This window comes from Bidens hawaiensis, unplaced genomic scaffold, assembly GCF_021521415.1.
Source record: "Bidens hawaiensis isolate Kalapana, Puna unplaced genomic scaffold, B.hawaiensis_p1.1 tig00020893_1, whole genome shotgun sequence".
Classification (NCBI taxonomy): domain Eukaryota; kingdom Viridiplantae; phylum Streptophyta; class Magnoliopsida; order Asterales; family Asteraceae; genus Bidens; species Bidens hawaiensis.
Genome location: NW_027493218.1, coordinates 1 through 124961, shown reverse-complemented (window position 1 = coordinate 124961; position 124961 = coordinate 1). Strand labels below are relative to the sequence as shown.

The 124961-nt window shown below is 37.6% G+C and overlaps 5 protein-coding genes, 1 non-coding gene and 6 pseudogenes across 11 annotated transcripts; 6 read left to right on the top strand and 6 right to left on the bottom strand.

Moving 5' to 3' along the window:
- Positions 1–21: 21 nt before the first annotated feature.
- LOC143562001 (bifunctional TH2 protein, mitochondrial-like) lies at positions 22–5247 on the bottom strand (annotated as a pseudogene). Its single transcript, XR_013140405.1, has 6 exons — positions 5056–5247; positions 4159–4267; positions 2745–3036; positions 1426–1843; positions 559–825; positions 22–425 (listed from the first exon to the last, which is right to left on the bottom strand). The product of XR_013140405.1 is annotated as a bifunctional TH2 protein, mitochondrial-like (transcript).
- Positions 5248–55846: 50599 nt separating this feature from the next.
- LOC143562026 (xyloglucan galactosyltransferase KATAMARI1 homolog) lies at positions 55847–57442 on the bottom strand (annotated as a pseudogene).
- A 1825-nt stretch (positions 57443–59267) lies between these two features.
- LOC143562025 (xyloglucan galactosyltransferase MUR3-like) lies at positions 59268–60975 on the bottom strand. The gene has a single exon (XM_077049951.1). The coding sequence runs from the start codon at positions 60838–60840 to the stop codon at positions 59338–59340; it is 1503 nt and encodes a 500-aa protein (XP_076906066.1). The 5' UTR covers positions 60841–60975; the 3' UTR covers positions 59268–59337.
- A 3559-nt stretch (positions 60976–64534) lies between these two features.
- LOC143562013 (xyloglucan galactosyltransferase MUR3-like) lies at positions 64535–65859 on the top strand (annotated as a pseudogene).
- A 556-nt stretch (positions 65860–66415) lies between these two features.
- TRNAL-CAG (transfer RNA leucine (anticodon CAG)) lies at positions 66416–66496 on the bottom strand. The gene has a single exon. It is a non-coding gene; the product is annotated as a tRNA-Leu (tRNA).
- Positions 66497–67968: 1472 nt separating this feature from the next.
- Positions 67969–71395, top strand: LOC143562000 (uncharacterized; annotated as a pseudogene). The gene is made up of 8 exons (XR_013140404.1): positions 67969–68087; positions 68956–69168; positions 69280–69471; positions 70119–70343; positions 70419–70508; positions 70589–70727; positions 70900–70992; positions 71093–71395. The product of XR_013140404.1 is annotated as an uncharacterized LOC143562000 (transcript).
- A 1558-nt stretch (positions 71396–72953) lies between these two features.
- On the bottom strand, positions 72954–79606 carry LOC143562024 (uncharacterized; annotated as a pseudogene). The gene is made up of 14 exons (XR_013140406.1): positions 79307–79606; positions 77566–77730; positions 77355–77472; positions 77186–77270; positions 76878–76986; positions 76406–76473; positions 76197–76316; positions 75507–76090; positions 74518–74721; positions 74379–74439; positions 74167–74280; positions 73873–73986; positions 73563–73669; positions 72954–73376 (listed from the first exon to the last, which is right to left on the bottom strand). The product of XR_013140406.1 is annotated as an uncharacterized LOC143562024 (transcript).
- A 1787-nt stretch (positions 79607–81393) lies between these two features.
- On the bottom strand, positions 81394–86542 carry LOC143562022 (WD repeat-containing protein WDS homolog). Its single transcript, XM_077049950.1, has 5 exons — positions 86501–86542; positions 84663–85405; positions 84420–84521; positions 82343–82978; positions 81394–81760 (listed from the first exon to the last, which is right to left on the bottom strand). Exons 2-5 carry the CDS (start codon positions 85305–85307, stop codon positions 81590–81592), a joined length of 1554 nt encoding a protein of 517 aa, XP_076906065.1. The 5' UTR covers positions 85308–85405; positions 86501–86542; the 3' UTR covers positions 81394–81589.
- Positions 86543–92527: 5985 nt separating this feature from the next.
- LOC143562011 (uncharacterized) lies at positions 92528–93526 on the top strand. Its single transcript, XM_077049941.1, has 2 exons — positions 92528–93109; positions 93314–93526. The coding sequence occupies exons 1-2, from the start codon at positions 92528–92530 to the stop codon at positions 93524–93526; spliced, it is 795 nt and encodes a 264-aa protein (XP_076906056.1).
- A 69-nt stretch (positions 93527–93595) lies between these two features.
- Positions 93596–94069, top strand: LOC143562010 (uncharacterized). The gene has a single exon (XM_077049940.1). It carries the CDS (start codon positions 93596–93598, stop codon positions 94067–94069), a length of 474 nt encoding a protein of 157 aa, XP_076906055.1.
- Positions 94070–110641: 16572 nt separating this feature from the next.
- On the top strand, positions 110642–116167 carry LOC143562021 (receptor-like serine/threonine-protein kinase ALE2). 2 transcript variants are annotated; one of them, XM_077049948.1, is made up of 9 exons: positions 110642–111054; positions 112598–112687; positions 113220–113333; positions 113407–113511; positions 113599–113967; positions 114076–114342; positions 114426–114815; positions 114926–115166; positions 115250–116167. In XM_077049948.1, the coding sequence occupies exons 1-9, from the start codon at positions 110982–110984 to the stop codon at positions 115950–115952; spliced, it is 2352 nt and encodes a 783-aa protein (XP_076906063.1). In that variant the 5' UTR covers positions 110642–110981; the 3' UTR covers positions 115953–116167. The 2 variants fall into 2 exon arrangements, with proteins under 2 accessions (XP_076906063.1, XP_076906064.1); XM_077049949.1 differs by having other exon boundaries at positions 113220–113335; positions 113421–113511.
- A 2458-nt stretch (positions 116168–118625) lies between these two features.
- On the top strand, positions 118626–122092 carry LOC143561999 (uncharacterized; annotated as a pseudogene). Its single transcript, XR_013140403.1, has 12 exons — positions 118626–118718; positions 119404–119493; positions 120072–120149; positions 120258–120332; positions 120417–120469; positions 120698–120848; positions 120947–121057; positions 121127–121253; positions 121350–121450; positions 121530–121669; positions 121753–121805; positions 121883–122092. The product of XR_013140403.1 is annotated as an uncharacterized LOC143561999 (transcript).
- Positions 122093–124961: the final 2869 nt, after the last annotated feature.

Genomic DNA, 124961 nt, shown 5'->3' with positions numbered 1-124961 from the left:
TTTCTTTATATGTATTTTATTTTATACACCCAAAATGAAAGCATGAATCTCAGTCCAACTAGAAACTGTATAAAGGATACCCGAAAGACCCTTCCAACAAGGCGAACCGCCTTCGATTAGCTCTCTTTGTTTTTTCACTAAACCCGAAAATAATGGGACGAATGAAAAACCGAACAAACCTCCAAGTTTTTTAATGTTAGCACTTGGAGATATAACGATCCCGATATCTGCTTTTAAAAGACAAAGCAGATCTTCAACCGAACCACCAATGTAAACCGATAAGTTAGGACCATTGTTGTTACATATATTGTTGAAAGTTTGAAGCTTTTCGATGGGAGACTGAACTTTTTTCAAGATTTCACCGGTTGATATTGATTCATCGAAAAGTAACTCGTTCGAGTGCAAATTTGGGAATCTTGAATCTCCTGTTTGATCAAATGAGATTAGTCATTTATATAAGAAAGTATGCAAATTTTTAGAAATAATAATAATAATAATAATAATAATAATAATAATAATAATAATAATAATAATAATAATAATAATAAAAACACAAACCTGAGTTGAAGGTGGACCGAATGAGATCACCAGACCAACAATATGAAAGTATATGAGCATCAACTGCAACATTTTCTTGTTTTTCAATCTCTCTAAAGAATTCAAGACAACCATCTTGAAAGATCAAGTGTTCAGCAGCCCATGTAATGTCATCCATATGCAATCCTTTCAATACACCCGAGTTATCCACTTTTAAATTTGCCGCCTTTTCAAGATCAGATAACGGCCCGAGTGCGTTACACAGCCTTTCAAAGTCGAATTCTGTGGCTGCCCAACAAAAATAAAACAAAGTTTAAGATTTTATAATAATATTACTAAATACCATTTAAAAGTAGAACATTGTAAAGGTGTGATTTATGACACAACATGAACAAACCTAACACAAAATTTGCACGTTTGGATTTAGTCTAAATGGGTTCGGGTCGAACCCGCAAACCCGTTTAGCTAAACGGGTCGTGTCCATGTTGAACCGGGCGGGTTTGTGGGTTGACCGGATTAACCATTTATTTCTTTATCTAAAATGTGTTTATGTAATAACTTAAACTATTTGGGATTTTTATGTTAAAATTTTAAAGTTTTAAGTAAATTGGCATATTTTAAACATAAATTCTTATAAAAAAATATAAATATTATGTGGATTAAAATTTTAAAGTAATTATATGCAAGAAAATAATTAAACAAAATTCTTTTCCCAGGTTAAACGGGCCGTGTTCGTGTCAACCAGAATACTTATGTCGTGTTCAGGTTCATGGGTGTGACACGATTTTCAGGTACGTTTAATATTTTCGCCTTTTCGGGTTCGACCCGCGAACATGACCAGTTTAGCAGCCTTAATACTCTGAAAATATCATTTAAGCTACATGATACCTTTTTCACTAAGCATGATGTTGTCAATACACTTTTCATATTTTTCAACATACTGACTATGAAGACCACTCCAAATATCCCGAAGATTATCCAAAGACGTTCCATCGCCACCGGATTCATACCCGCTCGACTTTACAGTTTTTGATGATTTAATAATTGCCACATCAGCAAGAAGTGCACCGGAATCAACAGCACTACATGTCAAGTCAAAACCACTGCATATCAAAACATTGTGTTCATCGTTTCCGTGAGCTTTATACAAGGGTACAACAGTGTTTTGGATTATTGGTTGAGCTGAGAAAAAATCTACTTGAAGCTTCATTGCTTTGTGATAGATTGTTTCGACAAACTGAAGCTCCTCGCTGGTCAACGACACGGTCAACTTATCTAAAAGTTCTTCGATTTGGTATGCAGAGTCCTAAAATTGTAGCAAATATAACATAAGATACAAGTTGTCTTAAATGGTTCATGATAAAAAAAAATTAGAGGTGGCTATTTTGACCCGTTTACTAACGAATGGGTTGAATGGGAGCGGATCAAACGGGCCAAACATGTTGAAAGACACCCAAAGTCTGCTTTTAGTTCATACAACTTCCCATTCGTCTTATTCAAATATTTGGATTAGTGGTGTCATACGAGCCGAGCTCACCTAGGCTCGAGTTTGACTCGTTTAACTTACTAGAGCTCGAGCTTGAGCTCAGTTTGTTTTGAGCACCGATTTTTAAACTCAAGCACGGCTTGCGTGTATTTTTTCACGCCTGAGCTCAGCTTGTTAGTAGTTTTTCAAGCATGAGCTTGGCTCGTTTATTTTATAGAAATTAATAATTTTAAATTTTATACATACATAATATATATACTATCATAAATTTATATATAACAATTATATATATAAGGTTAGATTATGCTTGCGAGCCAGTTTGAGCTCGATAAGTGAAACTCAGAATTTGGCTCGTTTACTAAACAAGCTAACTATAGCCTCGGGCTCGATTCGAGCTTTTTGAAAGCTGATCTCGGGTGTCTCGAAGTAGTGACTATAGTTTTTTTTAACAATAAGAATCTCATTAATTATTTATACAAAGTTTTGAAAAAGCAAAAGGCGTTCGACTTGGGTTGTGTTTTACTATTTTATCTCAAACGGGTCAAATAAAAAGGCCAGAAAAAAGTTAAAAGGGTCAAGTACGTTGAAAGACACTAAAAGTCTACTTTTTTTATATATGCAACTCCCAATGACCCGTTCGCCGACCCGCATGGCACACTCAACTTGTTACACTAACCTGTAAGAAACCACCATGAATGATATTAATAATAACGAAACAAACCTCGAATTTTTTAGAAGCGAGACTATCGATCCATTTTTTGTAAAGATGATTATTTTCATCCGGTTCAAGAACCGCTTGTATCTCCTTAACTCAAAAAAGATTGAATCCTCATGGAAGGCGCCATTGCAGCAAGTGCATATGCAGAAAGCTTAGTTTTTTCAAACGGGGTCGCAAATTTCCCGGGAAACTTTTCTCTAACCGACTCACCCGAGGCTGCTGCCAGCAAGAAATCCGTGTATTTGATCATTGCACGGTCCGAAATGTTCCCTGCTGGAAGCTCAAATCCCCATTCCTATGTGATTAAAATTTAAAACTCAAATTATATAACATTATTGAAGAGGTAGGTCCCAGCAGAGCCCAGTTGGTCCCGCAAGACTCACCTTGAACAGGGACGTCTGCGCAAAGGCCATCTGCTTCCGCAGGACCCACCATGCTCAGAGAACCTTACGCGCAGTACGCAAGCTGTACACGCAGGGAAAGCCTCCCAATGGTGAAGTACCCCGCCTGTTCCCGCAGTTGCGGATACAAGCCATCAGGGAAGGCTACCCGCAGACAGCAGGGCTACACGCACAAGACAATAGATACTTCAGTAGTCACATGAAGGAATGAGCAAGACGGGAACAATCCCGCCAAAATGAGCCAGTCCGTATGATTCTGAAAGATCTTCTGTACTATACCTACCAAGGTATGGATAGGACAGACAATCTGACCAGAACAGCCCATGAGCCAATCACAGGGTGACAGCTCACCGACAACAGTACGAGGAGGAGCACCCTCTAGTACTGTTTGTCACTATTAGCCGCTGCCTACTCACCAACCCTTACTGCAGGGCATGCGCAGCCTACAGTTGGTGAAATAGTGTTACTGTTGGCCGTAACCTATTCACCAACCAGCATGGCCTGCGTATAATCCACAGTAGGTAGGACGTGCATAATCTACAGTTGGAGGAATAGTGCAGCCGACATAGTTACTGTTGGCCGTAACCTATCCACCAACCAGTATGGCCTGTGCATAGTCCACTGTTGGTAGAACAGGAATACTATTCAGCCGGCTATACCTTCTAACCTACCTTCGGCTATAAATACTCCCACATCTTGGAATGGTAAGAGGATCTGATATCCAGTTATCTAGCAATCTCTTAATATACACTTATATTCAGAGCAATCTAGTCTGATTCTCACGCCGGAGGGTGGTCACAAGGAGGAACCCCCCCCCCCCTTCTCAGTGACGAGCTTACGGTGTTTGTTTTGCAGGTCTCCTGAAGAACAGCCTTCTCAGTTAGATCTCATCCGTGGGAAACATTACTTAACCCTTAGGTTATCTATAATCTGCCCAGGGTTCTCTTAGTGTTTCTTCAATTATATACAAATGAATACATCTTTTGTAATTTAATAACCGGAATTTGGGATCATACTTGGACAATTGATTTAAACATAGTCATCTTCTTTAATACTCTTTTTCTAATCTTTCTTATTACAGCCTTGTCATCATCATCATCTGAGCATTCTTCTGCCATCTCAAACCTAAAGTTCAAAAATTTCTGAGCAGTCAGATGCATACTTGAAGAGGTAACGAGCCGAGCTGCTCGAGAGCTTCTCAAGATCAGCTTTTTAAAAACTCGAATTGATTCGAGCTACACATATCGAGCTCTAGCAACAAGCTTTTTATTTATATAACTTGTATGGAATATATTTAAATAATAAGTATTTGTATATATAAACATAAAAGAAAGTTATTAAGCAATATATATTATAGTAAGTATAGTATATATAAAAATTATAATAATAAATATATATGTAAATAATTTTAAATAGGATGGATAATTTGAAAACTCATTTGAGTTGTGAGGACTCGAAAAACTTCATGTAACAATATTATAAAAAATCATATGTATGTGTAAGTTACATTTACGAATAATAATAATAATAATAATAATGTGGATCAACTTCGGGCATAGGTGTAATGAATATGTAAACATTCTATATGATTACGCAAATTACACACATATATGTATTCATTCATTACAATATATATGAAAAAAAATATATAAAAATAAAAATTATCATTAAATAGAGTTCTCACAACCAATTCCTAATTATAAAATATATACAAATAAAATAATCAAGTAAGTAATAAAAAATAAGCGAGCCGAACTCGAGCCTAACAAACCACGGACTCATGGGTCATATTTGAGCTTTAAAAATACAGCTCTAAACGAACCAAACTCGAGCCTAAGCCCTCTTAAACTAAAGCAAGCCGAGCTTGAGCCTAAACAAGCTCGGGCTCGGCTTTGACTAACACACAAACTTACGCTTCAGCTGAAGCTTCAAGAAAACGAAGATCTTGAAAGATACAATGAAGGAAAGAAGCAGAATCCAACTTCCCAGATGCTAATGATAATATGTAAGGAGTATATATCGCGAATATCGACTCGTTTGTCGATTTCTTCCACAAACTCTGCGCGATCCCGCCTTCGTCTCCGATCATTAAACCCCCCATTTTCAGTATTCACAGAATTCAAGATTTTTGATCAAAAAAGTTGATCTTTGATAATTTGATGAATTGGATAAAAACCCACGTCAATTAATACAATTGAATTATTGGGTACTGAAGAAACACTAGGTGACCCCGAGTAGATTATGGATAATCTGGGGGTTAAGTAATGTTTCCCACGAGGGTTAGGTCCGGCAAAGAAGGATGTTCTTCAGATGACCTGCAAAACAGACACCGTGAGCTCGTCACTGAGAAGGGGGGGGGTTCCTCCTTGTGACCACCCTCCGGCGTGAGAATCAGACTAGATTGCTCTAAATATAAGTGTATATTGAGAGAAATAGCTAGTGAAGGTAAAATACCAGATGATCCTACCGTTCCAAGGTGTTGGAGTATTTATAGCCGAATGTAGGTTTCCAAGCAGGTACAGCCAGCTGTATGATATTCCTGTTCTACCAACTATGGGCTACGCACGTGCCATGCTGGTTGGTGGGTAGGCAGCGGCTGATAGTGACCAGGCCGGCTGTGTACTATTCCTTTTCCACCAACTGCAGGCTATGTGCGTGCCACGACAAGGGTTGGTGAGTAGGCAGCGGCTAATAGTGACAAACAGTACTAGAGCATGCTCCTCGTACTGTTGTCGGTGAGCTGTCACCCTGTGATTGGTTCATGGGCTGCTTTGGTCAGATCTTGTCTATTTTGTCCATACCTTGGTAGGTATAGTACAAAAGATCTTCCAGAAGCATACGGACTGGCTCATTTGGGCGGGAGTATTCCCGCCTTGCTCATTCCTTCAGGTGACACTGAATTATTGAGTTAGTGCCTTGTGCATGTAGCCTTGCTATTAGTGCGGGTAGCCTTCCCTGATGGCTTGTATCCGCAGCTGCGGGGACAGGCGGGGTACTTCACCATTGGGAGGCTTTCCCTGCGGGAACAGCTGGCGTACTGCGCGTAAGGTCTTCATCTCTGAGCATGGTGGGTCCTGCGGAACCAGTTGGTCCTTGCGCAAACGTCCCTCTTCAAGGTGAGTCTTGCGGGTCCAACTGGGCTCTGCTGGGACCTACCTCTTCAAGTCCCCCCAGTCCAATGTTCTTCTCATGAATTGTTTATAAGTGAGGTGAACTTTGGACTTAAGGGGTTTTGAAAATGATTTAGTTTTAAGGTTTTCCGTGGGGATTCTTCCCACGGTTTCCCTAATGTCACGCAGAAATTCCCGACTTTTCTGCTTGATCTTTGGGTATGATGCGGGTAGGTGTGTAACCTCCTCGTAAGTCAGGAGCGTTGAGTTCCACTTGTGTAGATTCTCCATGAGGTTTTGGTAGTTTTGAACATAGTGATCAATTATGTTAAAACAACCAATTCCATCTTGGAGCTTCAAACAATCTAGTTCTCGACGTTCCCGCTATGCAGGGATGTTAATCCCGTTTCCGCAAGCATGGCCCAGAAGATCCTTCTTGGTTTCAATTCCCTGTGGAGTGCTAGGTATGTGAAGGGTTTCGCCTTGACACTGTACCCGCACTCGTCTTATAGTTACTTTACTTCCAAGGTATTCCTGGCTTCAATTCCCTGCAGGTGCTAAGTATGCGAAGGGTTTTGCCTTAACACTGTACTCGCACCTGTCTTATAGTTACTTGGTTGCTAAGGTAAGGGGTATAGTCCCGCTTACTTTTGAATCTTTTTGAATCTTTTTGAAATTCGAAGAGTTGGTGAAAGGATAAGAACAGTCCAAACTGTTGAAACGTCGTCCGACGGTTTCTTCTGACAGTGTCAGGACGTGCAGGAAGTTATGGCGACGTGACAGTATATGGTCATTCCAGGCGCTTTTTCAGGCGCGTGGACACGATTTTTCGGGCGCGTGGGTGCGGATTTTACGGAGCGCGTCCCGTCAACAGCTGTTGCCAGCTTGTTTTTTCCATGTGTCATAGTTTCATTGCACCAACTCTTTTCTCTCTCCTCCGCATTAAATTCATCGCATTCATTGCGATGAGTATATAAAGGGGGAGAGGGTTCACGGTAATCCTCACTTTCACTTCTTTCTTCTTCTTCTAAGCGATTTCCGGCGAATACTAACTTTCTGTCGAGCATTCTCCTGAAATCGTTCTTTACCTCCAAAACATGTCGTCTACTCATGATCCAGAAGTTATCGTCGAGGAGTCTGACTTGTATGTCAAGAACCCGACGTCTACGTCCGATAAGGACGATAAGAGCACTGCTGGCGAATGCCAGTGTGCTCTTCCCATCGAGCTTTACTGGTACATCGTCCGGAAGTTCATGCTCGAGCCGTTCGAGCCTGAGTTTCCGGAGCCACACCAGATGGTGTACGATGCCCCCAAGGGCAAAATAGGGGTATATGCCGCCTTCTTCGTCTATGGGAATCTTAGGTTCCCATTGACGAAGTTTGTATACCGTGTTCTGGATAGACACGGTGTGCACCTGACGGAGGTACACCCAATGGCGATCGCCAAGATCCGCCATTTTGAGTGGGTGTGCCTCATTCTTGGCGTGGATCCCCACGTCGACCGCCTGATGACCTTCTACTCCTGGAGGTGCATCCAAGGCTGGTACACCCTGGTCACCCGGATCAAGGGTTTGAAGATCTGCGCTACCGAGCGCAGTCTTCGGTCTTGGAAGCGGGAGTTCTTTTACATCTAGCCTGTGTCGTCCCTATAGCGATGACATTTAAGAACGGGAGAGCTCTCCCCAGCCTTCACGCCTCCAACTACCAGGAGGCTGAATGGTTCTCCAAGATTTTCCGGATCCAGACTCCGGTTTTCCGCTTTCCGGAGTCCGGGATGGTGATGCTCGGTATGAGCAGGGTGTGGAAGGATGCTGGGGCGGATGCGCCACAGATTCCCATCGTACTTGAATACGGTTTGAACTTTATCCCTTACGGTATGCTCCGTCTTCTTTGTTGATTTAAGGTTTTTTCTAACTGTTTTTCTTTTTATTTCAGAGGGAAATGACTTGCAGTCCCTCCTGCATCCGCGGGAAGCCGACGGTCTCGCTCGGTTGGGTACTCGCGCTCTTGACGAGAACGAGTTGCCCATCCTTGCGCAGACTGCGGATCGGTTTGTGGAGGCCTACCCGCCAGGTCACGAAATATTGAGCGCCACGCGGCCAGGTAAAAGACTATTTAACCTTCGCCCTCTGAATGCTGAAACCTCTGCTGGAATTCCTCTAATCTTGTCATCTTCTGATGAGGAATCCGCAGATGGTCCTTTTCTTGCGCGGAAGAAGAAGGCTGCTGGCGGGAAGGGCAAGGCGAAGGTAGCCTCCACCGCCGACCAGGTGAACCGGTCTGAGTCGGAGACCGAGAGTGAAGAGGCGGCGGGGAACCCAGGTGGTGTTGAGACCACTGCTCCGGAGGTTGAAAAGGCTGTCACCTCCGAGCAGCCCAGGACGACGAAGGTGACCGGTACGAAGAGGCCGGCTCCATCGGGTTCGTCCCCGCCTGTTCGCACCTTCAAGCTCAAAAAGACCCGTAAGTGTACATAACTTTAACTTCATATCTTTCCGCTATTATACTTATATATCTTGTCTTCGTGCAGGCGTGGATGCTACGACATTCCAGAGTGGAGCGGGAGGGAGCAGCTCTGGACCCATGAAGGTAGGTTTGGTCAACCTACCCGAGGCGATGACCCAGGCGGCTACGCCTGCTTGCAGTACTGGTTCAGTTGCTCATCCCGTTGAGCCAACTGTTCCAGCTGTAACATTATCCCCGCCGGCCGTCAGTGCCATTTTCACAGAATCCATCACTGATCCGGCGGTGATTTCTCTTGCGGGTTCTTCCGCAGCCGCGGCCACGGTTGTGAGTTCACCTCCGGTGAGTTCACCTCCGTTGGTTTCCACCGCGGCAGCCTCCACCATGCCTCCTCCGGCGCCTGTGACTACGGCCAGTCCTTCAAGTACGCTTGGGGTTGGGGCGTCTAGCCAATCCTTGCCTCCTTCCCGTCTCCTTGACCTTTTGGATGGATATCCCTTAGGTTCAGGTGATGGGTTTGGTGGCTATCGGCCTGTTGTCGACCCTACAAGTGCGTAGGGTTATTTTGGCCTATATCCCTTTCATCATTTCTCTCTCTTAACTGTTTTTTGTTATTGCAGTTCGTGATTCCAACGAAGTGTACGCTCCTCGGTGAAAGATCCGCCGGGGAACGACCCTCCGGACTGCTGAGGAGTGCGTCGAATGGGCGCGTCACGCCGCCCCAAGCGGTGCGCTGGGGGAGGCCATGGCCAGCTACCAGGAAGGTAGGCTGTCCAATGAGCTCCGAATCCTCCTCGCCCTGATGCAGTCGCGCGTCGAGCTACTTTGTCGTGAAAACGACAAGTTAAAGACGGCGCGTAGCCTTGAAGTGGCTCAGGCGCGGACTATCCGGGAGGAGAATGCGAAGCTTGCCGCCGTTGCTGCGGAAAAGGAGAAGGCCTTCAAGGCCATCGAGGTTGAAGTTCAGGCCCGGCTCGAGGCCCGTTCCAAGGCTGCCCAAGCTGTTAACGAACAGCTTCGGTTGGCTAAGGGAAACTGCACGGAATGCAACCGAGAGGGCCACCAAGGCTGAAGCTGTTGCTGAGCCTCTACGCATCGAGAATGAGGAACTTAAAGCCAAATTAGAGAGGCTCCAGCAGGCTCATGATGCTTTGGCCATGGAAGATGCCAAGAAGCTCCAAGAGATCTTGGACCAGAGGGGGGTGCTTGACCAAACTGAGCGTAAGCTAAAGGGCGTCGAAGAGGCTGCAGCCAAAGATGTGTTGCTTGCCAACCTTACAAAGAACGAAGCCGAACGCGCCCGTAATGAAGCTCAAGCTGCCCTCCAGGAGGCTCTGGTTACCAAGGAATGGCTTATTCGAGAAGCGTTGTCGCAGGTATGCGTAGTTTCACAATTTCTTTACGCTTTTCCTTAGAGGAGTTTTTGATATACTTCTGTTTTTTAGGTTGTGCATCGGGTGTTCACGAACACATCATATGACGATGCGATGAGCGCAGCCCTCAACGCTTCTCATGAGGATGGGGAAAAGGCTGGCTTCCTGCTTAGTTTAGGGTTTGTTGAACAAGGCATTCCGCCTTCCAACTTCCCTCTTTACAATGTGGATACTGAAGCTGCGTATGACCAAGCAGTGAATCAGTATGCCGCCTTCCCGCATCCGGTGGTGGAGAAGGTAAACGAGATTGCTGCTGCTGATGATGGGCTAGCTATCCTCAAAGCTTTCCTTGAACCGCCACACTCTACTGATGGTGCGGGTCCAAGTGGGAGTGGTCCTGAAGCTTGATACTTTAGATCCCTTTCCACCATTAGAGTAGATTTTTATGTTTGTAGACTTCTAATCTCGTATGCGGGTATGTACCCAGCAATTCTTGTAATGTTTGAATGTTGATGGAATAAAAATTATTTGTTAATGTCTTGCCTTGTTTATTTCGCTCATATTTTGTTTTAACTTAGCAATTTCTTTAGTACTTAGATAAGTTAACTTTTCAACGTGGCAGATAATAAGTTAAAGTTTTGCTTCCTCTTTCGTGATTGTGCGGGTAAGACCGTCACTTTCACTTAGTAGGATGACTAAACTTTACCTATATCTGACCTGCGTGGAAGTTTTCCTCATCTTTTCCTTTGAAATTTTCTAAGTGTTTTGAATAAGTTAACCTTTCGACGCGCGGTTGCCAATAGGTCAATGTTCAGTTTCCTCTATCATGATTGTGCGGGTAGGACCGTCACTTTCATTTATTGGGATGACCAAACTTCGCTTATAGCTGACCTGCGTGAAGGTTTTCCTTAGAAATTTTTACCGTTTTATGTGTTTATGCGGGTTTTGCCGCCTTCCACACGCAACGACTTACTTCTTCCCATATTTATGCGGTGAATACCGGCATATCAGCGTGGGAAGTTCATAAGTATAAAGGTAAGGCTATCAACACAATGTGAAAGGAGAATCATTTCCATTAGAAGTGGCTCTAGGCCTTTTCTTTACAAATTTGGAATTGATCTACATGTAACATTTGCGTAATTGAGCTCCGTTCCATGTTCTTGGGATAGGAGTGCCATCGAGCCTTTCGAGCCGGTATGCGCCTTTCCCCAAAACTTCTTTGATAATGTATGGTCCTTCCCAGACCGGTGCCAGTTTTCCTGGGCGCTCTTGGTTTGAAGCCTCGTTGTTACGCAATATGTAGTCTCCTACGTTGAAGTTGCAGAGTTTTACCCGCGTGTTGTAGTACTTTTGCATTTGCCGCTTGTAGTTTTCTTCACGCGCTGCCGCTAAGTCTCTGCGTTCCTCGGTTAGCATAAGGTCTAACCGTCTGTCCGCATCATTGTCATCTGGCTGAATCAAGACCCTTGGTGAGGGCAAACCAATTTCGACTGGGACCATGGCTTCAGTGCCATAAGTGAGGCTGAACGGCGTTTCTCCCGTACTGGCCTTTTTCAGCGTTCTGTTTGCCCAAAGGACGTGTGGAACTTCGTCTACCCAACCAGATTTGTGTTCCAGGAGTCTTTTCTTTATGCCTTCGACGATGCTTTTGTTCGCTCTTTCCACCTCACCGTTACCTTGCGGTTGTGCCACTGAGGTAAAGGTGTGGGTGATTCGAAGTTCTTCTAGCCACTTTTGTAGCTTATTGTCAGCAAAGTTGGTGCCGTTATCACTCACCAAAGTCTGTGGAAGTCCAAAACGACAAATAATAAATTCCCAAATAAATTTTTGAATATGTTTTGCGGTTGTTTAGGCTAAGGGTTTTACTTCTATCCACTTGATGAAGTAGTCGATGGCTACCACTAGGAACTGAACGTTTCCTGCTGCTGTAGGAAATGGGCCTGTCACATCGATGGCCCACTTCTGAAATGGCCATGAAGAGGTGACTGGAACAAGTTCATTCTTCGAGCGATGCGTGTTGGGTACGTAGAGCTGGCAAGACCTACACTTTCTGATGTATGCCAGCGCATCCGTATGCATCCCCGGCCAAAAGTATCCCGCGTTGTTTATCTTAGCTTCAACAGCGCGTGGACCTGCGTGTACTCCACAGATGCCTTCGTGTACTTCCCTTAGGAGGTAGTCAGCATCTTGGTTGTCCACACATCTTAAGAGTGGGCCAAGAAAGTTACGTCTGTAAAGGATGTCATCGATGAGTTGATAGTTTAATGCTTTACAACGTATTTTTCTTGCCTGTGTTTTTGACTCTGGTAGTATACCCGCTGCAAGGTAATTTATTATTGGTGTCATCCACGTTTCTGTACCGGTTTGGATGACACAAATTTCCTTGTGCGGGACTGATGGTGCTTCAAGGAGTTCAATGCGGATGTCCTTTCCCAAATGGGTGAAGGCTAATGATGCAAGCTTGCTTAACGCATCCGCAGATTTGTTTTTGCTACGCTTGACGTGTATGACTTTACAATCATTAAAATCGTGCATAAGGGTTTTTGCTTGTGCGACGTACAGGGCCATTGTGTCGTTCACGGCCGTGTACGTTCCGTTTATCTGGTTGGCTACTAACATGGAATCCACGTGGGCTTCCAAGTTTTTCACTCCCATTTTACGCGCAATTCTCAGCCCTGCCAAGAATGCTTCATACTCGGCTTCGTTATTCGTACTTGGAAAATCCAGTCGAATAGCGTAAGTGTATTCTTGGCCTGCTGGGTTGGTTAATTTCAACCCTGCGCCTGAACCCTCGTTGCTGGCTGCTCCATCAGTGTAGAGTCGCCAGACATCATTGATGTCCTATGCTGGGGAGGGTTGAGCCTCCTCCTGGCACTCTTTCTCCCGCGAAGCGGGGACTTCTGCAATAAAGTCGGCCAGGACCTGGCCTTTCATAGCTGGTCGTGGCTTGTACTTTATCGCATATTCCCCCAACTCAATTGCCCATTTGGCTAGACGTCCCGATAATTCGGGTTTGCCTAGAACGTTTGCGAGTTTGAAGTTGGTGAGAATGGTGATTGGGTGACCTTGGAAATATCGTCTTAGCCTGCGTGAAGCCTGTACAAGTGCTAAGCCTAGTTTTTCCAGGGTAGAGTACCGGGTTTCTACGTCTGTTAGGACACGGCTAACATAGTAAATAGGCATCCGGATACCTTTCCGCTCTACTAGCAGGACTGCCCCGGTTGCTCTATATGTGGCAGAAAGATATATGATTAATTCCTCCCCCGCTTCTGGTGCTGTGAGCGTTGGGAGTTCGATCAAGCGTGACCGAATTTCCTGAAAAGCTGCTTCCGCTTCTGGTGTCCAGCGGAAGTGCGTTTTCTTTAAACGGTTTCTTAATGTTGACACGAATGGGAACGACCTATCCGCATGGTTTGACAAAAAGCGGTTAAGTGCGACTAGGCGTCCATTAAGTGTCTGGGCTTGCTTGATGGTAGTAGGTGATTCCATTTTGATAATGGCTTCGACCTTTTCAGGGTTCGCTCTGAAGCCATCTTTAGTAATAATGACTCCCAAGAACTTCCCTTCTTCCATCCCAAAGGAACACTTGCTCGGGTTGTGCTTCATGTTTATCTTTCTGAGTGTGTTGAAAGTTTCTTCGATGTCTTTCAACATCGCTTCTGGCTCAGGGCTTTTGATGACCAAATCATCCATGTAGACTTCCAAGTTTCTCCCAATTTGGGCATGAAACTCTTTGTCCATCAGGCGTTGGTATGTGGACCCTGCATTCTTAAGTCCGAATGGCATCATTTGATAACAAAATGTGCCATCGGGCGTCCGAAATGCGGTTTTGTCCTGATCATCTACAGCCATGTGGATTTGATGGTACCCCTTATATGCGTCAAGGAAGCATTTAAGGCGAAACGGGGCTAATGAATCCACTTTGAGGTCAATTTCGGGTAACGGGTAACAATCTTTGGGGCATGCTTTGTTTAAATCTTTGAAATCTATACACATGCGCCATTGTTTGTTAGCCTTCGGTACCATAACGGGATTTGCAACCCATGTTTGATATCTACTAACGCGTATGATGCCCGCATCAAGGAGTTCCTTGACTTGGGTTCTACACGCGTTAGCCTGTTCCGCCGCCATTACTCTGCGCTTTTGTATGAGTGGCGTAAAAGCCGGGTCACACATGAGCTTATGCTCTGCTTTACTTCGAGGTATACCAGTCATGTCAGCTGGTGTCCACGCGAAGATGTCAGCGTTTCTCTGTAGTAAGCGTTTGAGTAAGGTGCGCGTAGGATCAGTGATTGTTGGGCCAATTGTAACAGCCTGGTCAGGGTATTTGCCATTGAGGGCCCATTTTTCTGGTTCGGTGATGGTTGGTTTAGCCATCTTTGGTTTGGGTTTAGTTGAGACGGATGCGATGCATACCTGGGGGATACCGGTGATCATCGCTACACCCTCAGCAGTTGGCCATCCCATCATGCCGTGGACTGAAGATACCACGGCGTTGAATCTTGCCATCCCGTCTCTCCCGAAGAGAATGTCGTATGTGTGATGTGGCTTCCTCATTACGACGAAGTCCACGTCTTCTGTGCGGGAGTATTTCCCGTCCGTGAGAATGACGGGGAAAGATAGGATACCCAGGGGGGTGTTTGTGCTGCCGTCGAACCCTTCCATTGAGGCGTAAACCGTTTCCAGGCGTTCTTTGTCTTCGTCATCTAGCTTGTCGAAGAACTGCCTGTACATAACCGTTGACGAGGCGCCGTTGTCAGCAAGAGTGCGGGAAGTTATGTAATGCCCCAGCTGGCTTTTGATGACAATAGGGCCTTCCTTGCTGGGTCCTCCTGGCACTCGCGGGAAGCGCACCTCAGCTTCCTTCCATTCGCATGGTTCTGTCGTTCGTCTTTTTCTTCCTCTGATGTTGCCATGAACCATGTGGATGCTGATGTCAACGGGCTTTCGTCTGTTGCCTTTATACCGGTTATCATTCCTTCCTCCATTCTTGATTGATGCCACAAGGTTTGCAAGTCTTCCATCCTTGACGAGTATTTCAACAATATCCTTCAAGGATGTACACTCCTCTGTACTGTGACCCTTTGTCCCGTGGAAGTCACAGGATTTGCTTTGATCCGCATTTGGTTGTTGCCGGATCATTGGAGCTTTTGGCCATGGGAGTTTTTCGGTGGCAAATATCTCCGTGACGCTTTTGGTGAGTGGCGTCCACCGGTGTTTTCGGCTTGAAGGGTGCGTGTTATCCCTTCCGCCAACAAGAGGGCGAGAGCTAGATGAGGTGTCAAAGTTTACCCTTGACTGCCAAATACCTAGCTTCCTCTTTTTGTTCTGCCGGGCGATCCGAACATTGTTTTCTCAGGTCCTCTGCGTGTAGAGATGTGTACTCTGGGGAAGATCCCTACCCAGTTGCTTCTCCGTCTCGGCAAAGCGCTTGGCCGCCGTCATGATGGCATCCCATGTGGATGGCATGCCGTCCTTACCCGTCAACGTGCGGATAAGCTCTGGGTATTCGGCGCCCTGGATGAAAGCGGCGCGAACAAGATCTTCACTTATGTTGCCCAGACTCAGCTTTTTGGAGTTGAAGCGAGTGATGAAGTCTAGTAAAGATTCATCTTCCTCTCTCACGCAGTTGAGGATCGTCCACTGCTCTTCAGTATATTTCCTCTGTTGACTGAAGTGTTGGCTGAACTTGTGTTGAAAGTCCGCCCAATCATAGATGTGGTGGACCGGTAAACGATCAAACCACGCCCTGGCCGCTCAACCAGCGTCATCTGGAACATATAACACCACGTGGGTTCCGTCCAGTTACTGACGGTTGCCCCCGCTATGAATCTGTTCAAGTGATCGTCTGGGTCGGATAGACCATCATAAGTGCCGATGTTGGACATCTGTTTGGCACTTCTCGGGGCGATTGCTTCCGCAATGTCCCTTGCAAACTTGGATGTTCCCGCATTTGCAGCAGCTGGTCTAAAGGTTTTGGAGAAGTCGCGTGGGTTTCCCCCCGCGTTCCTTGGTTTGAAGGTTTCTCCGAAATTCCTTCTTGGTTGGAAGTCTGTTTCTTTACGCCTCCCTTTCGCCCTATGGCGAGGGTTCGCGTCAGTGTCGGATTCCTCCCGATCATCGTCCGAGTACTCGCATTCACTGTTCATGTTGAGCAGTTGTCGAGTGCTCCCGAATTCGTCAGCCTGTTGGAGTGAACGCAATCGTTCATCCAACTCAACTTGGAATTCCTTCTGACGTGCTTCGGCCCACGCCTTAACTTGATCGAGTGTTTGGCGAGGGAGCCTCGTCTGTTTCTCCAACTGGGCATCAGTGAACCCCAGTGAAATATTGTTTACTGCACTTGCCCCGGCTTGGGTAACCGGGGTAGTGTTCGTAAAATTTGTGTAACCGCCGGTGTTCCCCCCAGTAGCTGTGGTTGTGGTTACCGGGGTTTCTTGGTCACTTACTGGCCTTGGGACCGGAGTAACGTTAACCATTTTTTCAGAAGTTTTGAAAAAACTGAATTAGTTCTAGCTTTTATGCACGGATGGCGCCAATGAAGAAACACTAGGTGACCCCGAGTAGATTATGGATAATCTGGGGGTTAAGTAATGTTTCCCACGAGGGTTAGGTCCGGCAAAGAAGGATGTTCTTCAGATGACCTGCAAAACAGACACCGTGAGCTCGTCACTGAGAAGGGGGGGGGTTCCTCCTTGTGACCACCCTCCGGCGTGAGAATCAGACTAGATTGCTCTAAATATAAGTGTATATTGAGAGAAATAGCTAGTGAAGGTAAAATACCAGATGATCCTACCGTTCCAAGGTGTTGGAGTATTTATAGCCGAAGGTAGGTTTCCAAGCAGGTACAGCCAGCTGTATGATATTCCTGTTCTACCAACTATGGGCTACGCACGTGCCATGCTGGTTGGTGGGTAGGCAGCGGCTGATAGTGACCAGGCCGGCTGTGTACTATTCCTTTTCCACCAACTGCAGGCTATGTGCGTGCCACGACAAGGGTTGGTGAGTAGGCAGCGGCTAATAGTGACAAACAGTACTAGAGCATGCTCCTTGTACTGTTGTCGGTGAGCTGTCACCCTGTGATTGGTTCATGGGCTGCTTTGGTCAGATCTTGTCTATTTTGTCCATACCTTGGCAGGTATAGTACAAAAGATCTTCCAGAAGCATACGGACTGGCTCATTTGGGCGGGGGTATTCCCGCCTTGCTCATTCCTTCAGGTGACACTGAATTATTGAGTTAGTGCCTTGTGCGTGTAGCCTTGCTATTAGTGCGGGTAGCCTTCCCTGATGGCTTGTATCCGCAGCTGCGGGGACAGGCGGGGTACTTCACCATTGGGAGGCTTTCCCTGCGGGAACAGCTGGCGTACTGCGCGTAAGGTCTTCATCTCTGAGCATGGTGGGTCCTGCGGAACCAGTTGGTCCTTGCGCAAACGTCCCTCTTCAAGGTGAGTCTTGCGGGTCCAACTGGGCTCTGCTGGGACCTACCTCTTCAAGTACAAGTTGAAATTTCAATTAATCAAACCAATTAATCAAATTCAATTAAATTGGATTGCGATTGGAAAGTTTAATTTCAAGATTTTGAAAATTAGTATAATTTTATGATTGGATTTGAAGTGGGTTGGAGGGTTTTATGGGTTATATTAATGTGGGTCAAGTTCCGACATAGGAGACTCGTGAGAGTCGTTGGTGGTTAATGGCGGAATAATGGTGGCAAAATTGAAGTCAATGATTTTGACTTTTGAACAGAACACGGGATGGACGAAGTCATGCCGCATGCGTACGATGTTTGTATTTTGACTTTTACTAGTCAAAGACTAGATGCTATATGTATATACAATGGGACTATTTTTTTTTAATTTGATTTGATCCCTCGACACTTGTAAAGACGAGACAAATGCGGTTTATTAAAATGGGTCTATTATAAAATACAATTAACGATTTTAAGCGAAGAAGGAAATCTTGATACAGATAATTCAATAATCAATACCGTGATTTCAATCTCAAGTCTGTTTTTTCAAATAGATGACAAACAAATCCCTAACGGTAGATCCAGCAAAAACAAAAGCATTGTATGTTGGAGTTAATTCCCGAATCAGAGTTATGGGTCGGGAAGGTGGGGCTGGTTCGAGCTAATGGATCGATCTCATTAATTAATTAATTATTGCAGTTAGAGATAATTATCTATTTTATTTATTGAATAGAGAATGAAGTTTATTTAATAGATAAATAGGAGTTTGTGTTTTACGCTAATTGTAACCGAGGCCATATATAATCCCAAAGTATTCATGTAGTGGGCCATTATTGTAAACTTCATTATTGGAAGAAGGTTTCATGCATGTATCTATTTTTACTTTGTTATATTTATAGAGAGGAGATATGGTTGATACCATTAATGACGTCACTGATCCCCTTTATCTGCAACGGCCTTGCTAGTGGATCGGGTTATTTTAATATGGGTATTTCGGCCCATTATTCTTCACTAAGTAACTACCTCGGTGGCTCGGTACCTCTTTCTTAACAAACTAGACTAACTACCAGTGACGGATCCAGAAATTATTTTCTTAGAGGACGACATCGGGACTTAACACTAATTTTAAGGGGAGCGATCGGGATTTTTACATTCAAATAACACTAAAAAATAAAATTTAAGGTGGACGATAGCCCCCCTTACTTTCCTACTAGGTCCGCCTCTACTAACTAGTTAATAATAGTCAAAAGGTTGAACACAGGATGTTACGACGAGATGATTTTGTCTTACATGCCAGGTTATTTGTATAACTAGAAAAGAAATACTATTGGTTCATGATAGGGATAAACAAATTCAATACTAGTATGGAATTCGGTATTAACTTGGTACCGTCGGTATTGATTCGGTACCAAGTTTTGAGGTTTCGGTACCGGTATTATAGCGATATTTCTCGAATTTTGCATGAAATACCGGTACCGTACCGAAAATTTAAGTACCGGTACCGTTACCAAATACTTTCAAACTTCAGGATCGGTACCGTCCCAAGCTCCTCCCTGTTAAACTTTGAGCGGGTGAATCAAGAACACGTATACGAGGATTTGATCAGCACACGATCGACTCTTTTATTAAGAAAACGACTAACGAGATAAACTTAATAATTAACTAACACATTGAACCTAGGGTATATATAAACCCATGGTTCCTAATCCTACTCTATTTCAAATACATAATTTGAAACCAAATACACTTAGGAATAAAGATAAGACTAACTTATATATAATAATAAACTAATTATTATTATATTAAATATTCTCCACAATTCTAGAGCCTTCGATCTGATTTGGTGTTGGACACGTTTAACACTCCCTAGTTCACAAGTTAATTTAGGATGCTAATGTGTATTCGTCCTATAAGTGAAAAGCCGAAAATAAATAGTTTAGATTCGTCTATATGGTATAATTTCAACATCGGTCTCTTGGTTGTGTATTTATATGGTATATTTTGATGTATTTTAGTCTCTAGTTACTTGTTTGTTTTTATCATGATAAAATTATTTTCATCGTTTGAAATTGAAAACTAATGTTTTAGATTAAAATTGAAAATGAGTTGTTCACTTTATTTTGTTGTCTATTATTTCATAATTGAGAGAGGGAACAAAACGAGTACATGTTTAATCAAAGAAGGTGCTAGATTGCAACGATGGTAGAGATGTGACAAAGGTCAAATTTAAGCCTAAACCCGTAACACTGTAAATCGTGCTTATGTAAATAAAATGACATTTTAGTCCAAAGCTCCAAAAATATACGAGTTGTATTTTATCGAGTTTGAAAAGTTCAAATTCGTCGTGTAGCGGATACTGCGTAGAACGAACACCGGCGACGACTTAAAACAGTTAAGAGTTCAAACGTGTCAGGAACGAACTAAAATATAATAACTTTTTTATAAAAACATTAGTAATGAGTTATAAACTTACTTTTAAATTTTCGATTCGCAAAAATGAGAAAAATCGGCTAGTACAAGGCAACGTAGGACACCGTATGAGCCCAAAACTATCTTTCCCCAACATTCAACAACTTTAGCTTGTATTATAGGAAATTTAGAATCGCTTCCAAATATCCAATTCCCATAACTCACAACGATCGTTTCACTAGTTAAAATTCGCTATAAACTTTAAATCGGAAACTTAAAGACTTGTTTAAAACCCACATTTTTGCCATAAAAAACTCTCAAAACCTTTCATTAAACCAACCAAAACTTTACACCTACCCCTATTGTCCTATAGTCTTGCATGCACACTCATGATAGCTATGTAGTGTGTTGTATAAGCTATCTCTTTGCCAAGATATACTAAATCTTTTAGGTTCTTCCACCTTGATAACCTACACACCCACTTCATCACTCTACTATTTCTCCTTGCTTTAAGCCTTTAAATATTGACTGCCACCACCATCATTTTCACTCTCTAAACACACACAAACTCTTCACTCTCTCTTGCTCTCTCTCCAATGTAAAATTTACTTATGGATTCAAAAATGAAAAATGGAAAATAAATGTATGTATGTAAAATTTAAAGGGGTGTAGCTTTACTTGGGCCAGGGGTGCCCGGCCCCCTCTATTTTTTCACACAGTAACGTAAAGTTATCATTTTTCGGCCGAAAATTTTATATATAGTGTAAATTTACTCATTTTCGACCGAAATTTTGAGGCCGCCTCCCTCGGTTTTTTGCTCGGTAGTGTAAATTTATCCACTTTTTGCCCGAAAATTTTTATACATAATATAAATTTACCCGTTTCCGATCGAAATTTTGAGCCCGGCCTCATTTTTTTCACTCGGCGGTGTAGATTTATCCTTTTTCAGCTGAAGTTTTTTATACATTGTATAAATTCACCCGTTTTCGACCGAAATTTTGAGCCCGCTCCCTCTAGTCTATGAATATTTTTTAAACATTTTGAGTCCGGCCCACTCGACGTTTATGTCCAAGCTTCGCCACTGTGTATATATGTATGTATGTATCGTGTACGACGTGTGTGTGTATGTATCGTGTATGTACGTGTGTGTGTGTGAACTCTTTGATCATTGATTCTTAAATTCTTGATGATGAACATGCGTTATAATTAGAGGATATGCATGCATGTGTGTTTTGATGAATAAATTTTGCTTATATGAATTATTTGATAAGATTTTAAGATTTGGCGTTCTTAAGTTGTAAAAATAGTAAAGTGAGTTTAGATTTTCGAGGGAGAGAAGAGTTGAATATTTTTTTTGTGGTAAAATGGATTGTGATTGATTATTGATTATTGATTATTGATTATTGATTATTGATTAGGTTCATGTTAGAATGTTATATGCATAGTGTGAAATCTAGATAATGTTGAAATGACTCTTTACCTTTAATGTGAATTATTTAAGTAAAATTAGCATAAACTTTGATTGTTAAAAAAACTTGAAAATCTTATAAGATGGATTGATAGAATATGAAAGATGTATTGACCATTGATACCGTTTAATTAAAAGGTATGCACTAGTGTTTTTTTAAAGTATTATAACCAGTTAAAAATATTCGTATATCAACAGGATGATATGTCTGAAACAGAAACTTTGATTGATAAAAAAACTTGAAAAACTCTAGTTATAATATTGATTGATAGAACGGAGATGTTGACTTTCATGTTGTACTTGTAATTATAATAAAAGCGTGTAGAATAATAACACGTGTAAAAACTCTGATGGCTTAATAAATTTCATCTTATGTTTAAAATGTAAATTTTAATATGATTGGCTGAAACGTGTAATTCTACACGTTTTAAAACTCTGATGGCATAATAAATTTCATCTTATGTTTGAATTGTAAATTTTAATATGATTGGCGAAACTTCATCTTTCACCACCCAAAACGACTTAGTCAAAATTTTCTACTGCTCAATTAAGGTTTTCGGGGTGTGGCAGAAGTTGTTATCAAAAAGTTATTTTACCAAGCACTAACTAAGTTACTTGTCACAGATGTCTCCACCCAAGACTATTATTGACCTCCCCGACTCAGATAATGAAGTTGTGGAGGTATCCTCACCAGTCATCACACCCCTTCAGCCCGCAACTATTACTACTACTAAACCTGCTTCCATGACTCAGGGTATGCACGAACCAGCTCAGGTGAATAACCGCAAAAGGAAACAACCAGCCACACCTGAGGCTAAGTCATCGGAATCGGGCATCCCACCTAGATATCAAACCCCGGTTGTGGCTCCCTCTACTCGTTACGTTCGTTGTCAGAATGAATTATTAACTTCTCTTGAGCAGAGGTTGGCTCATAATGCTGGTGCTTTAGAAAACATTGAGGTACGTATTCAGGATATGGAAAGTCGGAGGACAGCGAGACGCGTACTTATGGACTATATGACAGAGAGGTTGATAGAGACCGAGGCCCGGATGGACCAGTTTGCGGAAGAGAGGTTGTTTGGGTTGTAGTTGTATTTTGTCTATGTATGTGGTAGACACTCTTGGTAAGTATATTAGGTTGGAAAATTTAAATATTTAGGTGTAGTGTGTGCTACACCAAATTTTGTCTCTTTTTGGAACTCTTATGTAATTTTCCACCTAGAAATATTATCGTTAATGTTATGGTTAGGTTATGATGACTGTATTTCCTTTATATACGTATGATTATTCTAACCACTACATTATCTATTTGGTTATAAAAGAAAATGCCAACAAAAACTAAGAGAGGTGTTACGTGTAACAGTTGTTAATTTTCAACTTAAAACCCGACATGTTTTAAAATATTGATATAATTTGAATCCGTTACGAAAGCATTGATTTTCATGTCATTTATATTTCATGTTTATTTTTTAAGTACATGCTCTAGCCTTTACTCATTTTTTTTTGCTATAACTCATTTCACCCTCAAAAATCATTCTAGCTATCAGTTGGAGTTTTAGCTTTAGTTTGACCCTAAAAGTCAAATAGTTCAAGATTCAAGTCGTCTTCTTTTTATTCTAGTTCTTTTCTTGGATAATTATATTATTATTATTTTTGGTTATTATTACTCTCTCAGTCTCATTTTAAGTGTCCTAATTTGAATTTTCAAGTCTTTTTTGTTTAACTTTGACCGACAATATTTTTGTTTGTGTTATATAATACTTGATGAAAATTATATCAATGTAAAATACATTTAAAACCCAATCCATTCATATATTTTACATCAAGTATTATATAACACAAACAAAAATATTGTCGGTCAAAGTTAAACAAGAAAGACTTGAAAAATCAAATTAGGACACTTAAAATGGGACGGAGGGAGTATTTTTTATATGTATATGTAAATATATATTTAAATTATTTATGACGTTATCCGGCTCAAACACCGGTCCACCTTCTGGGTCGGTCTGAGTGTCTGACCTTTAACCCGATAAGGCGTCCGAGTCGGGTCTATAAACATTACATAAATCAGCATCACTTGAAATAGTTTTAACTAAAATTTGAAAATCAATGTTCCATGAAATATTTCTGAAAAGCAATGGATCCTTAGGATTAGAAATAGAAACCCAAATAAAGGAAATAAGCAAGTAAGAGCATTCTCATCTCATTCTTCATCTTTATCTCTATAATTACACTAAAAAACACTACATTTCTCTCTCATGTTCAATTAAATAATATTTTTTATACATTTATCATTACAGTTTTCTCTCTCATATACTCACAATCAATCCAACAAATATTAAAAAATAAATAGGGCAAACAATGTTCCCCAAATTTACAAAAAATCACTACATTTTTCTCTCCACCCTATAATTTACACTCACAACCACTCAAAACCTCACCCTATAATTTACACTCTCCTAACATAAATTTAGGGGATGGGATGTGAATGCTCTAAGAAGGTACGTACACGGGTAGTGTGGCACATATATATATATATATATATATATATATATATATATATATATATATATATACCACCACTCCCTTTATTTCATCCACTCGATCTTACTTAAAACACTTAAGGAAAAGGCACAAAGACTTATTAATCAAACCACCATAAAGCCCACGTACATGCATGCTGCAAGCATAATTAACTTCTTAGGTGTTGCCTTTTCACTAGGCCCGAGTTGATGATGGACTTAACATTGTTCTTGTTGCCAAGGCCGTCTTCATATGGATAAACTCCGTTGTCAAGGCCTTCACCATATGGAATACGGAGGTTTTTGGTGGACTTAACGTTGTTCTTGTTGTCGAGGCCTTCACCATATGGGATACGGAGGTCGTTGGTGGACCTGACGTGGTTCTTGTTGTCGAGGCCTTCACCAATTGGAATACGGAGGTCGTTGGTGGACCTGACGTGGTTCTTGTTGTCGAGGCCTTCACCAATTGGAATACGAAGGTCGTTGATGGACTTAACGTTGTTCTTGTTGTCGAGGCCTTCATCATATGGCATACGAAGGCCGTTGGTGGACTTAAAGTTGTTCTTGTTGTCGAGGCCTTCACCATATGGAATACGAAGGTAGTTGGACTTAGCGTTGTTTTTGTGGAGGCCGTCAGGGCCATATGGCCAAAATCCGTTGTCGAGGCCTTCACGCCACGGCCACCATCCGTTGTCGAGGCCTTCACCAATTGGAATACGAAGGTCGTTGATGGACTTAACGTTGTTCTTTTTGTCGAGGCCGTCTTCATGTGGATAAACTCCGTTGGTGGACTTAACGTTGTTCTTGTTGTCGAGGCCTTCACCAACTGGAATACGAAGGTCGTTGACGGACTTAACGTTGTTTTTGTGGAGGCCGTCAGTGCCATATAGCCAAAATCCGTTGTCGAGGCCTTCACGCCACGACCACCATCCATTGTCGAGGCCGTGCGTTTCGGTGACGATGGTGGTTGTGTAGGAAGATGCCGCAGAAAATGCTAAGATGGCTGTGAAGGCAAGTGCAAAAAGTGCAAGTTTTGTCATTGGTGGTGGTGTTGGTTGATGATGGTTGCTAGCGAGTGGTGGAAGTTTTTATAGTACAAGAAATGTGTTTGCATGGGAAGCACGTGGAATATGTTGCATGAGGAATGAAACAAATGCCATGTTTTGTCTATTTACTTGCATTAACTTGGATAAGTATATATAATATCTATCTATTTTAATAAAAGCCTATCATTCTTACTATTTGTCAATATCATAGCCCTCCTCACATTTTTTCAACCAATTTTCATATATGGTCCTTATCTTTTAAGTTATTTTAATATATGACATTAAAATTATAGGTTTATTCCAACTAAATCCATTACTACATATAATAAGTATTCTTCATATGGATTGGTAAGAGACGATTAGTGAATTTTGAAGTGTTTATTATGGTTTGTATTCAAAATAATAAGCAATAAACATTCTATTTATATTTATAATATGTGGAATGAGAACAATCGACTTAGACTAAAGTCTGATAATGTCAGCGGCTAAGGCTTAGCCTTTAATACCTAAAAATACATATGATTTTAAAACTAAAAGTTTTCGGGTTGACCCGAAACCTAGAATTCGGACCCAGAACCAACCCGAATTACTTCGATTCAGGTTCGGGTTAGTATTATCTTGTGTTCGAGTTTCTCAGGTCAGGTTAGTTTGGGTTCAGGTACGGGCTTTCTTGGGTTGGGTTCATGTTACGGGTAAAAGTGGCAGTCCTACTTTCAACGATTATAAATAAGAATCATTACATTCACTTTATGCAACTTTAAATCTTCTAATATTCTTTTAACACATAATATTCACTATTATTTGAATATTGTTTTAACGTTAGTATGTATTTTTCATTTTCCTGACAATTACATTCATATGAATAAACAAATCATTTTGTTATATTTAAATTTTCGGTTTTTATGTTGCTTGATTATACAATTTTTAATTAAAAAATATAAAGTCAATTAAAAAATTATCATACACAGAATATTAATGACAACAAATTTATCATCAAAGTTCATGTTTATGATTTTTGGGATAATCATGTTTTTTCATGAGAAGATGTTCTAAAATGACATCATATTAATTGATTAAAAAGCTATGATATTTTATGTGTATGAATATTTTTTTATTAGTATCATGGATATTTATTATTATTTATCTAGAGTTGGTATGTACTTGGAGAACCTTTTTTGTCACACGAACAACTATATATAGCTATATCAAGAGTTATAAGCAGACCTATATGTTACTTTATTATGAGTTGCAAGCAGACATTGACTAAAACTTTTGATTTTTGATAAACAATGTATACCTGCTAATACAATCACAAATGTAGTTTAAAAGGAAGTTTTCACCTATTCGTGTAATCTTAGTTATGTAATTTCTGTAATTTTTAAATTTAATTGTAATTATATTAACTATATATGATCAATTTGTTGATTGTGTTTCACTTAATGATCAAAGTTTAAAATTTTCAACAATTATCCGTATAATACACGGGCCTCAAACTAGCATGTTATATATAAAAGTTGTATTTTATTTGATTTGAATATAGTTTATACTTTATTATATAGTGATATAGTAATTTGCATGGGACGCAGGTGGACGGAAAAGGCTGATTTTAAGAGCATCCACAACAACAAAATCATACAAACCGCCACATTATCGCCACATCATATTTCAAATTTTTCTAAAAAGCTTCACTTTCTTTCACAACAACAAACCTTTACAAACCTTATTATAAAAATATTAAATATGTATGCATATGTGTAATATTATATAATATGGGTGTGTAAGAGGGAAACTTACAAAAATCCTTAATTCTTCACAATTATAATATTACACATATGCATACATATTTAAACTTACAACAATGCATACATATTTAATATTTTTAGACATTGGGGTGTGCAACAAGTTTGCATATTCAAACTTACAACAATCCTTAATTCTTCACAATGATGAAGTTTGGCTTCTTCAAAGTTTGCAAGTTGCCACATAGATTTAGACATTGGGGTGTGTAGCCCATTGTGAATGCTCTAAAACTCATGTGATACCAATGAAACAAGTGCATTAATTGGTACATCTGCCTTTTTGTTTTGGCATGAAGCTTGAAGAAAACGAAGATCTTGAAAAGATTCAATAAGAAACAAGTTGATATTTGATAATTGGATGAATCTGATAAAAACCCACGTCAATAAATACAATTGAATTATTGGGTACAAGTTGAAATTTCATTTAATCAATTTCAACACCAAGATTTAATTGTAAAGTCTAATTTCAAGATTTTGAAAATTCGTATAAATTTAACGACTCCCTTGAATGAGAATCGATGAATATATGTTTGAATTTGAAGTGTGGTTGAAGGGTTCATGGAGAGTTGCATTTATGCGGGTCAAGTTCCGACATGGGTGACTCGTGAATAGAGAGTTGTTGGTTGATAATGGTGGCAAAATTGAAGTCAATGACTTAACTTTTGAACTGAACACGAGACGAAGTCATGTAGTGGCTCTAAAGTGATGTTGGATGAAGTTAGGGCTTTAGGCCTCAGTTTAAAAGTTTATATATTTATACAAAACAGAAAGCATATTAAAATCATTTAATAGAAAAATCGAATCGCTAGATATTGCTCAAGTGGCTAAGTTAAAGTCTTCCGCTTTTAAATTTTTTTCAAACCCACCCATGTTCGATTCTCTCTTTCCTATACTAGGATGCAACTTTTTTTGTTCACATAGTTTTTAATTTTTTCCTAGGCGAGGTTTATAAATCAAACTTTTTTCCCAAAACAAATTTTGAATTTCTTTCAAATTCATATGTGAAACATGACAAGCGTTCAAATTTTAAATCATGTAATTTTATCTCACCAATTCTCAGTAAGTCTCCCACATTTTCTTTCGGTTTAGGCCACCAAAATGATTGGGTCGCCTTTACATGTCACACGCGTAAAATGTTTGTATTTGACTTTTGATAGTCAAAGACTAGATGCTATATACAATGGATTATTTTATTTTAATTTTTATCCTTTAAACATAAGGTGAATTTATAAAACAGGTCATTTAAAAAAAATTAGTTTTACTCTTCGTCCTTTAAATGGATAATTGTCTCGGTTTTAGTATTTTACATTAACTAACGTTAAGTTTTTCAATTTAACTGTCTCATGTGCGATGCACATGAGGCCGAGACCAAGTCAATTTTTGTCTTTTTACCACAAAAGACTATATGTGTAATTACCCTTAAGTTAAATGGAAAAAGAATAAAAAAACCATTTACTAATGACAATCCATGGCCCCTGGTTTTGTTTTCATCTATATTTTCCACAACCATGTTCTTCAAAATACCCACACTTTCACTTGCTTAATAAACTCAAAACGATAGCAAAGCATCACCATCTCCAGCATATAATAAATTCAATTCTGATCTCTCTCTCTCCGGCAGCATGTTTATCAGATTTGATGGTCAAATCTAACTAACTAGATCGTTAATATCTATATACACCCAATTTATCAGCTTCAGTGGTCGATTACGTATGACTAGATCTTTCAAACAAGCACTGCCATGGTCAACGGCGGCTAGATCTAGTAACACTTGTGGTGATGATCAATCGACAACAGCTGAAGAATCATAATCGGTGATGCTTCTTGGATTTTCTTCTTCTTCTCCTCAGTGGCAAAGCTTGGGCTTAGTCACGGGGTGATCAAAGTCACGAACTAAAAAGTTTTCGGGTCGACGATTCGTTTCACGTCGGTGATTCGGGTCAGGTCGGATCGGATTAAACAATATGAGATATATATATATATATATATATATATATATATATATATATATAAATTTTCTTCATTTATTTAAACAATTGTTCTTATAGTAAAAATAAACAAATTAATTTTTAACCAAAAAAATCTAAAATAATCATGATGATGCGAGAGGAATGATGAGCAGGGAGGGATAAACAAATTCGGTATTGATACCTATACCAGTACCGAAATCGGTTGGTATTTGGTACCGTCGGTACCGAATAGATACCAAAGTTTTGAGTATTGGTACCAATATATCTCAAATTTTACCTTCAATACCGGTATCAAACCGAATATTTTGGTATCGGTACCGGCACCTGTGTGGTACTGATCTCATCCCTAAGGGTGAATACCTAGAAGAAGAATTGCAAAGACCTAAAATATTTATATAAACAAATATTTTATTATTCGACTACTATTTTGTAACTTTTGTTTATAAATATTGCGAGGTTTTAGAAAAAAAGCCAAACGATGGGTACTATATTTAAAAAAAAAATCAGTAGTGGCCGGTAGCATTTTGAAAAAATACATCGGGGATGACCGCGCTTAACACCTATAAATTTTTTTGAGAAAATCACGAAATTTATCCTACTAATAGAGAAAACGGCAGTGGCCGGGGCCACCCCCGATCCCCACGTAGCTTCGCCCCTGCTTCTCCTTATTATTATTATTATTATTATTAATAAAGTCAATTTGAATCCAAAACTGAACCATACACGCCCCTAAAACCGAACCAAACCAGCGGGTACGAACCAAGTTTCAATTTCTTTTAGAAAGCGTACCCGGATAAGCCAAAATCCGAGCATACCTGAAACCAGTTCCTACCTATTTCTCGTTTCATGTTAAAACCCGGGTTGCCCACCTCTAGCTAAAATCGACCAAAACAAACCTCAAATACGTTATGGAGGATTGGAGGGTGCCTGTGGACTCCTTTTAAACTCAGTTGGGCCGGTCATTAAATTACTGTATATGGCCCAATATGATACACCAATAACTAAACCCTCACCAGAGGCCTATAAATACCCTCTTTCAGACCTCAACTTATTCTCGTTATTTCTTTCCATTTTTTCACCCACGGCGGCCGTTAAGGTTGTCTGATTTGCAGTCTTCTCTTGTTAACTTAACTCCACGTCATCGTCACAATTACCTTAATAATTTACTGTTATGTAGTTAGATCTGTGTGTTTTTATTGTTTTTATTTGTTACTGTTAGTCCATCTTGGCAAAGCAGCTGAGGCTTCTGTCTATGAACTGTTTTGAATGCTAATGGACTTATAATTATTATTATTATTATTATTATTATTATTATTATTATTATCTTTTTTCGGTTAATTTGGTTTCAATCTTTTGATGTATACAAGGAATCAATACGTTTGTTTTATAGAGATATAAAATATTACTAGTACATTGTTTGTTCTGTGCTCGGATTCACCCAGGTTCCATTGAATATTTCCATGGAATCTGTTGGTTAATCCTATGAACTCGAGAATTCGGATAATGTAAGCGGATGGGCGTCTGTTTCGTTTGCGTCGAAACTAGTTTAGTTTTGGATGAATTCTCTGCTCAAAAAGGGATACAAAACCCCGTCAAAAATCAACGATATCCCAACGCTTTTGCCAGCACATCGAGCTGAAAATTTGTCACGGTTTTTTGAACAAAACTGGCCAAAACCCGAAGAGAATTTGAAAAGCAATGTTCGAACGACGCTAATTCGTTTTTTTGGACGCACATTGCGTTCACTAGGTTCTTAGCCATTGCGAAGTTCCTCGTCGGGTATGTCGGGCCATTGTTAATCCAACGATTCGCTTGGGATGGTGAATTCGCCTTACAAAGGATATTATCTGGTACTATCCTCCTGGTAGCTAGTTTTACTGAAGTTTTGACATCACGTCACTTCAATTTCCACTCGCAGAAGCTCTGGATGATAATTCGATTGACGTTAATAATGAGGTTATACAAGAAAGGCTTAACACTCTTGCCTTTTGCTCGACAGTCTCATGGTGTGGGTAAGATAGTGAACTACGTGGCGGTAGATGGCAGTTATCTGATATGATGGTCTAAGTGCATACGAACTGGCTAATGCTAGTTTAAGTCACTGGTGCAGTAGTTATTCTATATTTTACCCTCGGGCTAGCCATGGTGGTCACATTGGTCATGGGTTGGTTATCTTTTTGTTGTTTATTTGGGGACCAAACGAAATAATGCGTTCCAGTTTAGCATCATGACGGGCCGTGATTTGAGGTTGAAGGCGACAAATGAGATGTTGAATTATATGCGGGTGATAGTTTCAAGCATGTGAAGAACATTTCAAGAAGATGATTTAGGTTTTTCGTGATTCGGAGTATGGTTGACTTTGTAAGTTTATATGTATTCGTTTGGTGCGAATATGGTTGTATTATGAAGCACGCCTTTGGTTATCTCGACCACGTTGTTGATTAAATCTTGCAAGAATCAATATGAAATTTTCATGAGTTTATGGTATAGCCTTCTCAAGCGATGGTCTCGTTAGGATGGTTGGATGAGTATATGCTGAGTAATGAACTGGAAACAACCTGTTTCCAGTTCATTACTCAGCATATACTCATCCAACCATCCTAACGAGACCATCGCTTAAGAAAGCGAGAGCATCGACTCAGGAATTTCCATATCGATTGTTGGAAGATTTTAAACAACGACGTGGCAGTGAAAACCGGCCCCACGTCTAGCTTCACTCGAGCAACTTCCCACTCCCGAACGTGACCATCGAGATTATTAAAGGCGCACTCCACAATATAATCATATTTGCTTCAAAGGAATGCATAAACTTACAAAGCCAACCATACTCCGAATCACGAAACGATTGAATCCGCTTGTTGAAATGTTATTCCCATGCTTGAAACTTGATCACCCGCTTATAGTTCAACATCTCATTTGTCGCCCTTTCAACCTCGAATCACGGCCGTCATGATGTTAAATTGGAACTTATTGTTTCTTTTCTTCCCGAAAAACACGACGAACAAGATCACCAACACCGCGACCAATGTGAACATCGAGGCTAGCCCGAGTGTAAAATAAAGAATAACTCCCGTGACTTGAACCGACATGAGCTGCACTTGGGGCACCATATCCGACAACTGTTGAGCATCTACCGCCATGTTATTCACGATTTTACTCACACCGTAAGACTGTCCAGCCGAATGTGAGATTTTAAACCTTTTTTTTGTATAACCCGTTATCAACGTCAATCGAATCAACATCCCGAGATGCGATGTCAAAACTTCAGTTAATGTAGCCACACAAGGATGATTAGTACTCAATAGTATCCTTCGAGAGGTGAACTCGCCTTCCTCGAAGTGAAATTAACGAATCGTTGGATTAACGCCCTGACATACCCAACCCAGAGCTTCGCAGTCGCTAAGATCCCGGTGAACACAATGTGTTTCCAGAAACCACGAATGAGCGTTGTTCGAATGGGGTTTTTTCCGAATTAACTTCAGGTGGTTTTGTTCAAAAAATTGTGCCATTATTTCGGCTCGCTGTTCTGGTGAAAGCATTGGGATATCGTCGATTTTTAATGGGGTTTTGTATCCCTTTTTGAGCAGGGGATTCATCCAAAACCAAACTAGCTTCGACGGGAACGACACAGACGCCCATCGGGTTCTTAAATTTAATAATAATAAAATTAGAGAAATATATGTGGACGGCGACGCAACATCCATTTTATTTTTAAGATGTTTAGTGGTGTGGAGAGGTTGGTGGGAGGTCACATATGTGAGTTATGTTCCACTACACATGCTCTAATTACTCGTCTCTTTTATGACACGTTTCGTCCTGAACAAGTAATAACCAATTAAGATTACGCACTTGTGATTTCAAAAGCGTTGGTCTATTCGATGAGCCGAATGAAAGTTATAATCACATGGTTGCCCGTTTGGATCTTCCGTCTACGCTCTTTCTTGTAACATATACATTTTATTTGTCATTTTCTTAACAACTTTGAAATTACTTTAGAATATTTGATCTAGAAGTAAGTGTGATTTTTTGATAAGTCGAAAAATATTTCATTAATCTTGATGTAGGATTAATATTTCGAAACCCATGTAATTTTCATCTGTGAGATCGGTTTTATCAGTTTGATCTATGGTGTTCGAGGCCAATCGAACAATCTTTGGTGGTACCAATTTTGTAACCTTCATGCAATCCTACAAGCAGTGTTGGTAAAATTTAACCTCATCACCTTTGGAATCGCCGAGTACTCGCTCCTTGGGTTTGGCCCATTTAGTCAACATCGGCTCCACGCGGTCAAACTCAATGCTCCTTAGCCACTTCGACCTCCTTAGTCAAGTCGGTTAGAGGCTGAGTTTGATTATTTTTTTTCTTTTAAAAACCTAATTTTCCATTCGATCTCTTGCGATCGCACATGGTCAACACTGCTATACCCTAAAATTGGTTTATTTTGATTATGGTTCGAAATGGTTGGATGCAATTATTTATTTTCACACTTTATGAATTTTGTTAAATATTAGAAAATTTGTAATATTTGACATGTGTAAATCTCTAAAAAATTAATTTACCATTTATTTAGCATTTTTGTGTACCTCCTATCTAAACCAATTACTCACATCTCGTCAGTCAACTAACTTGAACGCGTCTAGCAGTTAAATGATTAATATTGATTTGATAATAAAGAACCATATATAACTAGTTTTATACCCGTCCGGTGGACGGGTAGTTTAATGTTATAATGACATAAGTATCTTTTTTTGCATTCTAACTGAAAACATATAAGTTTTTTTTAAGGTCAACGTACAACTCGTTTACTAATGAGCAAAAGTGTTCGACTACACTAAAGAAATCACAAACCAGTGAAAAACAGTAAATGTTGGACGTCTAAAACATGAGATCGTGAAGTGTTGCTTAAAGTGAAAATGTCAAGTAACATTCATCAATTCATGTATGGTATAGAGGGGCCGGGAAACATGTCTAGTTGAAGCTTGAAATATACAAAACCATGAAACTAATAACCATCAACTTTATGAGAAATATCCACTACAAAAGTTTTATAGAATATACAATAAAGTACAAAAACCCTTGGTAGAGTAAAATAGTCGCACCAAAATGACTACACACAGATAGATATAGTCGTGCTATATTTCAAAGAAACTCCCAACATGTCATCTGGACATCAAAATAAACTTTCTTCACACGCATGTGTTTGAAAGATTAATCCTGACTTCCAGATGTAACAAACACCCAATGATAAACACCTCGAAACCTATCTTCATTCTTTGACTTGATGAAGAAATTGGGTACTGTATACAGCAGCACCCGCTTTCAAATAAAACCCTATAACCAAACACCTTTGACGTAAAATTCCCTACATCTTTTGGCAGAAGTTCGTAACTTGAAGTGCAACATTCATAGTCAAAAAGGTCATTTTTCTTGAATCATATACTTCTTCTTGCTGGAAATTGAAGATGGTTTGGATCCAGATCCTGCCAAAATTAGTTATAAGCACAAAAATATAATACCACATTATCAATACATTTGTGATGATAAATATGAATTTAGCAAAGTCATGCTAGAGTCACAGAAATAAATAAATGAAGGGGCGTTCATGTAGACTCAGCATCGAGATATACAAAAAGACATGCATATACTTATGGAGTAAAAGATATATACGTATTTACCTAAAAAAAAATTAAAAATTCTTTAAGCTTACCAAACTTGTTATGCCATCAAATATAAGCATGCCACTCAAAATCGAAAATCAATAAAACTGACAAAGAAGCGTGTCCAAAATAAAATTAATAAGTCTAAATTCTACTAAAGGCGACGACCAGCTACATTGACACATAATAACTGAAGTAGTGAAGATATACGGACAACAAAGTAAAAGGCTAGAAATATATCAAAATACGATTGATTCACTTCAGTTCGGTTTGTTTGGTTACCCGCTGGTACAAAAAAAGCTGATAACTGATTTTTGATTACTTGGTTTTTGGTCAATTCGGTTTTTCACTTAATTTTAGTTCGGTATCGGTTATTGCTAACCCCTAGATTTAGCTACTGAATACCATGTACATAAACTTACCAGTAATTGCAGTTGTGGTCGAGTAATAGTTTGTGTGCAAACTGTTAAATCCTTTTCATAAATGCCCGATAATCATTTGGTCACCCAAATCTTCCCAACAAAATTTTATTAATGAGAACAGGAAAAAAAAATAGCACGATGCATTTTTGTAGTTTTTCATATTGTAGTTTCATTTTTTTTCTCTCTGATTTAGGAAATACCTTGATGGACTTCTCAAGGATATGACCAAGTTTATGTTGGGTGAAATGATGCAGACCATCACAATCGTTGTCATCCTGATTCATGTCTTTAGATTTGTTTGTTTCTTTATCAGCCACAACACATCCATTTTTCATGAACTGGATCATTACGATCAAAGTTGAATTTGCATTCAGCATGAGAAGCAATAGTAATCTGGCAAAGAAAAAAACTAAAACCAGAGTATTTAGATCCCTGGACAAATATTATATTGATTATGGAAATTTGCATATGATATATAAGTAAGTAGGTGGATTAAACTACCTTTAAGATGGGAGACGTCTCGTTGTGACAGCGGGCAAACTCCTGTCATTACGCAATATAAATAATATAACCACATAATGTATTGATGCTAAAACCTAATCTCGGAAGTCATCAAAGCTTCCATGCACATCTTCGCATTTCAAATAACATCAAAATTTCAAGATTTTGTATAAACAAAAATTATTAGTAAATAAGAAATACAAGTTCAAATACCGGGAAAATTTGGATATTTACTTACTAAACATCAATTTGAGTATTGCGAAGGAACATGGATGTTGGAGAAGTAAAGCTATGGTATGGAAGCATCTCACAGGCAATTTGAGTATTACTAAACATCAGTTTTGATGATCGGGAACAATATTCTATATAATATTCTAAAAATATAAACGTGGGGGTTCACAATCAAAAAATAACACACTGCTATAGGTTCCCCTGAGACCGCGAGTACGAGGTTGAAATTAACAATTGAGTCATAATTAATAAATCTTTAAAAAACTTGTGCAATCAAATTAGTATGAATGAACGATAGTCACGTCTATCTAGTCTAAGAACTTTCGGTGATGATTATCAAATTTTTATCTTGTATGATCACTGGGTATTTTGTCTTGTATGATTACAAGTTAGATCAAACACGCGTGTTGTAGTCAACATAAACTTTCTCTGTTTTGATTAGCTCGATATACCAAACGAAAGTGAAAACCCAAAAATGGGTTGTTGGTTGTTTGTTTCGTTTTTAAATTCATTGTATGTTTTCTTGTATGTTTGGATTTCTCGTAATGTTTGTGAGTTGTTCTTTTTTCTTTTTAAATATATTTGTTCTTAAAAGAAAATTGTTTTACTTTTCCCAAATATGTTTCTCATTAATGACATAAACATTAGTGGATGGAGACTTGTTTTTAAAGAAAGTGATGATAATGGTAATGCAAATCAACTTTTTTTTACTTTAAGGTAAAAGAATTTTATGTAGTAAAAAAATCTATAAATATGCTAGAATCAAACTATATCATCAGATATACATGTTACTAAAGAGTGTCATAGGGTTGCAATTTGCAAAATGCATTTCTCTTGGTTTATGGAGTTGGATGGAGTGGTTCAAAGGTTACTCATTTGTTTTTGTGGGTGTGTCATCCTAGTGTATTTGATTATAAATTGATGATCACGTAACACTCATCAATTTCTTTCAATAAAACAAAGACCACCTAATTGATAACTACCTAACAGTTATGATAAATTGATGACCAGTATGTAGAGGTGGCAAATGGGTTGGGTTGGGTTGGGTTGGGTTGAACGAGTCATGGGTTGAAATAAGTCATTGATCAAAATGAGTTTTGATCAAAACGAGTCAATTAAAAAAATGGTTGTTTTGGTTTGGGTCAAAATAGGATAGGGTTAAACCGGGTTTTTTTTTTTTTTTTTTTTTTTTTTTTGTGAACGAGAATTACGGCGGAAACATTTTAGTTTTTTTTTATTTTTCGTTTTTTACTTGTATTTTAAGTTATGATTTTTTTACTTATTTTTTTTGAATTTTTTTAGGGGTTTTCTACTAAGATCAAAACCCTCAAAAAAATATTTAAAAATAATAATAAAAAAATTATAACTCAAATTACAAATCATAAACAAAAAAAGTAAACACACCAAAATGTTTAATACGTTATCCTCGTTCCATAAAAAAAACATCTAGAATCGAACCGAAACCGAAAGAATCGACGAAAATGAAACAAAGAAACAAAAAGCCAAAACCGGACTACATCAATCGAAATCGAAAAAATCAATCAAAACGAAACTAAAAGAATTCAAACCGAACAAAAACAAAACTGAAAAAACGAACAAAAACGAGTCCGGAATCGACCAGAAAGAAACAAAAAAAACCAAAACCCAACACGTAACTGGTGAAAACTCGTGTTGACTTGAAACTTGAACCGACTCCGTTCCGATCTGAAACCTGTTTCGTGCCGAAATCTGTCTTGTACGAAAACCCGTTCCGATCCGAAACCTGTCACATTTCCTTATGACACTAACCCACATCGACCCATTTCTTTGAACTTGTCGACCCATTTTGACCCGAAAATAAAAGGATGAAATTTTAAATGACTCATTTTGACCCATTTATTTAAAACCTTTTACCCAAATTAACTCATTTAACTTTTAAAACAACTCAAATTGACTCATTTGAAAGGGTTTGGGTCAAGATTGACACCCCTACTAGTATGTGATATTTGTATTTAGGGTGTACTTTATCTAGCTTCTAGTTAGTGTAGTTGTGTTTCTTTAAATAAATTGATCGTTAAAAAAAGATAATTAATTATTATGTGACCCAACCTGATATGGACCGAAAAATATAAATAACGTTTAAATTTAATAAGAAAATAAATTTAACACAATATATATGTGGATGACGACGCAAGGTCCATTATATTCTGAAGATGTGTAGTGGTGTGTAGAGGTTGGTGGGTGTAATATATGTGGGTCACATCCCACTACACACGCCCTAATTATTCATTGTCTCTTTCATGACAGTTTCGTCCCGAGTAAGTAATAACTAGTTAAAATTGAACACTTGTGATTTCAAAAAGTGTTGGTCTATTCCATGAGCTGAATGAAAGTTATAATCACATGGTTGCCAGTTTGGATCTTCCATCTATACTCTTTCTTGGAGCATATACATTTTATTTGGCATTTTCTTAACAACTCGATTTGACATTACTTTCTTTAGACTATTCGATTTAGAATAAGTAGGGTTTTACGATAAGTCAAAATATATTCAATTAATCAAGATGTATAATCAATATTTCGAAACACGTGTCATTTGTGAGATAGGTTTCGGTATGATTTATGGTGGCTGAGACCATTTCGAGTGATCTTTGGTGGTACCCATTTTGTAACCTTCATGCAATCCTACAAGCAATGTTGGAAAAGCTAACCTCCTCGCCCTTGGAATTGCCCGTACTCACTCTTTGGGTTTGCTCCATTTAGTCGGCATCGGTTCTACGCAGTCATTGACTCATTTACTCAATAACACTGACTCATTTACCCGATTACCCAAAATTGATTGATTTTGATTATGGTTTGTTTACCTAATAAAATATGGGGATTTGTTTACTACGACCCTTCTAGTAAATATTCATCTTACTCTTTATTTAACACTTCACTCTTATTGTACGTTTGCTTGTATGTTTGGATTTCTCACATGCTTGTGAGCTGTTCTTTTTTTTTTCTTTTTTAATATATTTGTTCTTAAAAAAAAGAGAAAAAAAACTGTTTTCCACTTTTCCCAAATATGTTTCTCATTAATGACATAAACATTAGTGGATGAAGGCTTTGAGGTTTTTTAAGAAAGTGATGTATGGTAATGCAATTCAACTTTTTTTTACTTAAAGGTAAAAGAATTTTATGTATTAAAAATTATCTACAAATATACTAGAATCAAACTATATCATCATATATACAATAATACAAATTACTAAACCATGTACATGACATCTCACCCGCCTTTGTAAACAAATTCAACCCACTCACCAATTAATCTAATGTTTATAATTTGATTATTACTCATCAACTTAATTGTCAACACACTTTTAACACGTTTGACAAAATGAGTTATCGAATCATATTCAAATTACACATCTTAAGGCTATGTGTAATGGGCGTGGGTTTGGGGCGAAATTGGGCGAGGAAGGGCGCAAACACCGCCCCCCGGGCGATATGTGGGCGATTTGGGGCGGGGGCGGGGTTTATTTGTCGCCGGCGAGAGAGGAAAATAATAATATAATAATAATGTTATTTATATGTTGTGTATGTATATATATGTATATGTATATATGTTGTGTGTGTGTATATGTATATGTATATGTATATATGTTGTGTGTGATATATATATATATATATATATATATATATATATGTTGTGTGTGTATATATGTATATGTATATATGTTGTGTGTGATATATATATATATATGTATATGTATATGTATATATGTTGTGTGTGTGATATATATATATATATATATGTATATGTATATATGTTGTGTGTATATATATGTATATGCAAAATGAATCTTAGAAACAACCCAAAACCAACCGAACGTGAACTTACAATGAAACCCGATGACATCTCACCCGCCTTTGTAAACAAATTACTAAACCATGTACATGACATCTCACCCGCCTTTGTAAACAAATTCAACCCACTCACCAATTAATCTAATGTTTATAATTTGATTATTACTCATCAACTTAATTGTCAACACTCTTTTAACACGTTTGACAAAATGAGTTAACGAATCATATTCAAATTACACATCTTAAGTATGTTCAAGTTAGGATTAATGTTTTTTCATAAACATGTTAGCATGACATGATTTCCAAAATAGGTTAATAAGACATAAATGTTGTGTGGTTTTGTTTCTCTTTGCCATTTTCTTTCTACTGGTAAATGGTCTTTTTCAATTCCCTTTAAAAAAAGACAAATATTTCACCAATATAGCTACATGCATTTATGTGATATGTATCTTTAATTGTAAAAACGTGTAGCCATAAAGATGACCGAAAATGACAAGTTTGAGGGGAAAGATGTGAAGTTAATAACCATGAAACACTAAAACAAAATATGATTATCTAATCAAAGTTTTATAAAATTCTTTGCAATGTTTTATGAACTTGTAAAACCTTATGTTACAAACATTATATATGTACACACACCCCTCTTAATCTTTCAATGGACAACAAAATCCATTTATGGGTTTAATTAGTAGTAATTTTGTGAAAAATATCAAGAACACTATAAAGTGTCTGTAGTCGATTTTGATGGATCCAAACTCCAAAGTCATAATAAGCTTACTGGATGAAGAGGTACAATATGTTAAATGAATATGGATCAAAACGGGTTGACTAAAAAAATTCAAAACAACCAGAAACAAAGAATGATAAGTGTTATGGCATCTTCCATGTTACAATTGTAGTTTACATAGTTATATATCATATTAATATGTTTTAATGACTTGCACCAACATTTCATCAAAAATATTATGTTTTATATAAAATTACAAAATTAGAGCTCAAGTTGTGAAAATTGAGCTGAAAACAACAGAATATGAATAGGTCAAGCATTGTATGAAACAAACTGTCAATATTTAAACCAATAGAAGTTCGGTTAATATTTAAACCAATAGAAGTTTTTAATTGAGCATAATTAAAACACCAAATAGGGTTTTAATAGCCAAAACCTAATTACGACCGTGCCTGAAAACTCGTGGATCAAAATCACGCATTAAAAAATAGATCAACAAACCGATTTAAGGTAACCGAACCTGTATCGGGTGGGACCACATCATACTGCAAAAGCGTTTATAGTTGTAAGAGACTAGGATTAATATTTAACTAAATGCTGTAATTAGAATGAGGAGCACATATCGCTTTTGGGCTTAAACTGAACCAAAAACCAAAAATTCGGTTTTTGAGTTTTTAAAACTATTCAATACCAAGGCTATATCATTACTTAGGCAATCATTCCGAAAACAATAAAAAAATTCATACCATTGTCGACATGCTTTTTGGCAACTTTGACAATGATGTTAATATTGACCAGAAAGCACATCCATGCCAATAATCAAATTTGACCACAATATAGTCAAACTAAACCAAAAAACAGAATTGACTAAATTCACACCCAATTTCAATCTTTCTATTAGTACCTATGGTCGAATAGTCACTCCAATGAGTGTCCCTGTTCCACTAAAACTTGAATTTTGACCAAAATAAGTCAACCCCCCCCCCCCCTCTTCAATTTTATAAATAATATAGTTGAAAATTAAATAACTAAATAATTTCTGGTCTCTCACTTTGTCAACCTTTATGCGTAAAGAAACAAAAACGACTTAAAGTCAAAGTTGAAAGGTCAACTGATGGTCAACAAAGTGTAAGGGGGTAAAAGTGTAAACTGTGGGAAACTTGAAGGACTTATTGAGGCAACTTGAAGTCTGCAGGTTGTTAACAGTTTGTTAACTCAAATTGGGGATTAGGGTTAGCTATAAGTAGTGTTTTTCTATTCATTCTTATGTACAGTTCAATTTCGTTTTTCTTTCTTGTAATCAAGTTTCATTCTTGTTAATCAATAACAATCATTTGAGTTTACTTTCGATTTCACTAAGTTCGCAGAGCCTGGTTTAGGCTCTTGATTGGTGAAGTCATTCAATCGATTGTAGAATTCCGCCATTGATGAACAAGATGGTGTCAACCAAATTCGAACCGGAGAAATTTGATGGCCGGAATGATTTCTCTGTAAGGCCCCGTTGCCGGTAGCCCTACTTTAGTGTTGGATTTACTCATAAACGCAGTTCTAAAATCAGAGTTAATTAAAACTTTACGCGGAATATAAAACTTTCATAAAACATTACATATCAAATCATAAACATGTCTTAAAACATTCTTCTTGTCTTTCGAAATTAAAACATAACTTATAAAACATAAAAGGGTCTTCAGATGCCAGACTTTTATTCTCCTGTCATGTGTTCCACTCACGCCAGCTACCGCATCCTACTCACCTGCGTGCATACTAAAAGTCAGCTACGCTGAGTGAGTTCTAGTTAATCATACATCATAAAATACATTCACTTACATTCAACCATGCATCCGAAGATACATAATAATTACTTTACTAAATTATTTTTATTTCATACTTTCATACATACGTACATACTTTATTAAGTTCATACTTTATATTTACTGTCCATTCTATCTCAGATATTATTAAGGTCTGATCCCTTCCTTTTCTATCTCAGATATTATTAGGGTCTGATCTCTCTTTCCTTTGTCTATCTCATATATTATTAGGGTCTGATCCATTTCTTGTCTATCTCAGATATTATTAGGGTCTGATCCCTTTTTATTTCTCTATCTCAGATATTATAAGGGTCTGATCCCGTATTCTCTATCTCAGATATTATTAGGGTCGGATCCCTCTTTCTTCATCTTCGTTCATACTATCTTTACATACTCATACATATACTTTCTTTATTCATTATTACATACTCATATATCGTACAGATATTTATATCATACACATTCACCTTTCATGTGCATACCTCCCTTGTCAACACGTGCAATATCCGAAGATCGTTCATGTATTGAAAAGCTTTCATTCACAATGTACATACCTCCCTTGTCAACACGTGCAATATCCGAAGATCGTTCACGTATTGACAAGCTTTCATTCACAATCATAACATAATATCTATCACATAAATCATACATGGCATACACTTACCATTTAAGGTAAGTGTATTAACTATCACATCGAGTATGTACACAACCCCGAAAACATAACAAGGAAATGGGGCTAGAAACTCACCTTAATGCGGTTACATTCACCGTTAATCGTAATCCCTTTCTTGAGCTGCACGGATAACTGTATAATATGTACATGTGTCAATTAACTATTGCTACTCAAATCGTATTTCTATCTTTATATAACCCACAACGAATGGGGGTCCGGGGGCAGCGCCCCTGGCAGCGGGGTTCTAGGGGAGGCAGCCCCTAGCGTGGTCAAAGGGGCAGAGCCCCTTGCTGGGGTTAAGCTGCCAGGTCAGCTTGGAAAAATTTTATTTCCATTAACTGTCTTAACACATTTTTCACTAGGATTTTAATTCATTTCTCAGGGAACTTAACTTTTGGCGAACTTAATATTAAGCGAATTAATCATTAGCGAACTTGTATTAGGCGAAGTTCTCAGTGAGCGAACTTGTCAGGCGAACTTAAGCTAGGCGAACTTAAGCTAGGCGATGTTGACCATGGCGAACTTACATATAGCGAAGTTAACCACGGCAAACTTACGTATAGCGATGTTAACCAAGGCGAACTTGATTTTAGCGAACTTAAATACTTCGCGAACTTATAGGGTGAAGTTATTAAGTAGCAGCGACGGGTTGATTTTCATTCAACCTTTACAAGCATCTTGCGATTTCAATACCGCTGTTATGGCTCGATATAACCGTTTTCGTTCATATTTAACCCGTGTACACCGCAAAGCTTGTACCTTTAAATCTTAAAACGTTCCACACACGTCGCCGTACATAGCCCTAGGTTCATTAAGTTCGTTTCCAACGTCAATTTTGCTACTTTACATTTCGTTTAGACCCGATTTACTTTATGTTTAAGTTTCAAAGCTAACCGATCCTAAAAACATAAACTTTTAAGGTAAAAGGCATACCTTTATGCGTTCGGTGTGGTCGCGGTTTGCTTGGTTATCTCGTATCTAGCTCGTATATTGAAGATCTAATAATGGTTGGCTTGATTTTGGACTCGAACCTCGTTTTCTCTCTCGCGGCCGTATGAGGTGGTGGTGTGTGTGTTTGGAGCGTGTAGAGATTAGGATGAAAGGAATGAGGATTTAGGGTTTTAGGGTGGTTTAAGGGGTATTTATATCCCTTAAAGCCCATGGACCTAAGGCCCATTACCCTCTATAACTAATTAATTATTTAGGCCCAATAACAAAACGCGACTTTCTCCTGTTTAATATTAAAATATTTTAGGAAGTTACATATTCTCGTTATGGAGAGTCAAGATGAGGGCTCTTCTTGTTCATGGAGAGCCTAATATGCCAGATGGGTTGACGGATAAAGAAAAGAAGGATATCTTAGAGAAGGCACACAGTGCGATAATTCTTTCGTCGCTTGGTGATCGTGTGTTGAGAGAAGTATCCAAAGAATTGATGGCAACAGGCGTTATACATGACTAAATCCCTGGCGAATAGATTGTATACATTCCATATGATGGTTGGGAAGAGTCTTGAAGATCACACAGATGAGTTCAACAAACTCATTCTAGATTTGGAATATATTGAAGTTCAATTAGAAGATGAAGATCAGGCAATTATCTTTCTGACTTCTTTACCTTCTTCTTATGAGCATTTTGTTGATACCTTGATGTATGGAAGGGATACACTGACCATGGAAGAAGTCTTGGCTGCTTTAAACTCCAAAAAATTAAAGAAAAGGTCAGATCATAGAGAAGAAGGTGGAGATGGTTTATTTGTCAGAGGTAGACCTGAACAAAGGGGTTCTAAGTCGAAGAATCAATCAAGATCCAAGTCTAAAGTCAGAACTGTCATAACTCCCAAGATGATCAATCAGATGGGTATGACAGTGCTGATGTTTATTGTGTTAACAATTTAGAGGGCAAAGATCAGTGGGTCTTGGATTCTGGGTGCTCATATCATATGACACCGGTTAAAGATTTTTTCCAAGAACTCAAGTTAGAAGATCTTGGGTCTGTCAAATTAGGTGATGATAGACCTTGTCAAGTGGAAGGGTCTGGCACAGTGACCCTTGTGATGAATAGTGGAATGAAAGTTGATCTCAAAGATGTGAGATATATTCCAGGTCTTAAAAGAAGTTTATTGTCTCTTGGAACTTTTGAAAAAGGAGGTTATCATGTGAATCTGAGAGAAGGAAAGGCCAAAGTGATAAAAGGATCTATGGTGGTTTTGACAGGAACTAAAATGGATAATAATATTTATCTACTTGATGGGAAGGTAAAGGTATCTAATTCTGTTAATGTAACATCTAGTGTTAATAATAGTGCATCTTTGTTATGGCACTATAGGCTAGGGCACATTAGTGAACAAGGACTTGTTGAATTGAATAGGCAACAAGTTCTTGGTAATATCAGGAATTGTGATATAAGCTTTTGTGAAAATTGTGTCTTTGGCAAACACAAGAGGGTTAGGTTTGGCAAGGGTAAACATCCTACAAGGAACATTCTGGATTATGTTCATTCAGATTTATGGGGTCCTGCCAAGCATGATTCTTTAGGGGGTGCTAGATATTATCTGTCAATTGTAGATGATTTTTCTAGAAGAGTATGGGTGTATATAATAAAGAATAAGAATGATGCATTCGGAAAATTTAGAGAGTGGAAAATATTGGTATAGACACAAACTGAAAAGAAACTTAAGAAGCTTAGAACTAATAATGGTTTAGAGTTTTGTAATAAGGAGTTTGATCAGTTTTGTAAGGCCAATGGGATAGCTAGACATTTAACAGTACCAGGAACACCTCAACAAAATGGCTTAGCTGAAAGAATGAATAGAACCATAGGTGATAAGAGGAGGTGTATGTTGTTTAGCGCAGGGTTACCTAAAAGTTTTTGGGCTGAAGCTGTAACCACTGCAGTCTATTTGATTAATAGAAGTCCTTCAGCAGCTTTAGATATGAAAACGCCAATGGAAGTTTGGACTGGTGATAAGCAAGATTATAGTAGCCTAAGAATATTTGGGTCACTAGCTTCTGCACATGTTAGTCAAGGTAAGTTGGAACCTAGAGCTATTAAGTGTGTTTTTCTAGGATATCCAGAAGGGGTTAAAGGCTATAGACTATGGACTTTGGAAAATAAAGGCCAAAAGGTAGTCATTAGCAGAGATGTCAAGTTTAATGAACAAGTTTTGTATAAAGATGTCATGGGAAGTGAGACTGGTTCATTAAAGGGGGGTATTTCTGTAAATAGTGAGGGGACTCAAATTGAGGTGGAGTCAAGTTCACAAGATACAGAAGTTGAAGGTACAGGGGTAATTCTGGAAGTACAGGGGTTGAAAGTACCATGGGTAATTCTGAAAATACAGGGGAAAGTTCTAGTCCAAGTGTTGCTAGAAACAGAGCAAGAAGGAACATTTTACCTCCTTTGAGATATAGAGATGGTGATGATATATCTGCAGTAGCTTTTATGACTGCAGAAAATGAAAGTGTGTTTGAGCCACTTACATATGAGCAGGCCATTAACTCATATGACAAAGAAAAGTGGAAAAAGGCAATGAATGAAGAAATGGAATCCTTGTATAAGAATGATACATGGATACTAGTAGACAAGCCTAAAGATCATAAACTAGTGTCATGCAAATGGGTCTATAAAGTGAAAGAAGGACTTAAACAAGGTGATGAACCAAGATTTAAAGCCAGACTTGTTGCAAAAGGCTTTACTCAAAGGCTGGAGTTGACTACAATGAGATTTTCTCACCTGTAGTCAAACACACATCAATAAGGGTAATTTTGTCCATAGTTGCTTCTTATGATTTGGAATTAGAGCAACTAGATGTAAAAACTGCTTTTTTACATGGAAACTTAGAAGAACAAATTTACATGACTCAGCCAAAAGGTTTTGAAGTAAAGAATTCTGAAAGTAAGGCATGTTTACTTCAAAAGTCACTATATGGGCTTAAGCAATCACCAAGGCAGTGGTATAAACGTTTTGATGATTATATAGTGAGTGTGGGATTTTGTAGAAGTCCTTATGATAGTTGTGTGTATCATAAGGAATATTCTAAGGGTAAAATGGTCTATCTGTTGTTGTATGTCGATGACATGTTGGTTGCTTGTGATAGTAAAGAACAGATAGAGGAAACTAAAAGAGTTTTGATGCAAGAGTTTGACATGAAAGATTTGGGAGAGGCCAAAAAGATTTTGGGTATGGAGATTGTCAGAAATAGAGGCCAAAGGGTCTTAAAGTTAACTCAAGGGTCTTATGTCAAGAAGGTGTTAAGTAATTATGCTATGTACAGTTGTACATCAGTAAAAACACCTATAGCAGCACACTTTAAGCTGTCAAGTGAAGATTCTCCGAAGACTGATGTGGAGAGATCATATATGGAGAAAGTGCCATATGCAAACGTAGTGGGAAGTCTTATGTATCTCATGGTTTGTACCAGACCTGATATTGGATATGCAGTAAGTTTGGTGAGCATGTATCTGTCTAATCCTGGTAAAAACCATTGGGATGCTGTAAAATGGATTCTAAGATACATGAAAGGTACTTAGGATTTTGGTTTAACGTTTAAACAAGATTTAAGTCAAAGGGGTAAAATGGTAATTGGCTATGTAGATGCTGATTATGCCAAAGATAGGGATAGGGGAAGGTCAATATTTGGGTATGCTTTTCAAGTTTTGGGAAATGTTGTGAGTTGGAAGGCTCAACTGCAAAGAGTTGTTGCATTGTCAACAACTGAGGCAGAATACATTGCTTTGACAGAAGCGGTTAAAGAAGCAATGTGGTTAAAAGGTTTTGTTCTGGATCTTGGTCTTAGTTTGGACAGAACTGTTGTATTCTGTGATAACCAAAGAGCAGTTCATTTATCTAAAAATAGTATGTTTCATGAACGTACTAAACACATCAATGTGAAGTTACACTTTATTAGAGAAGTGGTTAATAGAGGAGATGTGGAAGTTGAAGAAATAGATACAAGTTTGAATCCTGCAGATATGTTTATTAAGTCTCTGCCAGGTTCAAAGTTTGATTTTTGTGTGAAATCTTTGGGTGTTGAATAAGTATTAAAGGTAATGTTGACTTTAAGGTGGAGATTGTTGAGAATTAAAGTCAAAGTTGAAAGGTCAACTGATGGTCAACAAAGTGTAAGGGGGTAAAAGTGTAAAATGTGGGAAACTTGAAGGACTTATTGAGGCAACTTGAAGTCTGCAGGTTGTTAACTCAAATTGGGGATTAGGGTTAGCTATAAGTAGTGTTTTTCTATTCATTCTTATGTACAGTTCAATTTCGTTTTTCTTTCTTGTAATCAAGTTTCATTCTTGTTAATCAATAACAATCATTTGAGTTTACTTTCGATTTCACTAAGTTCTTTTAACAAAGTCAAACTTAGTCAACTCTGGTCAAAGATAGGAAACTGGTCAACTCTTGGAGGACCCTGGTCAACTCGGTCAAACCCGACCAATGAGGTTAACACGAGTGTAAAGGTATAAACGTGCGCCTAAGTTATTGAAATATTTATTTTTAATTTAATTCAAGCACGTGTGGGTTAACCCGAGCTTTAACGAACCAATTTAACATAGAACCATTGGTTTTTTCAAAAATATATGTTTAAACTAGCAAACCGGTTTCATGCCCAATAGATTGTTGATGTTTTTTTGCGACTCATATTTTTTAAAAATGACTTTTAATCTAGAAGATACTATTTAAACGAGTGAACCGGTAAACGATGTCATACACATATTGCACACTTTTATTTTTAAAGAAATCTTGTTTGAAAATCAAGTGCTTTTGTATTAATTTTTCATTATCGATTAGCTTTTGAATTAATTTTTGTTATGAAATCATATATTTTTTTAGTTGAAGTTACATTTATCAGAAGTTATAGGTTAAACATTCAATCCGGTTAAATTCCTAATACAACTCAGTTCAACCGGTTAAATCATATATGAATGGATGTACTTTTGTGTTGTAAATAATTAAATACATCATACATGTATAATCTTTTATTTTAACACGCATATATAAATCCTTTATTATTATATGCATATCTGCATGTATTTTGTTTACGAGGTCAAATTAGTACTCTTTAGAGAAAAACAATGGTGAACTATACTCTTAATAATAATATGGATCTTGCTAAAGCTATCTTTTAATTAATAATATCGGAACCAATTAATAGTGAGGTTTACACCATTATTATTATTGATTTCATTTTCACAACTAATAACACCTTTAGTTATGCTATCACCTTCCTTTACCGAATCAAACCGGATGAGATCTTGTATGTGTTCGTCCGTTAAGCTTTTGTTGGACAAATGGACGGTTCACGAACATCTTACCGAACAAAAGTTCTTGTTCGTGTCCGTTCATTAAGGAGTTGAGTTTGTCCATGTCCGTTTGTGTCCGTTCGTTAGTATTGTAAACGATGGACACAAACGGACAACCTAACACTATCGGAAACTAATAGACACTAATGCATGCTAATGAACAAACAAACATTAACATATCAAACTACTTAACATAACACTAATGAATATTAAACCACCTTAAACCCGCTCATTTCTTCTGACAATCGTAGCCGATAAGCTACTAGTCCAATTCTTTCTTTAATCTCAACTGGTCCAACAAAGCGAATCATACCACATTTTTCCATGTTGAAACCTTAAGCAACACCTTGTCATCAACTTGAAATTTTTACGGTTTTCTACGAACATTGGAATAACTCTTTTGTCTATCGCTTGCCGTTTTCAAGCGTTCTCTGATTTTATGTGCTTTATCAGTTATCTCCTGAACTCTCTCTAACAACTGATTCTATCATACTTCAGATCAACATACCTTGTGTTCTACATTACGTCCATTTGAAGCTTCCAATGACGTTACCTGAATACTCGTGTGATATTGCTTTGACTTTGATGGAACTTATTCAGTTATTCATAAAATAGACATATCCAATTGCGTAAATATATAAAAGAGTGTACCATTGTTCATCATAACAGCTGCAATGCAAGTCATCTTATCACTAAGTAAAACCTTATAGAAAAAATTACAAATTTTATCCTTTTGAATATCAAAAATTATGGATTTGGTTCTTTTCGAAAAAGGCTTTCACCCAATATTCTTTATATGCATTTTTGCCTTGATTTTAGTCCTTTACACTAACGACCATCCAAAACTCAGTTAAGTCTTGACATGTATCAACCATGTAAGGGAAAATAAGTAATTTCCACTCTGTTATTATTAATAAATAATAAAAAGATTAAACAAGATTTAAATAAATATTATTATGTTAATGGGCTCACCACCATCTATCTAACTTCATCTTCATCCCTACATCACATATTCCTCCTACTTCCCATCACCATCACGTACGGTGTCACCGCCAACAACCACCATGTCAAAACCTAGTTTGGGGCTTTCGGTTTACACAACTTACCCATCATCATCTATCTCCAATTGACAATCGACGGATAAAATTGGTGAATAAGAAGTGGTGGTGGGTCCCATTACTAGTAATGTTATTTAATTTTTATTATTTACTAGTAATAATAATAAATTGTGGAAATTACCTTTTTACTCTCATATGGTTGGCACATGTCAAGATTTAACTGAGTTTTTGGATGGTCGATAGTGTAAAGGACTAAACCGAGGCAAAAATTCATATAAAGGATAGAGAGTGAAAGTCTTTTTCAAAAAGGACCCAATCCATAATTTTCGATATTCAAAAAGACAAAATTTGTAATTTTTTCAACCTTATAAGTGAAACTCGAACATCCCGTTTTACAAGCTGTCTAATAATAAATGATTGTTTATCAAAGTTACAAGAAAAAATCATGAAAAAATAGTAATTTGCTTGAGTATTATGAGGTTTTTTTGGACCTATTGGAATTTTATGGGTATTAATACCCTTGGTCATAAACCCTAACCATTATTTTAACGTTCTTTACGCCATAACATTCATCTTAAAATACACACACTGAAGAGTACTCTTTAAATATTCAAGAGACTATTACAACATCTTTGTGCAAATAATCATCATTAAGAATATTATATCTATACACCCATAAACCGGATCTAGATCAACAAGTGTGAAAAGGTAATTAACGGATTAAATGTTATATTTGGGTTAATCATGGCTTGTAATTGTCATGGAGTGGTAGTTCAAGCCACAAGACTCCATAAAGCGGATCTTGGCTTTGATTTAGTGTTAGAATCCTTGATCTCGCATTAGTGGCTTAGAAAAATGTTTAGAAGAATTGGTTAAATGAGTTCAGTTTGACCTTAAAAGTTGTAGAATCATGGATCAGGTCAAGGAACCATAAAGTGGTAAACTTGCCCCTAGATCTAAGTTAGAAATTGAAATCCTAAATGAACCTTTTTGTTTCTTATGGAGATCGCAGAGAAGGGGGGGGGGAGTAAGAAAAAAGGGTTCATTTTCTAATTATTTAATTTGGATATGAAGTTCCTAGGTTCCATTCCAAGCGTTCTAGATCTATGTTCTAATATTTTAGAAAACGAACCTTTTTTGTACCTTATTGCGATTTCCATAAGAACCGAGAGGGTTCGTTTGGGTTTTCTATTTCTAGCTTAGGTCTAGGTCAAACTTACAACATTATGGTTCCTTGTGACCCGATCTATGGTTCTACAACTTTTAAGGCCAAACCGAACTTATTGAACTATCCTTTTTTTTTTATCATTTTTCTAAACCACTAATGTCTTATCTAGGATTCTAACACTTAATCAATGCCAAAATTCAAGCTTCATGAACTCTTGTGGCCCGATCTACAATTCCATAACTATTACAAGCTATGATTAACCCAAATATACAACCTTTAATCTGTTGTTTCTTTCATTTTCACACTTCTAGCTCGAGGTCAGGTTTATGAGTGTGTATTCTAATGTGAAGGTTATGGTGTAGAGGATGGTAAAAGCGAGCAAATTACTAATTTTTCATGATTCTTTCATGGGCCATGATGGATTTTTAAAACAGAGGGTTATGATCGGTATGAGTAAAGCTAACCCATCTTGACTCAAGTGTTAGGTTAAAATACAAATGGTTTCAAAAACCCTAAAAAAATTCAAAAAAAATAATAACTCAAAAAATAAATCAAAAACGCAAAATGTAAAATGACTAAAATGTTTCTGCCGTCATCCTCGTTTATTAAAAAAACGGTTTTGTATTGGTTCAGGCTTGATTTTTTCGGGTTTTTTTTCGGTTCGATTTTGCTTATTTTCATTTTGGTCGGTTTCGTTATATGTTCGGATTCAAAGATTTCGGTTTCGATTTCTCGGTTTCTATTCGGTTTTGTGGGTTTTGTTTAAAATAAAATTGGATGGAGCTTGTTTTAGTCCATTCTAACTCATAAACAGACTCATTCTAACCCATAACCAAAAGTCACTGGTTTTTCCTCAACCCATCTTGACTTCATTGGAAAATTCTTTTGATCCATCCTAATTATCTATACTGACCCAAAGCAACCCATTTGGGTTTGTTTTGCCACTCCTAATCAAAGTCATAGTGGGTGAGAGGTAGATGTTGACTCAGGTTGAGTTGTTTAATTTAATACATGAAAAAATGGGTGAGTATGGCCAAGCAAGGTGCGGGTTTGAACTGGTCGATTTTTTAATGATCATTTTGGTTTCAGTTTTGTTTCTGTTCGATTTTAGCTTTTTAGTTTCGTTTTTATCGATTGTTTTTGTTTCAATCGGGTTGCTTCAGTTTTGATTTAATGTTTCGTTTTTGTCGATTTTTTCGATTCCGATTCGATTTCTCGAATGAGGACAAAGGAGGAAAAATTAAAGTTTTTTTAGTTTTTTTTTGTTTTGTTTTTGATATATGATTTTTTTTATTTTTTTTCAGAGGGGTTTTTTATTTCAACCCGTTCTATCCCGGACCAGTTCATTTCATTTTTGTTCGGTTTTAGTTTTTTAGTTTTGTTTTGATTCATTTTTTCAGTTTCGATCGGTTTGTTTCGGTTTTGGTTTAATGTTTCGTTTACGTCGACTTTTTCGGTTTCGGTTCGATTTTTCTGTTTATTATCTCGAACAAGGACGATGGAGGATATATTTTAGTTTTTTTTTTTTACTTTTTTTTGTTTCTGATTTATATTTTGAGTTATGAATTTTTTATTATTTTGTTTTTTGTTAGTGGTTTTTTATCTCAACTCGTTCCGACTCAAACTAAAACAACTCTTTTTTAATTGACTTGGTCCGGCCCATTGTTGTATTAGCTTCTTCTTAAGAGTTAGAGAGCCACATTGTTGTATTTGTCCCCTTAGGAAACCACATAAGACACCTTTTTCTTAACTTCTAAAAAGAAAACTAAAATGTTTTAGATTAAAATTGAAAACGAGTGGCTCATTAGCTCATGTTATGTTGTTACGTCTAATCATGCGTATATCCTACCCTGTATATACATTAATATCACATTAAAACTATTGTTTATTATACAGTTTTCCCTTAGTTATCTGACTTGTAGATTGACTTGTTACATAATATCACATTGATTTGTTGCAGCTCCTTTTATGGCATTTCAGCATATACTGTTTATTAAAAAAATTTGAAAGTGGGACCAAATTACAAGAGTTAATCACTTTAGGGGCTCGAAATTTTATTTTTTTAAAAGGGGGTTACCTCCCTTTGTAATGACGGAGAGTTTTGAAAATATAGCGGTGTCAGCCTGTGAGGTAGTGTTTAGAAGTTGCAAGTACTTTTGCAGGTACAAGTATCTCCCCTCTATTTGTAATAGCGTGGACTGCAAAAAGTAACTCCCCGTCATTACAAATGTAGGGGAGTTGCTTTTTGCAGTCCTCACCGTTACAAATAGAGGGGGAGATACCTCGTACTTGCGAATAGTCTTGCGACTTCTAAACACTACTACTGTTTATTTGCTTTTTTGATTGGTATGTGGTTAATAAGATTAGAATTATCTGAAATTATTATAATATTTGTTTGGAACCTGCAAATGCTAGAGTTCATACAAGCTTTTTATTGAAAAACCTGTTTATATAAAGGTTAGAATTGCTACACCACTAAGTATCATTTGAATATTTGATGTTATACCATTTGTTATGTGAGCTCTACATGCTGTTCTTTTGATGTGTAACACTTAGGGGTAACAATCTTGACTCATGGGTTGAATGGGTTGTATCAAAATGTATAAAATGGATCAGAATATGTCAAACTAAAAAAAGAAAATGATTGAAACGGGTTGACATTTCTCGGGTTTTTTTTATGAAACGAGAAAAACGGGGGAAACTTTTTGGTATTTTTACTTTTTAGGTTTTTGATTTATATTTCGAATTATAATTTTTATAGTTATTTTTTTTGAATTTTTTAGTGAGGGGTTTTGAAATGGGTTTGAAATCTCAACCCATTTTGACCCATTTCAAAACCCCTCACAAAAAAATTCAAAAAAAATAATTAAAAAATTATAACTCGAAATATAAATCAAAAACTTAAAAAGTAAAAATGCTAAAAAGTTTCCTCCGTTTTTCTCGTTCCATAAAAATAAAAAAAATAAAAATAAAAACCCGAAAAATGTCAACCCGTTTCAGACATTTTCTTTTTTTAGTTTGACCCATCTTATACATTTTGATACAACTTATTCAACCCATGAGTCAAGATTGCCACCCCTAGTAACACTAGAGATGCTTATGGTCTGATTTAATAGTATGTTTAAATAAACATTTAAATCCGAACCATCAATTATGCTTTCGGAACACAATAGAGCAAACTGGCCTGGCTAGATTGCCAGCCGAGCCGACTGAGACTGATTTTACCAAGGGTGGTTTCACGGGCCGGTTTTGACAATTTGCTGATATGAACCAATTTTTTTTTCAAGATCATTAGTTAGTATTTACATGTTTAAAATGGTAAAGATGATTATTGATTATAACATATACACATACTTACATGTTTTGAAAATAAAAAGAAATATACAGATAACAACAGTCGAATGATCGGTTCCAAGTTTCAAACCGTACCAAAGTTTAAACTGTCAAACCTTGAAAACCAAATCATAAATCAAACCATTTAAATTTCAGTTTAAATGATTCAACCAATGTTTTGAAAACCGGTACGTACCGGCCAGGTGAGCGGTTTGCTAGAACATCGTACCGCCGGTTTTTAAAAAAATACCGGTTTAAACCGGCAAACCGGTCCTAAATCCAAAAGGTTTTTGATATTTTCTGCGACCCATTTTTTTAAAAATGACTTTTAACATAGTGGATAAAATTGAAACGAGTAAGCACAGTAAACGAAGATTCTTTAATCAACCAATTTTGTATCATGCAAATTCAATGTTAGTTTATTTACATCTATTGTAATTGATTAATTTCATATGCAAGTTACAAACTTTTCTGATTTGACCCTACCATTGTTGATGTGTTATATTTTTTTGGGTTATTTTTTGAGTTGAAAACATGATCAAATACATTTTATTTTTAACATGAAAACGGTGAGAACCAATTTGTTGTTATGATTAGGTTTATTATTATACGTGTTTGCTACTATTTTTTGTTCGTATTTGCTAATTTTCGATTATGACACGTTATAAGTATTTGCTTATCTATATTTTGTTGTTATTATTAGATGTTTTCTTTTGCTGTTATAAGTATTTGCTGGTATATGCTGTTATTATTTTGTTCTTGATTTTGATTCTTTTGTTGTAATTTTTAGATTTTTTTCTTTGTTATTATAAGTCATTTTTTATGTAGATTGGTATTGTAGTTGGTATTGTTTCTTACGTTCGCATTTTTAAATAAATTAGCATTATTTCCTACGTACTCATGTTAAGATCAAAATGTACATGAACCCTCCCCTGTATTTATATGGAATTACAAGGTAAATTATTCAAATGTTTGAACTTCCCAATACATACCAGTTCAACCGGTTGTACCATTCTTAAACTATGATACGAGTAAAATACCGGTTTTTAAAACATTAGGTTCAACCACTCCATGTGCACAAACCTTTTGCATTCCTCGTTAAAACCACCACAAACTAAAAAAGCAATAGCAATTATTGTATTTGCTCTTTACATTGTCCATGACTATGTACCATATTTTAAAGTACAATAGAAAATCCAACATGTTCAAGATTCTATCTTAACCCTTTGCATATCTATATTCTTTGCCCTGTAATAATACTTTCTTTATAAAAAAATCAAAAATAGTAACAAATTTGCTTCAACATCAAAGGAACACAATCATACACTTCTAAGAACTTTTTGCATCTCCAGAAAACCCACCCGGATTTTAGTTACCACCGTCCGGTTTTTGTTTAGCGAAAAACGGGTCCCACTCGTGAACGCCAATATACTCGCCTTCTTCTAATAACGCGTATTTCCAACTAAGTTCTTCGATAAAATCATCGTTTGCTCGCTCGTCAATCATATCTTGTCTCAACTTTGTCACTTTGTTAATAATCGCGTCCACTGATACATCAAACGCATCTTTCGTAGTCTCCAGTTTAGATCGAGGATTCGCATAGATCAACCTCGGGATCAACTTAATTACCTCCTCCCTCATCTTAATAATCTTATCGGGATCAATTTGTCAAAGCCGATTTTCTATACTTAAATTCCTTCGAATATCATCCTCGGGAATAAAAACCGAGTATTTCGTATAATTCTTCGGTAAATGCCACGTGTACTGCGTGTAAAACGAACCCGGATGAAAAAACACGGGTATACAACCCGCAAGGATAGAATCAAAAGCCGATCTTCGCGTAAACGAATCACCCTGCGGTTGCAAGCAAAAAACCGAACTTTGAAACATTTTCATCACATTACTCGGTGAATGACACTTACTTTCACCGCGCCCGCATTCTAAAAGCCTCCCGACACTCGAATTCTTGCATTGACCGATCAAAAGACTCCGGATTGACTTCGGGTTACCGGGTCGTGGAGCACCCACGAAACAAAACAAAAATTTCCGGTCCAGTGTCAGCATTCGGTTTTGCCGGTCATATATTTCCGAATCTTTAGACGGGTGAAGGTATGTCGGGTATGGAATCGCAAAGTCGTTCGAGTTCCATGGGCTCGACTCGATTAACAACACCGACATGTTTCGTGCAGCCGGTAATAACAAAAACTTATTCCCCCAATCGGTTTCTTCATCGCTTAATCTTCGAAAATCTCATGTGATTCTTCCTCCAACAAGAAAATGATCTTTCCCATTCATTATCTTCCATTCATCTCTATTTTGTAACCAATTAACAAGATCAAGAGACGTGGCATCTCTAACCGAAACATTATACCCCCAAAGGTATCTTGCAGCATCAAACCCTGCATAAAACGGGACGAAAAAGGCTGCAGCCATGGATGCATCTTTAGTAACGCATTTATACTGTTTCATCCGGTTATAAAATATAACATCCACCGTAAACTGATTCGTCGCGTACCATCCCTCATCCGAAAACACACCTTCAAAATTATTCAAAGGCGGCCCGAGCCCTAAATTTTTAACAAACTCACACATATCAAACCATTTGTTAATACTCGAACATTCATTCATCATTTCCTCATTGAACCGTGGCGGAAGATCATGAATATAAACATATCTCCCACCGCACGGATCACTCTTGTTTTCGATACTTCTCATCGCCTTCATAAACCGAAATTCCCTAGGGGAATTTAACTTTAAGCTATCGTTTTTTACGCTTTCGGGTTTAGGAATAACCGATTCGACATTCGGTTTGGAGACTCTAGATTGATTTAATTTGGGAGTAATTTGAATATTGGTAGTCCAGAAATAAGTACCTTGAAAATGGAAGTAGAATAAGGTAATCCAACATGGAGCACATACTAATGCTACTACACATATACGAGTCGGATGAAACGCGTGACTCGCCTTTTCCATAGATGGATATTGGCGAGCCATGACTCGTTATAAACTTATAATTCAAACGACTTAGTTCTGCGATTCAGAAAAGCTAGCGACGTAGCTTGTTGTCCGTTTTCAAAAAGAAGATGAAGCATAAGTTAGTGTGACAGGTGCATTGTAACTTGTATGTACTACAGGGTGTGTGTTTGTTTTATGACTTATTCTGAGGGTTATGTCGGTAGCCTGTAGAAGAATGCCACGTGGCGAAATGTGATGCAATCTTCTCCTGAAATTATTCCAAGTTGGAAACTTGTGGCGTGGTCAAATTAATGCTGCCTTGTAATACGCATGTCGGGATTCCAATTTGGGTCATTTCGAAGATATAAGTTTTAATAATTACTCATAAGTCAACCAACCAAGCTTCATTGACGTTTTTATTAATCAAACATAAATTATATATATTCAAAAAACAATGTATAATAAACATTAAAGTTTGTTGTTATTATTATTATTTTTAGTTATTATTATTGTTTATATGTATATGAATTATACATATAAATAAATATATATTTAAATTATTTGTGACGTCATCCAGGTCAAACACCGGTCTGCCTTCCGGGTCGGTCTGACTTTTGACTCGATAAGGCGTCCGGATCGATGTTTAGGCCGGGTTTGAAAACATTGCTAGAAAGGCATCTCCCTTTAGAATTTTACATCCCCCAAATATACTTTTCTTAAATACGTTTATCGCAGTGGCAACGCTGTCTATCTCAAAGGGTCATAGCATTTATTATATTGATTACCCAATTTCAAATCTCTTTTATAGTGGCAGAGGCGTTGATCAATATCCATATTTCAGAGCGCGCATATAAGCCGGGATTCGAACATGAAACTCAGTGAAAGAAAACCTCCTCAGTCCTCACCACGTCTCCGAAATGAATAGTGTATGTTACATAATAACACAAAAGAGAATAAAATACTTTAATTGAGTTGATGGTTTTGTAGGAACCAAAATAGGATCCACATATGTCAGTGATGCCATTGAGATTCGAGTCATGAGCTTCCAAACCGACCATCGTTTCTTACAATACATGTGCGATTGCTTCTTGGGGTGAAAAGCAAACTATGAACTTGATCCAAGTTTTGTACATTTCGTAACTAATAAGCTTACATACATAAATTAAGTTCCGATTCTCTACATCCTGTTATTAATATATATGGCTTTATTATCTTAATATAGTAGTTAATAGATTACACATGGTCACATCTCCTAAAAATAGTTTATTGTTTTTATATGAAATCATATATTTTTATTTTTATTTTTTAGTTAAAGTTGCATTTATATAAAATTATAGTGTAAACTAGACAGCCCCGTTAAACCTCCCGGTACAATCCGGTTCAACCGGTTGTATCATTTTTTAGTATAATCCGGTACGATTAAAATACCGGTTTTTAAAACATTGGTTATTACTAGAGCGCGTTTTTGTTTTTATTTTTATATTATATATGGTAGTGCTTTTGAGTACTTTAACAAAACCGGTTTGGGAAAAACCGATTTAACAAAACTTTCATGCTCCTAAACCGGTATCTAAATCGAACCTGTTTAAGTCAAATCGGTTTCGACCATGGTTTGACCAAACCGGTTCGGTTTGAAAAAAACCGGTTTTGTATACCTCTATTATATTAAGAGGTGGTAAAATGATGGACCGGGTCTAGGACTCTAGGCCCAACTCTCATAATACTTGGTTCACTAGGCCTAGGCCCAATTCTTATTGGCTGTGCGTGGTAAAGCTTTTCATTGCTAATCAACTAAAATACAGAACTAAGAATGATACATATTTTGGCACAAAACTACTACAAAATTGGTTCTAACTTCATCAAAACAATAATCAATAATACCTCCATTGAAGTTGATCAACTTTGAGGCTCTTGCTTGTTGATTAAATCACTTACACTACCATTATTCAACTTTGGTTTAGGGAAATACGGTTCCCACTCGCGAACAGCAGCCTCGTTACCTTGTTCTAACAATGCGTACTTCCAACCATATTCTTCAACTAACTCATCACCCGTTCGCCCATCGATCTTATCTTGTCTCAACTTACTCACCTTGCGGATAATTGCATTCAAAGATATATCAAATGCATCTTCTAAAGTCTCTAACTTGGAATCAGGATCAGCATAAATCAATCTAGGAATCATATTTATAACCTCCTCCCTCATCATCTTAACCGTGTTAGGGTCGATTTGACCGAGTCGTTTCTCTATACTCACATTCTTCCTAATATCATCATGAGGTATAAAAACCGAGTATTTTGTATGGTTTTTAGGTACATGCCAAGTATACTGCGTGTAAAACGAGCCCGGATGAAAAAACACGGGGATACAACCCGCTAAGATCGAGTCAAAAGCCGACCTTCGCGTATACGAGTCCCCTTCCGGTTGTAAACAAAAAACCGAGCTTTGAAACATTCTCATCACATTACTCGGCGAATGACACTTCTTATCATCAACCCCGCATTCCAAAACCTTCCCGACACTCGAATTCTTACACTGGTTGATCAATCGACTCCTAATCGAGTTCAAATCATCCGGACGTGGGGCCCCCACAAAGCAAAACAACCATTTCCACTCCGTTTTCCTCATCCGGTCCTGCCAGTAGAAAACCTCCTTATCTTTCGATGGATGGAAATAAGTCGGGTACGGGATTGCAAAATCGTTTAAATTAGACGGACTCGACTCGATTAACAAAACCGACAAGTTCCTAGCGGCGGGTAATGTTAAAAACTTATTCCCCCAATCGGAATCCTCATCCGTCTTCCGTCTAAAATCCCAAGTAATACGACCCGCAACAACAAAATGATCTTTCCCATTATTAATCTTCCACTCATCTCTACTTTCTAACCACTTCACTAATTCAATAGAAGTAACATCTCTAGTAGTCACATTAAACCCCCCAATATACCTCCCAAAATCATACCCCGCGTAATACGGGACATAAAATGCAGCTGCCACGGATGCATCTTTAGTCACGCATTTATACCGTTTCATCCGGTTATTAAATACGACACTAACCGTGAACTGGTTAGTGTCGTACCATCCGTGATCCGAAAACACGCCTCCCGTGTTGTTCAATAGCTTTCCGAAACCACCGTTGACGGTGTATTTATATTTACACATATTTAGCCACTTTTGGTTACGGTTACATTCCGTAATCATGTCTTCGTTGAACCGTGACGGAAGGTCGTATACGTATACGTACCTTCCGTCACATGGATCCAATTTAGGGTTCCAGATAATAATATTACTTTCGAATATTCCGTTTTTGAAGTACAATAAGAATAATGATAAGAAAGCACAAATTAAACCTATTAAGCAGATGTGAGATTGCTGGAACACGTAAGCTCTGTTTTCCATTGGTTGAATTGAACAATTAGTGTGAATTGGATGGATTGAGTGAAAGGAAGAAGATGAAGTGTAAAGTAGCGTGATTGGCGCATTTTAAAATTAGTGTAAAATAGTGTTATTGGCGCATTTTACTACTTTTTTTTTAATATTGTGTTATTAGCCTGTAAATGTATGCCACGTGTATCCAATGGGAACTACCTTCCAATGAGCTGTGGGCCAAATTGAATGGTAGCTCCTTATATCACGCAATAATATTATTCATTCCAAATTTTCAAGTCATAATATTTAGACCATTCATAGTGGTGCTTCCTAGTTCTTACTTGCAAAATGCATTAAAACACTTGGGAACACTAGAGGTGCATAAATCGGGTTTTTTCTAATACCCGAGTTCGAGTATGGAACCGGCTTCGGGTATGATCGGTTATTAGCAAAACGGGTATTGAGAGAAATCGGGTAGGGTTCGGATAGGGTATTGAGGAGAAAAACTCAACCCTATCTACCCGGGTAGGGTATGATCGGGTTCGGGTATTGGAACCGGGTACGACCGGGTATTAATACCCGGTTTTGAATTTGTAATTTTTTTATACATTTTTTAATTTGATTAAAATTTAAATTTGCTTTGTAATTTATAAAAATAATTAAACTATATTACAAAAACCATAAATCTACTTAATTACAAATTATTTATTTATTAATATGCGTTTTACAAAAACTTAAACATAAAAGTTGTGAATTAAATATAAAAATATACTATAAAAACTCATGTATTATTTCAGGTATTAGAAAATTGGTATTGGGTATCGGGTATAAGGGTATGACTGGGTCCGGGTATTTACGGGTATAAATCGGGTACGGGTATTGACCTCAAAATGCATACCCTATCCATACCCTACGGGTAGGGTCGGTTCCGATTTCGGGTATAGAATATCCTGGTATAAAAAAACCGGTTGCGGGTATTTTTTCGGATCCGGTTCCGGGTACAGGTTTTTAGTGCACCTTTAGGGAACACTGTCTCATGGGGAAGAGGTGCATAAATCGATTTAAATTTAAAATTGTTTTGGTTTAAACCGATTCAGTTTGGTTACCAAAAGTTAAAATCGGTTTATGAACGGTTTCGGTTCGGTTTGAAACCTGTTTCTTGACCCAGTTTCGATTGGTTTTGGTTCGGGTTTTGACCTGTTTTTGCCCGGTTAACCGTTTTTGGTGGAGAAAATTACAAACTGGTTCCGAACCTACGGTTTCAATTGGTTCCAAACCGGTTTCTATATAATCGATTTCAAACCGGTTCGGTTTTGGTTCAATTTTCAGGTCAGTTCGGTTAATCGATTTATTTGTCCACCTCTATCCTGGGGTGTTTCGGGCGTCTAATGTTTTGTATACAACGGTGGTCGGGGGAGAGTTGGCCAATCAAGGGTTTTTGCCGTTTAATTTATATTTTTACCATTACACCATTTTTTGTAAAACACCCTATTAGTGACTGAGACGTTACATACTGAAAAACTCCTAAGGGTAGGGATTTACCGCTACACATGGTTAGGGCTGTTCACGAGACGAGCCGAACCAAGCGAAGGGTTGCTCGTTGCTTGGCTCGTTTACAACCGAACCGAACCGAGCGGCTGAAATTCGAACCGAGCGAAAACCGAAACGAGCCAAAAATCGAATCGAGCATTTTTCGATCGAACATCGAGCGATTTCGAGCATTATTTATTTATTTTTCACTTTAAAAAATTCAATAAGAAACAAATTTAAATGTTGTAAATAATAAATTTTATAAATAAATTAGTAGTTTTTAGACAAACATGTAATAAATTGTAATTTTTTATTATAAATAAGTTTAGAGTGAGATATAGTGATCATGTAAACAAACTTTTAGTTTTCTAAAAACTTGAATTGAACAAATAAAACTATAAAATTAGCGGAATATTAAAAATTTTAAGGGGTAAAAATAATTGTAAGCTTGTATTTATGTGTTTTGTCTATATATTTATATATTTGTTCATATATAATTATATATAAAATAAATTAAAAATATTCGAGCCGAGCCGAACCGAGCATACCCTTGCTCGTTGCTTGGCTCGTTTACAAACCGAACCGAGCAGAGCGGCTCGTTTTCAATCGAGCGAAAAAATGAGCGAGCATTTTCCGAGCAATTTTCGAGCGAGCGGCGAGCGAGTTCGAGCGTCGAGCGGTTGGACGGCCCTACACATGGTTATAGATTATTCAAAGTTGAATATTAGGAAGAAGCATAGCTTGTCTGCCGTAAAAAGAGTGAAGGGTGGCTACTAGTAACACATACGTAATCTTAGTATATACTCCGTATTACATTATTTTACGACATAAAAATCAATTCATGCATCTCAAAAAGGATACGATGTACTACTATATTGGGTAAAGAAATGATAACATACTTATGAAATATTTTTTACAAGTTAATAAACGTATTTAATATTTTTAACTTATTATTCACGTTTTTCTTTTCTATTTTTGGATACGCCTAAAATCTTTAATACGCCTAATATTTTATTGATTTATCATTAAAATACTACACGATATTTAATTGACCGGAAGACAACTTGGAATATTATATTGCGATATTTAATTAACCAGCGGGGCTTGCCCCAATGACCCGGAATATAATGGATAACCCGGATTTCTCGGTTTCGAATCCTGATTTTAACCGGATTTTACCAGAGCATTAAAACCTGTCGTGCTTTCGGGCGGGGTGAGCCAACTGGGTTTTACCGGGAACGTCAAGCCAAACTCGGATGCCAGCGTGGATCCCGATCATGTCAACATAGTTGGCCTGAGTGGGGTGGCGGGCGCGACGTGTTCGCGTAGTGAGATTGCTTAACTGTGAAAGTCGCCGTTCGAAAAAAAAATATTACGCAATACAAGGAGGTGACATTCAATTTAGGGTGCCCGAGTATATTCGTTCTTGAGTTCCTGAAGCTTGGATCAATAAAAGACTATTCAAGGCTTTTTAAGCTTAAGCCAAACTCAAGTCAAGCCAATATGAGCTCGAGCCTTGTGATTTTGAAGTTTTACGTTTGTTGGTTCTATCTAATAACTTCACATTATAGTGTTTCAGAGACATCATGGTGATAATGAAAAACTAAATGAATACGTGGCTTTCACTAGTTAGATCCTTGAACTAAACATGTTTTATTACTCCATAGTTTCGTGCCTTTTGTGCGATTGTCCACGGGCGTTGGAGTATTATAGCTCATTTGAAGTATTTGTTTGCCGTTACAAAAAGTACGCTAGCCGAACCCGTGTTGAGCCCGAGTTTGAAAAGGCAACACACAAGCAAGGTTAAGCTTTAGAAAAGATATCAAAACAAAACAGAGCTCTCATAAATCAAAACGAGCCGGGCTTAAGACTCGCACGTAAAATAGCGCCGATAAGGCAATAATGCTACCTTACACTAATTTTAAAATGCGCCAATCACGCTACCTTACACTTCATCTTCTTCCTTTAACTACTTAAATACTCACATAAACAAACAATTATATATTCATTTGTTTAATTTTATAATTTTATCAATGTGTCAGTTCCAGCAATCTCATATATGTGTAGTAGCCTTAATATGTGCTTTCTTATCCTTATCCATATTATTCGTCAACAAATACGTATTGAGGATATTAGGGTTTACGAAAACCCTAATATCGATCCATGTGACGGAAGGTACGTATACATATACGACATTCCGTCACGGTTCAACAAAGATATGATTACGGAATGTAACCGTAACCAAAAGTAGTTAAATATGTGTAAATACAAATACACCATCAACGGTGGATTCGGAAACCTATTGAACAACACGGGAGGCGTGTTTTCGGACCACGGATGGTATGATACTAATCATTTTAATGTTGAAGTTATTTTTTTTAATAGAATGAAGCGTTATAAATGCGTTACTAATGATGCATCCGTGGCTGCTGCATTTTATGTTCCGTTTTATTTAGGGTTTGATTTTGCGAGGTATATATTCGGGTTTAATGTGAGTATTAGAGATGCTACTTCTATTGAATTGGTAGAGTGGTTAGAAAGTAGAGATGAATGGAAGATTTATAATGGGAAAGATCATTTTGTTGTTGCGGGTAGACCGACTTGGGATTTTAGACGGAAGACGGATGAGGATTCCGATTGGGGGAATAAGTTTTTGGTATTACCCGCGGGTAGGAACATGTCGGTTTTGTTAATCGAGTCGAGCCCGTCTAATTTAAACGATTTTGCAATCCCGTACCTGACTTATTTCTATCCGTCTAAAGATTCGAAAGTTTTCTACTGGCAGGACCGGATGAGGAAAACAAAGCGGAAATGGTTATTTTGCTTTGTGGGGGCCCCACGCCCGGAGGATTTGAACTCGATTAGGTGTCGATTAACCAGTGTAAGAATTCGAGTGTCGGGAAGGTCTTGGAATGTGGGGTTGATGATAAGTATTGTCATTCGCCGAGTAATGTGATGAGAATGTTTCAAAGCTCGGTTTTCTGTTTACAACCCGAAGGGGACTCGTATACGCGAAGGTCGGCTTTTGACTCGATCTTAGCGGGTTGTATCCCCGTGTTTTTTCATCCGGGCTCGTTTTACACGCAGTATACTTGGCATGTACCTAAAAACCATACAAAATACTCGGTTTTTATACCTCATGATGATATTAGGAAGAATGTGAGTATAGAGAAACGACTCGGTCAAATCGACCCTAACACGGTTAAGATGATGAGGGAGGAGGTTATAAATATGATTCCTAGATTGATTTATGCTGATCCTGATTCCAAGTTAGAGACTTTAGAAGATGCATTTGATATATCTTTGAATGCAATTATCCGCAAGGTGAGTAAGTTGAGACAAGATAAGATCGATGGGCGAACGGGTGATGAGTTAGTTGAAGAATATGGTTGGAAGTACGCATTGTTAGAACAAGGTAACGAGGCTGCTGTTCGCGAGTGGGAACCGTATTTCCCTAAACCAAAGTTGAATAATGGTAGTGTAAGTGATTTAATCAATAAGCAAGAACCTCAAACTTGAACAGCATCAATTAAGTATGATTGGTTATTGTTTTGATGAAGTTGGAAGCAACTTTATTTCTAGTGTTGTGCCAAAAAATGTATCAGTCACTGGTTTTCGGTATGTTAGTTTTTTATGCTAATCAAAATAGTCTTTAGACGGGTCTAAACGACCCTTATTCGCTATATAAATAAATGTGTATAAATTCGTTACCGGAGGGCTACAAAGCATTATTATCGAAATAAACCAAAATTTTGAATATGCATACTTACAAGTTACAAACAAGTCTATGAGCTAAACTTACATTTGCCCGTACGAGTTTGATTACACTTCATCCATTTAACCCGTTTACTTTCAAGCCTTGACGTAACTAGTTTGCAAACACGTCAGCTTTCATATATTTAGAACACACGTTGTGGATGTTCGAAGTGCTTTACATAATTAGTGTTCTTCCACTATATAAGCAAGGCTTAACTAAAATCATCATCTTTCATTCATAATAACAATACATTTTTATGTCAAAGAGCATGCATCATAAGCTTGATTTTAAAGAGATTTGGTAAAATAAAAAATGATATGTCAAGAATGGGATTCGAACCCATGCCCTTTCGGACCAGTACCTGAAACTGGCGCCTTAGACCAACTCGGCCATCTTGACGTTGGTGACATGATTCTTAGAATTATATATATATATACACGCTATTGGTAAGCTGTTAGAATATAAAATAAAACAACTGGCGAAAATGAAACTATGAATTCCAAATGGTATGTGCATATAAACTAAATAGTAAATAAATCAATTAAAATTGTGAATATAAAATTATAAGTTATGGATTTTAGGTTTAGCTTGTTATTAGTTATTATTAAAGAAAAGGTCATGAATATCGTCATTTTGTTTCACATGTTAAAGTATGGAATAATGTGTTTTTTTATAAATAAATTAAAAATAAAATTCATAAAAAGGGCAAATTTGTATTTGGTTTACAACACGGTCAAAGGTTCTAAAAGAAAACATAATCAAGATATCAAAGTTATTGGTTATACTTGATTTGTGATTTCGCTTTGGGTTTGATTTCAGTTGTTTCACCATTAACGACTTAATTACGTCTTAATTACGTGTTTTAATAAAACCTACAGGGACATTTTCTAGTTTCAACTTTTCTTAAAAAACCAAAACAATAAATTTCTCATGTTGCTATCATAGTTGTTTAAATCATATGACAAGATGAGCAAAACCCTTGTTAAATGAATAGTTTTCTTCGTTTTGATTTGAACAAATGGACTAAAATACTAGTGATAACAAATAAACTTAATAAATTAAACATTTAAAAAGCTAAAGTGTTTATACATAGAAAATTTATCATATACGGTATCGTAGTGCAGAGAGTGGATAATGCAAATGATAGATGATGGGTGGACGTTTTTATGCAAGAACGTCCAAAAACAAGCTACGTGAGAGGAGAGGAGAGAGATGACAAGATGTTAAGGCGTTTTGAGAACCTAAATTATCTATAAGGGCAAAGTCTAGATAGTGTGAACATCTACTTTTTTGAATGAAACATTTTAAGACTCGATATTAGAAACCAGTTTTAGAAAGATGAATACACAATACAAGATTAATATTAGAAATCGATTTCGAGTACTTGAGTTAGGTCTAAACGCTTGTCAAAAAAGGAAAAGAAAACGGCATATCAGACCGGTTTGTGCATGGTTACTCGAACCGGTTTTACTATCAGTTTCAGACAAGATGGAATACCAGTTCCAAATCTCTGACATTCAGAACTTGGAATTTGTCCCTCTAGAGTCTAGAGCGCTGTTCACGAGTCGAGCCAGTGTGAGTTCGAGCTCGAGCTTGAAACAAACAGAGGCAGCTCAACAAGCCTAAGATTGAGCCAACATATTCGTCTAGAGGATGTTTATAAAACTCGAATAAAACTAACTTAAAAAATTAATTTGAAACAACATGAGCTTAGTTGGCTCATTTTTGTAACCGATCATCGTACGTAGCCCATCGTACTCAGCCCAAGCCCATTAACAACTACCAGTTCCATTTTCCCACATTCGTTAACTTGACGACGGCGAGTATTCTCGAAACAGAACCATAATAATAATAATAATAAGAAGAAGAAGAAGAAGAAGAAGGCATGGCTTTGTTAATGGAGAAAGGTGCAGAGCCTCAAACGGAGAGTGAATTAATTGACCTTGACGCCATTTCTGCTCTTAAGGAATCAGCTGCTATTGAACTCAAAGTAATCCATCTCTTTTTACTATCTTAAACTCCACAAATTCAGTTATTATTATTATTATTAACCTAATTGTGTAGCGCTGTGATAATGATAGTAGTAGTTTGAACAAATTCGGTTATCAAATTCAAATCAAAGCTAGGTTTAGGTTTAGGTTTAGGTTTGATTTTGAACTGAAAAGTAGTGATTATGAGCTGATGACCTGGTGAAATGGAATAATTGTATGTGTTCTTTGATATGAAAGTTGGACTGGAGAAGAAGACGTCTCGGTTAAGCCATAGAAATTCAAATGAGTTATTTGTTCAAAGTTGTCGTTTAGGTTTTTGATTTTTCATCTCTGGAATATTCACTCGACTGTCATGTATAATAATTGTCTAAATACAGTTTAATATAGTTATTAATGTAATGTATATGCATAGCATAGCTTGATACAGTTGTTAACATTTCATTCTTAAACATATACAGAACTGATCAAAATTTGAAGTGATTATAACCAGGCGCAATTCTAATTCGCTGCTTGATGTATCGTTAAAACGGTTAAAGTAGTTGATTATTGAATAACTGTATGTTTTCATTGATTTTAAAGTTGTACTGGAGAAGAAAACATCTTTGCTAAATCCTTGAAATTCAAATGAATTATCGGTTTAAAGTTGTTGTTTAGGTTTTCGATTTTTCATCTCCGGTATACTTTACTGTGATGTATAGTTGTATATTACACTGTTTGATATAGTTATAGATGTTTTATGCTTAACCAATATATATAGTTTTGATCCACTTTGAGGTAAAGAAACAGTTCAATATAGTCATCATGTTTCTTTACTGCTGTTGTTGGTGTTCATTTTGGTGGATTTCATTGGTTTGTTTCGGAATACAGGAAGAAGGTAACAAGTATGTCAAGATGGGGAAGAAACATTATCAGCAGGCTATTAATTGTTATACACGGGCCATAAATCAGAAAGCTTTAAGTGACTCTGAGACATCAATACTTTATTCTAATGGAGCACATGTTAATTCACTACTTGGAAATTATGGGCGTGCTATTTTAGATTCAGAGGAAGCCATAAAGCTGTCCCCAACAAATGTTAAGGTTTTAATTTTTGTTTAGTTTGTTGTTTACTCAGTTTCTGTGATTCCTTCTCAAATTCTTATTAATATGTGATTAGCTGATTATGTGCATGTGTATTTGTTGAATTTCTAGGCTTACTATAGAGCGGCTAAAGCATCATTATCTCTCAATAAGTTGGTTGAAGCAAAGGCTTTTTGTGAAAAGGGGCTCGAACAGAATCCAGATAATGAAGATTTAAAGAAACTAAAAAAACAAATTGATTCGCAAATATTAGAAGTTCAGCAACGTGAGGCTCAAGTTTCCAACGCTCTTAAATCAGCTAAGGTTTTACATCTTGCTTATGTAGTTATGTTTGCAAAAAGTTGTTAATATAACGCAGTAAATATGATTACAAGAATACAGTATTATAGTAATATGTTATTTTGAATAAAATGATTTTAAGATGTATGCGTGAAAATAAAATTTGACTGTAGGCCTGTAAACGAACCAAACATTCATTGAACCTTTTGGCCGGAGGTTTGTTTATGTTTGTTATTTGATAAACATACGAACATGAACACGTCTCATTCGTTTATTTATTTTTTATGTTCGTAAATGTTCATTAAATTTGTTTGTGTGTTCGTTTATGTTCATTTATGTTTGTTAGTTTACGTTTGTTGATATATTCATTTAAATTTTTTAGACCCATTATATTGTTAACGGGTGAACATAAACAAGCATGAGCATATTAGTTTTCATAACAAACAAACACGAACAAGAAAACCGAGTTCGATTAATTGTTTATGTTTGATCATTTGTTCGGTTAAAGTAAAACATACGAACACAAACATGCTCTGTTCGTGTTCCGTTTACAGCAAATCGACCGATCATAAGTGCATTGTTTAAAATTTCCAACTCTAATAATGTTATAGCAACCCTCTAGTTTTGCGTTTTAGTTTTTCTTTTAAATGGTTTTCTAATCGATTTTGCAGGACATAGTGTCGGCAATTGAAGAAAGAGGATTGAAGATTGGAAGAGCTATGTTTCAAGAACAAACCGGATTTAAAAAACCAATATTAGATAAAGATCATATACTTCACTGGCCCGTTCTGCTTCTTTATGCTGAGGTTATGTCTAGTGACTTCATTGAGGATTTCTGTGAAACCGATATGTTTTCAGATCATCTTGACTTGATATCCTTTCTCACTCGTTTCTTTGATCATAAAATTACTAAAACTGAAAATAAAAACATATTTGAATAAACACTAATAAGTGAACTTGTCAATCCTTAGCTATAAAACATGTTTTCAGATAATGCTGAACTGTTACCATGGGATAAAGAAAATGTTTATACTCGTGATGCTATTGAGTTATACTATGAGGTAAGAAGTTGCGGTATATGTTATATATGATCTGATTTGTAGTTTCTTTTTAACATTTTGTGTTGACTTTTGTTGACCAGGCGGGATCAGGGGCTTGCTTGTCAAAGAAAGAAATTATTAGTAATTTATTACAAGGTACAGCTGCTTCTCATCTTGAAAGTTTCGGTGATGATGAGACGGATGAAGTTAAATCTTCCAATAAAGGAGTCTCTCCAGCTGGTATGTTTATTTAATTATTTTTCAATTCTTTCTGTTATTATAAGTTATTATAAGTTCTTAAAACCAACTAAAATAATTAGTTATATAATTTTAGCTATTATATCCGTATAGTTTTTATATTTCTATTGAACACGGGTATTGTTTTTATTTTCTATTGTTGTATGCACTTTAGGACATAATCGTTCCAAATGGGTGAAAGTGAACGAAAGAAGAACCCTTCATGCAGTTCTCAAAGAACCGAATTTTGTTATTCCCGGAATCCCTGGTTTGTAACGATTAAAATTCAAATGTTTTTGTGTTCTTTTATATCTAATCTAACCTCGTGTTATTTTGTGCTGATTTTTAAATTTTGTCTGTGAACACAGTGTTTTTTGTGGTTTCAAAGCGATCCAGTTTCTATAAAGACTTTAAAAGTGGAAATTGGTCCCTTCCATCCTGAACCAAATTACGTATGATCAAAACTCGAAAGTGTTCGGTTATGTCTGGTAAACTTTTTTTTACTGTAATGCATGTACATTTGTGTTTTGATTAGATAGTATGCAAATTCATGTAATGTTTCCTTGTGAAACTAGTTTTGATCAATGACCGTTTAATGTTTATCAAACTATACATTAGATGAAGCTATTGTCGATTTTGACAAGCGCTTAAAGTAGTTTTGCCACCTTTATCACTATCTTTTTCAAGTTCTAAAACGAATCTTAAAATTTAGGATTTCTCTAATCCCATTAGAATTACTATATTCTGCCAACTGAGTGGCGGAAGGTTAATCAAGCATCATGTAGTGGCGTTGATGGCCGAAAGACAAAGGTGCATGCACCAATCAGCGGGTGTCCAATGGTTGAGTGTTATGTGCGTCCAAGGCTTGATGCAAAACTACTATCGAGTTGGGGGGGTACCCTTCTCAGACCCTACATTAGCTTTTGCTGTTGGTGGGATTTTACTGAGTATGGTGATGATGACGACGGCGACGACGAAAAAAACTGAACTAAAACATTTCAAATGAATTGATTTTGGGGCCTATAACATCCAGAATACATAAATTGAAGTAAACTTAATTATCACTACCACTCATTAGTAATGACATTAACCCTTAAATATTACCATTACTTTTCGAAGCCTAAAACTGAGACTTCTTTATCGTATTAAAGTTTAAAACAATAAAGAAGTTGGCTTTGATGTGAATTTAAGTATATATAACATTTTTTTACATGACTGACAATAGTAGTTTAAAAACTTTTTAAGTTTAAAAGTTTTACAACATTTGATACATATGAATGGTACAACACTTCATGCATTCACTTTAACTAATATAAAAAAAAAATTAAGGGTAAAATTGTCTTTTATAAATATTACATACACTATTTATTAATGCATATTTAGTAACAATAATTATAATTATTCGAACAATAATAATAATATCCAAATATAATCAGAGCTTAAGGCATTTTGGGTTTGAGGTCAGGTTACATTTAACTCTTAGAAACCGGTCGCAAAACGTGGACCACCCACTAGGCCACTAGTACAAATATTATACAAACGTATAACACATGTAAATCTTAAAAAGTTTTTCTAGTAAATCACAAGTAATCAATACAAATGTGAGTATTAAAAGTAAAGAGAGAATCTTTATTAAAAATGTAATTAGTGATGGCAATGAAACCCGAACCTGATGGGAAAACCCGAAACCTGGCATAAATGGGACGGATAATACCCGACCCACTAGGGTTTGAGATTAGTTTTGAAATTTTTCGCGGGTTTGGGATTTATAATATACTCGATTACCCAATTAATAGACCCATTTACCCGACTATATACCCGATATAGCTTATTATATCATATTGTATCGTATCGTATCGCATCGTATTATATACTATACTATATTCCAAATATATTATTTGTCGAAACTTGTTTATGTCAATTATTTTGAGATATTATATCTATATGGTAACCAACTTTGTAATCGATTAGTTATATTTTGTCAAAACCTAGTAGAAACCCGATGGGTATTTTATCAAAACCCAATGGGAAAACCCGAACTCGACGGGTAATTATCCGATTAAAACCCGACAGGCTTGGGACAAACTTTAATAACTGGATATGGGTTTAGGAATACCTAAACCCGACACATTGTCATCCCTAAGCGTAATCTATGGTTAAAACGTTTGCTCCCAAAATAACTTGCACTATTCTATGTGAACTTACCTTATTTCTTAATAATCTTTATACTGATGATTAAAATGAGTCACAAATACTATACAACAAATTCCAAACAAACTAGTCACTTCATGCACAAACAATGGTTCACAAGGCTTAGATCATGTATACAAGTATGAACTGTAAGGTAAAGCAAACAGTAATAAAAGACACCATACACCACAATCTTTAGATAAAATCTTTACAAGTTAACTACAACATTACAGCACATGGTGGAACACTTAAACCTACACATACAACCGAATGTAGCCACACGGAATGCGACCACTTCACCGCTCGGTTGTACCAACTGCCTTGTTAATAAACATATTGTACATGGTCAAACATACAAGAAAAGGTCAAAAGTGAGAGAGTAAAATATATAAAACCAAAGCAGTAGTCCATCGAACCAAATCCAGCTAGCAGCATCAGTTAGGAGAGAGCTGGTACAAGTTTCTGCAAGCAGAATAGCAAATCACTCGAATATTCTAGTTGTGACATTACAATTTTATTTTTTTTATTTAAAAAAAAAAACCCTTTTTGAGTACAATTTTAGTATCAATGGTAATAATGTGAAAATCGGAATAAAGTTGATTAAAAATATTTTTAACTGGTTTTTCTGTTATCATTATTATTTATTACCTGTACTATTATTCAACATCGACCATACGTGTTTCGAGAAAGTTATTGGGTCGGGTTAAATTTGTCCCACGCGCACCATTAAATTGAAGGATTCTAAGCTTGCCTTCCTGCAAAGACACACAATTATAAATTTGAAACAATGTTGTTTAAATAAAACTTTGAAGAAACTATATTTTCAAAATAATAAGATAATTCTTTTAAATAACCTGAATTGTCAAGTCTGTTATCAATAGAAAACAATCTGAATTTACGTGTTTACATATAAATTAGTTAAAACAGTTATGACTACAAGATATGAAGGAATACAAACCTTTGTCCCATAAACAATACCGCCACCAGACAAAGGGTTAAAGCAGGCCACATTCACCTCATCTTCTGCACTAGGAAGCACGCTGACGAGTTCCATATCAGAAACTCTATACACCTGAATTTAAATAAAAATCAAATAAATTAAAAAAAAATGTTCCGTAAACCTTCACTATGAAACTAGATAACTGGCAGATATATAGCATGAAATAAAGTAAAGTCAATCAATACAGGTTCTGAGCAAAATGAAATAAATTTTTGACATTTAGATAATTGAGTGAAAATAGTGAATATTTACCTCCAAAACTGTGTAAATTGATAAAGAAGTGTCACCATTAATATCAATGCTTTTGAGAAGAGAACTATGACGGCGACCATAAGCAAGCAGTATGTGCTCTGAACTAGGTGAAAACTGCAAGAAGCAGAAGATTTTAATAAAATATTATTAGTACAATTCATGAAAAGTTGTATAAAAGTTTAATATTATATATAACCGTAAAAGAAACTTACCTGGACTGAAGTTAAACAATGAGCAGCTCTTACTGGCCTCGAGATAAGAACCGAACCAAAGCTGCATAAGTAAAAATATGCTAATGTCAGAATACAATAAAAAAAAGTTAAAATCATTGATAAGAATAATGAATCCTACGTGGCCTCCTCGAGTGAATATATTCTAAGTTCATAGATGACATGGCGGGCAGAAATTGGATGGCGTGTAGGAGATGTTCCAGCCCTGCTGGCATCTTGATGGGGTTGTGTTGATATCCCAGAATCGGTTTCAAATTGAGGAAGTACACATGCAACACAAGCAGCAAGATATCTTCCACATGGTGAAAAATGGGCACCCATATCACTGCAACAATATGATCACCACACACAATGTTAAATAAATCTATCAAATTCATATATATCGTTCTAAATTTATAACATCGCATTTACCCTTTTAAACACTAAAATGTCAAATTTACCCATTCCATACTAAAAAAAAATAGATTCAATTACTTAATAGAAACAACACTCTGTTTTACAAAATAAACGAATTGAAAAACAATGTTTTTGTTGTGCATTATCACAACAGATAATGTTCTATTTGGTTATTCGGTGAACCAAGTGTTACAAGTAACTGATCCTTTTTTATTAACTATAAAATTGGTAAAAATTAGACGTTTTCTCTCTTAAAAAAGAATATGATATTATCAAATTACCACTTAGAAAAAATACCCAACTTTGGTCTAATTTTTATTTCAGACAACCAATTTTATTTGCCCTAGAAAAATAACTCTACTTTCAAATTTTTGGTTTAATATAATCTTCAACCCTTTCAGCAGGTGACCGGTTTCCACACAACATGTAAGAAAGAAAAAAGACAGCATGGTCAAGCTTACTGACAAATCAGCAGCCACATCATTTCATTTTTGACCTGGTAACCTGTACAGATTACCTTGAAACCGGAATTTTCAGCAATTTGAAGTGTTTTTATCAACGTTTTCAAAATCTTAATGCTTTTTATGGGCAGGAAAGACACTTACCTTTTTTTATGCAATTAGCACTTTAAATATACATGTTTACACACGTAACTCGGATCAAACTAATAACTTCAATCGTTAAATTTATTCTAAAACAACCTTAAAATCATACCTGCAAAGGACAGCATGTGGTATTACTAAACGACATCTTTCCGCCTTTCGCGAAGCACATGGATTTTCTACATCATGAGACCAAATTCTAAGCTTTACAGTACATGGCAACTCAGCAGCCGCAGTAGCAGCCAACGATGCAGATATTTGAGATTGTATTGTACTCATCATAGGAATCGAGTCAACCCCATTAGTTGACTCACCGGTTTGACCAAGATTTACATTAGATGGTGGCTCAGTTGCAACCGTATAACTATGTGGACCACCACCAAGTGGAAAAGTAGGTGGCGGGCCCGTTTGATTCTGGCCCATTAACCATCCTTGCATGAATGGTAATTCCCAATGCATATGATCTGTTGATGGGTTTGGTTGGCCCGACCCTGTGTCTTCAGTACCAGATATATCCATGTTTGAAGCAGCATCAGATTGCATCAACGGTAAAGGTACTAATGGTAATTCGGCTGCTAAACTTAAACGGCCAATGCGATGCATATTGCCTATATATATAGCTGGTGGGGGGTAATGCATATAAGCCTGAGATGTTGCGAGTGCCATTGCAGAATCTGAAGTGTCAAGATCATTGACCTGCAAAAGTCAAACCCATTTAAATTATTCAAAACATAGCCAAAGTTTCAGATAGTACCAGGTCAAATATGTTCGGGTCAGACTAGGTCAACACATATCAGATTACCTCGGCGGTTAATAGAAGTGGAGCAGAATGTGGGTGAAAATGCACAGCACGAAGAGAACGTCTAGTCCTTAATATGATAGGGGGTGCATCACCTCTACTGTTGTACTTCCATAAATACAGCTGAAAATTATAAAGTAAATATAATGAATTTGACTTCATCAAAACAATATAGCTATAACAAACAAACACAGTAAGACAGGTATCAAGACCTTATGGCCTGCAGCAACTGCAAGCAGTTCACCTTCGGAATGGAACGCAATGAAAGCGATGGGGCGATCTGTGATAAACACAAATGTTGTAGATGTAAGATAATAACAAAAGGGTAAATTATTAGCGGAAACTAAAAACGATCTGTGCCAGGTGGGCCCAGGTCTTAACACCTTTCTTTATACATTTTTCAAATATTTAGAATAAATTATGGGCAAAATATGAATATATAACTAGATAAGTACAAAAATAGTCCAAGTTTTTTATGAATTTGAATACAATTCATATGACTTTGAGGCCATTTGATTGATTGAAAGATAAAGCATAATCCAATCCAACCCATTTGTATGTATTAATATATCATAAACGGTAAAACCCTAACTAGCTTCTGTTTGCTTGATAGATTAAAAAGAGAATTCAAAACTCCCTAACTCATCTTTGATTTAGTAAAGAAAAAAAATGTTTAGTAATTACAAAAATCACGGGATCCTATGCATTCTGATGTATTAGCATTCCATAAGCGAACTTCATGGTCCAAACTTCCACTAGCAAGTATTTCTGGATGCAATGGGTTGAATCTAACCTGTAAAATCAATACCACCACATTAACAAAACATCAAATGTTAAACCGACGCTAAAGCTGAGGTTTTCTAGACAATTAAGTTTTATGTACTAGAATCAGATTTATCAAGCAAAATAGAAATGAACTAACTTTAAAAAACTTCATTTAGAACACAACTAATTTGTCACGTGTTCAAAAACAAGCTAGCAGCAAAACTTACCACCCAAGGTGTTCTTCGGTGTCCACTCAAAACCTTTAAACACTTCCCAGTTTGGCTGTCGATTAATTTCACAGTATGATCACCACTGTCAACCACAAAAATAAGGAAAACAATTAATAAACAATGAAATAAAGTGGTAATATCAAAACAAAGACAACCAACAACATACTGAGTAGAAGCAAGAATTTTCCCATCTGGATTAAATGCTACTGCAATAGTTGATCTCGGTGAAGGCGTTAATGAACAATATTTGGCTGATAAACACCCCAAAAGACTGAGCTTCCACCCTGTACAAGTAAATAAATTGGAAACAAAACTGTAACCTTTACTTATAACAGTATAAGCAGCATAAAAAAAACCGTTGGGCTCCATATAAGTACCATGAAAGAAGTTCACGTCTTGCATCCCTTGCACTTTCACTGTGGGGCCTAACATATGCTCGATGGTTGAGATCATAAGGTCTACCCCTTTGCCTTCTTGGCATATGCTTTTTTATTCTTGGAGCTATTTCTCTCTTGGTCAACATTTGGTACACATTCCTACTTCTGAAAAATTAACCAGTTAAACAGTTAGTATATCACAAACTTTACTATAACATAATTACATAATTGTGATAGTTTTCAACGTTAAGAAAACAATCCATTTGTTTCAAAGTTATAACAAACAGTATGAGAACATAAAAGACCAAAAAGCGTACATAAACATCAACCAAAACAAAATAAGTATCCAACTGAACCAACTGGCTGATTTGAAGATGCAACTGTAAATCATTTAAACTACTGAACAAAAACCAGTAAAGACGCCTAGTATATAACAAACTTTACCATAGCATAATTGTGATACCTTTCAACACCAACAACTCATTTGTTTCAAAGTTACAACAAACAGTATGAGAACATAAAAGACCAAAAAGCCTATATAAACATCAACCGAAACAAAATAAGTATCCAACTGAACCAATTGGCTGACTTGAACAACTTAACACTAATAGAACAAAAGAAACAAATTAAAAGTGCAGGGAAACCAAAATCTGAAACAACAATATCTGCGTGTCAAGCAGAGAACAATAAGATAGGGATTAAGTTTACACTTTTTCATATATCAGATGCATCAGTAAGATCACAAACAGCACCAGTGATCTAACATACAGATTCAAGGATTACAAAGATCTAGCTTGATTTCTAACAAATAAATTGCTAAAACTACATACTTCCGCTAATCTCATTATCCCAAAGCAAATCGGACTAGTAATGTATCAAGATATCAAATTCACATATCATACATTCAATTCCTTGATTAAGATATCAAAATTCAGCATCAATCAATCAAGATTAGTAAACTATACATTAAGTAACTGAATTAAAATTGCAAAATAAGTATCTGAAGTAGACCTATCTACTTGAAGATGCAACACTAAGCAAAACAATTTAACAGTAAAACAACAAAAATAATTTCTTAAAAGTGAAAAAAAATAATAGAAACAAAAAAACCTGTGTGTCATGAAGGATTAATCTTGAATTATTAGTAAAGTTAAAGGTTTATTTTGTTAAGTTATAATTTAGTTATTTGAATTGTAGTAGGTTTAGAAAAGGTATGTCTTGAAGAGCAAGTTTAGTGAGTCTATAAATAGGGTTTAGTTTATTAGTTTTATTGGTGAGAGTCGAGAGAGAGTTAAGAGATAGTCAAGGAGTCTCATCTTCACGTACGTTTGATAAGTTCGTGAAGTTCGTTTGGTATGTTCGTTTGATATATGAAAAGAGTCAAGGGTTGTCACCTCAATATCTCGTGTTCGTTTGTTTGATAAGTTCGTTTGATCTAATTGTTTAATCCGCCTGGGCCAACATGTCATATATATCAGATGCATGAGTAAATATGGTATATGGATGATAGAGATCTAAGTAGAATTGTAAGAAATAAAAAGGCGATAATAATAATAATAACATAGTTGCTTGCCCTAATTTCATATAATTAAAAAATTAAAGCGAATCAGACTAGTATTGAGTATCAACATATCAAATTCACATATAATATAATCAATTGGTGGATTAAGCTATGAAAATTCAGCATGAATGAATAGATCTGGAATCGTAGATTGAGTGAAGTAAAAGAATAGAATCTGACTTCTGATGAGACGGTGTGGATGAAGATGAAGAAGAAGAAGGATCGTGTAGAGGTGTGGTCTTCATGTTGATTGATTGATTGATTATTATTATGAAGTAGTATTGATTATTATGAATGAATGAATGAATCTGTTATGTTGTTGTTCCTCAGTCGATGATCTGCCTCGGTTTCTCTGATGGATGTGGATTTAATAATAATAATAATAATAATAATAATAAGAAATTGTGATCAGAGAGAACCCTAGCCAGCGAGCGAGGTAAATCCGGGACGCTGTCAGAATCAATTCACGTCCAACAAATCTCTCTCTCTCGCCCGATACTTTTTTTCTAATGTATAATAATAATAATAATATTATGTATGTATGTACTTACGTATGTACGTACATACGTAAGTAGATACATACATGGTAATATGATTAGGCCAAGCGTAGTCGAGGAGAAGGCTATAAACACCGCACGCCGCGACGATCAAAGGACGACTAGGGGGAGGGGAGACTAGTATTTGTCGTCAAGCTATGTGTGTTTGTTTGTTATTATTATAGTATATGTGTGTGATATATATATATATACATATATATATATTGAAAAGATTCAATACACTAATGCTTTAACGTACATTACGTACGCGAATCCATTTTTACACGAATCGATCCATGAAATCACATCCAAACATCTCGTAATCGTCAATACATATCCAAGCAATAATTTGTTCAACGAAAAAAATAGTTTTGGATGGTTAATCGATCAATTTTTCACTTTTTTTCACAAAGACCGTTTTTTGAACGTTTGTTGAGCGTTTAAGTTTTGTGAGCGTTTTCTGAGCGTTTTAGGTTTTTGCCTTTGAGCGTCTCGCGTACCTATCGTACGTTAAGACATTAGCGTACAGTAACCACACCCTATATATACATATGTATATATAGGCTATAACACCATTACATTTCTAAAACAAAAACTCATTATTTGCTGATTGGGCGTCACATGCCACAAATCGTCCCATTTCGTAGCATAATGACATGTTAACCTTTTTAATTAGTTAAGTATTTAAAAAACCTTTTATAGTTATTTTTTTTTTCATGTTTTCGAGTATACTCTTGCAATTAAAGCCTATTTTTAATATTTCTTACAAAAGTAAATTGTTGTTATTCATTTGTTCTATCGACTCTAAATTATATCCATTTTGATTTTTTTAAAATTTTTTTGATAAATGAATTAAACAGGTCGTTTTCGGGTCAACCGGAATTTTTGTGTGTGCGGGTTAGAGTTAAAATCTTTGACAATAATGATAATATAGTGTTGAGATTAGGTTGCACATTTCAACCCGACATAACTGACATCCCTTTATGATATGTTTGTCTTGTAAGATAATGATAGGGCATTTGGGCTAGGCATGGCATAAACAAGACAACAAAATTCGATGTGTTTTATGTTATCAAGCAAAATCTCTCTCGTGGTTAACTTATGGGGAGTAGTAGACCGCTTGTAATGGTGAATGGACTAGTAGGGGCGAAGGTTAGTTAGGGCTGGGGTCCACACCCCCTGGTTTTTTTACGCAGTATTGTAAATTTACTCGTTTTCGTTCGGATTTTATACGCAAAGTAAATTTAGCCGTTTTCGGCTGAAAATTTGAGCCCGCCCCCCTTAGTTTGTAAATTTTTGGATACATTTTGAGTCCGGCCCCCCTGATGTCTTAGTTCAAGCTTCGCCACTTAACACTATCTAAATAAATTAATACAAATCATATGTTTTGTATAAATTCATGTAAGTTCGGTTTAGTTGCGGGTCGATTCCAAAGCTATTGTTGTCTACTGTTGTTCGGTTTTAGATTTCCGTAGCCGATTGGTTTTTGTTTTAACTTATAAAGGATTTGGTTATTTTAGTTATTGAGAAACAGTTAGTTGAACTACTTAAACATTGGCTCTATAGGTGAAGAAGTCTAGGGTCATATTAAGCTTTTTTGTTGTTCCACTATAAACAAATGTTTACATTTAACATTGATGAAAATATATACATTAGTAAAAAATAAACATTTCAAATCTTATCAACCAAAATTAATATTTACAGTAATTATTAATCTTATAAACCAAAACCATCCCCTACAAAATCATACAACCATTTATTGACTATAAAACAAGCAAAAATATGCAGCAAACTACAAATCAATTGCAGAAACAGCTACTGTACTATGAACACGAGAACCAAAAGTGCAGGAAGTCAAAAACATATGGATGCACATATACTGTGTATCAACAAAAGACATCAAGAAAACAAAACATGTTTTGACTAACTATAATTCTTTGTTACATGACTGCGGGCCCCATATGCGAATCGTTTGATCATCACTGGCAGATGCTAGCATTTGAAGTCTCTTGGGATTCCAGCTTACACAGTTTACGGTCATTGAATGGCCAGAAAGCACCTCGATTGGATCAGATATACGCCTATTCCAAATATAAACCTGCAGGTCGGGTAAAAGGTCAAAAGGTCAAAGCAGGCTATTTTGATATGACCAAAAACACTGTCCAAAATGTTTCGTTTTTCTTTCCTTTCTATAATAATAACATAAACTTTTGAATAAAATGCTTTAGAAGATTTATGCTTTAGATAAAACACTTTGTTTGCCTTCATTTATGTTAGTGAACAGCTCGTGAATCGCTTGGCGAGAAGTTCGTTTGTCATATGTTTTTTTGTTTAATAAACAAACGAACACTGACAAAAAATTCTGTTCACTTAGTTAAGCGAACAAACACGAGCACACGTCTAGGTCATTCATTTATGTTAGTAAACGACATTGTTTTTCGCATTATTTCAATTAGTTTTAGCTCACTTATGTTCGTTCATGTATGTTCATTTATATTCCTTCGTTTATATTCGTGAACTACTCATTTACACTTAACAAACGAACATGAAAAACAAAAACCATGTTCGTTTAATTGTTCGTTTACAATCGTTTTTCGATTAAGTTAAACAAACAACCACGAACACAAACTTGCTCCATTTGTGTTCATTCGGTTCGTTTACAAACCAAGGTATAGCGTACCTGTGAATTCTCACTTCCGCTGGCAATAAACATCCCATTGGCCCCACCAAAACACGAACGTATCACATACTTATGTTGCCTGTGCCCCTTATACTTCAACGGTTTTTCAGAGCACCCTTCAACATCCCACAAATGAATCTCTTGACTATTCAAACTAACAATCAAATGTTTACTATCTCCTGAAACAGAAAGAGACGTTATTGGATGCTCTTCAGAAATAACCCGTTCGGTATTCAAACCCACGTTTAATATCCGAATATCACGATCTGAAAAGATACTAATTAAATACTCTCCATTTGGCGTAACCGCAATATCTGAAATTTTAGGCATCCGTATTCCTCTCCACGCCTTTATCTCGTTTCCTTCACAATCCCACATGCATATGCCTTTTTTCGGGTCGGAACTACCACAAACAAGTCGGGCAGAGTCGGGAAACCATGCACATGAGCTGACTAGGAAGCTGTCGTCACCAAATGTGTGCTTACATGCACCTGTCTCTACATCCCAAAGCCTTAGGACTTCTAAGTTGCCACATGTCAACAGCATTGTGTCATCTGGACTCCATGCTACAAAAGAAACGGGATTTTTGTGGCTTTTTAATGTGTGTTTTAGAGCCAGTTTGGAATCTTCTAGTACCTTCAACAACAGTTCAAATATAACGGTTAAGAAAAAGAGGCACGTTTTCCTAAGATACATCAAACAAACATGTTTAAAACATCAAATAACTAGTTTATTGATCAAATTGAAATATCCTAAAGGATTTTACGGTTATAACAGTGTCAGATTGGCTTTATTGTCAAACTGAACACATGTGTCTCACCTGAATTGACAGTTGGAGGCACTCAAGAGATTAAGTGCCCAACTCCCTTTGTTGTGCATACTTAAGAAGTTTAAATTTCCTGAACAATTAAACAACGATCAGTTTTCTAAAACTGGTGAACAACAAAAGATAATATGAAACGATATATTATGCATTCATATATTATCCCAGTTTTAGAGAACTTGATTATGGTGATTTATTCATAGCTTAAATGTCATGTGCCGATAATGCAATAGCAACAAGTTGTAAGTGATAGTTGAAGTAGGTATAATATTTATTCTTTCAAACTACTGTTTTGAAAGCCGCAAAGAAGTAGCATTTCCATTTATTCATATATATTCAGGATTTCAGGTAATTATCTATATTAAGTAATCAAATTTAACGTTTTTTGAAACAAGAACAATTTAATTTTTGTTATCTATTTGAACAGATACAAGAAATACATAACCTAACTTGTTAATAGCATCATAGCTACACCCATGCGAGACTATTTGAGTAACTCCTTGTGATGTGGATGTATAATGTAGAAAAGAATACGTTTACCATTATTAATAAGAAACATGTGTTTTGAATTCCAAAAGATAACTTGAGCTAAATCTTGTACTATTGACATATTTACGGTCAAGAAGACGATTGATATGGTAACTTCTTCACATGATTCATCAAGTAAAGTTAAGATATGATGATATGAGAAGAACGTGCTATATCTATCAGTACACGTGTTTTGTTCCTGATTTTGTAGATGCAGTTTAGAGTAAATAATCCATTATTTCCAACTGACATGAGAAAAAACAAATTCCATTGAGATACAAGACCTAGATAATACGTAAATATTATACATTCTCATAAAACTCAATAGAACAATCATTTACTGACATGTCAGAATAACATATTGGCAACTTGCTTCAGTAAACATGGATAGTAATTAGTATTTAACACATGGCATTCACTCGTTCTTCATTAAAACAAAGTCATCCAACGATGGAATAATCATGCCCCCCTCCCCCCTAATAATATAATATGACTTATATTATAACCAAACAAGTAGTCACACATCAAAAGAGAACAACTGGTATCCAACTATCCATGATATCAACAAAAAGGACATGTGTTCTCGGTTCATTCGGACTTATAATGAGCAAATAAGAATTTTATTTAGCTGTTCCTTGCTTTTATTATTAACATATAGAAAATTTCCCATGTATTGCACATGCAGAATCTTCATACTATCAATTTTGTCAACGAAGTAGTAGTTACCTTCCATATAATGGCTGTACAATCACTTGATGAAGATGCTAAATAATTCCCATTGTTAGAGAACTGAACAAACCAAACTTCATTCTTGTGAGCCGACAAAATCTGAAACATTTTCAAAGAAAAACTTATTTACATACACATGTAATAATTATATAACTAGCCAAATTTTACACAATCAACAAGATAAAAACTTGTGGACATTTCTATCATAAAACACGTGGTTTCTAGATTGAATATACACACCTGGACAGTTTCTGTTGGGATTTGATCCCGGCCACATCGATGGTCCTTATAGATTGATACTGGATCAAGAGAATTATGATAGATGCATGAATCAATTTGATGACCAGCCACCGTTTCAACCAAATGTTGCAATCTTCTATCAGGCAAGGTGATTGGTGGAGGAATCACTTTTCCCAGTTCACTTATAAGAAACTTTCTTAATTCTTGAAAAACATCATTGTCATCATGAACTTTATTCAAATCAAGTGAAAGCAGACCAAAAGCAAGCATATGCACTTTCTCTCTGCCCACTTTCAAATTTGAAATTTGCTTACGCAAAATGGATAAAGCTAAAGAATCATCACCTCGACGCAAACACTCCAAAAAATACTGTTTGGAAACAAGAAACAAAGCAGTGTCCCTTTGTTCTTCTGTCATTTCTTTAATCCCATATAGGTTATCAACACAACCTTCCCAATCAGCACCGAGGATCAATGATTCAAGCAGCTTAAATTCTGAAGATTTGCATGAAATCCCGGATTCTATTTCCAAAGAAGCTGCAGATTTGTCGAATCCTAAAGAATATAGGCACTGAATAAGAATCCTTACAAATTCATGCCTTTTTATTACTCCTTTTGAGCCAATCATTGTCGTCAAATTCTCCATTATTGATCAGATTCTTTCTATGGTCCAAGATTCTCATATCATCCACTTGCAATTAACCGAAACATGTAGCAACTCAACCGTCATTACGATACTAAAAACTGCAGGAACAATAAAAAACAAACTTCAATTACATTATAAAAGATATAAAAGGTTAAATTTCTATACATGCATGTTTTTTGCAGGTTTACACATTGTAGGGGTAACACCCTCAAAACAACAAAGCAATCCGAAAATAAGCAGCATCAACATAAACAGCAACATCAAGTGGTCCCAAAAGCCAAAGATAAATCTCCTAAATAGCGACATCAAGTGGTCCCGTAAAGGAACCACTACCTGATGTCATCATAGATGCGATTGTACATGTAACTAAGGCTATGTGAAGTGGAGGGGCTACAAAATGTGGCGTTTTGTGCCATGTGGCGCCCAGTCAGCAAAGGGTGAGTTTTTGTTTTAGGGGTGTAATGGTGTTGTAGTCCTATATACATACATACATATATCTCACACACACACAATATTATAATAATAAAAACAAACACACAAACGGGCGACAACAACTGATCCCCCCCCTACTGTCACCCGGGGTGGGGGGTGGGGGGGTGGTTCCCATCCAAAAGCATCCCAAGTTCTCGCCCACTACATGCGGCGTAACAAAGCAACTCATATGTATATACATGCGTTGTAAATCTGTAATGGATTCTATAATTTCACATAACTTTTAACAGTAAAAACCTAAACTGTGTGTAATCATTCTCTTTCTCTCTCGTTCATTCACTCTCTTGGCCGTTATTACTTATTACACTCACGTCTTACTAACATTATCCGATAACGTATATATAACCGGTAATCCATTAACCGTGAAATATTTACTTTAACACACACGTCAAATCCAAAAGTTAATTAAAAGTTTAAAACAATAACAATTCCCCTAACACAAATACATTATTCATGCCTCTAACAATCTGACATCATATAATCACTGACAATACAATCAATCATCTCAATTCCATTCTAATACAGCTATAAGATACAAACCAAAACACTGCGTTGACTTAAGTACCTAATTACATTAATCAAATATTCAATCCTACTTAAAATTCAAAACCTAACAACGTAAACACCAACCGGTAACCTAATAGCCACATCGATCGATAACACGAACCGATATACACAAAATTTGAATCAAATTGAAGTACCTGTAGTTCGATTGAATCGCGTTGGACGTGCGAAATTGCAAATTAACGATGAATAAATGGAATTAGTGAAACCCTAAGTGAGAGTCGTGATTAAAATAGACGAGAATAATAAGGTGTAATATTAATCAGAGGAGTTGAAATTGAAATTGAAATTGAAATGAAAAGGGGGTTAAATCAATTTTGTTAGTAACCCTTCATTTTGATTTTTTTTCAGATGCGTTACTTTTATTATTGTTTGGATTTGGATAATAATATTATTGTTTGATAGGGACGGTTAGATTATTTAACTAGTGACAAGTGTGTATAACCATTGCAACCCGTATCATATTCGGTCGACCCAGCCCGACTCATTTTATCAATTTGATAAAAAAGTAAATTTACCTCGTATTGCGACGGAGAGAGTTAAATGCATTGCATGTTATAAATCTACCACGTGTTGTTGTATGTACGCGGTGGAAAGTCGGTTGGTGTTGATTTGATTCAGTATTGTAAATGATTTGTGACCGAAGTTTTATAAGTAAAGTGAGAGGCCAAAAAATAAATATGTAAAACTAAAGTTAATGAGTCAAAAGTCACATTTGTGAAACTGTTTATTAGCAAAATTCGAATGAACCAAAGTTTGTATTTTAGGTTGAGGGGCTAAAAGAATAAATATGTTAAATTATTGTGGCAATGGTCTAATGAATGAAAATTTGTCACTTGCCTTTTTTTTATATAGTTCGATAACAATTGAGTTATATGGTATTAACGAACTTTAAAATATGATATGGTAGGAAAATTTGGAGTGACTATAAGGAAAGTTTGTAAACTTATAACAAACTAGTTAGATCAGAGTCGATGACCAAACCAGCTTGATCAAGGACTAAGTAGAAACTTTGTAAGTGTATTTATTACTATTGATGTGCGACTAGGCATTCTTGAACATGTGATAAGAGTCGTCTCTTAACCCCATACCCATTCCTCAATGAGGCTCGAAGCTTTTTAATACATGTTATAGAGGTAGGGTACTAAAAAGACCCAAATACCCTTAAGTAAGGCCCGCGGGTCAATCAGAAGTCCCTCATAAGGCACCCGCGGGACATATAAACTATCCGCATAATCAGTTGAGGAAGAAACACCCTCATAGCACATGCGGAAGCATCATAGCATCCTCAGAAGTCATCCGCAAGAAGGAATAACCTTCCGCGTAAATGGCCACGAGGTAATGCTCCGGGACAGCTGTCACCTTCTAGAAGATTTACCAAGATGCTTTCTTGGATAATACGTGATCTTTGGGCCAATTAGCCAATGACACCTGGCAAAGTCGTTATAACTGTGCACATGGCCAATATTCCCCCGATAACCAAAGATAGAGAGACACGTGTCCAGGTTGTTATACATGCACATGCAAAGTATAGGTTGAACCTATCACATAGAGACACGTGTCCAGACGGTTATGCAGGCATATTCTTAAGGGGAAACTGGCCCAATCACCTTCCCACACCCTTCGGCTATAAATACCCTCTCGATCATCATGAGGTATTCATTCACTACCACGGTACTCTCTTAATTTACTTAAGTACTTTCAGAAGAACGGTACTTATTCTCACGTTGGAGGGTGGTTACGGGAAGACCCCCCCCCTCTTGTCCTTCCCGTAACGAGCTCACGGTGTTCTGTTTTGCAGGATTCACGTCACTGGACTTTGGGAATTGTATTCATATCGTGTTGGCAGTAACCGTATCCTACCTTGTGGACTCATCGGATCTAAGATCCACTTGTGGGGAGTAGATCCGTGTTTCTTCATTGGCACCATCCATATTTTTGTTAGAACAGCTAAAAGTTTTCCGTTCTCTTTACGATATGAATCAGTTAGCTAAAGGGCCGACGGAGAATCAAGCACAACCTCCACGTGATCTCAACCTTGAAACACGTGAAGGAGCAACATCTGTGTTTAACCGAATTACACCCCCTGCTACACGAACCGATGGCATGAACCCTGGAGGTTTTACCTTGGGTGGTTCGACGGCTCGGGGGTTGTTTGCTCAACAGGAAGACGTCACTCCGGCGGACACCGGAAACGTTGTTACACCAACTACTGACTTGGGATACGTCACAGCCCCAGGAGGTTCTAATATAAGGAACCTAGAACATGTCCCAAGAGAAGTCCATCGAACTCAGTCAGAGTCAGGTTTAGAAGAAGATTCTGGTGACTCTAATCTAAGAAGAGCTCACCGTCATAATCTCAGGACTGAAGAAACTTTGTCTCCGGACGAGTGGTTTCGTATTTAGCAAGAAAGTTTAAGAGCAGAGTATGAACGTCGGGTCCGAAATGAGCGTTTCCACGGTCGTACCCTGACGTATGACAAACCTCCCAGGAGATCTATTTCTCCTCCCATAAGGGGAAGCCACATCCAGTACAGTTTACCACCGGAGCGAAACATGAGCGAAACCCGAAGGTTACGTCCTCGTCCCCGTGTAGATATGCGGGTGCCATCTTATGAGGATGAACTGGACGAGTACGACTCATCTTATCGACCGGATGGTAGCTTTTATAGCGGAGATAGCCGTCTTCCTTCTTACGGAGGGACTAGCTTCTCGCGACCAGTTGTCCGCCATGCGGAATATCACAGCAATGCTGTGCATGATTTTTCGAAGCCATACCGTCCGGAGTCTTTTTCAGAGAAGTCGAAATTTATTCCAAGTATTGCACAAGCTTCATTTCAGGTAAACGCGACGATTCCAACATCTGTTGGAACATATAATGGAATGACAGATCCTAGCGATCATTTGTTGAGATTTGTGGCAGTCGGGGAGTCAGCGGTTGGACTCTTCCGTACTGGTGCCACATGTTCGCACTCACACTCACGGGAGCTGCGAGAGAGTGGTTTGAGAAACTGCCTGCTGGACAAATCAAAAGCTGGAATGATTTCATAGCAAAATTCTCCCAACATTTTAGTCAACAAAAGAAACATACTCGTGACCCTTCGGAAATATTAGATGTTACAAGGTGAAATAATGAGTTTATTGAGGACTTCATTACTCGTTTTACTAACGAGAGCCTTAATATCGGAGGAGTAAGTGAAGATATGCTGCGCGGAGCATTTTGTAAGAACGTCCACAGCGATGCCTTGATCCGTACCTTAACAGGAAGGGACGGAATCATGCGATGAAATCATGAAGGCATCAAAGTTGTTCGCAAGAACTGAAAAAACCCTAAGTTCCGGCAGTCAAAAGCAGTCCCCAAGGGTCGAATTTCAAACTCCGAGACCAAACAGGCAAGCTAAGGGACCAATATGGTCAAGACTTCAGCCAAGTGCGGAAACACCTAAACCTTTTGATGCAAGATCTTTGATCGGCAACAAGGGTAAACGTAATTTTTCAGCTCGTTCCACCAACAGTTGGACTCAGCTATCAAAGACTCTCTCAGAAAATCTCACTACTGAAAATCTAACTTTCCGGAAACCACAACCAATACCACAAAAATCATTCCTCGATACCAAAAAACATTGCTCATATCATAATGATGTTGGACACAGCACGAATGAGTGTGTGGCCCTCCGAACTGAAATTGAAGCAGCAGTTAAAAATGGTAAACTCAAACATTTGGTTAAAGGCGTACGAGCAGGGACTGGCAAACCTCCCGCAAAGGATAACCAGGGCCCAGCTAAAAGGCAAATCAAGGATTTGAATGTCCACTGATTCAAGGGGGGCATTCAGGAAAAGGAAAGAGGAGGGACTATGAGGACGAGGAATGGAAGAGTGAACCCATGATCTTTCCTCGGATCAAAGGCGGTCCATGTAATAAAAACCCACTGATAATTACTGCCGAATTTGGTCACTACCGGTCACAATATGTGTTCTTCGACACAGGCAGTATGTCCGACATTATGTACGAACAGTGTTTCGAACAATTGGACGCTGAGGACAAAGAAAGGTTACAGTCAATTCATGCCCCCGTCTCTGGTTTCGGAGGAGAGATCATGCACCCGCGTGGTGTTATCACCTTCCCGGTTACATTAAGTGAAGGGGTACATTCAAGAACTCAAGAAGTTGAATTTTTGGTTCTTCCAGCAACTTCCAAGCATGGCATTATTCTGGGACGAGAGGCGATTGGAGACTTTAATGCTCATCCATCCACAGCCCATGGCGCAGTAGGAGTTCCTACTCGCACCGGTGTGGCAATAATTCATGTAAACAGACATTGTTTTTCAACTGAAAGTTCAAGACCAAGCAAGGTTCCAAGACAGGCTAAAAGGACCGAATCCAAAAAATGGGTTTTGAATAAGAAGTTTCCAGATCAGACAATTACAATAGGACCCGCTATCTTGGAAATAGTGAGAACCTTTTTAAAGCAATTATTGATCAAGAATATTGACATTTTTGCTTAGAAACCCGCGGACATGACCGGTGTCCCGCGGAGCATTTCGGAACATAAATTAAGGGTGAATCCGTTGATCACCCCAATCGTACAAAAGAAACGAAAAATGGGTCCAGAACAAACAAAGGCTATGAATGAACAAGTACAAGACCTTCTTCATGCCGGAATCATACGAGAAATCAAGTATCAAACATGGGTGGCTAACCCAGTGATTGTACCAAAAAGCAACGGAACATGGAGGATGTGCATAGATTACAAAGACTTGAACAAGGCGTGTCCGAAAGATTGTTACCCGCTTCCGGAGATCGACTTAAAAGTAGACGTTGTGGCCCCATTTAAATTCAAGTGTTTCCTCGATGCCTACAAAGGGTATCACCAGATTCACATGGCAGCTGGCGACGAGGACAAGACAGCGTTCTGAACTGATCAAGGAACATTCTGTTACAGAATGATGCCTTTTGGATTAAAGAACACGGGGGCCACATATCAACGACTGATGGATCATGCTTTCAAAATTCAAATAAGTCGGAATCTCGAAGTGTATATGGATGATTTGGTAATCAAAAGCATTGAAGAAGATCAGATGTTAAGGGATATCGAAGAAACCTTCGAAACATTACGAAGCATCAACATGAAATTGAACCCGGCTAAATGTTCATTTGGCATGGAAGAGGGTAAATTCCTTGGGGTCATAGTAACAGGCGCGGGCTTCAAAGCCAACCCAGATAAGGTCCAAGCTATAGCCCGCATGTCTTCACCCTCTTCCCTCAAAGAGGTTCAAACACTTAATGGACGACTTGTGGCGTTGAACCGATTCTTAGCAAATCACGTGGCCAAATCTCATCCATTCGTGTCAAGACTTAGAAATTGCCTTAAAAAGGCACATTTCAAGTGGACCGCGGAAGCTGAGAAAGCATTCTTAGAAGTTAAAAAATGCTTAATGGAGCTTCCTACTTTAACAGCACCATATGCGGGTGAACCCTTGACATTATATTTATCTGCCTCAGACATTGCCATAGGAGCCGTTCTGCTGACTGATAGGAAAAATGTTCAAACTCCAATCTATTACGTCAGTAGAACGTTATCGAACCCGGAAACAAGATATTCGATGTTAGAAAAGTTGGTTTTGGCATTAGTTTATGCTGCCAGAAGACTCCGCAGATATTTCCAGGGCCATCCTATCAATGTATTAATCGGGTACAAGCTCAAGAATGTGCTGAGTAAACCCGAGTTGTCCGGACGACTGGCAAAGTGGGCTATTGAATTAGGTGAACACTCGATCGAATATAAGCCCAGACCAGCGATCAAGGGGCAGATACTCGCGGACTTCGTCACAGAGGTTCCATAGTACAAAGAACAAGAATGCCTAATCGAACAACAACCCCAAGCACCTCCGGAACAAGGGCAAGTTTGGTCATTGTTCACGGACGGAGCTTCCAGCAGCGAAGGGTCAGGCACAGGTTTAAGGCTAGTCAACCCCGAAGGGCATGAGTTTACGTACGCCATCAAGTTGGACTTCAAAAGTACCAATAATGAGGCAGAATATGAAGCCTTCCTGGCAGGATTGCGGATAGCGAAAAAACTGGGGGTGAAACATTTAGAAGCTCGGGTGGATTCTATGCTAATTGCGGGACAAATAAACGGAACATATGAAGCCAAAAACAATGTCATGGCTTCTTATTTGTCACAAGCAAGAGTCTTGATTCGTCAGTTTTCCTCCTTCAGTATTGTTCACATCAAGAGGAGCGAGAACAAATCGGCGGATGCTCTTAGCAAACTAGCTTCAACGAATTTTGAGTATCTCGCCAAAGATATTCATGTAGAAGTCCTAGATCATCCATCCGTTCCAGAAAACCAAGTCCTGGTAATTCAAACGGGCGTCGAATCTTGGATGTCACCCATTATAGCTTATCTGTCTTTCGGAACGCTTCCAGCAGGAAAGGCTGAGGCTCAGAAGATTAAGCATAAAGCTCTAAATTACCAGTTGATTGACGGTATCTTGTACCGGAGGTCATTCCTTGGTCCACTGTTACGTTGCGTGGACGCGGAAGACGCAAATTACCTAATTCGAGAAATTCACGAAGGTATTAGTGGGTTACACGCGGGACCAAGAATGACGGTTGCAAAGATCATGAACGCAGGGTACTATTGGCCTGGCATGCATTTAGACGCGGTGCAGGAAATTAGAAAGTGCGATTCATGCCAGCGTCATGCTCCCAACACTCTGCGTCCAAAAAACGAACTAATTCCAGTAACTTCTGCCTGGCCGTTCCAGAAGTGGGCTATTGACATTATGGGACCTTTCCCAGAAGCCCCGGGACGAGTCAAGTTCCTGATAGTGGCCATTGATTACTTCACCAAATGGGTAGAAGCCAAACCAGTTGCATCAATCACGGCTGCAAGTGTGAAAAAATTCCTTTGGGAATTTATCATTTGCCGGTTTGGTCTCCTGCAGGAGTTGGTAAGTGACAACGGGACCCAATTTGATAATAGCGGATTGCAAACATGGTTGAAAGAGGTACAAGTCATTCAAACCTTTACATCCGTAGCTCATCCGCAAGCAAATGGTCAGGTCGAAAGGATCAACCGAACTATCAAGGAAGGGATCAAGGCAAGGCTAGGGACGAAACGAACGGGTTGGGTGGACGAATTGCCCCATGTACTCTAGGCCTTCCGCACTTAAAAGAACTCCAGTAATTTGGAGACACCCTTTAGCCTAACTTATGGCACTGAAGCCATGATCCCCGCAGATATTGGGATTCCATCCGCAAGGGTTCTGTTAATTGATGATAACGATCACGAACTCAGGATGAATCTAGATCTGTTGGAAGAAAGAAGAGAGCTAGCATTAATTCGCGAGCACAATTATAAGCGACAACTTGAAAAATATTACAACTCGCGAGTCCAAAGTTGCAAGTTTGATGCGGGAGATTTCGTCTTCCGCAACAACGAGGCTTCCGACCAAGAGCCTCCGGGAAAACTAGCCCCAACTTGGGAAGGACCTTACAAAATCAAACAAGTACTAGCAAAAGGTGCCTATAAGTTGGAGAAGTTGGATGGGACTGAGGTCCCTCGAACTTGGAACGCAACACAATTGAAGAAATGCATATATAGCAGTTTTGTTCATTTTTTACTTTTTAGGCTTGCGTGCCCATATAGATTAGCAAGTTATGCAATTTCTTTTTGTAAGGCTTCCACCCAACGAATATAGAATGTCCAGTTACTTTCATGCTATTGTAAGATGTAATCTTTTATTGACAAAACCGAAGTTCCTGATAATCACTTATATTATAGTACATAAGACAAAGTGCACCGGAAGAAACACAAAGATTTCTTATTTTGATCAAAAGAGATTACAAAACAGGAAGCAAAATTTACAAGGAGAAGTACATATACATCTATGGGGCAGCATTTTCGCCTTCCGCAGTGTCTTCGGCTTCTTCATCGTCTTCCTCTTCAAGATCTAGCAACTCCTTTAGTTGCTCGATGGCATCATCCTTATCCGCGAGTTCTGATATTTGGTCAGAGAGGGAAAACTTCAAAGTATCAAACTCCTTGGTCTTCTCCTCAAGGATGGACACGGTATCTTTGCCGGCCAACACATACTCTTCGGGAGACAGGCCCTCGGAACCAAACTTATAACCCTCCTCAAAACCCATTTGTCAGCCCGCCTGCTCGGAGGCACGGAGGAGTATCGCAACACAATTCCAGAGATCATCACTGTTGCGAACGTCGGTAATAACCTGTTAAATTATACAAGCATAAGTAAGCACATCTAAACCCGAATCACTTGTATCAATAATAAAACTCGATACCTTGGGAATCGCTGTCGATAAAAGCCACTTCTTGTCCGCTTGGGCTCGGAGGAAATCCATTTTATAACCAGCACATTCCAGAGCTTGGTCTCGATTCTTGGCATTCAAAGCGGACAAACGTTGATCTTTGGCCACTGAGTCGGCTTGAAGGGTCTTGATAAGCTCAGCTTGTTCATCCAGTTGTTTCTGGAGAGCAATCTTAGCTTCCTCAGCAGCAAGTTACGTGGCTTTCGCCACTTCCATAGCCTGATGACTGTCTTGAGCGTCGGTCAACGCTTTAAGAGCCTCTTTCTTGGCCTCAAGCAAGTTCTGCTCGGTTTCCTCCAACTCATCATTCATAGCTAACCAGTCCCGGCGAAGCTTCTGGTTAGTGGACACGGCATTCTCCACATGATAAGAATTGGAGTCAAACAGTTCTTGACGGATGCGGCGACGTTGTCGTTCCTTCTCTGTAGGAGGAAGACTTTCGTCGAGATATTCCTGACAAACATCCGCATAACTCAATACTAAGTTTCGCCGTAGCGACCACTGGGGATGATACGGAGCAGTATCCTCACCCACATGAGAGGAAGAAGCTTGCCCCCCCACCCCGCTTTTAAACACACTAACCCCACCCTGATTATAGAAGTTATGCTCATCACGGGGTGGAGATGTGTGGAACTGATCAGCTTCACCAACCACTTTGCCCCTATTAGGAGAAGAATCCGATAAATCGATCGGTTCTTGAATAGTGTTCTTTGGCGAGGTTGGTGGAGTCGAAAGTTCGGTAGCAGCAGAATCCTTCAAACCTGAAAATACCCCAGAAAATAAAAATCTTTAAGCTACTAAGAAACGATAAATAGAAGAGAAATCGTAAAGGGTCAAGTCTCACTTTTAGAAGCGTCTTGGGCAGCAAGCTCCCGAAGACGGGCGCCCAAGACCGGGACATCAACCTTAGCCTTCTTCTTTTTCTTCTTCTTAGGCGCAGCATCGGAAGCCTGCGCCTTCCGTTTCCCTGCAGCTTTTGAATCACCCACTTTCGCAGCCTGAGGTTCGCCCTCAACGGATTGAGGACCATATTCCTCACCTGCCGACGGATCGGTGATGGCCTTCAAATCTTGCTTGTGGGTCAAACCTACAGACGAATGCGAAAGGTTAGTAGCACCAATCGATAACCCTCCCTCGTAGAGTGACGATTCCTCGCTAGAAGAGAGTAGTACTATCTCTCCACTCTGAGTAGCGGCAGTTATAGGTCGAGGTTGGGAAATACCTTCGCACTTTTTGACTAACTCCTCACCTTGAGCATACATCGCCTCAAAAACTATAGGCTCCGGGCTCAGAGTAGTAGAGAATAGAAAGTAGACTCGAGTGCGCTCTAAGAATGGTGCATCCCTTCGATCAATTTCACGACGCACCATCATACCTTCCTCACGGTCCAAGAGAGCGTTAAAAACAGAACATTCTCCTACACTAAAAAACAACAAAGTTAGCACAAGAAAGAATATTGAGAACGAATTACCAACATACTTACGTCCACCGGTTCCCTCGTAATATGGTTCCAATTAAGGGAAAGGCCATAAACGGCTCATATTCGCATGAACCATGGCACCTTCATGAATAGGACGCATAGGTGTAGGCGTCCGGGTCAGAGTGTCGAACCACTTGTGCCCCGTGTATTCAATAACGGGAATCTCAGGAAGTGGATCTTCCAGCTTTCGTCGAGTCATTGTAAACGAGATGACATCTTCCAGAATCCAAAAGAACTTGGATTTCCATCCATGGATACTCCGGATCCATTCGAAGCCAATCGAACCCTTCCCGGTAGTAGCAAAGCCATACCACCGTCACGATATGTCATCTTGTAGAAAATGGCAAACATATTGACGGATGGTTCATAACTGTGAGATTGACAACAGAATTCGAAATGTCGAATCCGTAGCATCCCAAACGGGTGAATTTGGGATAAATGAAGTTCGTATTTTTTCAGAACAGACCTTACGAATTTCGTCACGGGCAATCGGAAGTTACCCGTTGTAAAATGGTCAAGGTATACCGCCATCTTCTTCGGAGGCGGTGCAGTCGCGATGGCCCCCTTTGCTGGACGTTCGGCTTCCCAGTCCGGCGGAAAGCCATACACGTTCTTAACATCCTCGAAAAATCTCTTTCTTTAATATCACATCCTACCTCATTAATAGAAGGAGGATTTTTCTTCTGGGCAGCCATTAGAATCAAGTAATACATGATGGCTATTAGAGAGTAGAGTTCTCTGATATGAATGAAAGCAAAAATATGTAAGTGATAAGAAAGGGTCGAAGGCATCAAGGCCTATTTATACTCATCGCAATTAATGCGACCGTCTGACTAACAGAAGAAAGAGAAAATAAGAACCAAGGGATGATTGACACGTCAGGCGGGAGATTCGAAAAAGCGCCTACAGGCTGTCAAACAAGCAATTAACACGTCTTGTCAGCCACCGCCTAAAAACCTCTCTCCGTCACGTCACTAGTACTATCCATTCAACTTACACAAATTTAAAATTTGAAGAAAGATATTTTGCAAAGATTCCTTTCATTAATATCTAAAATAGTGTTTACAAAAAGCATGAAAAGAAAATTACAAGTCCGAGTTTTAACTCCTACATCTACCCTATAGATCCTAAGGCGTCGTACCTTCCGGAGCATTCTGGGCTGCATCGTCCGCCTCGTCATCACCTGACTGGTCATCATCAGACCCGTCATCGGATTCATCATCAATGTATACCGCAACTGCTTCACTCCATCTTCAGACGAGGCAAATTCTGGAAGCATATGTTGCAGCGGAAAGATCAAATCATCATATTCTTGGACCCGCATCCCAAGTTCTTGCTCCGCATCAAGTCCGTAAAGAGGATGGCTCTCAACAGGTTGTTCGGACTGAGCAAAGGTCAACCCTTTGTTAAAACCTTTCACCCGGCCAACCCCGTCAGAAGCAGCCGTCAAATTTACAAAGCGATCAGTGAGCTCCACACTTCTCTTAACATGACGGATGACCTATAGAAAAAGTTCGTTAAAAGCCATAAAAGGAAGTAGACAAAGAAGTTAAGTAGTACCCAAGGGAAAACTTACAGAGTCGAGGCCACGGTCAAGGAAGTATTGCCTCTCCCGCTCAGCACGTTCCGCCCTGCTTCGAAGCTCCTGTAGCTCAGCAGAGGCGCGGCCGTCTGCTTCAGTGTGGCATTGCAAGAGAGAGTCGTACGCAGACTGCATTTCTACAATAGTCTTATCTTTCATTTCAGACTGCTCTCCCTGCAATCTCAAAGCTTCCTCGAGCTCTTGAATCCGGACGCTTTGCTGGGATCTTCGTCTTATTCCTTCGCCAATTCGTCCTTTTTCCTCTGAGTCTCAGCTCGGGAAGCCTCAAGGGTGGCATTCGACCTCTCGCAGGCCTCCTTCCACCGCTTAACAGCTTCAACATTTCGCTTCTTTTCTTGTTCAATTGCAGCCTCAGCATCAGATTGTTTCCACCTAGCTGCACTCGCCGCTTTGCGGTGCTCCTCAGCTTCCTTTTTGGCAGCTTTCACTTCATCGGAAGCAGCACCAAGCTTACCGCCCATTGTCCGCCACTCCCGTAAGATTTCCTGACTACAGGCTAGACTGTTAGTCAAGGAAACAACTAAGTTAGAATGAAGTTCGTCGCGGGAACGGGTAAGCTGATACGCTTTCTCAGCCGGCGGCATACAGTGTTCAACAAAACTCAAACAGGTCTTGGAAAAAGAAACCCGAGACCCGTTGACAATGTCCCAAGGCGGGACAAACAAGTCATAATCCCCTCCCAATTGCACGCTCCCAAATAATTGGGAACTTGTGGGCCCAATGCGAATGGGAGAGGAGGTAGACTATTGTGGGCCACCTTGAGACGAACCTCCCCCAACTTCATGGGCAGACGGCTCAAAGAAAAAATCACCCCCTCGCCCGTTGAAAAAAAGGAGGAAGAAGTGTAAAATTGGGGAGGAAGTTGCGTAAAAGCTTCATTAGTTCTAAAGTCTTCCGCAGTGGCCTCAGGATTTTCCTGCTGTGGACTGGTGGCTTCAACATTTTGGAACAAATGGTCCAACGACCCAGAAGTTATTGATTGAACGTTAGACCCTTCCTCGATCGTCTCAGTAGGAGGTGTGACCGGTTTTTCCGTCTCCTTCTCTGGAGGAGGTGATGGTTGTTTCCCAATAGCCGGAGTCGGCTTTGACAGCTTACCAACCACCGGACGCTCAGCAATTGACGAATCTACATAACAAAAACATAAGTTAATTTTCATTGTCATGAGCAGCAAAAGTTAACAAGAAAAACTTACCTTTTACTGTCCTCAGACGCTCCGAAAGGTTGGGTGGTAGTGGCTTCCTCGGTCGGTGCGTCCGGTGCTTCTTCGTTTTTGGTTCCTTCCCGGCATCCGCAGCACTGGTGCCCGCGTCACTTGCCTGGGATGCACAAAGGGACCTCTTCCGGTAGCTCTGCCAACAAGTGAGAAACAGATGAAACTTCAGGAGTATCATCTGAGCTTCCTTCCTCAAGGACAGTAGAATCGTCACTTAAAATAACGATTGTCCCATCGGAAGTTAGCGCGTTAAGAGGTGGAGGATTCAGGATGTACGCACCTGTTTCAAAGATAGCTTCCGAAACAACTGGTTCGGCACGCACTTTAACCAGGAAGAGGAAATATTGGGTAGTCTCCTCCAATATGGGCGTATGCTTCACATCGCGTATAGTTTTACTCACGCAGCCCTTGTCATCCTCAAGCACGTTCAACATCGAACCAAAACCTGAAAGCAAACAACAAACGTCACCAACAAAGCCTCAAAACACGAAAAAGTAGAAAAAACAAAAATAGTAAGACATACGGCCGTTTAATTCAACGAAAACAGGCTCCATGAAAGGTGAAGACCACAACCGGCTCATTCCCGCCCATACAAGGGCCTCCTCGGGAAGTGTCCGCATTGGAGTGGGTGATGCGGTTAACTTGTGAAACCAGTCACGCTTCTCGTGAGCAGCTGGAGCGATATCAATCAGGGCGTCGTTCGGAGAACGACGAACCATGACCTCCGGTATCACGTCCTCGGAGATCCAGAAGAATTTTTTCTTCCATTCCTTGGAAATTTCTGCCGATAATTCTATCCGGCACACTGTGGCAAGTATACCATCCGTTCCGATTCGCCATCTTATAAAATACAGCGAACCGATCCAACCGGGGAACTAAGTCATGTGCTATACACACGAACTCGAAATGTCGAATTCGTATGACAGCACGCGGGTGAAGTTGGGACAAGTGAATCCCAAACGCCTTAATCACCCGTTGGAAGAACTTTGTGATGGGAAGACGGAAGTTCCCATGCTCAAAGTAATCGGCATATAGCGCCATCTTTCCTGGAGTGGAAAGCTGGCTATAGAACCAGTAGAAGGGAACTCCGGTCCACACTCCGGTGGAATACCATAAGTCGTAATAAGTTTCTGGTATTCCCCTTGGTCCCAACAGACTTCTATCTCATCGACCTCAGATTGCGCATGAGCCATTGTAAACACTTGGTAAAAATGTTTGGATTAGTTCAAAGGAATCAAACAGAAAGATTGAAAGATAGAAGAAAAAAAGCAAGTTCGTAATCAAGATTTGAAGGCAATAAAACTTCGAAAAGAAGTTAACTCTCTCTATTTATACTCACCGCAATTAATGCGATGGGATATGAACAGTAGAGAGAGAAAAAAACCGGCCAGTAACATATCGCCACGTCACGCGGGAAATTCAAAAAAGAGAAAAAGTTGTACAGTCGGGTACAGTAACAGCCGTCAAAAACGTCCTGTAACCTGCACACGCGCCTGCGAGTGGTAAACTTGTCATTTTTCATGATTATCCACAAACAACAAAAGATATTTCCCACCAACTTGCAAAGTCAGAAACCCCCAAATCCATATCAAGTCCAGAATTTCATCCGCATAAAATACTTCACACGGAAGAAACACTGGACTGGGGGAACTTATAGAGGTAGGGTACCAAAAAGACCCAAATACCCTTAAGTAAGGCCCGCGGGTCAATCAGAAGTCCCTCATAAGGCACCCGCGGGACATATAAACTATCCGCATAATCAGTTGAGAAAGAAACACCCTCATAGCACATGCGGAAGCATCATAGCACCCTCAGAAGTCATCAGCAAGTAGGAATAACCTTCCGCGTAAATGGCCACAAGGTAATGCTCCGGGACAGCTGTCACCTTCTAGAAGATTTACCAAGATGCTTTCCTGGGTAATACGTGATCTTTGGGCCAATTAGCCAATGACACCTGGCAAAGTCGTTATAACTGTGCACATGGCCAATATTCCCCCGATAACCAAAGATAGAGAGACACGTGTCTAGGTTGTTATACATGCACATGCAACGTATAGGTTGAACCTATCACATAGAGACACGTGCCCAGACGGTTATGCAGGCATATTCTTAAGGGACAGCTGGCCCAATCACCTTTCCACACCCTTCGGCTATAAATACTTTCTCGATCATCATGAGGTATTCATTCACTACCACGGTACTCTCTTAATTTACTTAAGTACTTTCAGAAGAACGGTACTTATTCTCACGTTGGAGGGTGGTTACGGGAAGACCCCCCCTCTTTTCATTCCCGTAACTAGCTCACGGTGTTCTGTTTTGCAGGATTCACGTCACTGGACTTTGGGAATTGTATTCATATCGTGTTGGCAGTAACCGTATCCTACCTTGTGGACTCATCGAATCTAAGATCCACTTGTGGGGAGTAGATCCGTCTTTCTTCACATGTATACATGTGTGTGCGTGCATGCATGAGCAGACCCCATTGAAGACGAGAGTGAGGTACAACAAGGCCATTTCTGTCCACCGTCCTTCTCACGGAGCCGTACGTGGACATTACCGCTCATACAGCTCCCAGCCAGCAAGCAGTTAGCCCCCCTCTACAAGGAATGGAAGTGTGGACCTAACGGCCGGCCCAGTAACCTTTCGGAATGGGGGATCCTCGTTGGCAACAACCACGGTAGTAGTTGCGGAACTACTGGGCCGGGAGAGGACAACCTCTTGTTCCTGCTCCTCTTTCTTCGCTTCGGGGACGGAGGTCCTACGGCAGGTAACAACTACTAAATAGATAAGTCATTTCTGCTTGACTATAGCCATCGGGGTGGGGATGAGGCAGAAACACTTGCCACACGTGATAATGCCACATTAGATAGAACAGTTCCTTATCAATGGAAGCCTTCGATAAAGAAGGTAAGTAAATGCTACTTAAGAAGCACAAGCACCCCTTTTTATTCACTGAAACTAGAGCTAGAAAGGCCTTATTTCGTTTCGTTCCTGTTCTTCATTTCCTTCTTATCGAAAAAAGGGGGATTTCTCATATTTAGAATCTTTCTGCGGTGTGCTCCGTTTACTATTCTTTCGTACTTTTTTCGGAGGAGAAAGCAAGATAGAAAGCTTCCTCCGAAGCTTTCTATCTGAGTAGTCACTACAGCCTACCCTATCGCTGAGTCTTTGGAAGCGGTTTCACTCCTTTATAGGTCGGAACTCTGGAACCTAAAGACTTTCTCAATCAGATAGGATAGATGGATTGAGCGCGCGTTGCCTTGATTTGAGGTGAGCCTCCAGGACAAGGAGGCGGCGATCAACCATCCACTCTCGAGATTCGTATTAATCAATTGATCTTCGCGTCCTGCCAGTTCACTAAGTAGACGGGCAACAAAGACTGAAACTCTTCCTGCCAAAAAATCATCCTCAAACACAGTATTCCTGAGAAATGCCTCGTAGCTCATGTTTGTTTTTTTTTTTACTTTATGGTGAGATATTCATATTCTGGATTTTTGTTGAAAGCTCATTACTTATTTAAGTAGGCCTCGCTTTTCGGAGCTGCTCCCAGCTCACACTATGGTGGAGGAGGTGCCGTGAAGATCTAGGAGTGTGAGCAGTACGAGCTGAAAGGCTCCCATACTGTTTGGAGGGTAGGGGGACTTCTTCTAATGCTAGAAGACCACTGGAAGACACCCGGGACCAGAGCATGTCGTGAAAGAAGCACACTGGGCGGGCGTGCTTTGACCGTGTCTCCGGGCGCTAACGAGCAAGAAAACGGATGTGCTAACGCGCAACGGCTTTCCTTTCTCTGATAGGGGATCGCTTCTTCAATTCAAGTTCAGCTTCTTTTCATTTTGATAGGAGTAGGTGCTTGCTGCTCGCTCGCTGTCTACTAAATGAGCCTTTACTATATCTGTGCACGGAAGGGCCGGCGGCCGCTCAACTGTTCGAGCGCAATGCAGTGGTATTGGTTCCGCTTCGACAAAGGTAGAATGCCTGGTCGAAGGTCCAGTATAGTAGGTAGCAGGCGTGTTCGTTTTGGCTCCCGAGCGAGAACGAGAAAGAGGATAGATACATACATACTTTTTATCCTTTCTCCCATAAAGCTTCCTTTCCTGAATCTTAGCTCTTATCTTTCTAATTTATTCTGACTACTATCACTTTATAAACCAGGCCTGGAGAATTAAACCTTAACGTATCAGGGTAGTACGCCTGGAACAAGAAGGTTCGTCATACAATTAACCCTTTCTTCCCTATCGAAACAAGAATAACACTCTCATCTTTCCAACAGGTGAGTTTGTAGGTGTCTACTATAGCGAGGAATTGAAGTTTATATTACTTAGTAAAGCAACCTTTCGCGCTAGGCGCTCACTTTTTTTGTCTGGGTGGAAGCTGGCGGCGGGGCTTGCTTAACCGGATACACAGAATTGGGATCTCTGTCACAGGCAAATCTTTCTATCGGGAAAGCCTCGCTTATTCAAAATGAAGGTTGCATTAATGAGAAAGATCTCTGGGGAAACCGCTAAAAAAAGATTGAACATGTGGGAGGATCCGAACGAATTCTGCTTTCATTTCCCACGTATGGAGCACTGAGTTACTTACGTTACGGTCTGAAGAAGGTAGGCTGTGATTTTTAAGTGCAACGAAATGCCTTAAGAATATGGTTCGCGAAGCATCTGGCTTACCGGTAATCTCCCATTCCCGCCGTCGAGAGACTTAAATAACTATAGCATGCCAGAAACGGGGAGTTGAGATGGTTAGACCTATACCCCGAAATGCTCCCAGCAAAGAAGCCAAAATGCCAACGGTTAAAAACCACCGACATGTCAAGATCAAAATTCGAATTGGTTCCTGGTCCTGGTCAGAGACCACTGTGTTCGCGCCGGCGATCCAACAAAAAAGCGAAGTAGTGGTCTCTTCTTCTAAGCCTTTAGAGGATTAGAGGAATCATCGATGAAAGTGTTACTTACTTACTTACTTACTTACTTACTTACGAAGATCGACTGGATAACCTTCTACTGACAGAGTGGTGGGTGCTACTGTCTTATACATGCATACATGCATACAGTGGTGCACAAACCGGGTATTTTCAGAAACCGGGTAGAAACCGGTTCCGGATATGGTCAACAAAAATCATAACCGGGTCCAGGTAGAACCGGTTCCGGGAATAGTCAGGTATTTGACTGGTTTCACCGGGTTTCTTTCGGGTTTCGGTTAGGATATGGTCGGGTTTTGACCGAATATTGTTGTAACTGGTTCCACCGGATCCGGGTCGGTTATGATTCCAAATACAATTCTGGTGGAAACCCAAAGCCCGATCCGTACCCGCGGGTAGGGTAGGGTCAGGCCCACAACCGGTTTATTTTCACCTCTACATTCATACTCATACATATGTTAAACTCAACTCAAACCCAATGCAACTTTGGCCCACTTGTAAAATTTAATTAAACCCACTTTATTTTAAAAGGCCCATTTAATTATTTTTCTTTAAAACCCATTAACTGGTTTACATTTAACAGAATAAAAAATGTTCCTACATTTGCTTAGGTCCGCAGCAGCTAGCAGTTAAAAGAGTTCAAACACAAAAGACATTAGGCGACCATTGGTCTCCCTTCGCCAGTTCGTTATTCTCATATTTGAGTCTGATCTCACATCCGTACTATATTTTGTAAGTCGTTTGCGAAGTCAGCAGGCGGCAGCCAACCAAGGTCTGAGGGGATAAATCACTAGTTCAATTTCTAGTTTCATATATTGTGTCTTCTAAATATTTATCCGCTAGTTAAAAATGTATAAAAAGAGGAAAATAGAATATAAGGCTTTTATTTAGCGTCCTCTTTTTTCATGTCTCAGACCTTGGAATCTTTTTTAATTGTCAGAAGCGACTTTGGGCTAGTTACTTAAAAAAGTTAAAATTCATATTCCAATACTATATAAAGAACAAAACACCTTGCCCATCGGGTCCATTTGGTTTTAATGAACTTTATAATTGCTTTTACTTTTATGACAGGATGTGCAGATGGTTGTGTATGATAGAAACAATAATTGTAGTTACCAACTTATCTACTATAGTGACTGAAATGTGTGTGTGAGCCTCAATACTTAGGAGTTAAGGTAAATCACTAAATCATACGCTGATACGCGCTAGTTAGTTCATAACATTAAACTTATATATTTTATTTTTTTATATATTTATTTTAGTTCCATGTAACTTCAAAAGAAGTATAATATGTGTGAAAGTTATTTACTTTTGTTAAACATTATTAATTATTCATGTTAAATAAAATATCATAGTTAACTTCACTATATAAGTAATTATAGTTGTTTAGTCAGATGTAATCATCTATGTATATTTCATATTTCAATAACTAGTTCATCACACACAATTGTACTTCAAACCGATCAACAACTTCATACCAAACACGAGAAATCAAGACGGCATTTCAATAACGAACTTAGATGGACCGGACAACGATTTCTTCTAAAATACGAAAATTCCAAACATCTCCATGTAACGAGACATCGAAAGTATCTAAAAGTAAAAACCGAAATATAGTTGCAAAGTATCTAAAATAATAAAAGACATATTTGAAATTAAAAATCTAAAATAATTTCAAATTTTTAATAAAAACCCTAAAATTTAAAAAAAAAATCATAACTCAAAATATAAAACAAAAACAACAAAAGTAAAGAAACTAACTAGCAAACAAATGATCGGTTGCAGGGTCTCCAGCGGACCCCACGGGTCCGCCAGACGTTTCGTCCGTTGTCCTCATTCAAACAAAAAAAAAACGACCCGATCAAATTCGTTTTGACCCGTTCCGACCTGGACCCGTTGACCCTACCCGTTTCGACCCGAACCAAAACAACCCCTTTTTTAGTTAACACATTCCGACCCTAACCCGTTTCGACCCTAACCCGCTCCGACCCATGACCCGTTTCAACCCAACCCAACCCATTTGTCACCCCAACTTATATTATAAAGCTACAATATCAAACGTTACACAAATAAAAACCTAAGAAAACAACAAAGTTTTAGTATAGTATGATGTTAAGTAATTGCTAAAATAGAACAAGTGCTTTGGATCTAGCGAAACAACTGATTTTTAGAAGAACTTGAGGCAAATTGTGCTATACCAAGTTGAAGACTGGTTAAATTGTTTTCTTGTTTGTTTGTTTGTTTTTGTTTTTTTGTAATTTAATATTTCCAGTATAGTTGGCCTTGTAACTTATAAAATATATAAATATTGAAAGTAAGGTTGAGTTCTTATAATTCCAAGTAGTTGAGCATATAGTATTATTTTACCTTTCTTGCAGTTTAATTTATTGCAAACATTTATGTTATCACATGAGGGATTTTTTTTTATTATTAAAACAAGATAAAATATATAAAAATAATGCATATGGTATTATTTTTCCTTTCTTGCAGTTTAATTTATTGCAAATACATGTTCATGTTATCACATGAGATACTTTTTATTAAAACAAAATAAAAATAACTCAATAATCTTAAAAATATCTTTCAAACAACACGTTCACTTATACTTTTCTTACAATATATAATGTATTGTTTGATCATAAATAAATTGCTAAATTTTACTTTAACAAATTGTTTATCTTTTAATCTACTAAATAAAACGATATATAAAACTGAAATAGTATATAATTATGAATTAATTTATTAATAAAAGATTACATACACCGGTTTTAGGGTAGATGTTTGAAGATTATTTTTTTATAAAAAAAAGTAAAAAGTGATTATCTTTTTCACATGTATAAAAGTTCAATTAAAACAAATTAAAATATGTAAGCTCCCTTTTTTATATACACAAAGAAAACATTGTTTGACATGTATAAAAAGTGAAAATTCTTCTCAAACAACCAGATGGATTACGCGATCAGACGATTAAGATCAACGTTGTTTGATTCTCCTCTTTCGTTGGATGTTCCCTCTTGATTAATTGGACCACTTTTCCTAGCAAGCTCCCCTTTTATATATAAAAAAACTGAATAAATTCGTATCGGCATAACAACTTAACAAATTTATTCAATATATAATATATGGTAAATATATTGTATTAAAAATTTGAAATGTTACAAAAATACCCAATAGATGGATGGTTAATTGGTTATACTCTGCATTAAAATCAACCACTTTTATATAATAAAAAGGTGTTTATTGAATACATTTTTTAAGTTTTCTAAGTATATATTCACACTAATAATTTAAGAATCTTTGGACATGTGGTCAAACTCAAAACTAATCCGACCAGAAGGCCAAAAACAAACACTAGTATAAACTGGTCCCACTTAAACTTTGTATTTAATTACGTTTACAAATTACAAGCAGAAAATCTTAGTGGGTGCAAGCAAACAAATATTGAGATTTGTTGTTCTCATTAGAAATACCAACCAACAAATCAATAATATGATACTTTCAAGCTTATATTCAATAATAATAAACATTGCATACCCTGTCACGTTTAATAATAAACTAAGTATTATTATACTAGATTACAAATACGGTTTACCTACTAACCATCGATTCTAGAACTTTCTAATAGCTTGATTATAGGTGAAATATTTGTACTGAGTATAATTTATTGATTGATTTATATACTCCGTTAGAGGTGTTATGAAGAAATGGATGACTTATAAAGTGATCTCAAACTTGTTTTTACTTATTTTTTTTTACTATGTATAACTTATAAATACATGTGTTGATCCATATATAACTGATAAAGATATATTTCTACCACTTTGTGACGCCCACTAGCTACATGAGCACAAATAATCCTTTTATAGGTATAAAAATGTAATTAGTTTCACAAAATATTATCGTGTTTTTGACAACATTTGACGGTATACATATCCATGCAGAGTGTTTGTGGAATTATGGTTATGACACACTCAGTACATGAGCGAGTTCCCAACATGCAAGATGGAATAATTCAAAAAGCATAAAAAATTGTTAGAACCACGTAATACGTAATAGTGGAAACAACGTAACTATAGTTTCTTATTGGTCAATTACATGTACAATTACAATAATGATGATAACAAAACAAAGTTAGACCTACAAAAGTCTCATAGTCATGGTAAATACACTTACAAGAAAAATATACACAACCAAGTCTAATTCGAATTGTCGAGTACATTGTGGCATGAGCTACAATTGTGGCATCAAGTGATGCAGTGTTGATGATAGTAAGAGGTGCGACCTACTTAAAAAAATTGAAACATTTTTTTTGACAATTGGCAACAAAATTTCTAAGTCTTAAAAAAGGCGATAAAAATTTTTGTTCTTTATTTTTATGTCTTTGCTTTGTTTGAGCCGCTTGCCTTCTTTAGTTGATTTTCCGTTTTCGTTTTAATAATATTTGTCTAAAAGAAAAAACAAAATGTTAAATCACACGCATAACATCTCCAATCAATACCATGCTCTAAAAAGTGGTCACCAAATTATAAATCTTGTTTTAATGTATCGTAAATTATTGATCAATCATTACCTTTAATACTAAACACAATAAAGAAAAACTAATTAATATGGTGTATATTATTGATCAAAGTTATTTATAAAGTAAATCGATGTTGTTATAAAGAAAATCAAATGATAATAAAACACCATTACTCACAGTGATAAATATTCTGAACAGAAATTAGTTATTATATCAATATCATGTTCAATACAAAACACAAGTCTAAAATATAGAAAAAACGAAACAGTCAGAAAAACAAGCTTGTAACAAACAAGTTGGTAACATATTTAGAAGAAGCATACTACATGAAGCGCTTACAATTCCAAATTGATATTTATATTATCTCAAACATTCATCTTTACTATTACCCCAGACATTCATCTTTACTATTAAAACTAGTCTTAAAAATTAATTATACTTCATATACGTATTTTCACCCTAATTTAGGCATCGCTTGTTCCCTTACCCCCAAAGGTATCATTAATAATCGTCTACGAGAACCCCTAAAAATGTCGAGATCCAGTAAAAGCTATTTTTATAGGTTTTTGTTTTAAAGTAGATCATTATATAAAATATATAAACTACTTTATAACAAACGTGAGCCTCACAAGAGAGCGTATCCTGGGTTTTAGACGTTCGCACCCCTCGCGCACAAGCATAAAAAACACTTGCCCTTTTAATCAAATACAAAAAAAAGTATACCTTCTCTACTTACAAATACAACTAACTCAATTAAATAACAAGGCACAATCTTTATACTAATTAAGTAGTGATTATATATTGCTTCTGTTACAAACAAAAACAAGTCACCAAAAGCATTATCATATACATAAAGGCAAAATTAACAACTTATCACCAAAAACAAAAAACAGACCCTTCTATTCTTTCCATTAACAATAAACAATATTATTATTATTAACCCCCGTACAGTCTTTTCTCTCTCAGCAGTGACGCACACGCGCTGACCAGATCGCGTACACCAGACACTCATCATACACTCTGCCAGACCTGGAGCGTGCAATAATAACTGACCCCACCTCCCAATTAGCCTTATGTTTAACGACACGATGGTGATGGTTAAAGTTTAAGAGACTTTGATTCGAACATAACTATAGTGGTGAGTTTCTTTTTCGATGATGTTTTAACGAGTTGATTAAAGCGTCAAAGTTAGAATGAGCCGTTGATGTTTTGTTTTAGAGCATCTATAACAATAAAACATTCACAAATCGTTATATCAGCTCCATATCAATACATCATATTTCAAACTATGCTTAAAAACCACTATATATTCCACAACAACAAGGGTTGTTCTAGGGACACCACCTTTTTCTGCTAAAAAACTATCAATATGCCCTGTATAGGGCTATACGGGGCAGGCGTATAGGCCCCCATATATGCCCTGCGTATACGGGGATCCAGTACACCCGCATAGCACTATATAAGGCTTAAAGAGGGGTGTCTGGGTGTCCTAGTAGAACCCCAACAATAAATCTTCACAAACTTATTAAAATAATATTTATATGTATATAATATATCTATATGTGTATGTAAGAGGAACATAGAGAAAATTATCCACCTCGCTAAATCTGTTCAAAAAGCTCACAACACTCGAAGCTCGGGATCATGGCTCGCTCAACAAAAAATTTAAATAAAACTAGCTAAAAAACATGATTTTAAATAACCTAAGCTGAGTTGCCTCATTTTTGTAACCGAGCAAAATCAACCCAAACTCGGCTCTGGTCATACATAACTCGATTTGTTGGCTAGATCTTAGGCTCGTTTAACTTCAAAATTGAGCTCAAGTCTAGCTGAGCCGCCTCATTTAATTTCCAGCTTGAGCTCGAAACTACCATAGTTTGCAAAAACAAACTTTGGTCCACAGACTTTGCTCCATAAGATAGTTTGTAAACCACCTTGTCTTTTGTACGCCACATAGATTCAGATCTTGGGATCCATATCCCGTTTTTAATGTTATTAAATTATTAAAAGACTCACTCGGGTATTTAAGATAACCGGTAGTTTCAATGCTGCTGTTAAAAATTATAATAATAATAATAATAATAATAATAATAATAATAAAACCGACCCCACCTCACTCGCATACCCACCCCCACACCCATCTCTTCAAGTTTCATCTCCCCTGTTTCTTCATGCTGTCATTTTACTTCTTCTTCATCATCTCTCTCACACACTACACTACACACACAGTAAACCCTAGCTCTTCAATTCAGTTCAATTCGTACAAGATCAAACCACTTTCTCTCTCTAGATCTTCAGTTTCTCTCTCTAGGTTACTCAATCAGTTGCTTCAGATAGTTGCCGTAGTTTATGGATCTGCATTGCGGCTAATGAGCTAGGTTCACGGCTAGTTTTGCATACGTGGAGGTGGCGGTGACGATGTGCCGACGTGGCGGTGACGGAAGCAACGGAGGTGTGTGTCGGTGCGAGTGTGAAGCTGAAACCCTAGGTCATGAACTCATGATGAGTTGAGGTTGACGATGGTGTGTATGTGGTTGAGTACAAGATGATGATTAGTTCGCTAATGCTGTTGTTTGTGTTTCGTTTGCTTGCTTTCAGCTCAGCTACAGTTTGTTACGGTAATAATCTGCAAATTATTTAGGATTTGAGTATTTGACTGTTGTTTTGGATGTGTTGACTGTGGATTGGTTGTATGCTAGCGAAAATCTAGGGTTATTTGTTTTTATGTGTATTGAGACCTGTTTAATATGGAAATTATATATTACCTTCACTAGAAGTAAGAATATGATATAGTTTGATGCTAAATGGAATCAATTGTATGATTAGTTTACCAAAATTGTTGTTGTATGTTGTAGTTTTGATGCTTGAATTGTTATGAATGTTTCTCTATTTATTATTAGCTATTTAAGTGTTTATTCCAGTGTTATGACTTATGAGATTCAATATGAGTTGTGGATTGAGAGAGTAATTTATTTGACTTTTGAATTCAAAGGTCATTGGAATTAGAGGTGCACAAACCGGTTTAAAAATCAAAACTGGTTTGGGTTGAAACCAGTTCGGTTTGGTCAACACAAGTCAAAACCGGTTTATAATCGGTTTTGGTTCGAGTTGAAACCGGGTTGTCACCATTTTACGAACTTACGATCGGTTTCGGTTCGAGTTTTGACCGGTTTTCACCCGGTTTTGGCTGGTTTCGGTTCGGTTAACCGGTTTTGGTGGAGAAAATTACAAACCGGTTTCGAACCTACGGTTTCAATCGGTTCCAAACCGATTTCTACATAATCGGTTTCAAACCGGTTCGGTTTCGGTTCGATTTTCGGGTTGGTTTGGTTAACCGGATTATTTGCCCACCTCTAATTGGAATAGTGGCGGGATTGACTGTATATTAACATGGTTATTGACTTATTTCCATGTGATATTTGATTATTTTCCTATTGAAGTCCTGTATACTTGGAGAGTTGGATCACTAAAAGAAGTTGGAAAAGTTCATAAGACTTGTCTTTTTTAATGTGCTGGAGTAGACTTGAAAAAGTTGATTTAATTTCGGATGATGAAAAAGTTACTTTAAGAGTGTTTAGTTTTCAAAGGCCCAAAAAGTGGTGTTATTCAAACCATGAAATCCATGCTGGCAAGTTTATGTGTATTCACTGTATTGCTTGCTAGTTGCTAACGTCTCCCCTTCTACATACCATATTGCACAATCCAATAAGTAAGTTAATTATGGTAAACCAATGCAATTTGGTTACCTTAGAAACTCAAAACTATTACTTAAAAAGAAGCACCCATACATTTTTATACACAAAGTTTTATGTATGTATTTGTCTATGTATGTATGCGGTTTTGCTTGTTTGTAGTATGCACAAATTATTGATTCATCCTCAATCTCTACACTCTTTCCATGGCGGTATTCTTTTGTAGATATTTTCTATGGTAGATTCTTTACTTATTTGGTTACGGGAAAGATTGAAGTATAAATTACTTGCCTTAAAAAATGATCCTTCGATCTCTATGAAAGATGTAACTAATATTTCTTGTAATGTTTAATGGCTAATTACTTACATTTGAGTCACCAGATCTTTATACTTCATTACTTTGATTTCATCACACTGATGGTACTTGTTATATTATCTGATTGCAATAATCTGCCTACTTACTTTTCAGGCATTCCTTTCTTAAACGCTAATCTGTCTCCTTCCCTACTGACAAGCCAACCTATTTTTGTGAAAAGAAATGGTTTTGATCATCTTAAAGGTAAGGATTTCATACATGCCATATTTAAAGATGGAAATATTATGATTGGAATAATAGATTAATAGAATTATTATAATTCTTACTCTTTCATAGTTTCATTAGTGTCTTAGTCTTGTTTCAATCTGCTTAATAAACGGGCTGTTTCATGCTGAATCACCACTTATTGTAAAGTGCATGTCAACCTAAAATAAATTCGGAATACCTTTATTATGAACGAAGCAAAGTTTTCATTTGTTAATATTTTGATATGGTCGTATGATGATCTTTCGGATATTTATCAAAGGTCTGGTTTGCTAATCTAAATCAATTTTATTGGTGTCCATATGTTACACATACCATTAATTGCCTACATAATCATACTTAAACCAACATTTGGAAAATCTTGTTAATGAATATATTCTTGCTCAACCTTTGTGCAACTGGTAGCACATATTGCTTTTTCCAGTTTATTTCTTTAGGTCTGTTGCATTTTCTAAAGAATTTTTTTTTGTTAAGCGTCTTAATAAATGAATTTGGTGTTTGCATAATACAGTTAGGATAATGTCAATGAGTTCATCAGTTGTTCCAGTTATAACATCATACGCACATCCACCTAAGCCCTTTACGAAACCCTCAATTGTACCTGCTTCTTCTCCAACAATTCAAGGTACTTGCAAGTGACATGTTTATTATGATTTTTTATAGTTATATGCTTACTAAAAATTTCTTATAAAATTTAGGTCCTGTCGCGGGTCCCACTGTTGGCAAGTCACGGCGACATCACCATCGCCTTCATCATGGGAAGATCACTCATGTGATCCCTCCATCCCCATCCCCTCTACCGGGTATACGAGTCTATATATTAATCAGAATAAAGATGCTGCATTTCTTGACCCATTTTATTATTAATTCTTTTTATTAATCTCTGACAGGTTGTGACCAAACATGTGTGGACCCACTCACTTCAACTCCCATTGGTTCACCTTGCGGTTGTGTTTTACCTATGAAAGTCAGGCTACTTTTATACGTATCTGTCTACGCTGTATTTCCCGTTGTTACCGAGCTAGAAATCGAGATTGCAACAGGCACATACTTGACACAAAGTCAAGTAGTCATAACAGGTGCCAATGCTGACAGTCAAGATCAGGATAAAACAGAAGTTGATATTAATCTTGTCCCACTTGGAGAAAAATTTGATAACACAACCGCTTTACTCACCTACGATCGATTATGGAGAAAAAAACTTACTTTAAACCGAACCCTTTTCGGAGATTATGAAGTGTTAGATATTACTTATCCAGGTAAAATAAAACGCACAACCTTTTTTTACCATTCTTTCTCTTGTTTTTTAAAATATACAGTTTATTATTATTATTATTATTTATTATTGTTACTATTATTATTTTCAGGGCTTCCTTCTTCACCACCGAATGGAAATCTTCCTGGAAATGGACCAAACGGAAGTCCTGGGAATCGACAATATCCTATCACTGCGACTTTTGTAGGAAAACGCCAGAAAATGAACCCTAGAACCATCTTTGTGATTGTTTTATCTGCAGTAGTACTTTTGGTTGTTTGTTGTGCAGCAATTTCTGTTTTCATAAAATACAGAAAGATAAGTAGATCATCAAATGCTGTGGGCCCTGTTTTCGCAACACCAACTAGCAAGAGACGCGGTAAGTCTATACTTTATATCTGTTATATTTTACTAGACAACCGTTTTGACTTTATAGTTTAACTTTTTACTATTCTTTTTTAGGCTTTGGAGCAATGTTATCAAGTGATCAATCAAACTCAACATTATCTGTTTTCTCTGCAATGCCAACATCCATTCTCTCAGTGAAAACCTTCACATTAGCTGAGCTGGAAAAGGCCACTGAAAAGTTCAGTTCAAGAAAAATATTGGGTGAAGGCGGTTTTGGGTGCGTGTATCATGGGACAATTGAAGATGGAGGTGAAGTGGCTGTGAAATTGCTTAATAGAGATAATAATCAAAATGGGGACCGTGAGTTCATTGCAGAAGTTGAGATGTTAAGCCGCTTACATCATCGAAACCTCGTTAAACTCATTGGTATATGCATTGAAGGACGGACACGGTGCTTGGTTTATGAGCTTGTTCGAAATGGCAGTGTCGAGTCTCATTTGCATGGTATGACAATCCTCCTGAAACAATTAATTTATCTTGTGGTGGCAGTTTTGAACCGTTTACTAATATTTTAAAATGTAAATAATATAAAGATCAATGTGTGGATGCTTCAGGTGTGGATAAACAAAAGGGAACTCTCGACTGGGACGCACGGTTAAAGATTGCTCTCGGGGCAGCACGAGGACTCGCTTATCTTCATGAAGATTCTAATCCACGTGTAATTCACCGTGATTTTAAAGCGAGTAACGTTTTGCTAGAAGACGATTTTACCCCTAAGGTATCAGATTTCGGGTTAGCAAGAGAAGCTACAGAAGGAAGCAGTCATATTTCCACTCGTGTCATGGGAACTTTCGGGTACGTCTTACACATAATAGATTGATAGTCTTACAAATAAGTTGACTGTTGAGTGTTGACCCGACCCTGTATTTGATTCGCAGTTATGTGGCCCCAGAATACGCAATGACAGGTCACCTGCTAGTGAAAAGTGACGTGTACAGTTACGGGGTCGTGCTGTTAGAGCTTCTGTCGGGACGGAAACCTGTCGACATGTCACAGCCACCCGGCGAAGAAAACCTAGTAACATGGGCACGCCCGCTTCTAACAACCAGAGAAGGTTTGCAACAGCTAGTTGACCCCACTTTATCCGGGACCTACGACTTCGATGACATGGCAAAAGTAGCTGCAATCGCTTCAATGTGTGTACACCCGGAGGTCACACAAAGACCATTCATGGGTGAAGTGGTTCAAGCTTTAAAACTCATATACAACGACAAAGACGAAGTAGGTGGTGACAACTCGACTCAACGAGACTCGTCAGTGGTTGACTCGGACTTCAAGGGGGAGCACGCCCCGTCAGACAGCAGCTGGTGGAATGCAGTTGGTGGAGCCACCCCACGGTTGACTTACGGTCAAGCTTCATCTTTCATAACAATGGATTACAGCTCGGGCCCGCTTGAAGATTTGGAAAACAGACCGTTTTCAGCTTCGAGCTTTGATAACCGGGTGCCAATTAGTCACGGGAACAGGTCGGGCCCGCTTCGGACGGTAAGGAGCAAACCATTGTTTTATAGGTCAAAGGGGAGTATGAGTGAACACGGTGGACTGCTGTCGAAGCCATTCTGGAGCGAGGCTTCGTTCTAGCGGATGAAGATTGAAGAGTGTTGATTTTGAAGTGTACAGAAGCGATCAGTGAAGTTTAGAAAGTGATGGAATTGGGTTTGAATATAGGGTTTGTTGTATGATGTGTTTGATGATGATGATTATAAATTGGGGTGGAATGAGGGATTGTAGTTTTTGACAATCTTGATTTAATTATAATACAATTGGAAGCTGGATAGCATAGTAGTTGTGATGTATACATAATGTTCATGTCTGCCCAGGTTTTACTTATCTGTTTTTATAAATTAAATCATCGGACTTGGTAGGATCTTTTTATCTTATTAGAAACTAGCGTTTTACCCTGGCATTGCGCCGTGGCAGGTTGGTAAAACCCGAGCAATAGTATAACCCTAGCGTTAGCGGTCGCAAATGTTGAAGCGGTAAGTCGACACGAAATCGGTCGGTTTTAGTCACGTGTGTTATTGTACCGAAACTAAAGCCAAAATAAAAACAAAAATTAATAAGATTTGAGGTGGACCAAGTGGCGTCGGCAGGTAAAACTCGGTCATTGGCAAAACCCCACTGTTGTCAATTTCGGGCGTTAAGACGGTGAGTGTACGCCAATTCGGTTGGTTTATGTCACATTCGTTACTATATCGGACTTAAACAAAATCCGGTCGGTTTTAGCTACGTTTGTTACGGTACTGGAACTAAAACAAAACAAAATTGATATTCGGTCGGTTTCCTTACATTTGTTACAGACCGAAACTAAAACAAATAAAAAAGGACCAATAAGTGTTCAACCGGTTTTCATTACGTTTGTTACGGACCAAAACTAAAACAAACTAAAAGGGACTAATAATGTGCCGCAAAGTTACCCAGTATAGACTTTGCGGCACGTTTGTTATGGAACGAAACTAAAACAACCCAAAAAGGACCAATAAGTGTTCGGCCGGTTTTCGTTACGTTTGTTACAGACCAAAACTAAATCAAACTAAAAAGGACCAATAAGGTGCCGCATAGTTGCGCAGTCGGGACTTTGCGACACCAAACTTTATAATTATATTATATAATAATGGTTTTATGGTTTTATTATATTCATTCTTTTTTCACTCTTCTTTTCTAAAAATAAATTTGTTAGCATGACTATATGCATTACATGAAAATAACCAGATCACCCGTGTATTAAGTTGTTATCAACTAATCATGTATTACTTTTATCTGTAAATGAATAATTACACGGGCTAACCTGAAACACGAAATGATATTTAAGTGTTCTAGGTTAAAGATGATATCTTTGTCATGAATTACCACATGAATCTTATTTGAGTTCACCCATTCAATCAGTCAACTAGCAAACCCGACACAATTTAATTGGAAGTGTGTCGCTATACAAACACCGCCTCAAAAGTATACACCGTTGTAAAGATCACATAATACATGTCATATGATGTCAAATCAAATTTATCACCATGGATTGTCCCTATGATCTCCAAATACCGTAGATTGTCTCTTATCATATCATACATGTCATATGATAGGATGAAAATGGCAAAAAAATGGTTAACATGTTGTATAACTTTAACAGTGACCACAATAGTCGTTTCTTTATTATCAGTCAAAGACATCATACATGCCGTATGATTTAGTTATACAAACCCCATCTAACTATTTTTCTCTTTTCATAGAAATCACTCTCTTAATGCGATATGACATGTTAGATGATGTATTGTGGATGGTGTATATTATGATTTATCACTAGTGTTAAAGCAACCTCTTGGCTGTTGGGATGCGAAACCGAAAAGTTAAAAGCCACTAGAATAGATCTCCATAATATACATGGTGGACCCCACGGTTTCCCACTGAACTAAATAAGGCTGAGGGGTGTGGGTGGCTTTAATGGGGGCTTTAGTGAGAGCTCCAATCAATAATATTATGACGTGTGGCAGAGAGAGAAACTGGATAAGGGGGTTGTTGGAGCCCCCGTTGGAGCCCTGGCCCCTGGTGTGGAGGGGCTCCAGCGAAAATTTTTATTTTTTATTTTTTTATAAATATATTCAAACAACGACATTTTTTTTGTGTTAGTTTTGAGAGGATTTTAGGAGGAAAGGTGTATAATTGTGAAATGAAGTATATTTTATAAAGGTATATATTTATAGTTTAAGAAAATATTTTTTTTTTAATTTAATATGAGCTCAACGGCTCTTTTCCGTAAACCTATATAGAAAATATATATATTTTTTTATTTTTTTCGGCTCCCAACGGTCCAAAATACCTCAAAAGGTGCGCTCCTCTCTCTCTTCTCCCGCTAACCAGCTCACGCCTGCATGTTTTTTCGTGCTAGCGCCCCGTTAGCGCCCCCGCTAGCGCCCCGGTGGTGTGGTGTTAGCGCCTGGGGACGCGAGCGGAGGGGCTCTAGCGCCCCCGTTGAAGCCCCACACCCCTCAGCCTAAACAACATACAATCAATCCGTTATCATCATATAATAGATAATAACAATAACAATAATATTATTACAGTAGTCACCGGAGGCAATCATTGTGCGCAAACAAATATTATTATGGTGGCAGCCACATTCCATACCACCACTTCTTTTCTCTCATTTCCATCGCGTATCACCTCTGTAACCACTACTACAACCAGGTCCTTAATTCAAATTCATTTGTTTTATTATTATTATTATTATTATTATTATTATTATTGAATCGTTAAAGTATGTGTGTGTGATTGTGTTATGTCATTGTGCACAGGTTTAGGGCTAAAATGTCGTCCTCGGTGACGGTGACACAGCTTGACAGTCCAGTCGTGGTACGTATTTATCCGCTGTGTTTACTTAAAATTGTTATATTGATTGAGGTTGCAGAATTAGGTCAAGTTAGGCTGATTACGTTGGAGGAAACTCCTGTGCTTAATTATGTGTGTATCGAATTGATTCCAGTCGTGTTCGAATTCGGTTTTAAAAAATGCTAATTCAGTTTGATATTTGAATTTGAATAATGCATGTTATTTTTTATTTAGAATTAAAAACTGGAAGTTGATTATTATGGTTGTTAATTCATAAATTAATATTTTGTTAATTGTTTTCATCATGTATTTGGATGTTAAACACTTTTGAGTGTGATGTATGATTCCACTATGACTATTTAGGACTTTTTGCAACTTCGAATGGTCTATTTGTTTTATAAACTTGTATTTTTTGTTGTTAAAAAATTCAAGTTTGTAGTAGTTTCGAAATTAGAATTAAGGTAATTTATTTTATTGGCTAAATACGAGTCGAATCAATACAAACTCGAATTGGATCGATTTCGAATTCAAATTTAATTTTTGGAATCTATTTTGACTTTCGAATGTGAATCCAGCTTCAAAGTTCTTAAATTTGAATAGTTCGATCAGAATAATTTGAATATCCAATTTGTTGAACACCACTGGTGACGATTGATGATATATATATAACTGAAAGTAAAACGCTATGGTGTTTTTGTAAACAATATAGCTTGGATTTGGTGGCGTGGGGGTGGATCTCTTGGCTACTGTGGCTGCTTTCCCTAATCCAGATGATAAAATCCGAAGCACCAGCTTGAAGGTACTTACTGTAGATGATCAATATATGCTTGTAGTTGGATTATCAATCTCATTATAGCATGAATTTTAGGACTGAATTCAATAGTATATGAATCAGGTGGATCATTTCATCAACAATTTGTGAGGTTTTCAGTGGTCATGAGTTCATTCATGTGATTGATGTAAAATTGTTGATTAAAATTTTGTATTTGGATTAGATATGAAGAATGAGTGAAATTTTTTTGTAACCATGCCATGAATTATTGTCTGTGGTATAGAAGATGTCTACACTCAACACCTCAACCTTATTCTACTCACTATGATTAAAGAATTGCCTTGTGATCATGTTGTTCTTTTGCTCTTTCTGTTTACTGCTCCTATTTGATTGATTATTTACAGTTATCATCAGTCAAGTTCTTATTAACAATTATTGTAAGGAATTTAATTAGTCGTTTCTAAAGTGGCCCTTTCGTAATATGAATTATGTTAAGAAAATCCTACCTTTTGTATTTATACATCTTGTTACTATCATTTTTGTAGAGTGACTGGAATATCTTTCAAATTTTTTTACCATCATGTAATCGACGCTATCATTAATAGGTGCAAGGAGGCGGTAATGCAGGAAATGCTTTAACTTGTGCAGCGCGTTTAGGATTGAATGCAAGGTTAATATCCAAGGTATGCATGCAGTATGCTAATGATCGACATTAGAACTATGTATACATATAAGATTCTTCACTAAGCTATAATGAAGGTTTTTGATGTTTTCATATATTACATTATCAGGTTGCCAATGATGCTCAAGGAAGAGGAATACTAGAGGAATTAAAAGCTGATGGTGTTGATGTATCTTTTTTTGTGGTAATGAACTTGTATAAAAATACAATCTTTTTACCATTTTTGGAATTCATTTGCATAAATTAACTCACAATTTCCCGTTTGCAGGTTTCTGAAGAGGGAAATTCACCATTTACCTACGTGATTGTGGATAATCAAACGTATGCATCTCTTCTCTTCTCATCCAATTACTCCTGTGAAGGATATATTTGACTGTTGACTAATTTCTGCTAATAGAAATCCATTATGAACTTGTTCCTATATGGACTATCATTGAATATTGTTAAATTTTGCAGTTTGTGTTAAATAAAATAACAGAGTAATTTTCATAAACTGTTTCAACACTTATAAAGTGTGTTTTCATTTATGGAATGGTTTATATGTTTTAGGAAAACTCGAACGTGTATTCACACTCCAGGCTCATCTCCAATGATTCCCGATGACATTCCCAATTCAGCTTTGTTAGCTGCATTGGCAGGAGTAAAACTTGTTTATTTTGATGTACGCTTGCCTGAAACTGCTCTACTTTTTGCACATGAGGTAAATATTAGGTGATATTTGATATTTTAAGTTCTGTTTATTTAAATAGTTTTTATTTAAATAGAAATGAACCACCATGTTCAATTTCACCAGTGCAGGCAAACCGAAGAAAAATACCTATTTTAATTGATGCTGAAAGACCAAGAGAAGGACTGGATGATCTTCTAAATTTATCAGATTATGTTGTGTGTTCTGCAAAATTTCCTCAAGTAAGTTAATGATACTTACGTATGTACTTTTGTATTTACTTTTAATTGTTTTCATTTTTACTATTACAGACATGGACTGGAGCTCCATCAGTTCCAAGTGCACTTGTTTCCATGCTTTTAAGGTTACCTAAGGTCAAGTTTGTGATTGTAACTTTAGGTGCAGATGGTTGTATAATGCTTCAGAGAAGCATGGAAGGTGTGTATATAATTTATTATATATTTGGTAGCAAACCCAATATTCATTACAGTATCAGTTGTATGACACAGGTTCTTATATAAATTTCACTTGCAGGAGAGAGTGTTCAAGCTGAAAAAATAGACGTAGATGATTTAGTAGAGAAGTTAAAGCGCCAATCTGACAGTAGCACACCTGTCCCGTCTTGCATTTCATCGGTAGTTACATCTTAAACTATAATAGTATTAATAATAATTATCAAGATAATAACAGTTAACAATTTACTTTGTGTTTCAGGATGTTACAAATTTGCAAGCAAAGGGAGTTGGGACCAGTGCGTGGGAAATTATTTTTGGGTACAGCTGAAAAGATACCACAGTCGGAGCTGGTGGATACAACAGGTGCAGGGGATGCGTTTATAGGATCTGTCTTGTACGGTGCGTATGTATAAACCATATAATCAATTCGTTTTAAAAATTCTTTAAATTATGTTTTTTAATTGTTCGTGTGTAATTTGTAGGCATTTGCACCAACAAGCCACCGGAACAGATGTTACCTTTTGCAGCTCAAGTGGTTAGTACATTTAAGTTTATGGTTCATTCTCTATATATTACAGATTTATAGTATTACACAATGTTCAATGATTACAGGCAGCTTTGGCATGTCGGGCTTTAGGAGCCCGTGCTGGTCTTCCACATGTCACAGATCCCCGTTTGGCGCCTTTTGCATAGTAACGAATTCACTATTTTTTGTTTAATATTTTGGTATATGTTTCAGTATATTGTTGATTTATATTGCATCAACGCATCCACAGTTGTACATAAACACCGGGATGGGGATATGGTGCTATAGATATAATGTTACCGGATGGGAATTGTCTTTTGAGTTGAAACAACATTTAATGCATCTTGAATGATATGTTCTGTAAGTTTTAGTTTAATTTGTATAATAAGTAATTTAAAAGACATGCATATTATCAAAGAAAATATTAATTAATAACCAGACAAGACATCAACTTAGCAGTTCCATTAATTAACTTTTACAGAAGATAGGGCAAATGCAAGCTTGTGAGAGTTGTAAATTGCGATGCTAAGTCGCGGTGTTAGAGGTATTTTTAGGATTGAAAGCCCGTTGATGGCACGAAAGTGATGGCAGGAGGGTGAGTTGGTTTTAGATAGCCGAATATAAATATATGACCAATTGACCATTTATTTCCATTGTGTTCAAACAATGTAGGATGACACGCGGTATCGGCTAGGTTCCGACGACGGTTATATGCAATAATGTTTAGGGGAACATATTTTTTCTATAGGGATCTGTAAGTCACACGCGGTAACGACCAGGGTTTAGAAGAACGTGTTGTTTTTACTAGGATTTGGGAGCCACCTGGCTCAAATGCCAAGTGCTTTCCAACATATCCATGCTAAAACTCGTTGACAATTTGCAATCGATCCCACCACCACCATAATCTAGAAGGATCACGATTCTTAAACCGTCTAAACTGGTGAATGATGAAAAACAGGTTTGGAACAAAAAAGGTTCTGATATTTTATATTCACCCGAATGTTGCAAAGTTGATGATACCCTAACAACCAGCCAACTCGCATTGTGGTACTGAAACCTAATAATATCAAAGTTTCTTCCTCGCCTTCAAATTCGATGTCACATGATGATGTTTTGAATGGGGATCAAGAAGAGATTACAAATGAGATTTCTGAAAGTTTAAGTGGGATTAGAAGAGATGAAACGCCAATGTCTTCTGTTTTTTCAAATGGTTATATTGGCGATGATAGTTCGTATTGTAAATCAGAGATTGATTATGCAGCAGGGAATCTTAGTGATTCTGAAGCTGTTTCACCGGTTTCACGACACTCGTGGGATTATATTAACCGTTTTGATAGTCATTATGGCGCGTCATCCAGCCGTACATCTTATTCTCCAGAGTCATCTGTTTCTGAAAGATGGGCGATGATATCTAATAAGAATGTTCCAGAACAAAGAGAAATACAAAGAAGCTCAAGTACATTTGGTGACATGCTTGCTCTTTCAGATCTGAAGAAACCAGTAAAACCTGAGGAAAATCATGAAACTAGTGATTTGAACAGAGGTGAAGATGCTGATAAAGGTTCTAGAAACCTTTTGAGGTCAAAATCTGTTCCGGCCCGACTTGGTGTAGAAGTTTCTGGTTCCTTGAAAGACAAGGCAGATGATAATACTAAAGATGTTGTGAAGGAGAAGCTTGTGAAATCATCATCTTTCAAGGGGCGAGTGTCAAGTTTGTTTTTTTCCAAGAGTAAGAAGTCTAGTAAAGAGAAGTCTCACCAATCTAACGATGTACCTCAATCTACTGGATTTCCCCCAAAAATGCTGGATCACAATGCGTTAGTGACGTGGTTATTGAAGAAGCATCATGTTCTGGTCTGAAAAAAGGCATAACTTTACCTGAGGTATTGCTTCTTTTCTTAAGTTATATGTACTTATTTAAGGTTCTTAAATTTGATTTGACTTGATTTTTAACTCTTTATTACAGGCGGGATTTTCTTTTACGAAACCCGACTTTATTGGAAATCACATTGCGAATCAGGATCAACCGAGCCCTATTTCGGTTTTGGAACGAAAATTTGAAGATGACCACATGACAAATTGTCTTCAAATTCCAGACCGAATAAATATGGTAATTTTTATAAACTACTCGCTTGTAGACGTGAAAAAACATGTTCGTAGCTACTTTTCTAGTTTTATAAACAAATAACAACTATGATTAATTACATCATGCACTAAGTAACAATTCTTGGGACATAATTATTGTTTTTATTTGGTTGTAATAACAGGAATGGAGCCTATGAGATACAACTTGGTTGTACCCAACATATTTTTACCCAAGTGCTTTCCAACATATCCATGTAATCTCGCTGGAAGCCAAAATATAATCTCAGCGAACTCCAAAATAATTCATTCAACCCGATGATTTTAGAACAAGCGGTAGAATCCGATAGTCTAAAAATCTAGTTTTTTTAGTGATTAAAAGTCAACGAGTAGACATGATTTAACATGAACATTTTAGAAAAAGAGGTTAGTTGAAGTTAAATGAACATTATTTTGACATTAGCTGGTAAAAGGACATTTTGGTCTTTATATCCTTTATTATATAGATAAATGATAGAATACAATAATCCTTAACGTATAAAAATACTTATATTCATGAAATTGATCCATGAAATTACATCCCAACATCTCGTAATCATTAATACACAACACACAGAGACCAAAACCTGCAATCAATCACCCACCCACCCACCCACCCAGCCACCATCAATGGCATCATCAGCATTAGCATCTCATCTCACTACAACCTTCACAACCTCTATCTCACTCTCATCCTCCACCACTCGCTCCCACTTCCCTAACTCACCTTCAACCATCTCATTCACCACCACCAATCACAAAACCCTAACGTTTATAAACAGCACGGCGGTCTTAAGATCCGATCCATGACCGCTTCATTCGGATCTCGATTAGAAGAAACCGTTAAGAAAACAGTCACTGACAATCCCGTTGTTGTCTATTCCAAAACCTGGTGCTCGTATGTCACTCTTAGGGTTTACTATTTGATTAGTTATTATTTAATTATGTGGTTACAGCTTGTTTTGAATTGATTTGGTTTGGATTGTGAAGGTATTCCTCTGAGGTGAAGTCGTTGTTTAACCGGCTCGGTGTGGAGCCGCTCGT

Bases quoted from the DNA above. Each gene is read 5' to 3' on its own strand.
- LOC143562025 (XM_077049951.1), bottom strand. From the start codon at position 60,840: ATGGAAAACAGAGCTTACGTGTTCCAGCAATCTCACATCTGCTTAATA.
- LOC143562011 (XM_077049941.1), top strand. From the start codon at position 92,528: ATGGCTTCTTATTTGTCACAAGCAAGAGTCTTGATTCGTCAGTTTTCC. The intron at 93,110-93,313 runs GTAACTTCTGCC...GGTCTCCTGCAG, and splicing joins CAAAAAACGAACTAATTCCA to GAGTTGGTAAGTGACAACGG.
- LOC143562021 (XM_077049948.1), top strand. From the start codon at position 110,982: ATGATGATTAGTTCGCTAATGCTGTTGTTTGTGTTTCGTTTGCTTGCT. The intron at 113,968-114,075 runs GTAAAATAAAAC...TATTATTTTCAG, and splicing joins GTTAGATATTACTTATCCAG to GGCTTCCTTCTTCACCACCG. The intron at 114,816-114,925 runs GTATGACAATCC...TGGATGCTTCAG, and splicing joins TGTCGAGTCTCATTTGCATG to GTGTGGATAAACAAAAGGGA.
- LOC143562010 (XM_077049940.1), top strand. From the start codon at position 93,596: ATGATCCCCGCAGATATTGGGATTCCATCCGCAAGGGTTCTGTTAATT.
- LOC143562022 (XM_077049950.1), bottom strand. From the start codon at position 85,307: ATGGAGAATTTGACGACAATGATTGGCTCAAAAGGAGTAATAAAAAGG. The intron at 84,522-84,662 runs GTGTGTATATTC...AAAATGTTTCAG, and splicing joins TCCCAACAGAAACTGTCCAG to ATTTTGTCGGCTCACAAGAA. The intron at 81,761-82,342 runs GTACGCTATACC...CCCGACCTGCAG, and splicing joins GCGGAAGTGAGAATTCACAG to GTTTATATTTGGAATAGGCG.